We start from the raw sequence: 144,179 nt of genomic DNA, 5'->3' as shown, positions 1-144,179 counted from the left end.
CACCCGGCCTTGCATGACCGGATAGACCGTGGGGAAGGGAGCCATCAGGCCGTCTGGATGGAGGAACAGCTAAGTCTCTACCTCTTTCGGAGGTAGAGACCACAGGTACCCTGACATTAACACAATTATCTCCCACGCATAGAGATTCCTGTGAGGGCCTTGTGTTGAATACAATGGAAACCCTGCTTGGGTCTGTGCATAAAAGGCAGAGTTTGGCTCATTAATATCAGGTGTACTCCCAGAACTATGTGTCGTCTAGTTACTGGGAGGGGAAAGGGCTAAAATACTGCTCAGCACCTTTTTCCAGCTCATGAAGGATTTGTCATGGAAAGTCCTTGTAAGGACTACAGCTCCCAGGACTGTGTATTTTCCAATTCCTGGGAGGAGATAGAGCTAGCCCCCTACCCTGTTCCAAGATGGAGAGGCTACAGGACGACCCCAGTCAAGCCACGGCACCTGGGGCAGAAGCGCTGAGGTTTTCCCTGGTTCCTACTAGTAAGCGATCCTTGGCGGAGGTACCGAGGGTACAGGGAGCTCTGCTACAAGCATCACATCAGTATAAGTGGAGGAGCGCATCAGGAAGGCAGAAGAGAACCGGATGTGGTACTCCTTAATCACCCAGGAGAGCTGGAGGATGAAACAATAAGGACAGTAGATGCAATTATCCTTTCAGGAGGAACTACGGGAAATTGATCATTCTCCTGTTTGTAGGTTCAAACTGTCTGGATGAATCACCAGCCTGGGTATTACATGTACCTGGTTTGTACATTATGATGTAATTAAACCTGAAATGGAATAGAGACCATCTAGTTTATCTGTATGATAACCTTGTATCTTTACCTAAATAAATCAGATGTTAGTGGTTAGTAGAAAAAACACAGGGTTTTTGAAACATTCAGGCAAGTGCTCCATTCCCTAAGGGCAAGAAAAATGACTTGTCGTTCTCAGTTCAGTCGTTCTCAGCTATGTTGTATTTCTGTTCTGCCTTGGACAACTTTCTGAAGAAAAACTCACATGGGTATATGGGTTGTCAGGGGATTCTCCTTGTGAAAAGAATGCACCTACTCCTATCTCTGATGCATCCACTTCTAATCCCCATCTTGCCACAATAGAGGTAAAGTCCCTCCCTTCTATTAAATAGCCTTTAGTCACTCCCAGTTGCATGAGTTTTGCCTCAGCCATCTCAGAAGAGTTGGACCTACAGGAATTTGGAGGCATAGAAACCATTGGATGTTTAGGTCTATTACAGGTGTAAAGTCTCTTACCTATATGTATCATGTAGTCAATAAGAACTTCTAGGAACTCTCTGGTAGCAAATTCTTCTTGTTGGGAATCATAAAACCTTCCATAAAAGCTGTTACTAAACCATTGTTAATCCAATATACCTCAGAAGCTAAGGTGCAGAATTCTATAGTGTAATAAGCTACACTTCTAAAGTGCGACCAGAAAGTGTATCCCACTAGAGAACTAATCAGAAACTGTTACTCCATACACATTTTATCATCATAGCACAATCACAAAACCGTAATAGATCTGCTAGATCTAAATAAATTACAGACCCTGACTTATTGCCACAAGGTAAAAAACTAAGTTAATATAGTGTTGTCAGAAATAATATAGTTACTTTGTAGCTACCAATAGACTATTGCATTGGAAAAGCCATCATCCCACCAGACTTAAGGCAGGAATTCCATATGGCCAGTACCTGAGAGCAAGATGTAATTGCTCAAATGATGAAAAATTCTACAAAGAAGCCAAGGAATTACGACTTTGGTTCAAATGTCTGAACAAAAGTGAAAGCCTAAGAACAATTAGATCCAAGGCAACACAACAACTAATTCGCTGTGTAGGTACCTTTGATCAGTATAGGGATCCAATTCACAAACTTCTCTCTCATGATTGGCCTATGCTGAGGCATGCTAAAGGACCTGCAAGAAAACATTAGTACATTTCCTAATATCATTGCGCAGTGATTCAAGAATCTTGAGATCATCAACATGGCTAACCCAAACAAATGGAGTCTTTCAATGTGAACATTGTAGAGCTTGCAAGTTCATTCAATCTACTATAAAAGCACAATTACCCAAAATGAATGTAGGGTTAAGGAATTCATAAACTAAAGCTCTACATGAGTTACATTTCTCATCACATGCAACTGGAAGATACAGTATATAGGAAAGACATGCCAACAATTATGAAGATGTATTTTGCAGCACATATGTTCAATCACAAATCTCAAAGTATCCACTCCAATTTCCAACTATGTGAGGAGACACCATGATGGAGATCCCACACATCTAACCTTCCAAGTAATTGACATAGCCATTTTATTGTCAATCTCTGATAAATATCGGAGTAAAATGGTGCTTTTTCCCTATTTTGGCATATACACATATAACAAGTTTTTTTTAATGTGTATTTCGTAAAGCTGGTGTGTGAGTTTCCTGTACAGAACCCCTTATATTGTGTTCAGCTGCTGAGTACAACGATACCCCCATTGTATGCCTTTGGAACTATTCTGTGAAGCTACAATGCCATATAAGAGACAAGGCTATTTCAGTTTCTATAGAAACATAGAAACATAGAATGTGACGGCAGATAAGAACCATTCGGCCCATCTAGTCTGCCCAGTTTTCTAAATACTTTCATTAGTCCCTGGCCTTATCTTATAGTTAGGATAGCCTTATGCCTATCCCACGCATGCTTAAACTCCTTTACTGTGTTAACCTCTACCACTTCAGCTGGAAGGCTATTCCATGCATCCACTACCCTCTCAGTAAAGTAATACTTCCTGATATTATTTTTAAACCTTTGTCCCTCTAATTTAAGACTATGTCCTCTTGTTGTGGTAGTTTTTCTTCTTTTAAATATAGTCTCCCCCTTTACTGTGTTGATTCCCTTTATGTATTTAAATGTTTCTATCATATCCCCCCTGTCTCGTCTTTCCTCCATGCTATACATGTTAAGATCCTTTAACCTTTCCTGGTAAGTTTTATCCTGCAATCCATGAACCAGTTTAGTAGCCCTTCTTTGAACTCTCTCTAAGGTATCAATATCCTTCTGAAGATAGGGTCTCCAGTACTGTGTACAGTACTCCAAGTGAGGTCTCACCAGTGTTCTGTACAATGGCATGAGCACTTCCCTCTTTCTACTGCTAATACCTCTCCCTATACAACCAAGCATTCTGCTAGCATTTCCTGCTGCTCTATTACATTGTCTGCCTACCTTTAAGTCATCAGAAATAATCACCCCTAAATCCCTTTCCTCAGATGTTGAGGTTAGGACTCTATCAAATATTCTGTACTCTGCCCTTGGGTTTTTACGTCCAAGATGCATTATCTTGCACTTATCCACATTAAATGTCAGTTGCCACAACTCTGACCATTTTTCTAGTTTACCTAAATCATTTTCCATTTGGCTTATCCCTCCTGGAACATCAACCCTGTTACATATCTTAGTATCATCCGCAAAAAGACACACCTTACCATCAAGACCTTCTGCAATATCACTAATAAAAATATTAAAGAGAATGGGTCCAAGTACAGATCCCTGAGGTACCCCACTGGTGACAAGCCCAAGCTTCGAATATACTCCATTGACTACAACCCTCTGTTGCCTGTCACTCAGCCACTGCCTTACCCATTCAACAATATTGGAATCCAAACTCAAAGATTGTAGTTTGTTGATAAGCCTTCTATGTGCAACAGTGTCAAAAGCCTTACTGAAATCGAGGTAAGCAATGTCTACTGCACCACCCTGATCTATAATTTTAGTTACCCAATCAAAAAAATCAATAAGATTAGTTTGGCATGATCTCCCTGAAGTAAACCCATGTTGTCTCTGATCTTGAAATCCATGTGTTTTTAGATGTTCAACAATCCTATCCTTTAACATGGTTTCCATCACTTTCCCCACTACTGAAGTTAGGCTTACTGGCCTATAGTTGCCCGACTCCTCCCTATTACCTTTCTTGTGAATGGGCACAACATTCGCTAACTTCCAATCTTCTGGGACTACTCCTGTTATCAATGATTGGTTAAATAAATCTGTTAATGGTTTTGCTAGTACACCACTAAGCTCTATAGTTAGAATGGATTGATTTGATGGACCTATGTCTCATTTTGGGCATTATAGCTGTTTCACTGTCCAAATACCCCACAAAGGGCTTTCATATGAGAAAACAGACACTACAGGGTATCTTATATGGCATATATTGTGCCTTAACTTGTCACAATTTTTTCACCAATTAATGTCAATGTTTGTGCTGAGGGAAAAAAGGGCATGTTGCAATTTTGCTTGGTATTTCTTATACATGATATGTGCCACTGTCATAAAATCCCCCAAATTATGCTCAGTTACATCTTCTGAGTAAAACAATATGCCCAATATATGACCTATACACTATTTTGTGAAGTTACAGTACTGTAAAGGAGATGTGACAAGTTCAGGTTTTTAAGTGTGAATTTTCATAGATGGTTTTGATGGGCCAGTGTTTTATTTTGGAGCACTTTAGCAGGCTAAATATTCCAACTACACCATGAAGGCATACCATTTCTTAAAGAAGACATCCCAGGGTATTTCAATAGGCATATTTTGAACTTTTGCAAGGGATAATTTTTCTGCTAGCTTGTACCAAGTGTAGTGGTAATAAGCATATTTTCTACCTTTTTGACACACAAAGTGAGTTTGCACAGTATATTTTGCAAACCTTATGTGTGCTATGGCTGTATAATACTTCATATTTTGATTAGCTATGTTGCTTGAGTACAACAATACCCCTGTATGTATGTTTACCAGATTTATGTGGACGTGGAAGGAGCACATTTGAGACACAGCCATACCAGATTTTTTTCAAACTTTAAATATGTATGCTGTGTACACCTCCCGTTTTGGAGTAGTTTAGCTGGTTGGTTATTCAAACTACCCCACACATGCATACCATTTCTTAATGAATACACCCCAGGGTAATTCAAATGGCATATTTTGAACCTTAGCATGGGATCCTTTTTTCGCTATTCGGTAAAAAGTAAAGTGGAAAAAAGCATTTTTCTGCCTTTGTGACCCACAGAGTGAACTTTTACTGCATATTTCCTAAACCTTATGTGTGCTATGGCAGTATAACACTTTATAGGTTACTCAGCTATGTTGCATGAGTATAGGAATACCTCCGTATGTACCTTTTCCAGGTTTATGTGGATGTTGAAGGGGCACAGTTGAGACACAGCCATTCAGGTTTTTTTTCAAACTGAAGTTTTATGCTTGGTCCATGTCCCATTTTGAAGTAGCTTAGCTGGTTGGTTATTAAAATTACCCCACAAACACATACCATTTTTTTTTTAAATATACCCTGGGGTATTTTTTAAATTTTTATAAACTTTTTTTTTTTTACCATTAGCTCCTAACTAGCAGTAAACAGCACTAACTGAAAATTCCATAATTTTCCACTATCTCCCCCTCCCCCCAGCTAACTAAATATATAATTTTAAAATATTTAAATGAATTAATTAAATAAATTTAGCCTCTTAGGGTTAATAGGGATAAAAAAAATTAAAGTTAACTCTCAGGGGTTAAAAAAAACATCGGATTACATTGATTAAATGGTAGGGAAGGGGATATTTTCTATTTAAACTTGGTAAAGGTGGGGAGGGATTTTAATTTCTTTTTTATTTTTATTTTGCAGGGAGAAGATCAGAAACACTGATTCATCTCTCTGCACTTCACACTGAATGTGGAAGAATAGGGAGTCGGATCAGGAGTCCCTGATGCACACTTTTGACGGCATGACGTAGGACGTCAACCGGAAGTAAGGTGTTGCGTGAGCGTGGATGTGGATGCGGCGTGTAGGGAGAGCAAGCCAGAGGACTGGCGGCGTTCTCTAAGTGAAGAGTGCTACGATAATCCCATAACCTCGAAAGGTAACGACTGAGGAACGTTCCTCTCTCAATCTCTCAACACTTAACCTAAGGTATGTTTGCGGGCGCTATCGGAGGCAATCAGAGGAGCATCGGCGTACAATGTGAGTTGCCAACAATCTCCATAACGCCATAACGCTGTCAGGTGCACCAATCAAGGAAGGTTCCATTACAACACCAAACTTAAGGTATGAGTTGATAGTGAATCTCTGCTGATGGAAAAGGTCTCATAAAGTATAAGGTAAGACCTTAGTGGATGTTAAAGTGAAATTGTCCCTGTACAAATAACTACAGTTGTGTAAGAAAGAAGAGAGAAGACACAAGAGAGATAAGAGATTAAAGATAAGAGATTAAAGAGCCGAAAGAGGTTAAAGAGATAGCAAAGCAGGGAAAGATTGTAGGGAGAGTGAGACAGAGGAGAATAGGGGAGAGGGAAACGGAGAGGGATAGAAAAGGAAGGGAGGAAAAGAAAGGAGGACCTTAAACTAAGAGATAATGGCCCCCAGGAAAGAGAAACAGGTGGAATCAGATAAAGTTGATAAATCAAAAACTATAAATACCTTTTACTCCCCAAAATCACATAACCCCCCACCAAAGCAATTAAGACTATCTACTACACCAGAGGATTCTCTGCCTCAAATTAATACAGAAGAAGGAAGTGTAATAACACAAAAAACATGCTCACAAGAAAGTATGATAGAAGCATTGGACAATTTATATTGTAAGATAAAACAAGACCTTCAAGCAACATCAATTGAACTAAAAAATGAAGTAATAGAAATAAAAGAGAAATTAGAAAATCAAAATCAAAACTTCATAAAATTACAAGATGAAATACAAACGCTCCAGGTAGAAAATAATTTAATGAAATCTAAAATACTAACTCTTGAACAAAAATAGAGGATAGATCGAGAAGAAATAATATCCGTATAAAAGGTATACCAGAAAACATAAACCATGATGATGTGGAAAAATATCTTAAAGAATTTGTGGGTCAATTTCTTGATAACCAACATGAAGGAATACATCCTTTTGAAAGATGGCACAGGTTACCGAAACCAACAGGAATTAACCCTTCTGAACCTAGGGACGTTATTGTACGATTTATGAATTGCCTTATAAAAGATAAGTTGTTACAGAAAATTAGAAACCAGAAACCACATGACGAAAAATTTACAGGACTTGCCATATACCCTGATTTATCAGCGGCCACACGTATGTCTAGGAAAAAATTTCAAGAAATAACCTTACAACTACGAAAAAACAATATTCATTACAGATGGGGTTTTCCAGTAAAATTAATTATCCTTCACAAAGGGAAAACGATAATTATTTCGGACCCACTAGAGAAGGTGGGTAAACTGGGACTATTCTAAACTGAAACGCCACCATTAAATATATGGAAAAAGAGATGTAAGGGGGATTAGGTAGAGGAGTAGGAATTATTATTTACATTTTTTTTTTTTGTGTCTATTTAGAAAGGACAAAATAATAGAAATATTAACACAACATAGGAAATAACACTAGTGAGACTAGTAAGATCTCAAGAAAGGTGTGGAATATGATGAATGGTCGAATATACACATATAGTTTTAAAATTTACCTGGAATGAATGTAAGTGAGTGTAAGTGCTTAATAGAGACTGTTAGGGTCTCCACACTCTTATAAAGGGAAAAAAAAAGAAAAAAAGGAAAAATTTTGTTTTTGGCACCTATAATACATACACATGTATAATACTGAAATATGTTAAGGGGGAAATATAATAATTAAAGGGGAATATTTTCAAAGAAATTTGATTTAGTAAATATCCAAATGAAATGGGGTTATAATTGATATGAAATTTAGATTTAAAACACATATCACTTGATCCAAATAATAGATAATCGAAATCCACAATAGGATATTGACAACGGTGACAATGGTGAATACTGTGAATTTATATGAAATTTAGATTTAAAACACATATCACTCGATCCAAACAATAGACAATCTAAATCCACAATAGGATATTGACAATGGTTAATATTGTGAATTAGAGATATATCATCAAAATAAAAATGATGGTGAATCCCTAAGAAATCAATATAGAAGAAACTAAATAAACCAAGGAGTCCCTGATGCACATGTTCTCACTCTGACACAGAGTCAAAGTGAGCACAGCTGCAGGAACAGCACGATAAATCGCTCCTGGTCTGCCGCAATTTCGGCGATCTGAGGTTAACTTTAGTAAATGATGAAAATGTTCCGTCCCTAACGGTAGGACAAGCATGACGGAAATTATCCATCATGCGTTGCGAAGTGGTTATGGAAAGAATCAAAATGGATTTACCATTTCAAAACATTGTCACCAAGTGGCTAGAATGAGGAGTTCAATTTCACTCTGTTTATTCACAAGTAAATATAGAGTTCGATGTGATATAGATCTTTACTCTAATTAATATTTACAGTATACAACTAAATAAACTGAAAAAAAGTGTGATCTTAATGGACTAACAGAAGGTTAGTTGTAGTTTCCATCCACATTCACAAATGTACTATTTTCCATCCACATTCATAAATGTACTATTTTAGACCTAATATAGACCAGATACAATATAGGTTATAACAATGAGTACCTGACCACTTTTCTTATATACCCAATGTGAACAGTTTCTTCCCGTCACCAAACCACAGATGTCAGCCCATTCACGAAAATTCCGTCAGCTAACACCTCTCCCCCCAAGAACAGCAGACACACACAGGTATTGAGGGTAGAACAGGAACTACCTTTTATTAAGCACACACAGATATTTGTACACCAGTAAACTCATTAGTAAACACACAAGGTTTTGGGCCAGGGGCGAATCATACTGGACCTAAAGAAACAACCAATCACATTAAGCATATTAATCATTAATAGGACATACAATCCATGCACACCTACTTTGCATACACAGCAAAACACTATACCTTGGGCAGAAGGATTAACACGCCATTAACAATACGTGACTCCACTCCCTGAGTTACAAAGAGGAAAGTCCCAGCCCCCACCAACATGGCCACACAGTCGCTGGCTCAGCGCCATCTTGTCTCTCTATGTTGAGGCTAGGACCAAATAGCCATGTCCCCCCACCAGAGCCCACCCAAACAAAGGAGCCCCTAGTGATGGTGCGCTAGCAGTCTGTCACATATCTCCACCCAGATCAAAGCCGGCAGACACGGCGTGACCCTAATGGGTTTGCTGGATGCTGTCCAGGCTGCTCACATAAAGTCTGTTTGGGTAAAAGGTTGCCCGCCGGGGTAGTGGAGGGCCGGCCCGTAGTCTGTAGGCAATCCTCTCCAGCAGTTCAAGAGGTTTTTTTTCCTCAACTTGCAGGAGGACCCCTTTATTCACTTTAAGCCCTCTGTGCTTTGCAAGAGTGGGACCCGTTGGTTGCTCCCAGTTACCCACCCATTATCAACAAATGGCCCTGCAGAGTTTGGAACCAGGGCCTGATATAAAACACTCAGCCAACCCCAGGTGCCACTTTGGCCAAATGTAGTTGTTTAAGGCCAGCTGTCAAGCATCCCAAGGGACCACAGGTGGTGACCACCTGTACTGGGCAAAGGTCCTTCAATGCTGGGTCTGTCTCCTCCCAAGCTTCTGATGAGGGAAGGCAGAGCCCAGTGTGTCAGGATCGGGACAGGGATCCAACACGCAGAGTACAAACAGTAGCCAGATACGTATACCGGACCTTAGAATGGCCGGACTAACGTAAGTAGTACAGTATAGAATGGTCAAAGACAAGCCGAGGTCGAGGGTAACAGAAGACAGGTAAGCGAGAGACAAGCCGAATCAAGGGTAACAGAGATAAGCAGAGTAAGGTAAACAAGCCGGGTCAAAACCAAAAGGGATAATAGAATACACAAGCACTGAGTGACTAGAACAAGCTAGAACCACGACAGGGCAATGAGCTAATGAAAGAAGCTCTGTTAACCCCTTAAGGACCAAACTTCTGGAATAAAAGGCAATCATGACGTGTCTCACACGTCATGTGTCCTTAAGGGGTTAAATACCCTGTTCAGAGCAGTAACCACGCCTCCGAGGCGTCCTGATTGGTCCTGCAGCAATTGAGTGACAGGTCGTTCCGGAGGAGTGTCCTGATGACAACTTCCTGCCTAGATGCTGTAAAAGGCAGTCACTCCCTCGCGGCCGGCCTTGCATGACCGGATAGACCGTGGGGAAGAGAGCCATCAGGCCGTCTGGATGAAGGAACAGCTAAGTCTCTACCTCTTTCGGAGGTAGAGACCACAGGTACCCTGACAGTACCCCCCCTCTCAGATACGCCCACCGGGCGGAATACACCAGGGCGAGAAGGGAATCGAGAGTGAAACGCCCTGCGGAGACGGGGAGCATGCACCTCCTCCTGAGGTACCCAACTTCTCTCCTCAGGACCATAACCCTTCCAATCGACCAGATATTGCAGTTTCCCCCAGGAGATTCGAGAATCAACGATGGAATTGACCTCATACTCCTCCTGACCCTCCACCTGAACTGAGCGGGGAGGGGCGATCGTGGAGGAGAACCTGTTACATATTAATGGTTTTAGCAAGGAAACATGAAATGAATTAGGAATGCGTAAGGCATTAGGCAACGCTAAACGATACGCAACTGGGTTAATTTGAGACAGTACCCTGTAAGGTCCAATATATCGAGGAGCAAACTTCATGGACGGCACTTTTAACCGAATGTTTCTAGTACTTAACGATACTCTATCGCCTGGAACAAACACCGGTGCTGCCCTTCTACGTTTGTCAGCGTGTTTTTTAACCAGCGTAGAATTGTGCAGAAGGATTTGTCGAGTTTGATCCCACAACTTTCTTAAATTGGCAACATGAACATCCACCGACAGTATCCCTTGAGAAGAAGACTCCGAAGGAAGGATAGAAGGATGAAAGCCATAATTCAAGAAAAAAGGGCTAGAATGCGTAGAATCACAAATGAGATTGTTATGTGCAAACTCCGCCCAAGGAATCAAACCGACCCAATCGTCCTGGTGTTCTGAAACGAAACAACGTAAATATTGTTCCACTTTTTGGTTAGTGCGTTCAGCAGCTCCATTGGACTGAGGATGATAGGCAGAGGAGAAATTCAATTTGATGCCTAGTTGGGAGCAGAATGATCTCCAAAAACGGGAAACAAATTGGGAGCCTCTGTCAGAGACAATCTGGGAAAGTATCCCATGCAAACGGAAAATCTCCCTGGCGAATATCTCCGCTAATTCGGGCGAAGATGGGAGTTTAGGTAAGGGAATGAAGTGAGCCATTTTAGTAAATCTGTCTACCACAGTGAGGATGACAGTCTGCTTTTTAGAGATAGGCAAATCAACAATGAAGTCCATTGCCAGGCAGGACCAAGGCTTTTCCGGAACCTCTAAAGGGTGCAGAAATCCGCATGGAAGCGAATGGGGTAGCTTGGTCTTGGTACAAACTTCACATGCCCCGATGAATTCTTTAATATCCTTGCGTAAGTCAGGCCACCAAAAATCTTTAGAGACCAGCGCATAAGTCTTGCGGATGCCAGGATGCCCAGCCACCTTGCTGTTATGGAGACAGCGTAGCACCTCCAGTTGGAGAGCGGCAGGAACGAAGTGTCGATCCCCAGGGGTCTGTTTGGGTGCCAAATGCTGAAACTTCATGATCTCAGAAAGCAATGGAGAGTGAATCCTGAGATTCGTGTTCGCGATGATATTCCCCTTAGGAACTATGGAGGACAGAAGTGGTTCAGTTATAGTGGATGGTTCATATTGACGAGACAATGCATCGGCTTTAGAGTTCTTAGAACCAGGTCTATACGTAAGTACATAATTAAAGTGAGTGAGGAACAAGGCCCAGCGAGCCTGCCTGGCGGACAAGCGCTTCGCCTCCCCAATATAAGACAAGTTCTTATGATCCGTTAGAATAGTAACAGGGTGTAGTGTCCCTTCCAGTAAATGTCTCCACTCCTTTAAAGCCTTAATGACCGCTAACAGTTCCCTCTCCCCGATGTCATATCTGCTCTCAGGCCCAGAATTTTTTTTAGAGAAGAAACCACAAGGGTGTAACGGTTTATCCACCCCTAACCTTTGAGACAGAACAGCCCCAACTCCTGTCTCAGAAGCATCGACCTCGAGCAAGAAAGGCAGAGTCGTATCAGGATGAACTAGAATGGGAGCTGAGGCAAAAAGTTCCTTGAGAGTCTTAAAAGCACCAAGAGCTTCCTCAGACCAGAACTTAGTATCAGCCCCTTGTTTGGTCATATTGGTAATAGGCGCAATGATAGAGGAGTAACCCTTAATGAAGCGCCTATAGTAGTTGGAAAAACCAATAAACCTTTGGATAGCCTTGAGTCCTTTGGGCAAAGGCCAGTCTAAAATAGATTGGAGTTTACCAGGATCCATTTTAAAACCTTCCCCAGAAATCACGTACCCAAGAAAGTCTACCTGAGACTGATCAAAACTGCACTTCTCCAATTTGCAGTATAGACCATGTTGCAGAAGTTTGTGTAACACCTTTCTAACCTGTCTATGGTGAGTCTCAATCTCCTTAGAGTGTATTAGTATGTCGTCCAGGTAAACAATAACACAATCATGCTGAAACTCCCTAAGTACCTCATTAATCAAATCTTGAAATACTGCAGGAGCATTGCATAGTCCAAATGGCATAACAGTGTATTCGTAATGGCCATACCGGGTATTGAATGCCGTCATCCACTCGTGACCTTGCTGGATTCTCACCAAATTGTAAGCCCCTCTGAGATCTAACTTGGTGAAGATTTTGGAGCCTTTAAGACGATCAAATAACTCGGTAATCAGTGGGATAGGATAGGCATTTCTGACAGTTATTTTATTCAAGCCTCGGTAATCGATACAAGGTCTCAGCGTGCCATCCTTCTTCTTAATGAAAAAGAACCCCGCCCCGGCCGGAGAAGAAGACCTCCTGATAAATCCCTTTTCTAAATTCTCCTGAATATACTCCTCTAGAACCGAGTTTTCCTGAACAGACAAAGGATATACATGGCCCCTCGGAGGCATAGTCCCGGGTAGAAGCTTAATTTTACAGTCAAATGACCTGTGTGGCGGCAAAGAATCGGCATTCCTCTTGTCAAACACTGCCCTTAAGTCTAGGTAAAGGTCTGGTATTTGTCTCTCTGTGGACTGAGTAGGATTCTCCTGTATGTTAATATTAGCTAATGGAGAAACCTTGCACAAACACCGATCCTGGCAGCCCTGGCCCCACGAGAGTATCTCCCCTAACTCCCAATCGATAATAGGGTTATGTTCTTTCAACCATGGGTACCCCAGAACTATGGGAACGGAAGGAGACGAAATGAGCAGAAGAAATAAATTCTCCACGTGTAGGATACCAACATTTAACTCAATGGGTATGGTCTCACGAAAGATAACAGGGTCTAGTAGTGGTCTACCATCTATGGCCTCAACGGCCAAGGGTGTCTCCCTTAGCTGGGATGGGAAATTGTTTTATCTGCATAGGTTCAGGAAGCAAAGATACCGTGGAGTCAGGACTTGGAAAAGCGGGGGCTAACCTAAAAGAAGGTCTCCAGTTCCTCTCTCGAGTGTTCTGTCTCTCTCTTAAACGTTCATCTATACGAGAGATGAACAAAATTAAATCCTCTAAATTCTCAGGGAGTTCTCTGGTAGCAACCTCATCAAGGATTACTTCAGATAAGCCATTCAAAAATACATCCATATACGCCTGCTCATTCCACTTGACTTCTGACGCCAGAGACCTGAACTGTAGTGCATAATCCACAAGTGTTTGGTTCTCCTGTTTCAGACGCAACAGTAATCTGGCTGCATTAACCTTTCTACCTGGAGGGTCAAATGTTCTTCTAAAAGCAGTTACAAAGGCGTTATAGTTCTAAACTAATGGGTTATCGTTCTCCCATAATGGGTTGGCCCATCTCAGAGCTTTCTCAATAAGTAGGGTGATAATAAATCCTACCTTTGCCCTATCTGTAGGGTAAGAGCGAGGTTGCAATTCAAAGTGGATACTAATTTGGTTTAAGAAACCACGACACTTCTCAGGAGCCCCACCATAGCGTACTGGGGGGGTAATGCGAGAAGAAGCACCCACTGTGGCTACCTCTAGACCTGAACCGACAGGAGAAACAGGGGTATTACGTATCTCCTCTGGTGGGTTACTGGCACGAGATAATAGAGCCTGTAGCGCAAGCGCCATCTGATCCATTCTGTGATCCATGGCTTCAAACCTAGGATCAGGAGAAGCCAGCTGACTGTTTGTACTTGCAGGATCCATTGGCCCTGTCGTAATGTCAGGATCGGGACAGGGATCCAACACGCAGAGTACAAACAGTAGCCAGATACGTATACCGGACCTTAGAATGGCCGGACTAACGTAAGTAGTACAGTATAGAATGGTCAAAGACAAGCCGAGGTCGAGGGTAACAGAAGACAGGTAAGCGAGAGACAAGCCGAATCAAGGGTAACAGAGATAAGCAGAGTAAGGTAAACAAGCCGGGTCAAAACCAAAAGGGATAATAGAATACACAAGCACTGAGTGACTAAAACAAGCTAGAACCACGACAGGGCAATGAGCTAATGAAAGAAGCTCTGTTAAATACCCTGTTCAGAGCAGTAACCACGCCTCCGAGGCATCCTGATTGGTCCTGCAGCAATTGAGTGACAGGTCGTTCCGGAGGAGTGTCCTGATGACAACTTCCTGCCTAGATGCTGTAAAAGGCAGTCACTCCCTCGCGGCCGGCCTTGCATGACCGGATAGACCGTGGGGAAGAGAGCCATCAGGCCGTCTGGATGAAGGAACAGCTAAGTCTCTACCTCTTTCGGAGGTAGAGACCACAGGTACCCTGACACAGTGGCACTCTGCCCTGATGCCAGCTTTTCCGCTGGTGGGGGGCTGTCAGCCCTGGTGACTGCCAATCGACTGCCCAGCATCACTGCGACCTGAGGGTAGAGATTAGCAATAGTTTTCCCTTCGGCTGGTACTTTAGTCGGGTCTCTCTTGCTCCCAGTTGTGGGGCTATCTGTGCATTGTGGGCAGAGGCCAGCGGCGCTTGGTTGGCCTGTTCACAGTCAGGTTTAGGAAGAAGGACAAGGAGAGGGCAGATGCCAGCTGCACTCTGCCCTGATGCCAGCTCGTCTGCTGGGAGGGTGTCAGTGGAAACCCATCCACTACACCTGGAAGCCGGTCGATAATCTGCCGCTGGAGATAAATAACACTTGCATCCTCTCCCTGGTACCCCCGCTGTTGTTGGGAAGGGATGACACCTTCTACACATTGCCAATAGGGAGAGATGCCAGTTGCATCCTCTACCTGGACTGGGCTCTGCCATTGAGGATCTAGGAAGGCTGCCCCGCATCTATATGGGGCAGGTGTGGAGGTCTCGGTCCCATCCACACCTGTCAACTTGATGTCTTCCAAGGACCAGTCTAATATATCTCCTATTTCTGGAGCTGGTTGTGAGGTAAGTGGTACCACAGCTAGGATCTAGAACCCAGGGTATTGCAGGTCCGGGTCAGCCACCCAGCCTCCCAGCTGTCCAGGTACAGCTTCATGTGTCCTGTGTCCTGTCTCCTGATTCTGTGTACTCTACTGACAGTGACAGGTTATGCTCAAACAGTTCTAGATAGCCTGCCTCGAGGTACCACTCCTGGTACACTAGCCAATCGAGATATTGACCTAGAGCTAGTACCTCCAAGAGCGGATATCTCTCCTGTCTCTTGGCTTGGATGTTGCAGAACCTATATCCTTCAGGACTGCCAAAGTATTGTTTTTCTGCAAACATCTCCCATAGTAGGCCGCTGATGCCGAGGTCATCCCTTTCCAGGGAATAGGGTGTCCCTGACCTCACCTGCTGTTGGTTCGCAAACTTATATAATGCTCGGTATCCTTCCTTCAGCTGCTTCTCTTTTCACACTAGCCTCCATAACTTGGCTGCTCGTAGGTTGATCCCCGAGAACGTGGAGCCGCAAATTTACCTGGTCCCCGAAGCTCCATTCTGGGGTGAGCAGGACTTGGTCTCAGCGTCTCTGCCACTCCTTGCGGGCATCTTCCCACAACTCTAGCCTACTCAAGGCTCTCTATTCCAGGCACATCTCTTCTGGAATTGGCCCTCCTATCACTGCTAGGGCAACTTTCACACTGGAGCTTCCCAATCAGAGGTATCAATCCCCAGCATTTCCGCCCTCCGAATCTCCTTATATCGTGTGGTCTGTTTCCTCACCTCCTCCCTAGTTACTCGGATGGCCGCCTTAGATGGGCTGGCTCCATAGCTTGCCTTCTCTGCAATCTGCTGCGATTCCTCTTTTCCACTCCTTTCAGCATTGTCTTGTGCCCAGGCATCCACATCAGCAATTCGCACTTAATGGCTCTCGTTGTTGGCTCTTCCTCGCCAGGGTACACTTTCTCTTCTCTGCTGTGGTTTGGATCCCTGATGGAAGAAGCAGATCCCACTTCAGAAACCAGTTTGATGGGTTCCCTGTGTGCCGACTGAGCACATCTGTCCAAACAGCTTCCCCATGCCACCAAACCACAGATGTCAGCGCATTCACAAAGATTCAGTCAGTCTCCCCCCAAGAACAGCAGACACACACAGGTATTGGGGGTAGAACAGGAACTACTTTTTATTAAGCACACACAGGTATTTGTACACCAGTAAACTTAATAGTAAACACACAAGGGTTTAGGCTAGCGGCCAATCATACTGGGCCTAAATGAACAACCTATAGCATGTGCAACAGAGCGGAGAATCCCTTAATCTATGTTCGTGGAAATTTCCCTGAACATAGATTAGATGGATTCCCTGCTCTGTTGCATTTGTCTATGTTCAGGGACATTTCCCCAAACATAGAAAAATGCAGCAAAGCAGGGAATCCCTTATTTCCTCACTTACTGACCAATTCGTTCTACAACCGGGTCAAAGGAACGGAATGTGGTTGGTAAGTGAGGAGTGTCTGTATCTAAAGTCATACCGATGTATATTATCCTGTAGTTATTAAAATCTACATCTTCATATAATTATGATACCTAATCACTCAAGTTAAATTATTTAAAATCTTAAGGAAGTATACTTTTTTTTTTTTTTAATTCTTTATTTTTGACGTGCGCACAGTTACAACAGTTGCTTAGGAGGTACCCCAAAGGCATTCCTCTAGCATGTTAGGCACAGTTTAAACAGGGGTAGACTTAAGATCTTGCACACAATTTTTTTTTTTTGTCAAGGATATGAACAGTAATGATATACACTGCTTAGAAAGTTTGACAACCTAACATATAAAAACATCACTTTAGTTTCTACTTAGTAGGTTAATATGCTGTGTCAGATGCTAGGCAGAAATATTAGACAGTTTACACATGAAACACTCTAGTTTAAGACTATACTGCTAGGTCTGGTCTGAAAAAGCAAGTGTCAGGGGACCTGGTTAATGACACTGTTAAGAAAATACTTGCTGGAACGTGTTAGTTCCATAGGTCCGTCGTTTCGACCGCTGGTACCGCTGACAGTCCACTGGGCACACTGTCCTGTTGTAGTAAGTATGCTGAGGATACTGAGGATTCGAAGCTTGAGGAGGTCTCGTGGGCTTTTCCTTGTGGTTTGGGGCTGGTGGCGGAACGTTGAGGTTCGGAGTCTCGTGGTAGCAGTGGGTAGAACGCCGATCCTCGGCTTGTTATCCCTGCCGCCAGTGCCGTCTCCGCCGCTTTCGCCTCTGTGGTGTTGGCAGGTTAGTGCGGTATGATTGTTGGCCCATGGGGGGTCTCTCAGGCCGTTTTCCTCTGCCCGCTCGATGTGCCTTGCCTTGCTCCACTTTTTGCTCTGCCCAGTTGAGTTGTTGGGCCCAAAGGGTGTCGGAAACGATTACCAGGGCGTCTGGTGTGCGGGTCTTAGGGCCTGCTGAGGCCGGTTGCGGCAACGACGGACCTCGCGCTGCAGAGCCTGGTGCGGTCGCCATCTTGAGCGATTTCTTTCCCGCAAGTTGTGGAGGTGTTGCAGGGCTCGCAGGTTGTCCCCCGGGACCGGGATATCCCCCCCGGTCCAAAGGGGGGGGGGGAGAGGTGGTTCGTGGGTGCCCCCTTGTCTGCCAGAGAACCGGGAGAGCGGCCGTCTCTCCTCGGCTCCCGCTCGCACAGGCCGCCAGTCTCGCTTAGGTCCGCTTCGCCCCGGAGAGCCCAGTGACGGGTGTCCCCGTGTGCCATGCAGTCTCCTCGGTCCGAGTCTCGTGTTCAGCAGTCCCTGTGGTCGGGCGGTCGGGCAATGAACCCCGAATCTAGGCCTTAGACTCGGGAGCCCTCCACATGTGCGTCCGTTCTCTGTGAGAGTCAGGCTCCGCCCCCAGGAAGTATACTTTTATATGCCATTATAATTCAGATATAATAAATAACTTCATACAATCATGTATAATGTTAATTTTAAATAGAATCCCACTATAAAGGGTAAAGTTCTCAACATTTCCAGTCACCCTCCCATATGGGTGGGAACCAATCTGAGTGAATGACATCAGCAGTGTGGAAAAATTGTTCACCAATCACGTCCTAACTTACCCCTTTTAAACTTGATGTTCCTTACAGCAGGTTCCTCTCTGATGAGCCAGCTGGGGCGAAATACGTGCGTCAGGGGTTGAGGCTGCATCCTTCATCTATTTATATATGACTTATTATCTACCTGTAGCGGAGCGCTAGTTCAGCATATCCTTACCTCCGCTGGTACTCCAACAGCTACTCAGGAACAAGCAGGATATGACAAGAATAACAGCATAAACAGCAAGCAATTCCACTAATCTCTCATCACCCTTCCCAATAACTGGACAACACTGTATCAGTATCAGGAGCAGAACTGTTTTTAATGCACACACTCAGGTTTTACACAATTCTCCCATGCAGGGAAGACACCCACAGAGAATTAAGAATCAGCCAATCAATAGATGGATACAGTACACATATTCCCTCCCCTCAGCATGAGAGATAACTTAATTATCCATAAGTTGTAAAACACATTTTTCCCCAATTCTTGGATATACCACAAAACCATAACATACACCCATAATTCACATATCCCCAGATCTGGGTGAACAACATACTAAAAAATCATCCAGATCGGTTCAGGGGTTCACCAATTTCCTGGAGATCTTAGTTTTACCGACCGCACACGAGGTGTATGCCCAAAATAGTTCCACACAAAAGAGCGGTGGGGTCGGTCTTTGTTTCTAGTAGCCAAATCATACGAAATACCAGGGCTAGAGCGTTCATGACTAAGTTCGGCATAATCCCCTCATTCGTATACTTATTCTCAGAAAATACCGCTCTATTCAGTTGGATTTTCACGAACTTTCATGATGTTGGAGGTTTTAGCGGTGTTTGTGCCATCGAGTGTCCGATTTGGGTACCAGACACTCGACGACCAAACCCATGTCCAAACCCATATGTCATTCATATGCCAAGATGGCCGCCGCCACGTGTTTGTCTATATGAACAACGAAAACCCTGCAGATCACACAGGGGTTCGGACATTTGCGGTTAACCAGATATGCAGAAGGTTAATAGGGTCAGTTGGTGCCACACTCCCCTCCTGGGTGGCCGGGTTGTTCGGTACTTTGTTCATTTTTCGAACCATAGAGTGCAATCCAATATAACTGTTATTAGTACTGAACACCTAAATGAAATATCACAGGAACACAGTGTTGCAATGGAGGGATACAATACAACAGAACAAAATACACACAAAGCGGTTTGGACAGCCTCTAGTACCAAAAAAGGGGTACTGAACTACAGCCCATTCTGCTACACTACCGCAGACCGACTCGATCTTAGGATGCTACCACTATAACTGGACCGCATTTATCTTAATGTGAGAAAGGCTGAGCTTGACACATGCATTTTTTAACTATATAACACAAACCATGCTACACATTGACATTGAAGCAGAATTACAACTGTGTCCAATTGCTATGGCCATATTCCTTGCTGTATATCAAGGCATACTGTCTCTGTGTTTGATTCCTAAAACATTCGCATTGTTTTTCTTGTGAGACTGTCGAGCAATAACCCAACACGTGTTAATTCAAAAGTGTGCCAGGCACAGAGAATGCCATCAGACCTGCACCATGAACTGAGCTATGTGATTGCTGTGACTAACTACCACAACACTTGAATGATAATTGCAGCACCCAGATTAGAGGTAACTGGCACCCGACATTGTGTTATAGTAATGGGCATGCAATCAATGTGGCAGGTTGTAGCAGGAATCAGAAACCATGGGCAGCTTCTGGATAGTATTGCTAGAATGCCTTGCTTACAAACATGCAGGATATATCAGCAGTTACTACTTCACATCCAACATACACTGTACATTGAACATCACTAAAGGGTTAAGGATGAGCTTAATTTGACTGCATAAGTCATCACTGTTTTATTAATACAATGATGATTTTATCAGTACTTCTTTCCAAAAGCATGCTTCACAGCTAAATGAATAAAACCAAGATTGCTCAATATTCTTTTACATTAAACATATTAAATCACACATGTATGCATTTCTATAGACATTCTTAAATGTAATTTGCAAATTTGATGACCCTGCACATTTAATACATTAAAATGATTGACTATAAATGTGGAACTGTGAGCTCAAGAAATGTGATGCCCAGATAATCACAGTTAGCTATATATGATACAAAACCTAGCTTATTAATAATTATAATCTATGGGGACATGAACTAGAGATTCTCATTCTGAGTGTATATGGCAGAAAAGGATCCAGTTGGTTTCTCCAAAGGGGTGAATCTTTTAATTAAATGCATGCATATGATGCAGTTAGTGTAACAAAAAAAGCTGCTTTATTGAGTTAAAACTTGGCACAGCAAACAGAGGTAGATCAGCTCAGTACCATAGGAAAAACAGCTTTGGACATTGCTTTTGTTTGCTAAAAATCATTCGCTGTCCAAGGTACCTGTCGTTCTGTTATCGTCAAATGCAGCATTAGCCTTGGATTCTTGTGTTCAGTAGGTAGATATATACTAGCTTCAGCCTTTGAATACAAAAGACCGTAAAAAGTTTGAAGTATGGAATATGCCTGTAAATATAAAGTAAATTATTGCTTTATGTGGTGATTTGGACATCATAAGTACATAACCAAAGTAATAAAGACACTTGCAAAGTGAGACCAAATCAAGGAAAGATACCGGAACGATAAAGGAACAAAACCAGAACATGAGATTTGTATGTGTATATATTTATTTATATATATATAAATCCATATTTTGGTCAGCCACAATATTAAAACCACCTGCCTAATAATTTTTAGGCCCCATTCGTGCTGCCAAAACAGCTCTGATATGTGGAAGCCTAGACTCCACAAGACCTCTGAATGTGCAATCTGCTATATTGAACAAAGACAGTAGCAGCAGATGCTTTAAGTTCTGCAAGTTGTGAGGGGGGCCTCCATGGGTAATATTTGTTGTTCTAGCACATCCCAAAGAAGCTAAATCGGATAGAGATCTGTGGAATTTGGATGGGAAGGCAATATATTGCACGTTTTGTCATGTCCCTCACACCATTACTGTACAATTTCTGAAGTGTGGCAGGGTACTGCCACTGCCATCAAGGAACATTATTGCCATGAAGGGGTGTATGTGGTCTGCAACAATCTCTATGTAACATCCACATGAATATTAGAACCCAAGGTTTCCAAGCAGAGCATTGCCCAAAGCATAACACTGCCTCCCCTGACTGCCTTCTTCCCATAGTGCATGCTGCTGCAATCTCTTCACAGGTAAATGAAACACACCTAGCATTCCAAATGATCTAAAAGAAAATGTGACTCATGGCACCAGGCAACCTTCTTTCATTGCTCCAGGGTCCAGTTCTGATATTCATGCCGCATTGAAGGCACTTTTGGAGGTGGACAGGGGTAATCATGGTCACTCTAACCGATCTTGTAGCTACACAGCCCCATATGTAGCAAACTGTGATGTTCTGACATCTTTCTATAAGAGCCAGATAGTTTTCGCTCCCCATGTGTACCAATGAGCTCTGGGTGCTCGTTTACCAGTTGTCTTTCCTTGCACTACTTTTGGTGGGTACTAACCATTGCATACCATGAACACTCCACAATACTTGGCGTTTCTGACCCAGTTTTTTTTTCCATCACTTTTTGACTCTTGTCAAAGTCACAAATAATGTTTTTCTTGTCCATTTTTACTGCTTCCAATACATGAAAAACCAAGAACTGACTTAAATCCCATCCCTTGACAGGTGACATTGAAATGATATAATCATTCTTATTTATTTCACCTGTCAGTGGGTTTAATGTTGTGACTGATCTATGTATATATATATATATATAGATAGATAGATAGATAGATAGACAGTAGATATATATATATATATATATATATATATATATATATATACATACACACATATGAAATATTAAACACCCTTTTTCATATTTTTATTTTACAGTTTGTCATTGTATTAATAGCTTATTGACTAAGAATGGTATGAGCATATAGATGATCTGGCTACCATATATGGTAACTGCAATTGCAAGAAATTGCAAATACTTAGTTGGCTTCCCTGTCATATTAGAGTGTGCTTTAAAAAAATGTTTGACCCTCAACACTCCTAGATAATTTATTTATATCTAATAGTAGCAGTACCAATTCCAATAAAAATGTCTTGTATAGAAATCGAAATTGTTTTGCTGCGTGTTCTATAACTGCAGTTGAGTACAACAGAGCATTTTTTTTTATTGCATTCTCCATGTTAATCCCTTTATAATATCTGACCTTGTACATCTACTTTTGCTTAGAGTCCTTGAGTCTGGATTTAAATTTAAGGAAAAGCAGTACAATAAGACCTTGAATTTTAAAGGCAATAGGTTTAAAGGCCATAACATGTTAGGAATATTTTAGCCTTTATATTCATATACAGTTATCATTTAAAGCAATCTAAACAGACTTTTTCAGTGAGAAGCAAAATAGAGAGGATAATGTATATATATGCAGTATTCTAATTATGTAACATTTTTCTATTCTTCACATTTTAAATGTAAATGACTACATTTGGACTGAAATTGTAATTAAAACGAAAATATTTGGCAGATAGACCCATGTGTAATAATCTCAAATATGTATTTGCTGAGTTGATTAAAACAAAATAGTGGCACTATTTAGGTATGTATATTCCCAAAACAGTAACAAAGCAAAGGGTGTATTCACAGGTTTTCCAAATAGCATGGCTGTTTAAGGAAAATAACAAAAATTACATCTGGAATATGATCGACGTTTGGACCCCTCAACAAAATTTCAAAATTCCACCTGACCGCATTCAAACCATATATTAAAGTGTTACTAAAGAAAGGCATGACATTAGACAGATGATAGAATACACTATGGACATAACATTTTACTAGAGCTATATTTAAAGAAAACATTGGCGAAAAAACTTGGAAAAAATGATCTATAAAGATAAAATGAAAAAGAAAAAATATATACAAAATATGAGGCCATGAGAGTGGAAGTTAAACATTTTCCCATCCCAAAAAACATACAAGCCTATGTGAGGTATTAAGGAGACGAGGGACAAAGAAAAATAAGCAATAAAACAATTCCTAAAGTATAGTGATGTCCCGAACGGTTCGCTGGCGAATAGTTCCTGGCGAACATCACTTGTTCGCGTTCGCCATGGATGGCGAACATATGCGCTGTTCGGTCCGCCCCCTATTCATCATCATTGAGTAAACTTTGACCCTGTACCTCACAGTCAGCAGACACATTACAGTCAATCAGCAGCAGACCCTCCCTCCCAGACCCTCCCACCTCCTGGACAGCATCCATTTTACATTCATTGTGAAGCTGCATTCTTAGTGAGAGGAGGGACAGTGTAGCTGCTGCTGATTTGATAGGGAAATTGATAGCTAGGCTAGTGTATTCAGTGTTCACTACAGTCTCATCTGATCTCTGCTGTAAGGACAGCACCCCAAAAAGCCCTCTTTAGGGCTAGAACATCAGTCTGCTTTTTTTTTCTGTGTAATGTAATTGCAGTTGCCTGCCTGCCAGCCTGTGTGTCAGGCTCACAGCATATACTGTGCCCACTTGCCCAGTGTCACCACTCACTCACTGGTGTCACAATAGCTTGCATTTAAAAAAAACAAAACTTTTTTGACTGTAATATAATAGCAGTCAGTTTCCTTCACGCGTGTGCGTTTCAGGGCCTGCCCAGTGCCACCACTCACTCACTGGTGTCACAATAGCTTGCATTTAAAAAAAACAAAAACTTTTTTGACTGTAGTATAATAGCAGTCAGTTTCCTTCACGCCTGTGAGTTTCAGGGCCGGCCAGGGCACAGTGTCACACCAGTGCAACTCATATCTGGTGTAACAGTAGTGTACATTTAAAAAAAATATATTTTCCTTCACAAGTGTATGTTTCAGGGCCTGCGCAGTGCCACCACTCACTCACTGGTGTCACAATAGCTTATATTTAAAAACAAAACAAAAACTTTTCGGACTGTAATATAATAGCAGTCAGTTTCCTTCACGAGTGTGTGTTTCAGGGCCTGACCAGTGCCACCACTCACTCACTGGTGTCCCAATAGCTTGCATTTAAAAAAAAATGAAACTTTTTGGACTGTAATATAATAGCAGTCAGTTGCCTTCACGAGTGTGCATTTCAGGGCCTGCCCAGTGCCACCACTCACTCACTGGTGTCCCAATAGCTTGCATTTAAAAAAAAAACTAAACTTTTTTGACTGTAATATAATAGCAGTCAGTTTCCTTCACGAGTGTGCGTTTCAGGGCATGCCCAGTGCCACCACTCACTCATATCTGGTGTCCCAATAGCTTGCATTTAAAAAAAACTAAACTTTTTGGACTGTAATATAATAGCAGTCAGTTTCCATCACGAATGTGCATTTCAGGGCCTGCCAGGGTACAGTGTCACACCAGTGCAACTCATATCTGGTGTAACAGTAGTGTACATTTAAAAAAAATATTTTCCTTCACGAGTGTATGTTTCAGGGCCTGCCCAGTGCCACCACTCACTCACTGGTGTCACAATAGCTTGCATTTAAAAAAAAAATGAAACTTTTTGCACTGTAATATAATAGCAGTCAGTTTCCTTCACGAGTGTGCGTTTCAGGGCCTGACCAGTGCCACCACTCACTCACTGGTGTCCCAATAGCTTGCATTTAAAAAAAAAAAAATGAAACTTTTTGCACTGTAATATAATAGCAGTCAGTTTCCTTCACGAGTGTGCATTTCAGGGCCTGCCCAGTGCCACCACTCACTCATATCTGGTGTCCCAATAGCTTGCATTTAAAAAAAATTAAAACATTTTTGGACTGTAATATAATAGCAGTCAGTTTCCTTCACGAGTGTGCATTTCAGGGCCTGCCCAGTGCCACCACTCACTCACTGGTGTCCCAATAGCTTGCATTTAAAAAAAAACTAAACTTTTTTGACTGTAATATAATAGCAGTCAGTTCATTCACGAGTGTGCGTTTCAGGGCATGCCCAGTGCCACCACTCACTCATATCTGGTGTCCCAATAGCTTGCATTTAAAAAAAAATAACTTTTTTGACTGTAATATAATAGCAGTCAGTTTCCTTCACGAGTGGGCATTTCAGGGCCTGCCCAGTGCCACCACTCACTCAAATCCGGTGTCCCAATAGCTTGCATTTAAAAAAATCTAAACTTTTTGGACTGTAATATAATAGCAGTCAGTTTCCTTCACGAGTGTGCGTTTCAGGGCATGCCCAGTGCCACCACTCACTCATATCTGGTGTCCCAACAGCTTGCATTTAAAAAAAAAAAAACTTTTTTGACTGTAATATAATAGCAGTCAGTTTCCATCACGAATGTGCATTTCAGGGCCTGCCAGGGTACAGTGTCACACCAGTGCAACTCATATCTGGTGTAACAGTAGTGTACATTTAAAAAAAATATTTTCCTTCACGAGTGTATGTTTCAGGGCCTGCCCAGTGCCACCACTCACTCACTGGTGTCACAATAGCTTGCATTTAAAAAAAAAATGAAACTTTTTGCACTGTAATATAATAGCAGTCAGTTTCCTTCACGAGTGTGCGTTTCAGGGCCTGACCAGTGCCACCACTCACTCACTGGTGTCCCAATAGCTTGCATTTAAAAAAAAAAAAATGAAACTTTTTGCACTGTAATATAATAGCAGTCAGTTTCCTTCACGAGTGTGCATTTCAGGGCCTGCCCAGTGCCACCACTCACTCATATCTGGTGTCCCAATAGCTTGCATTTAAAAAAAATTAAAACATTTTTGGACTGTAATATAATAGCAGTCAGTTTCCTTCACGAGTGTGCATTTCAGGGCCTGCCCAGTGCCACCACTCACTCACTGGTGTCCCAATAGCTTGCATTTAAAAAAAAACTAAACTTTTTTGACTGTAATATAATAGCAGTCAGTTCATTCACGAGTGTGCGTTTCAGGGCATGCCCAGTGCCACCACTCACTCATATCTGGTGTCCCAATAGCTTGCATTTAAAAAAAAATAACTTTTTTGACTGTAATATAATAGCAGTCAGTTTCCTTCACGAGTGGGCATTTCAGGGCCTGCCCAGTGCCACCACTCACTCAAATCCGGTGTCCCAATAGCTTGCATTTAAAAAAATCTAAACTTTTTGGACTGTAATATAATAGCAGTCAGTTTCCTTCACGAGTGTGCGTTTCAGGGCCTGCCCAGTTCCCCCACTCACTCATATCTGGTGTCCCAATAGCTTGCATTTAAAAAAAACTAAACTTTTTTGACTGTAATATAATAGCAGTCAGTTTCCTTCACGAGTGTGCGTTTCAGGGCATGCCCAGTGCCACCACTCACTCATATCTGGTGTCCCAACAGCTTGCATTTAAAAAAAAAAAAACTTTTTTGACTGTAATATAATAGCAGTCAGTTTCCTTCACGATTGTGCATTTCAGGGCCTGCCCAGTGCCACCACTCACTCAAATCCGGTGTCCCAATAGCTTGCATTTAAAAAAAAAAAACTTTTTTGACTGTAATATAATAGCAGTCAGTTTCCTTCACGATTGTGCATTTCAGGGCCTGCCCAGTGCCACCACTCACTGAAATCCGGTGTCCCAATAGCTTGCATTTAAAAAAAACTAAACTTTTTGGACTGTAATATAATAGCAGTCAGTTTCCATCACGAGTGTGCGTTTCAGGGCCTGCCAGGGTACAGTGTCACACCAGTGCAACTCATATCTGGTGTAACAGTAGTGTACATTTAAAAAAAAATATTTTCCTTCACGAGTGTATGTTTCAGGACCTGCCCAGTGCCACCACTCACTCACTGGTGTCACAATAGCTTGCATTTAAAAAAAAAAAAAAAACTTTTCGGACTGTAATATCATAGCAGTCAGTTTCCTTCACGAGTGTGCGTTTCAGGGCCTGACCAGTGCCACCACTCACTCACTGGTGTCCCAATAGCTTGCATTTAAAAAAAAGAAACTTTTTGCACTGTAATATAATAGCAGTCAGTTTCCTTCACGAGTGTGCATTTCAGGGCCTGCCCAGTGCCACCACTCACTCATATCTGGTGTCCCAATAGCTTGCATTTAAAAAAAAAAAAACTTTTTGGACTGTAATATAATAGCAGTCAGTTTCCTTCACGAGTGTGCATTTCAGGGCCTGCCCAGTGCCACCACTCACTCACTGGTGTCCCAATAGCTTGCATTTAAAAAAAACTAAACTTTTTGGACTGTAATATAATAGCAGTCAGTTTCCTTCACGAGTGTGCGTTTCAGGGCCTGCCCAGTGCCACCACTCACTCATATCAGGTGTCCCAATAGCTTGCATTTAAAAAAAAAACTAAACTTTTTTGACTGTAATATAATAGCAGTCAGTTTCCTTCACGAGTGTGCGTTTCAGGGCATGCCCAGTGCCACCACTCACTCATATCTGGTGTCCCAATAGCTTGCATTTAAAAAAAAAAAACTTTTTTGACTGTAATATAATAGCAGTCAGTTTCCTTCATGATTGTGCATTTCAGGGCCTGCCCAGTGCCACCACTCACTCAAATCCGGTGTCCCAATAGCTTGCATTTAAAAAAAACTAAACTTTTTGGACTGTAATATAATAGCAGTCAGTTTCCATCACGAGTGTGCGTTTCAGGGCCTGCCAGGGTACAGTGTCACACCAGTGCAACTCATATCTGGTGTAACAGTAGTGTACATTTAAAAAAAAATATTTTCCTTCACGAGTGTATGTTTCAGGGCCTGCCCAGTGCCACCACTCACTCACTGGTGTCACAATAGCTTGCATTTAAAAAAAAAATGAAACTTTTTGCACTGTAATATAATAGCAGTCAGTTTCCTTCACGAGTGTGCATTTCAGGGCCTGCCCAGTGCCACCACTCACTCATATCTGGTGTCCCAATAGCTTGCATTTAAAAAAAAAAAAACTTTTTGGACTGTAATATAATAGCAGTCAGTTTCCTTCACGAGTGTGCGTTTCAGGGCCTGACCAGTGCCACCACTCACTCACTGGTGTCCCAATAGTTTGCATTTAAAAAAAAAAATGAAACTTTTTGCACTGTAATATAATAGCAGTCAGTTTCCTTCACGAGTGTGCATTTCAGGGCCTGCCCAGTGCCACCACTCACTCATATCTGGTGTCCCAATAGCTTGCATTTAAAAAAAACAACTTTTTGGACTGTAATATAATAGCAGTCAGTTTCCTTCACGAGTGTGCATTTCAGGGCCTGCCCAGTGCCACCACTCACTCACTGGTGTCCCAATAGCTTGCATTTAAAAAAAAACTAAACTTTTTTGACTGTAATATAATAGCAGTCAGTTTCCTTCACGAGTGTGCGTTTCAGGGCATGCCCAGTACCACCACTCACTCATATCTGGTGTCCCAATAGCTTGCATTTAAAAAAAAATAATAACTTTTTTGACTGTAATATAATAGCAGTCAGTTTCCTTCACGAGTGTGCGTTTCAGGGCCTGCCCAGTGCCACCACTCACTCATATCTTGTGTCCCAATAGCTTGCATTTAAAAAAAACTAAACTTTTTTGACTGTAATATAATAGCAGTCAGTTTCCTTCATGAGTGTGCGTTTCAGGGCATGCCCAGTGCCACCACTCACTCATATCTGGTGTCCCAATAGCTTGCATTTAAAAAAAACAAACTTTTTTGACTGTAATATAATAGCAGTCAGTTTCCTTCACGATTGTGCATTTCAGGGCCTGCCCAGTGCCACCACTCACTCAAATCCGGTGTCCCAATAGCTTGCATTTAAAAAAAACTAAACTTTTTGGACTGTAATATAATAGCAATCAGTTTCCTTCACGAGTGTGCGTTTCAGGGCCTGCCCAGTGCCACCACTCACTCATATCTGGTGTCCCAATAGCTTGCATTTAAAAAAAACTAAACTTTTTTTGACTGTAATATAATAGCAGTCAGTTTCCTTCACGAGTGTGCGTTTCAGGGCATGCCCAGTGCCACCACTCACTCATATCTGGTGTCCCATTAGCTTGCATTTAAAAAAAAAAAAACTTTTTTGACTGTAATATAATAGCAGTCAGTTTCCTTCACGAGTGTGCATTTCAGGGCCTGCCCAGTGCCACCACTCACTCAAATCCGGTGTCCCAATAGCTTGCATTTAAAAAAACTAAACTTTTTGGACTGTAATATAATTGCAGTCAGTTTCCTTCATGAGTGTGCATTTCAGGGCCTGCCCAGTGCCACCACTCACTCATATCTGGTGTCCCAATAGCTTGCATTTAAAAAAAAACTAAACTTTTTTGACTGTAATATAATAGCAGTCAGTTTCCTTCACGCGTGTGCATTTCAGGGCCTGCCAGGGCACAGTGTCACACCAATGCAACTAATATCTGGTGTAACAGTAGTGTACATTTAAAAAAAAATACAATTTTGACTGTAATAGATTGAATAGCAGTTAGTTGTCTGCTAGCGTGTGTGTGTCAGGCTCACAGCGTATACTGTGCCCACTTGCCCAGTGCCACCACTCATATCTGGTGTCCCAAATGCATGCATTTAAAAAAACTAAACTTTTTGGACTGTAATATAATAGCAGTCAGTTTCCTTCATAAGTGTTCGTTTCAGGGACTGCCCAGTGCCACCACTCACTCACTGGTGTCCCAATTGCATGCATTTAAAAAAACTAAACTTTTTGGACTGTAATATAATAGCAGTCAGTTTCCTTCATAAGTGTGCGTTTCAGGGACTGCCCAACGCCACCACTCACTCACTGGTGTCCCAATAGCTTGCATTTAAAAAACACTAAACTTTTTGGACTGTAATATAATAGCAGTCAGTTTCCTTCATAAGTGTGCGTTTCAGGGACTGCCCAGTGCCACCACTCACTCACTGGTGTCCCAATAGCTTGCATTTAAAAAAAACTAAACTTTTTGGACTGTAATATAATAGCAGTCAGTTTCCATCACGAGTGTGCGTTTCAGGGCCTGCCAGGGTACAGTGTCACACCAGTGCAACTCATATCTGGTGTAACAGTAGTGTACATTTAAAAAAAAAATATTTTCCTTCACGAGTGTATGTTTCAGGGCCTGCCCAGTGCCACCACTCACTCACTGGTGTCACAATAGCTTGCATTTAAAAAAAAAAAAACTTTTTGGACTGTAATATAATTGCAGTCAGTTTCCTTCACGAGTGTGCATTTCAGGGCCTGCCCAGTGCCACCACTCACTCATATCTGGTGTCCCAATAGCTTGCATTTAAAAAAAAACTAAACTTTTTTGACTGTAATATAATAGCAGTCAGTTTCCTTCACGCGTGTGCATTTCAGGGCCTGCCAGGGCACAGTGTCACACCAATGCAACTAATATCTGGTGTAACAGTAGTGTACATTTAAAAAAAAATACAATTTTGACTGTAATAGATTGAATAGCAGTTAGTTGTCTGCTAGCGTGTGTGTGTCAGGCTCACAGCGTATACTGTGCCCACTTGCCCAGTGCCACCACTCACTCATATCTGGTGTCCCAATAGCTTGCATTTAAAAAAAAACTAAACTTTTTTGACTGTAATATAATAGCAGTCAGTTTCCTTCACGAGTGTGCGTTTCAGGGCATGCCCAGTGCCACCACTCACTCATATCTGGTGTCCCAATAGCTTGCATTTAAAAAAAAAAAACTTTTTTGACTGTAATATAATAGCAGTCAGTTTCCTTCACGAGTGTGCATTTCAGGGCCTGCCCAGTGCCACCACTCACTCACTGGTGTCCCAATAGCTTGCATTTAAAAAAAACTAAACTTTTTGGACTGTAATATAATAGCAGTCAGTTTCCTTCACGAGTGTGCGTTTCAGGGCCTGCCCAGTGCCACCACTCACTCATATCTGGTGTCCCAATAGCTTGCATTTAAAAAAAAAACTAAACTTTTTTGACTGTAATATAATAGCAGTCAGTTTCCTTCACGAGTGTGCGTTTCAGGGCATGCCCAGTGCCACCACTCACTCATATCTGGTGTCCCAATAGCTTGCATTTAAAAAAAAAAAACTTTTTTGACTGTAATATAATAGCAGTCAGTTTCCTTCATGATTGTGCATTTCAGGGCCTGCCCAGTGCCACCACTCACTCAAATCCGGTGTCCCAATAGCTTGCATTTAAAAAAAACTAAACTTTTTGGACTGTAATATAATAGCAGTCAGTTTCCATCACGAGTGTGCGTTTCAGGGCCTGCCAGGGTACAGTGTCACACCAGTGCAACTCATATCTGGTGTAACAGTAGTGTACATTTAAAAAAAAAATATTTTCCTTCACGAGTGTATGTTTCAGGGCCTGCCCAGTGCCACCACTCACTCACTGGTGTCACAATAGCTTGCATTTAAAAAAAAATGAAACTTTTTGCACTGTAATATAATAGCAGTCAGTTTCCTTCACGAGTGTGCATTTCAGGGCCTGCCCAGTGCCACCACTCACTCATATCTGGTGTCCCAATAGCTTGCATTTAAAAAAAAAAAAACTTTTTGGACTGTAATATAATAGCAGTCAGTTTCCTTCACGAGTGTGCGTTTCAGGGCCTGACCAGTGCCACCACTCACTCACTGGTGTCCCAATAGCTTGCATTTAAAAAAAAAAATGAAACTTTTTGGACTGTAATATAATAGCAGTCAGTTTCCTTCATAAGTGTGCATTTCAGGGACTGCCCAACGCCACCACTCACTCACTGGTGTCCCAATAGCTTGCATTTAAAAAACACTAAACTTTTTGGACTGTAATATAATAGCAGTCAGTTTCCTTCATAAGTGTGCATTTCAGGGACTGCCCAGTGCCACCACTCACTCACTGGTGTCCCAATAGCTTGCATTTAAAAAAAACTACACTTTTTGGACTGTAATATAATAGCAGTCAGTTTCCATCACGAGTGTGCGTTTCAGGGCCTGCCAGGGTACAGTGTCACACCAGTGCAACTCATATCTGGTGTAACAGTAGTGTACATTTAAAAAAAATATATTTTCCTTCACGAGTGTATGTTTCAGGGCCTGCCCAGTGCCACCACTCACTCACTGGTGTCACAATAGCTTGCATTTAAAAAAAAATGAAACTTTTTGCACTGTAATATAATAGCAGTCAGTTTCCTTCACGAGTGTGCATTTCAGGGCCTGCCCAGTGCCACCACTCACTCATATCTGGTGTCCCAATAGCTTGCATTTAAAAAAAAAAAAACTTTTTGGACTGTAATATAATAGCAGTCAGTTTCCTTCACGAGTGTGCGTTTCAGGGCCTGACCAGTGCCACCACTCACTCACTGGTGTCCCAATAGCTTGCATTTAAAAAAAAAATGAAACTTTTTGGACTGTAATATAATAGCAGTCAGTTTCCTTCATAAGTGTGCGTTTCAGGGACTGCCCAACGCCACCACTCACTCACTGGTGTCCCAATAGCTTGCATTTAAAAAACACTAAACTTTTTGGACTGTAATATAATAGCAGTCAGTTTCCTTCATAAGTGTGCGTTTCAGGGACTGCCCAGTGCCACCACTCACTCACTGGTGTCCCAATAGCTTGCATTTAAAAAAAACTACACTTTTTGGACTGTAATATAATAGCAGTCAGTTTCCATCACGAGTGTGCGTTTCAGGGCCTGCCAGGGTACAGTGTCACACCAGTGCAACTCATATCTGGTGTAACAGTAGTGTACATTTAAAAAAAAAATATTTTCCTTCACGAGTGTATGTTTCAGGGCCTGCCCAGTGCCACCACTCACTCACTGGTGTCACAATAGCTTGCATTTAAAAAAAAAACTAAACTTTTTGGACTGTAATATAATTGCAGTCAGTTTCCTTCACGAGTGTGCATTTCAGGGCCTGCCCAGTGCCACCACTCACTCATATCTGGTGTCCCAATAGCTTGCATTTAAAAAAAAACTAAACTTTTTTGACTGTAATATAATAGCAGTCAGTTTCCTTCACGCGTGTGCATTTCAGGGCCTGCCAGGGCACAGTGTCACACCAATGCAACTAATATCTGGTGTAACAGTAGTGTACATTTAAAAAAAAATACAATTTTGACTGTAATAGATTGAATAGCAGTTAGTTGTCTGCTAGCGTGTGTGTGTCAGGCTCACAGCGTATACTGTGCCCACTTGCCCAGTGCCACCACTCATATCTGGTGTCCCAATTGCATGCATTTAAAAAAACTAAACTTTTTGGACTGTAATATAATAGCAGTCAGTTTCCTTCACGAGTGTGCGTTTCAGGGCCTGCCCAGTGCCACCACTCACTCATATCTTGTGTCCCAATAGCTTGCATTTAAAAAAAACTAAACTTTTTTGACTGTAATATAATAGCAGTCAGTTTCCTTCATGAGTGTGCGTTTCAGGGCATGCCCAGTGCCACCACTCACTCATATCTGGTGTCCCAATAGCTTGCATTTAAAAAAAACAAACTTTTTTGACTGTAATATAATAGCAGTCAGTTTCCTTCACGATTGTGCATTTCAGGGCCTGCCCAGTGCCACCACTCACTCAAATCCGGTGTCCCAATAGCTTGCATTTAAAAAAAACTAAACTTTTTGGACTGTAATATAATAGCAATCAGTTTCCTTCACGAGTGTGCGTTTCAGGGCCTGCCCAGTGCCACCACTCACTCATATCTGGTGTCCCAATAGCTTGCATTTAAAAAAAACTAAACTTTTTTTGACTGTAATATAATAGCAGTCAGTTTCCTTCACGAGTGTGCGTTTCAGGGCATGCCCAGTGCCACCACTCACTCATATCTGGTGTCCCATTAGCTTGCATTTAAAAAAAAAAAACTTTTTTGACTGTAATATAATAGCAGTCAGTTTCCTTCACGAGTGTGCATTTCAGGGCCTGCCCAGTGCCACCACTCACTCAAATCCGGTGTCCCAATAGCTTGCATTTAAAAAAAAAACTAAACTTTTTGGACTGTAATATAATTGCAGTCAGTTTCCTTCATGAGTGTGCATTTCAGGGCCTGCCCAGTGCCACCACTCACTCATATCTGGTGTCCCAATAGCTTGCATTTAAAAAAAAACTAAACTTTTTTGACTGTAATATAATAGCAGTCAGTTTCCTTCACGCGTGTGCATTTCAGGGCCTGCCAGGGCACAGTGTCACACCAATGCAACTAATATCTGGTGTAACAGTAGTGTACATTTAAAAAAAAATACAATTTTGACTGTAATAGATTGAATAGCAGTTAGTTGTCTGCTAGCGTGTGTGTGTCAGGCTCACAGCGTATACTGTGCCCACTTGCCCAGTGCCACCACTCATATCTGGTGTCCCAATTGCATGCATTTAAAAAAACTAAACTTTTTGGACTGTAATATAATAGCAGTCAGTTTCCTTCATAAGTGTTCGTTTCAGGGACTGCCCAGTGCCACCACTCACTCACTGGTGTCCCAATTGCATGCATTTAAAAAAACTAAACTTTTTGGACTGTAATATAATAGCAGTCAGTTTCCTTCATAAGTGTGCGTTTCAGGGACTGCCCAACGCCACCACTCACTCACTGGTGTCCCAATAGCTTGCATTTAAAAAACACTAAACTTTTTGGACTGTAATATAATAGCAGTCAGTTTCCTTCATAAGTGTGCGTTTCAGGGACTGCCCAGTGCCACCACTCACTCACTGGTGTCCCAATAGCTTGCATTTAAAAAAAACTACACTTTTTGGACTGTAATATAATAGCAGTCAGTTTCCATCACGAGTGTGCGTTTCAGGGCCTGCCAGGGTACAGTGTCACACCAGTGCAACTCATATCTGGTGTAACAGTAGTGTACATTTAAAAAAAATATATTTTCCTTCACGAGTGTATGTTTCAGGGCCTGCCCAGTGCCACCACTCACTCACTGGTGTCACAATAGCTTGCATTTAAAAAAAAAAAAACTTTTTGGACTGTAATATAATTGCAGTCAGTTTCCTTCACGAGTGTGCATTTCAGGGCCTGCCCAGTGCCACCACTCACTCATATCTGGTGTCCCAATAGCTTGCATTTAAAAAAAAACTAAACTTTTTTGACTGTAATATAATAGCAGTCAGTTTCCTTCACGCGTGTGCATTTCAGGGCCTGCCAGGGCACAGTGTCACACCAATGCAACTAATATCTGGTGTAACAGTAGTGTACATTTAAAAAAAAATACAATTTTGACTGTAATAGATTGAATAGCAGTTAGTTGTCTGCTAGCGTGTGTGTGTCAGGCTCACAGCGTATACTGTGCCCACTTGCCCAGTGCCACCACTCATATCTGGTGTCCCAATTGCATGCATTTAAAAAAACTAAACTTTTTGGACTGTAATATAATAGCAGTCAGTTTCCTTCATAAGTGTTCGTTTCAGGGACTGCCCAGTGCCACCACTCACTCACTGGTGTCCCAATTGCATGCATTTAAAAAAACTAAACTTTTTGGACTGTAATATAATAGCAGTCAGTTTCCTTCATAAGTGTGCGTTTCAGGGACTGCCCAACGCCACCACTCACTCACTGGTGTCCCAATAGCTTGCATTTAAAAAACACTAAACTTTTTGGACTGTAATATAATAGCAGTCAGTTTCCTTCATAAGTGTGCGTTTCAGGGACTGCCCAGTGCCACCACTCACTCACTGGTGTCCCAATAGCTTGCATTTAAAAAAAACTAAACTTTTTGGACTGTAATATAATAGCAGTCAGTTTCCATCACGAGTGTGCGTTTCAGGGCCTGCCAGGGTACAGTGTCACACCAGTGCAACTCATATCTGGTGTAACAGTAGTGTACATTTAAAAAAAATATATTTTCCTTCACGAGTGTATGTTTCAGGGCCTGCCCAGTGCCACCACTCACTCACTGGTGTCACAATAGCTTGCATTTAAAAAAAAATGAAACTTTTTGCACTGTAATATAATAGCAGTCAGTTTCCTTCACGAGTGTGCATTTCAGGGCCTGCCCAGTGCCACCACTCACTCATATCTGGTGTCCCAATAGCTTGCATTTAAAAAAAAAAAAACTTTTTGGACTGTAATATAATAGCAGTCAGTTTCCTTCACGAGTGTGCGTTTCAGGGCCTGACCAGTGCCACCACTCACTCACTGGTGTCCCAATAGCTTGCATTTAAAAAAAAAATGAAACTTTTTGGACTGTAATATAATAGCAGTCAGTTTCCTTCATAAGTGTGCGTTTCAGGGACTGCCCAACGCCACCACTCACTCACTGGTGTCCCAATAGCTTGCATTTAAAAAACACTAAACTTTTTGGACTGTAATATAATAGCAGTCAGTTTCCTTCATAAGTGTGCGTTTCAGGGACTGCCCAGTGCCACCACTCACTCACTGGTGTCCCAATAGCTTGCATTTAAAAAAAACTACACTTTTTGGACTGTAATATAATAGCAGTCAGTTTCCATCACGAGTGTGCGTTTCAGGGCCTGCCAGGGTACAGTGTCACACCAGTGCAACTCATATCTGGTGTAACAGTAGTGTACATTTAAAAAAAAAATATTTTCCTTCACGAGTGTATGTTTCAGGGCCTGCCCAGTGCCACCACTCACTCACTGGTGTCACAATAGCTTGCATTTAAAAAAAAAACTAAACTTTTTGGACTGTAATATAATTGCAGTCAGTTTCCTTCACGAGTGTGCATTTCAGGGCCTGCCCAGTGCCACCACTCACTCATATCTGGTGTCCCAATAGCTTGCATTTAAAAAAAAACTAAACTTTTTTGACTGTAATATAATAGCAGTCAGTTTCCTTCACGCGTGTGCATTTCAGGGCCTGCCAGGGCACAGTGTCACACCAATGCAACTAATATCTGGTGTAACAGTAGTGTACATTTAAAAAAAAATACAATTTTGACTGTAATAGATTGAATAGCAGTTAGTTGTCTGCTAGCGTGTGTGTGTCAGGCTCACAGCGTATACTGTGCCCACTTGCCCAGTGCCACCACTCATATCTGGTGTCCCAATTGCATGCATTTAAAAAAACTAAACTTTTTGGACTGTAATATAATAGCAGTCAGTTTCCTTCACGAGTGTGCGTTTCAGGGCCTGCCCAGTGCCACCACTCACTCATATCTTGTGTCCCAATAGCTTGCATTTAAAAAAAACTAAACTTTTTTGACTGTAATATAATAGCAGTCAGTTTCCTTCATGAGTGTGCGTTTCAGGGCATGCCCAGTGCCACCACTCACTCATATCTTGTGTCCCAATAGCTTGCATTTAAAAAAAACAAACTTTTTTGACTGTAATATAATAGCAGTCAGTTTCCTTCACGATTGTGCATTTCAGGGCCTGCCCAGTGCCACCACTCACTCAAATCCGGTGTCCCAATAGCTTGCATTTAAAAAAAACTAAACTTTTTGGACTGTAATATAATAGCAATCAGTTTCCTTCACGAGTGTGCGTTTCAGGGCCTGCCCAGTGCCACCACTCACTCATATCTGGTGTCCCAATAGCTTGCATTTAAAAAAAACTAAACTTTTTTTGACTGTAATATAATAGCAGTCAGTTTCCTTCACGAGTGTGCGTTTCAGGGCATGCCCAGTGCCACCACTCACTCATATCTGGTGTCCCATTAGCTTGCATTTAAAAAAAAAAAAACTTTTTTGACTGTAATATAATAGCAGTCAGTTTCCTTCACGAGTGTGCATTTCAGGGCCTGCCCAGTGCCACCACTCACTCAAATCCGGTGTCCCAATAGCTTGCATTTAAAAAAAAAACTAAACTTTTTGGACTGTAATATAATTGCAGTCAGTTTCCTTCATGAGTGTGCATTTCAGGGCCTGCCCAGTGCCACCACTCACTCATATCTGGTGTCCCAATAGCTTGCATTTAAAAAAAAACTAAACTTTTTTGACTGTAATATAATAGCAGTCAGTTTCCTTCACGCGTGTGCATTTCAGGGCCTGCCAGGGCACAGTGTCACACCAATGCAACTAATATCTGGTGTAACAGTAGTGTACATTTAAAAAAAAATACAATTTTGACTGTAATAGATTGAATAGCAGTTAGTTGTCTGCTAGCGTGTGTGTGTCAGGCTCACAGCGTATACTGTGCCCACTTGCCCAGTGCCACCACTCATATCTGGTGTCCCAATTGCATGCATTTAAAAAAACTAAACTTTTTGGACTGTAATATAATAGCAGTCAGTTTCCTTCATAAGTGTTCGTTTCAGGGACTGCCCAGTGCCACCACTCACTCACTGGTGTCCCAATTGCATGCATTTAAAAAAACTAAACTTTTTGGACTGTAATATAATAGCAGTCAGTTTCCTTCATAAGTGTGCGTTTCAGGGACTGCCCAACGCCACCACTCACTCACTGGTGTCCCAATAGCTTGCATTTAAAAAACACTAAACTTTTTGGACTGTAATATAATAGCAGTCAGTTTCCTTCATAAGTGTGCGTTTCAGGGACTGCCCAGTGCCACCACTCACTCACTGGTGTCCCAATAGCTTGCATTTAAAAAAAACTACACTTTTTGGACTGTAATATAATAGCAGTCAGTTTCCATCACGAGTGTGCGTTTCAGGGCCTGCCAGGGTACAGTGTCACACCAGTGCAACTCATATCTGGTGTAACAGTAGTGTACATTTAAGAAAAAAATATTTTCCTTCACGAGTGTATGTTTCAGGGCCTGCCCAGTGCCACCACTCACTCACTGGTGTCACAATAGCTTGCATTTAAAAAAAAAAAAACTTTTTGGACTGTAATATAATTGCAGTCAGTTTCCTTCACGAGTGTGCATTTCAGGGCCTGCCCAGTGCCACCACTCACTCATATCTGGTGTCCCAATAGCTTGCATTTAAAAAAAAACTAAACTTTTTTGACTGTAATATAATAGCAGTCAGTTTCCTTCACGCGTGTGCATTTCAGGGCCTGCCAGGGCACAGTGTCACACCAATGCAACTAATATCTGGTGTAACAGTAGTGTACATTTAAAAAAAAATACAATTTTGACTGTAATAGATTGAATAGCAGTTAGTTGTCTGCTAGCGTGTGTGTGTCAGGCTCACAGCGTATACTGTGCCCACTTGCCCAGTGCCACCACTCATATCTGGTGTCCCAATTGCATGCATTTAAAAAAACTAAACTTTTTGGACTGTAATATAATAGCAGTCAGTTTCCTTCATAAGTGTTCGTTTCAGGGACTGCCCAGTGCCACCACTCACTCACTGGTGTCCCAATTGCATGCATTTAAAAAAACTAAACTTTTTGGACTGTAATATAATAGCAGTCAGTTTCCTTCATAAGTGTGCGTTTCAGGGACTGCCCAACGCCACCACTCACTCACTGGTGTCCCAATAGCTTGCATTTAAAAAACACTAAACTTTTTGGACTGTAATATAATAGCAGTCAGTTTCCTTCATAAGTGTGCGTTTCAGGGACTGCCCAGTGCCACCACTCACTCACTGGTGTCCCAATAGCTTGCATTTAAAAAAAACTAAACTTTTTGGACTGTAATATAATAGCAGTCAGTTTCCATCACGAGTGTGCGTTTCAGGGCCTGCCAGGGTACAGTGTCACACCAGTGCAACTCATATCTGGTGTAACAGTAGTGTACATTTAAAAAAAATATATTTTCCTTCACGAGTGTATGTTTCAGGGCCTGCCCAGTGCCACCACTCACTCACTGGTGTCACAATAGCTTGCATTTAAAAAAAAAAAAACTTTTTGGACTGTAATATAATTGCAGTCAGTTTCCTTCACGAGTGTGCATTTCAGGGCCTGCCCAGTGCCACCACTCACTCATATCTGGTGTCCCAATAGCTTGCATTTAAAAAAAAACTAAACTTTTTTGACTGTAATATAATAGCAGTCAGTTTCCTTCACGCGTGTGCATTTCAGGGCCTGCCAGGGCACAGTGTCACACCAATGCAACTAATATCTGGTGTAACAGTAGTGTACATTTAAAAAAAAATACAATTTTGACTGTAATAGATTGAATAGCAGTTAGTTGTCTGCTAGCGTGTGTGTGTCAGGCTCACAGCGTATACTGTGCCCACTTGCCCAGTGCCACCACTCATATCTGGTGTCCCAATTGCATGCATTTAAAAAAACTAAACTTTTTGGACTGTAATATAATAGCAGTCAGTTTCCTTCATAAGTGTTCGTTTCAGGGACTGCCCAGTGCCACCACTCACTCACTGGTGTCCCAATTGCATGCATTTAAAAAAAACTAAACTTTTTGGACTGTAATATAATAGCAGTCAGTTTCCTTCATAAGTGTGCGTTTCAGGGACTGCCCAACGCCACCACTCACTCACTGGTGTCCCAATAGCTTGCATTTAAAAAACACTAAACTTTTTGGACTGTAATATAATAGCAGTCAGTTTCCTTCATAAGTGTGCGTTTCAGGGACTGCCCAGTGCCACCACTCACTCACTGGTGTCCCAATAGCTTGCATTTAAAAAAAACTACACTTTTTGGACTGTAATATAATAGCAGTCAGTTTCCATCACGAGTGTGCGTTTCAGGGCCTGCCAGGGTACAGTGTCACACCAGTGCAACTCATATCTGGTGTAACAGTAGTGTACATTTAAAAAAAAAATATTTTCCTTCACGAGTGTATGTTTCAGGGCCTGCCCAGTGCCACCACTCACTCACTGGTGTCACAAAAGCTTGCATTTAAAAAAAAAATGAAACTTTTTGCACTGTAATATAATAGCAGTCAGTTTCCTTCACGAGTGTGCATTTCAGGGCCTGCCCAGTGCCACCACTCACTCATATCTGGTGTCCCAATAGCTTGCATTTAAAAAAAAAAAAAACTTTTTGGACTGTAATATAATAGCAGTCAGTTTCCTTCACGAGTGTGCGTTTCAGGGCCTGACCAGTGCCACCACTCACTCACTGGTGTCCCAATAGCTTGCATTTAAAAAACAAATGAAACTTTTTGCACTGTAATATAATAGCAGTCAGTTTCCTTCACGAGTGTGCATTTCAGGGCCTGCCCAGTGCCACCACTCACTCATATCTGGTGTCCCAATAGCTTGCATTTAAAAAAAAAAAACTTTTTGGACTGTAATATAATAGCAGTCAGTTTCCTTCACGAGTGTGCATTTCAGGGCCTGCCCAGTGCCACCACTCACTCACTGGTGTCCCAATAGCTTGCATTTAAAAAAAATCTAAACTTTTTGGACTGTAATATAATAGCAGTCAGTTTCCTTCACGAGTGTGCGTTTCAGGGCCTGCCCAGTGCCACCACTCACTCATATCTTGTGTCCCAATAGCTTGCATTTAAAAAAAACTAAACTTTTTTGACTGTAATATAATAGCAGTCAGTTTCCTTCATGAGTGTGCGTTTCAGGGCATGCCCAGTGCCACCACTCACTCATATCTGGTGTCCCAATAGCTTGCATTTAAAAAAAACAAACTTTTTTGACTGTAATATAATAGCAGTCAGTTTCCTTCACGATTGTGCATTTCAGGGCCTGCCCAGTGCCACCACTCACTCAAATCCGGTGTCCCAATAGCTTGCATTTAAAAAAAACTAAACTTTTTGGACTGTAATATAATAGCAATCAGTTTCCTTCACGAGTGTGCGTTTCAGGGCCTGCCCAGTGCCACCACTCACTCATATCTGGTGTCCCAATAGCTTGCATTTAAAAAAAACTAAACTTTTTTTGACTGTAATATAATAGCAGTCAGTTTCCTTCACGAGTGTGCGTTTCAGGGCATGCCCAGTGCCACCACTCACTCATATCTGGTGTCCCATTAGCTTGCATTTAAAAAAAAAAAACTTTTTTGACTGTAATATAATAGCAGTCAGTTTCCTTCACGAGTGTGCATTTCAGGGCCTGCCCAGTGCCACCACTCACTCAAATCCGGTGTCCCAATAGCTTGCATTTAAAAAAAAAACTAAACTTTTTGGACTGTAATATAATTGCAGTCAGTTTCCTTCACGAGTGTGCATTTCAGGGCCTGCCCAGTGCCACCACTCACTCATATCTGGTGTCCCAATAGCTTGCATTTAAAAAAAAACTAAACTTTTTTGACTGTAATATAATAGCAGTCAGTTTCCTTCACGCATGTGCATTTCAGGGCCTGCCAGGGCACAGTGTCACACCAATGCAACTAATATCTGGTGTAACAGTAGTGTACATTTAAAAAAAAAATACAATTTTGACTGTAATAGATTGAATAGCAGTTAGTTGTCTGCTAGCGTGTGTGTGTCAGGCTCACAGCGTATACTGTGCCCACTTGCCCAGTGCCACCACTCATATCTGGTGTCCCAATTGCATGCATTTAAAAAAACTAAACTTTTTGGACTGTAATATAATAGCAGTCAGTTTCCTTCATAAGTGTGCGTTTCAGGGACTGCCCAACGCCACCACTCACTCACTGGTGTCCCAATAGCTTGCATTTAAAAAACACTAAACTTTTTGGACTGTAATATAATAGCAGTCAGTTTCCTTCATAAGTGTGCGTTTCAGGGACTGCCCAGTGCCACCACTCACTCACTGGTGTCCCAATAGCTTGCATTTAAAAAAAAACTACACTTTTTGGACTGTAATATAATAGCAGTCAGTTTCCTTCACGAGTGTGCGTTTAAGGGCCTGCCAGGGCACAGTGTCACACCAGTGCAACTCATATCTGGTGTAACAGTAGTGTACATTTTAAAAAAAATACAATTTTTACTGTAATAGATTGAATAGCAGTTAGTTGTCTGCTAGCGTGTGTGTCAGGCTCACAGAGTATACTGTGCCCACTTGCCCAGTGCCACCACTCACTCATATCTGGTGTCCCAATAGCTTGCATTTAAAAAAAAACTAAACTTTTTTGACTGTAATATAATAGCAGTCAGTTTCCTTCACGAGTGTGCGTTTCAGGGCATGCCCAGTGCCACCACTCACTCATATCTGGTGTCCCAATAGCTTGCATTTAAAAAAAAAAAACTTTTTTGACTGTAATATAATAGCAGTCAGTTTCCTTCACGAGTGTGCATTTCAGGGCCTGCCCAGTGCCACCACTCACTCACTGGTGTCCCAATAGCTTGCATTTAAAAAAAAACTAAACTTTTTGGACTGTAATATAATAGCAGTCAGTTTCCTTCACGAGTGTGCGTTTCAGGGCCTGCCCAGTGCCACCACTCACTCATATCTTGTGTCCCAATAGCTTGCATTTAAAAAAAACTAAACTTTTTTGACTGTAATATAATAGCAGTCAGTTTCCTTCATGAGTGTGCGTTTCAGGGCATGCCCAGTGCCACCACTCACTCATATCTGGTGTCCCAATAGCTTGCATTTAAAAAAAACAAACTTTTTTGACTGTAATATAATAGCAGTCAGTTTCCTTCACGATTGTGCATTTCAGGGCCTGCCCAGTGCCACCACTCACTCAAATCCGGTGTCCCAATAGCTTGCATTTAAAAAAAACTAAACTTTTTGGACTGTAATATAATAGCAATCAGTTTCCTTCACGAGTGTGCGTTTCAGGGCCTGCCCAGTGCCACCACTCACTCATATCTGGTGTCCCAATAGCTTGCATTTAAAAAAAACTAAACTTTTTTTGACTGTAATATAATAGCAGTCAGTTTCCTTCACGAGTGTGCGTTTCAGGGCATGCCCAGTGCCACCACTCACTCATATCTGGTGTCCCATTAGCTTGCATTTAAAAAAAAAAAACTTTTTTGACTGTAATATAATAGCAGTCAGTTTCCTTCACGAGTGTGCATTTCAGGGCCTGCCCAGTGCCACCACTCACTCAAATCCGGTGTCCCAATAGCTTGCATTTAAAAAAAAAACTAAACTTTTTGGACTGTAATATAATTGCAGTCAGTTTCCTTCACGAGTGTGCATTTCAGGGCCTGCCCAGTGCCACCACTCACTCATATCTGGTGTCCCAATAGCTTGCATTTAAAAAAAAACTAAACTTTTTTGACTGTAATATAATAGCAGTCAGTTTCCTTCACGCATGTGCATTTCAGGGCCTGCCAGGGCACAGTGTCACACCAATGCAACTAATATCTGGTGTAACAGTAGTGTACATTTAAAAAAAAAATACAATTTTGACTGTAATAGATTGAATAGCAGTTAGTTGTCTGCTAGCGTGTGTGTGTCAGGCTCACAGCGTATACTGTGCCCACTTGCCCAGTGCCACCACTCATATCTGGTGTCCCAATTGCATGCATTTAAAAAAACTAAACTTTTTGGACTGTAATATAATAGCAGTCAGTTTCCTTCATAAGTGTGCGTTTCAGGGACTGCCCAACGCCACCACTCACTCACTGGTGTCCCAATAGCTTGCATTTAAAAAACACTAAACTTTTTGGACTGTAATATAATAGCAGTCAGTTTCCTTCATAAGTGTGCGTTTCAGGGACTGCCCAGTGCCACCACTCACTCACTGGTGTCCCAATAGCTTGCATTTAAAAAAAAACTACACTTTTTGGACTGTAATATAATAGCAGTCAGTTTCCTTCACGAGTGTGCGTTTAAGGGCCTGCCAGGGCACAGTGTCACACCAGTGCAACTCATATCTGGTGTAACAGTAGTGTACATTTTAAAAAAAATACAATTTTTACTGTAATAGATTGAATAGCAGTTAGTTGTCTGCTAGCGTGTGTGTCAGGCTCACAGAGTATACTGTGCCCACTTGCCCAGTGCCACCACTCATATCTGGTGTCCCAATTGCATGCATTTAAAAAAAACTAAACTTTTTGGACTGTAATATAATAGCAGTCAGTTTCCTTCATAAGTGTGCGTTTCAGGGACTGCCCAGTGCCACCACTCACTCACTGGTGTCCCAATAGCTTGCATTTAAAAAAAACTAAACTTTTTGGACTGTAATATAATAGCAGTCAGTTTCCTTCACGAGTGTGCGTTTAAGGGCCTGCCAGGGCACAGTGTCACACCAGTGCAACTCATATCTGGTGTAACAGTAGTGTACATTTTAAAAATAATAATACAATTTTGACTGTAACAGATTGAATAGCAGTTAGTTGTCTGCAAGCGTGTGTGTCAGACCTACAGCGTCTACACTGCCAACGTCTGCCAGTGCACAGTGCCACTCATATCTGTTGTCACAGTAGCTTGCACGCATAGTACCACTAATCGAAAAAAAAATGACAGGCAGAGGCAGGCCACTCCACAGGGGCCGTCGTGGTCGTGGTGCTGTGATTCCCTTTGGGACTAGAATAATGCTCAGTTTTCAGAGGCCACGTACCCTGAACTGGAAAAGTTCTGAGGACATAGTTGACTGGCTAGCACAGGACACCCAATCTTCTACAGCTTCCGCTCGGAACCTTGACGCACCATCCTCCTCCAGCTTAGCTTCGGGCACCTCTAAAGTTACCACTCGCCCACCTGCCACCACCACCAACACTAGCACCACAGCCGCTTCACTTGGTATGTCAGAGGAGTTATTTACACATCCTGTCAGACAGCATTACACACATGGACGTACAGTGTGATGATGATGATGATGTTGTACCCGCTGCTGCTTCCTTTGCTGAGTTGTCAGATACAAGTGAAGCGGTGGATGATGACGATGCGTCCGTGGATGGCACGTGGGTGCCCGCTAGAACAGAAGAAGAACAGGGGGAAAGTTCAGATGGGGAGAAAGAGAGGAGGAGGAGGAGACGAGTTGGAAGCAGGGGGAGGTCGTCGCAAGGAGCTAGTGGCACAGTCAGACAGCATGCATCGGCACCCGGGGTCAGCCAGACAGCACGCCAATCAACGCATGCTGTTGCCACCACCAGAATGCCGTCATTGCAGAGCTCAGCAGTGTGGCATTTTATTTGTGTGTCTGCCTCTGACAACAGCGATGCCATTTGCAACCTGTGCCAAAAGAAACTGAGTCGTGGGAAGTCCAACACCCACCTAGGTACAACTGCTTTGCGAAGGCACATGATCGCACATCACAAACGCCTATGGGATCAACACATGAGTACAAGCAGCACACAAACTCAAAGCCGCCATCCTCCTCCTGGTCCAGCATCTTCAGCCACGTCAACCACTGCTGTCCTCCTTGCCCCCTCTCAACCATCCGCCACTCCGTCTCTCGCCTTGAGCAGTTCCTGCTCATCTGCCCACAGTCAGGTGTCTGTCAAGGACATGTTTGAGCGTAAGAAGCCAATGTCACAAAGTCACCACCTTGCCCGGCGTCTGACAGCTGGCTTGACTGAACTCTTAGCCCGCCAGCTTTTACCATACAAGCTGGTTGAGTCTGAGGCGTTCAAAAAATGTGTAGCTTTTGGGACACCGCAGTGGAAGGTACCCGGACAAAATTTATTTTCACAAAATGCAATCCCCAACCTGTACTCTATTGTGCAAAAGGAAGTAATGGCATGTCTGGCACACAGTGTTGGGGCAAGGGTCCATCTGACCACTGATACCTGTTCTGCAAAGCATGGTCAGGGCAGGTATATCACCTTCACTGCGCATTGGGTAAACCTGCTGACGGCTGACAAGCAAGGAATGCGTGGCTCTGCAGTGGAGTTGGTGACACCGCCACGACTTGCAGGCAGGCCTGCTGCCACCTCCTCTACTCCTCCTACTCCATCCTCTTCCATATCCTCCTCGGCTGAGCCCTCTTCTGCTGCTGTGTCTTGCTCCACATCAACGGCACCCCCCAGCTCCCCAGGTACTATTCCACATCCCGGATACGGCAGTGTCACGCCGTCTTGGGGTTGACTTGCCTGAATCAGAGAGTCACACCGGACCAGGACTCCTGTCCGCCCTGAACGCACCGGTGGATGAGTGGGTGACTCCGCACCAACTGGAGATTGGCAAAGTGGTTTGTGACAACGAAAGAAATTTGTTGGCGGCATTGAATTTGGGCAAGTTGACACATGTGCCGTGCATGGCACATGTGTGTAATCTGATCGTACAACGCTTTGTGCTTAAGTACCCAGGCTTACAGGACGTCCTGAAGCAGGCCAGGAAGGTGTGTGGCCATTTCAGGCATTCCTAGACGGCCGTGGCGCACTTTTCTATCCAGCGGCGAAACAACATGCTAGTGAGGCGCTTGATTTGCGACAGCCCGACACGTTGGAATTCAACTCCTAATGTTCGACCGCCTGCTTCAACAAGAAAAAGCCGTTAACGAGTATTTGTGTGACCGGTGTGCTAGGACAGCCTCTGCGGAGCTGGGAATTGTTTTGCCACGTTACTGGACAATCATGCGCAATGCCTGTAGGCTCATGCGTCCTTTTGAGGAGGTGACGAACCTAGTCAGTCGCACCGAAGGCACCATCAGCGACATCATACCATTTATTTTCTTCCTGGAGCGTGCCCTGCGAAGAGTGCTGGATCAGGCCATAGATGAGCGTGAAGAGGAAGAGTTGTGGTCACCATCACCACCAGAAACAGCCTTATCAGCATCGCTTGCTGGACCTGCGGCAACACTGGAAGAGGATTGTGAGGAAGAGGAGTCAGAGGAGGAATGTGGCTTTGAGGAGGAGGAGGAAGACCAACCACAACAGGCATCCCAGGGTGCTCGTTGTCACCTATCTGGTACCCGTGGTGTTATACGTGGCTGGGGGGAAGGACATACCTTCATTGACATCACTGAGGAGGAGGAACGGGAAATGAGTAGCTCGGCATCCAACCTTGTGCAAATGGGATTTTTCATGCTTTCGTGCCTGTTGAGGGACCCTCGTATAAAAAGGCTGAATGAGAACGACCTGTACTGGGTGTCCACACTACTAGACCCCCGGTATAAGCAGAAAGTGGCGGAAATGTTACCGAATTACAACAAGTCGGAAAGGATGCAGCATTTGCAAAAAATAAAATAAAAAAGAATGCTTTACACAGCGTATAAGGGTGATGTCACAGCACAACAGGAATCTAACAGGGGAAGAGGTGGAAGTCATCCTCCTCCTCCTCCCACGACCACGCCGGTAAGGACAGGATGCTTTAAAGACGTGTTGTTGATGGAGGACATGCGGAGCTTTTTAAGTCCTACGCATCGCCACAGCCCTTCGGAATCCACCCTCAGAGAACGGCTCGACCGACAGGTAGCAGACTACCTCGCCTTAACTGCAGATATCGACACTCTGAGGAGCGATGAACCCCTTGACTACTGGGTGTGCAGGTTTGACTTGTGGCCTGAGCTATCCCAATTTGCGATAGAACTTCTGGCCTGCCCCGCTTCAAGTGTCCTGTCAGAAAGGACCTTCAGTGCAGCAGGAGGTATTGTCACTGATAAGAGAAGTCACCTAGGTCAAAAAAGTCTAGATTACCTCACCTTTATTAAGATGAATGAGGGATGGATCCCAAAGGGACTGACACTGGGCGATACATTCGACTAAAAAAGGCCTGATGAGATGAGCTGCCTTGGGCTAAAAATGGTCCACACGCTGCTGTATTTTAGCTCTGAATGCGTGACTTGCGTGACTTATCCGCCACCAACTAGGGTTCAAGCCACAATGTTTTAGGGCACTTTCTGCCTGGGAAACAAACATCAAATTTTATGGCCACTGCTACAGCAGCGGCTGCAACAATACCTAATTTTTCTGGCATGTGTACATGCCTAATTTTTCGGCCCTATGGTGCTGCACTGTGGCTTCAAAAACCAAACAAAAGGCACATAGCGACCCTATGTAGGGGGAACAGTCCCTATTCTGCTCTGAGTCAGTGTGTATCAGGGATCCTTAGGATAGGTGTCAATCCATATCTGCCAAGTGACCCTATGTACGGGGAACAGTCTCTATTCCGCTCTGTGTCAGTGTGTATCAGGGGCTTTGAGGACGGGTGTCAATCCATATCTGCCAAGTGACCCTATGTAGGGGGAGCAGTCTCTATTCTGCTCTGTGTCAGTGTGTAACAGGGATCCTTAGGATAGGTGTCAATCCATATCTGCCAAGTGACCCTATGTAGGGGGAACAGTCCCTATTCTGCTCTGTGTCAGTGTGTATCAGGGATCCTTAGGATAGGTGTCAATCCATATCTGCCAAGTGACCCTTATACGGGGAACAGTCTCTATTCCGCTCTGTGTCAGTGTGTATCAGGGGCTTTGAGGACAGGTGTCAATCCATATCTGCCAAGTGACCCTATGTAGGGGGAGCAGTCTCTATTCTGCTCTGTGTCAGTGTGTAACAGTGATCCTTAGGATAGGTGTCAATCCATATTTGCCAAGTGGCCCTATGTAGGGGGAACAGTCCCTATTCTCCTCTGTGTCAGTGTGTATCAGGGATCCTTAGGACAGGTGTCAATCCATATCTGCCAAGTGTCCCTATGTAGGGGGAACAGTCTCTATTCTGCTCTGTGTCAGTGTGTATCATGGTCTCTGAGGACAGGTGTCAATCCATATCTGCCAAGTGACCCTAAGTAGGGGGAACAGTCCCTATTCTGCTCTGTGTGAGGAGGAGGATTGGGAAATGAGTAGCTCGGCATCCAACCTTGTGCAAATGGGGTCTTTCATGCTGTTGTGCCTGTTGAGGGACCCTCGTATAAAAAGGCTGAAGGATAACGACCTGTGCTGGGTGTCCACGCTACTAGACCCCCGGTATAAGCAGACAGTGGCGGAAATGTTACCGAATTACAAGTCGGAAAGGATGCAGCATTTGCTAAATAAACTAAAAATATGCTTTACACAGCGTATAGGGTGATGTCACAGCACAACGGGAATCTAACAGGGGAAGAGGTGAAAGTCATCCTCCTCCTCCCACAACCACGCCATATCTGCCAAGTGACCCTGTGTAGGGGGAACAGTCTCTATTCTGCTCTGTGTCAGTGTGTATCAGGGGCTTTGAGGGCAGGTGTCAATCCATAGCTGCCAAGTGACCCTATGTAGGGGTAACAGTCTCTATTCTGCTCTGTGTCAGTGTGTATCATGGTCTCTGATGACAGGTGTCAATCCATATCTGCCAAGTGACCCTATGTATGGGGAACTGTCTCCATTCTGCTCTGGGTCAGTGTGTATCATGGTCTCTGAGGACATGTGTCAATCCATATCTGCCAAGTGACCCTATGTAGGGGGAACAGTCCCTATTCTGCTCTGTGTCAGTGTGTATCAGGGGCTTTGAGGACAGGTGTCAATCCATATCTGCCAAGTGACCCTATGTAGGGGGAAAAGTCTCTATTCTGCTCTGTGTCAGTGTGTATCATGGTCTCTGAGGACAGGTGTCAATCCATATCTGCCAAGTTACCCTATGTACATAGTTACATAGTTCCATAGCTGAAAAGAGACTTGCGTCCATCAAGTTCAGCCTTCCTCACATTTGTTTTTTGCTGTTGATCCAAAAGAAGGATAGAAAAAAAATAATAAATAAAAAATGTAGGGGGAACAGTCTCTATTCTGCTCTGTGTGAGGAGGAGGAATGGGAAATGAGTAGCTCGGCATCCAACCTTGGGTATTTCATGCTGTCGTGCCTGTTGAGGGACCCTCGTATAAAAAGGCTGAAGGAGAACGACCTGTGATGGGTGTCCACGCTACTAGACCCCCGGTATAAGCAGACAGTGGCAGAAATGTTACCGAATTACAAGTCAGAAAGGATGCAGCATTTGCAAAATAAATTAAAAAGTATGCTTTACACAGCGTATAAGGGTGATGTCACAGCACAACGGGAATCTAACAGGGGAAGAGGTGGAAGTCATCCTCCTCCTCCTACCACGACCACGCCGGCAAGGACAGGATGCTTTAAAGACTTGTTGTTGATGGAGGACATGCAGAGCTTTTTAAGTCCTACGCATCGCCACAGCCCTTCGGGATCCACCCTCAGAGAACGACTCGACCGACAGGTAGCAGACTACCTCGCCTTAACTGCAGATATCGACACTCTGAGGAGCGATGAACCCCTATTCTGCTCTGTGTCAGTGTGTATCAGGGGCTTTGAGGACAGGTGTCAATCCATACCTGCCAAGTGACCCTATGTAGGGTGAACAGTCCCTATTCTGCTCTGTGTCAGTGTGTATCAGAGTCTCTGAGGACAGGTGTCAATCCATATGTCAGTTGTCAATCCATATCCATTGTGATTTAGGAATGTTAATTGATTTCTGCCCTTTATGGATTAAAACCAGACTCTGCATCAACTGTGTATTTTTCCATGGGAGTTTTGCCATGGATCCCCCTCCGGCATGCCACAGTCCAGGTGTTAGTCCCCTTGAAACAACTTTTCCATCACTTTTGTGGCCAGAAAGAGTCCCTGTGGGTTTTAAAATTTGCAAGCCCATTGAAGTCAATGGCGGTTCGTGAACGTTTGCGGAAGTTCCCGTTCGCCATTCGCGAACCGAAAATTTTGTGTTTGCTACATCACTATTGAGTATCAATAGGTCTTTGAGATAATAAATTCCCTTCCATTTTAAAATGTAGGTATGTGACAAAATTGTTTAAATATTTTACATTTATAACTGGTCTGTGACCAGAACCTTAGTTTTTCACCCAAAAATAAATTGCTTATGAAGCCTGGACTGCTCATGGGCACTTGCATGATGGCATTTTTTGAGCATAAATTTAATATTTCTTGATGGACCAGAGCTTGATCTTGAGAATCTTGAGAATTTAGTTATTTGTTGGGTGTCATATGCCTGGTGGGCTAGAAGGTGTTCCTTGGTACCTGTCTATGATGAAAGGAGCAGCTGGAAGAGCGGTTCCTTCCTCTTCCAGCCCTTCCAAAAACCTTAGGGTTGAATACTTTCCTCAGAGATGACTGAGCCTTATCAAGGGAGCTAAATACATTTACACATTTATTAATGTCTTTAATAAAGGATTATCCGAATAGGAGACCTTCAGCAGTTGGTCCAGGTTCAGAAGTGGCTAAATTCGACAACTGAGGGTCAATTTTCATTAAAATAGACCTACGGTATTCGCTGGTCAGAGCTGCGTTAGCATTTCCCAAAAAGCATACAATGCGTTGGGTCCAACCTCTCAAAATATCAATGCTGGGAGGAATTCCAGAAGCTGCAGCTTGTTCTAAAGTCTCAAACATTTTTGACACAGGACCAGAAATGTCCATTAATTCATCTTGACAAGATTTTAGTGATCTGCCAAGTCCTTTATTTGGATTATTCCCTGATTTTGTTAAAAATCGCATAATAGTGGGATCTAGATCAGGAGTCTGTGCGACTTCCTTAGACAAAGTCAGTCTAGGGCATTCAGTTCTTAGCTTATTTCTAGCCACTTGGTCAAGGGGTTTCCTCAACCAGCATTCAAGATATTTGGCTACTTGAGCCATAGGGCCCCATTCAGCTCACCTAGGGTGCTTAGTATGGTCTGGGTCAAATAATGGTCAAATAATGGTTTAGAGAGAAGCTCAGGTGCCTCTGAAACAGATGAATAATTTGAGGCAGAATCAGAGTCAGATTTTTCATCTTCTGAGTTTGAGGATAAGTCATAATTCGAGGAGGTTTTATAGGAGGCAAGTTTGCTCCTGTGAATGGCCTTCCAAGCTCATCTGTCGTCCTCACGAGCAGAGGGTCTTTTGAGTGATTGATTGCATGCTTCAGTTTTGCGTGAGACACGCATTTTGTTCTGATCTTGGTCGTTCCCCATCTTATGTGACTTAGAACAGCCAGGGGATTCAAAAGGGGAATCTAAAATAGCTTCTTGCATGGAAGACATTGCAGTCATAGGCGTGCGCACGGGGTGTGCCGGGTGTGCCTGGGCACACCCTAATCACACCTCCGTGCTGCACTGCCTCTGGGCAGACTGACATGTCGGGTCCTCGAACCGACACAGGAGGGGGCCCGGCGGCTTGCCCACAATGCCGCCGGGTGCGAGGCCCCTCCTGTCAGTCTGCCCTGACAGAGATCCAGCCTCAGTCTGCAGCTCCGCCGGGAGTGAGCTGCAGACTGAGGTGTCTCGCGATCTCCAGCCTGTAAGAGCGTTGCCGTGGCAACGCTCTGACTGGAGATCGCGAGACTCACCATGTGGTCTGCAGCTCACTCCCAGCGGAGCTGCAGACTAAAGAGAGAGGGCGCCCACTGGACCACCAGGGCAGGTATTTATAAACCCCCCTTCTACCCCCTGTCACTAACTGCACCCCATTCACTCACCCCCTTCTACCCACTGCCCCCCACCCCACCCCCTTCTACCCCCTGTCACTCACTGCCCCCTCCAACCCCCTGTCACTGCCCCTACCCCCTTCCCCTACCCCCTTCCCCTACCCCCTGCCACTGCCCCTCTACACCCCCAACCACTGTCACTACCCCTCCACTCCCCCACACCCCCTGTTACTGCCCCTCTACCCCCCTAACCCCTGTCACTGCCCCTCTACCCCCCAACCACTGTCACTACCCCTCCACTCCCCCACACTCCCTGTTACTGCCCCTCTACCCCCTAACCCCTGTCACTGCCCCTCTACCCCCCTTACCCCTGTCACTACCCCCTACCCCCTGCCACTGCCCCTCTACCCCCCCAACCACTGTCACTACCCCTCCACTCCCCCACACCCCCTGTTACTGCCCCTCTACCCCCCTAACCCCTGTCACTACCCCCCTAACCCCTGTCACTGCCCCTCTACCCCCTTAACCCCTGTCACTAACCCCTACCCCCTGCCACTGCCCTTCCACTCCCCCACACCCCCGGTTACTGCCCCTCTACCCCCCTTACCCCTGTCAGTACCGCCCAACCCCTGTCACTGCCCCTCTACTCCCAACCCCTGTTACTACCCCTTACCCCCTGTCACTGCCCCTCCACTCACCCACACCCCCTGTTACTGCCACTCTACCCCCTAACCCCTTACACTGCCCCTCTACCCCAACCCCTGTCACTAACCATCTACCCCTGCTACCTCCTGTCACTGCCCCACGACCCCCCCTACCACCTGTCCCTCTACCCCCTTACCCCCTGTCGCTGCCCCTCCACCCCCCTACCCCCTGTCACTGCCCCTCCACCCCCTACCCCCTGTCACTGCCCCTCCAACCACCTAACCCCTGTCGCCCACACAGTGCACCCCTCACAATCATACACACTGTACCCCACACACATTGCATCCCTCACAATCACACACACTGTACCCCTCACAATTATACACAATGTACCCTTACAATTACACACACTGTACCCTTCACAATCATACACACTGCACCCTTCACAATTACAGCACACTGTACCTTTCACAATTACACACACACACTGTACCCCTCGCAATCACACACACTGCACCCCTTACACGCTGCACTGCTCACAATCACACACACTGCACCTATGTATATTTGTATTTGTGTGTATGCATGTATGTATATATATGTATGTGTGTGTATGTGTATATAAAAATACATATTCACGCGGCGTGTGTTTGTGCTTTAAGGTGCACACCCTAATGCAACAGGCTGCGCACGCCTATGATTGCAGTATAAATTGCAGATGAAACTGATTTGTGAACGGATAAGTCTACAATATTTTGTAAAGAATCCTCAGTGAGGATTTCACAGTCATGAGTAGCACCAGGTTTTTGTGACTGAGAAGGAGTTTGTCTAATTTCTTTAGAATTCATCGTTCAATATTGCAACAAATTTGGCAGTTGGCACCTGTGTTTTTACAGCATGTAAACTCTGCAAAGGACATATGGGAATTGTTTTAGAATTGTATCCAGGCAACAGTTTTCCCTATAAACTGACCTCTCAGTTTGACTTGTGAGGGTATTGCCCCTGCATTACAATATTGTTGTATTGGTATTTGACGGTTCTATTTGACTGTCAGATATGAAGTGAAAGCCGCAAATGTACTATTTAGCACCCAACAAAAGTTAGAATTTGTCAAACTGCGCTGCAACCACAGTATTTGACGCTTCTATTTGACTGTCAGATATGAAGTGCACCCCACTAATGTACTATTTAGCAGATTAGCACCCAGAAAATAAGAATGTTTACAATTGCGCTGTAACCGCACTATTTGACGCTTCGATTTGACTCTCAGAAATGAAGTGCACGCCCCAAATTTACTATTTAGCAGTTTAGCAGCAAAACAAATATAATTTTTGCAACTTACCGCATTATTTGACGCTTCTATTTGACTCTCAGATATGAAGAGCACCCCACTAATGTACTATTTAGCAGATTAGCACCCAGAAAATAAAAAAATTTACAATTGCGCTGTAACCGCACTATTTGTCACTTCTATTTGACTCTCAGATATGAAGAGCACGCCCCAAATTTACTATTTAGCAGTTTAGAATTAGAATTTTTACAACTGCGCTGTAACTGCACTATTTAATGCTTCTATTTGACTCTCAGATATGAAGAGCAACCCACTAATGTACTATTTAGCAGATTAGCACCCAGAAAATAAGAATGTTTACAATTGTGCTGTAACCGCACTTTTGACGCTTTTAATTGACTCTCAGATATGAAGTGCACCCCACTAATGTACTATTTAGCTAATTAGCACCCAGAAAATAAGAATGTTTACAATTGCGCTGTAACCGCACTATTTGACGCTTCTATTTGACTTTCAGATATGAAGAGCACGCCCCAAATTTAATATTTAGCAGATTAGCAGCAAAACAATTAGCATTTTTACAACTGCGCTGTAACTGCACTATTTGATGCTATTTGACTGTCAGATATGAAGTGCACGCCCCAAATTTACTATTTAGCAGTTTAGCAGCAAAACAAATATAATTTTTACAACTGCGCTGTAACCGCATTATTTTACGCTTCTATTTGACTCTCAGATATGAAGAGCACCCCACTAATGTACTATTTAGCAGTTTAGCAGCAAAACAATTAGAATTTTAACAACTGCGCTGTAACCACACTATTTGATGCTATTTGACTCTCAGATATGAAGAGCACCCCACTAATGTACTATTTAGCAGATTAGCACCCAGAAAATAAATTTTTTTACAATTGCACTGTAACCGCATTATTTTACGCTTCTATTTGACTCTCAGATATGAAGAGCACGCCCCAAATTTACTATTTAGCAGTTTAGCAGAAAACCAATTAGAATTTTTACAACTGCACTGTAACTGCACTATTTAATGCTTCTATTTGACTCTCAGATATGAAGAGCAACCCACTAATGTACTATTTACCAGATTAGCACCCAGAAAATAAGAATGTTTACAATTGCGATGTAACCGCACTATTTGACGCTTCTATTTGACTCTCAGATATGAAGAGCATGCCCCAAATTTACTATTTAGCAGTTTAGCAGCAAAACAATTAGAATTTTTACAACTGCGCTGTAACCGCACTATTTGACGCTTCTATTTGACTCTCAGATTTGAAGAGCAACCCACTAATGTACTATTTAGCAGATTAGCACCCAGAAAATAAGAATGTTTACAATTGTGCTGTAACCGCACTTTTGACGCTTTTAATTGACTCTCAGATATGAAGTGCACCCCACTAATGTACTATTTAGCTAATTAGCACCCAGAAAATAAGAATGTTTACAATTGCGCTGTAACCGCACTATTTGACGCTTCTATTTGACTTTCAGATATGAAGAGCACGCCCCAAATTTACTATTTAGCAGATTAGCAGCAAAACAATTAGCATTTTTACAACTGCGCTGTAACCGCACTATTTGATGCTATTTGACTGTCAGATATGAAGTGCACGCCCCAAATTTACTATTTAGCAGTTTAGCAGCAAAACAAATATAATTTTTACAACTGCGCTGTAACCGCATTATTTTACGCTTCTATTTGACTCTCAGATATGAAGAGCACCCCACTAATGTACTATTTAGCAGTTTAGCAGCAAAACAATTAGAATTTTAACAACTGCGCTGTAACCGCACTATTTGATGCTATTTGACTCTCAGATATGAAGAGCACCCCACTAATGTACTATTTAGCAGATTAGCACCCAGAAAATAAAATTTTTTACAATTGCACTGTAACCGCATTATTTTACGCTTCTATTTGACTCTCAGATATGAAGAGCACGCCCCAAATTTACTATTTAGCAGTTTAGCAGAAAACCAATTAGAATTTTTACAACTGCACTGTAACTGCACTATTTAATGCTTCTATTTGACTCTCAGATATGAAGAGCAACCCACTAATGTACTATTTACCAGATTAGCACCCAGAAAATAAGAATGTTTACAATTGCGATGTAACCGCACTATTTGACGCTTCTATTTGACTCTCAGATATGAAGAGCATGCCCCAAATTTACTATTTAGCAGTTTAGCAGCAAAACAATTAGAATTTTTACAACTGCGCTGTAACCGCACTATTTGACGCTTCTATTTGACTCTCAGATTTGAAGAGCAACCCACTAATGTACTATTTAGCAGATTAGCACCCAGAAAATAAGAATGTTTACAATTGCGCTGTAACCGCACTTTTGACGCTTTTAATTGACTCTCAGATATGAAGTGCACCCCACTAATGTACTATTTAGCTAATTAGCATCCAGAAAATAAGAATGTTTACAATTGCGCTGTAACCGCACTATTTGACGCTTCTATTTGACTTTCAGATATGAAGAGCACGCCCCAAATTTACTATTTAGCAGATTAGCATCAAAACAATTAGCATTTTTACAACTGCACTGTAACCTCAGTATTTGACGCTTTTATTTGACTCTCAGATATGAAGTGCACACCCCAAATGTACTATTTAGCACCAAAAAAAAATGAAGTTTTAAATCTCTGATGCAACCGCAGTATTTGACGCTTCTATTCGACTCTCAGATATGAAGTGCACCCCACTAATGTACTAGTTTGCAGAATTCTTTCCTAATCTGTCCCTGAAAGCGGCAGCATCCTCTCCCTACACTAATAAGAGCTCATGTGCGTGCGGAACTACGTGACTCTAGCTTATATATAGAGGCTGGGTCACATGCTGCACTGGCCAATCACAGCCATGCCATTAGTAGGCATGGATGTGATGGCTTCTAAGGGCATACGAGTCAAACGCTTGTTGATTGGCTGCCCTGCAGCCTTTCAAAACGTGCCATTAAATCGCCTAACACCGAACTCCAACCCGAACATACACTGATATGTCTGTGTTCGGGTTCAGGGTCCAAAAAAACATAATGTTTGGTACGAACCCGAACTTTACAGTCCGGGTTCGCTCAACTCTAGTAAAAAGTCAAAAAAATTGATTCTAAGAGAAGGAAAAATATTATTTTGTCTATGTCTAATTTTCTTTTTATTTTGAACCAATTCTGCAGTATATGATTTAAAGAAAAGGTTTAGCCTTCTAATTTCCTGGGTTGACAGCCAGAAAATTGAGGAGATGTTTCTGTAGGGACCAATTCTCCCTGCTTTAAGTTGATACCAACTTTCCTCTTTAGATGAATCCTGGAAAGTATGTATAGCATGGGTTAAAAGAGTAGCCTGAACCAATCTTGACAAAGATGGAATTACTAGACCTACATCTTTCAATTTATTTATTTTTATCATTCGTTTAGTACTAATTCTCGTTCTTTTTTTTGCCCATATAAATTTAGTAAAGATTGTAGTAGCTTGATCCAACTTTGAGGGATATCACTAGGAATTAGACTCAAAATATAGAGATTTTCGGTAGAATATACGTTTTTATATTGTTTATCTGACCCCACCATGATATTTTTTTCTTTGGGGGGAGCAAATTAATCTCTATCCATTTTTGGGGGTTGGTTAAGATTTTTAATCCCATATAGGGACTTTGCCCAGAGGAAATCAAACTTTTCCACAATCACTCTTTTCATCTGCAGTGTTAAAAAAAGAGAAAGAGCCATCGTTTTGGATGTGTTTAATTTATAGTTCGAGAAACGACTGTACTCCATTAGTTCATTGATTTAATTTACTGGGTCTTCCAGCAAAATGAGTACATCATCGGCATATAACTTTATCTTTAATTCTCCTGTATCCTTAAATCCTTTAATTTTATTGTTATTTCTTATCTTGAATGCCAGTAGTTAAAACATAAAGAAGGGGGAAATTGGACAGCCTTGTCTAGTGCCATTATATAATTTAAAAGAGTTACAAGATATGCCCTGGCCTATTACTTCCCCATAGGGTTCGAGTATAAAGCCATTAAATCTTGATAGAAACTGCCCGTAAAGCCAAAAGCATAAGGGTATTTGAAAGGAAATCCAAGCTGACCCTGTCAAATACTTTCTCAGCATCATAACAAAGGGCCAGCATCTGTGTCCTTTCACGCCTTGCGATCTCAAAAATATTTGACAGTGTCCGTATATGACTTGCTGATGATCTTCCTGGGATGAATCCCATCTGGTCATTATAGATTAGGTTGTTTATAACAGATTTAAGTCATTTTGCCTTAATGCCAGCATATCATTTAAAGTCTTCATTCAGCAGACAGATTGGTCTGTAGCTTGTTACCTCCCTTTTTTTTAACTCTTTTTTTATTGTTAAATTTGTCACCACAATAACATTTGTACAAAAAAGTATTTTAAAAACATCCGTATACATAGACAATGACACACACAAAAAAAACAAAAATAAACACCCCACCACCCCACGAGAGTTCTACAGACTTCCAACCCCTTTATCGTACTTCAAGTGGTATTAATATTACATTTGTAATAATGTTTTCTCCCAATTGTCCCATAGGCTCCTGTCATCATTCAAAAGCTTGCAGTGATCCTTCTCCATTTTAAGTTGGTAGACCAACTGTATTGTTATTAACTTGATGTTAAATGGGGTATCTCCCTTCCAATTTCTTGCTATTACTATTTTACATGATATTACACAATGAGTAATTAGAAATTGTTTTATTTTATTTAATTTTGGCCATTGGCAGTGTAATAACATTATTTCAGGTTCTAGAAATATTTTAACCCCGCACAGTGTATGAATGATGAATTGAGCCCACTGCCATACAACAATCACTTTTTTACATGACCACCACATGTGGATATAGTTTCCTATTTCCTCTCTACATTTCCAACACTTTATATCCATAGATGTATCGAATTTAGATATTTTAGTTGGCGTCATATACCATTGATTAGCCATCTTGAAGTGTGTTTCTATCAGTACAAAGGAGTGAACAAATGTATTAATTTTATGTAAGGTAGATAACCATTCATTTAATTCTATATTTATTTTTAATTCAGTATTCCATGTTTTAATAGCACTGGGAAGGACAGAGTCATACATTGGATCCAACATTCTAACGCATCTAGAGAACAGCTGCTTTATTTTATTCTGGTATAAGATTGATTTTAATATATCATACATCTTTCCCTCTTTAACTAGCACTACTTTCTCCAAATAGTGTTTTACTCTGACATAGGTATATACATCTTTAGCAGAGATCTTAAACTCCTCTACCAACGTTTTATAAGGCTTGATTTTACCATCTTTGGTCAAATCTTTTAATGTATTTATTCCCTTTTCTTTCCATAATTTTAAGGAAACATTATCCATATTTAGTTCTATTATATATAAGTTTTGAAAATCGAATACTTTATTGACCAAATCAATTGTTTTCCTTATTTTTTGCCATATTGGAGTGATCTGTCCTAAAATATATGATCTGGATAGATTACATTTTTTTGTGTTCCAAATTAACTCTAGGGGATCTCTTAATTGGCTAGTTTCTAATTCTGACCACCACCATACTTCCTCTTTATTTTGTTTTAGCTGACTAGCCATGACATGCATAATGATCCCTGCTTCGTAATATTTTATTATATTCAGATAATCTAGGCCTCCCTTCTTTATTCCTCTTGATAGTACTCAATTTTTAATTCTGTTTTTTTCCCCTCGCCATACGAAGTTAGAGAAAGCCTTGTTAATCATTGTCAGCCATGCATTCGGGATTTCTAATGGGAGCATTCTAAACAAATAAATCCATTTTGGTAAAATGTATGATTTCAAAATATTTATTCTTCCTCCCCAAGATACTCCTAATTTTCTCCATTCTTTCAGATTTTTATTAGTTTCTTTTAAGAGATCCATAAAATGTATACGCATAATGCTTTCTACATTTCTGCAAATTTTAATTCCTAGATATAGGAACGTTTTAGCTTTAATAAAACTATATGTTTCTTGATAGGAATCTATTTCTTGTTTTGACATATTGATATATAATGCAATTGATTTTGTTTTATTTAATTTGTAATTTGTTACCTCCCAAGTGTTTTTCTCTTGCTTTAGAATAGTTACTATGTTCCCTCTTAATAGATCTTCCGGAAGGTCTCCTTTTTCCGCGATCTCATTAAAAATGATCTGCAGATAGGGGGCCATTTCTCTTTTAAATGACTTACAGAACTTAGCTGTCAGACGACCAGGACCCGGTGCTTTATTGGGTTTTAAATGGTCAATTATGTCTATAATCTCTTCTAATAAGAAGGGTTCATTAAGTTTTTTTAATTGTACATGATTTATTTTTTTCAATTCCTTCTCTTGACAGTACAGTTCAGCATTCTGTAATGGTTACTTAAAGGGAAACTCCAGTGCCAGGAAAACGATCCGTTTTCCTGGCACTGGAGGGTCCCTCTCCCTCCCACCCACCAATCCCCGGTTACTGAAGGGGTGAAAACCCCTTCAGTCACTTACCTGAGGCAGCGGCGATGTCCCTCGTCGCTGTTTCCTCCTCCGCGACGCTCCTCCCTGTTCTTCCGTCGCCCGGTGGGCGAGACTGATCCCGCCCACCGGCCGAGGAGACCTAATGCGCATGCGCGGCAATGCCGTGCATGCGCATTACGTCTTCCCATAGGAAAGCATTGAAAACGAATGTCAATGCTTTCCTATGGGGATTTGAGCGACGCTGGAGGTCCTCACACAGTGTGAGGACGTCCAGCGACTCTCTAGCACAGGTTTCCTGTGCTATAGAGCAGGAAGTTCCCTCTAGTGGCTGTCTAATAGACAGCCACTAGAGGTGGAGTTAACCCTGCAAGGTAATTGTTGCAGTTTATAAAAAACTGCAATAATTACACGTGCAGGGTTAGGAGTAGTGGGAGTTGGTACTCAGACCACTCCAATGAGCAGAAGTGGTCTGGGTGCCTGGAGTGTCCCTTTAAGATTGATGCTATATAGGCTTCTATAATATTCTTCAAAAGCTTTAGCTATTTTATCCTGGTATTTTATTTTGGTGTTACTTTCCAAGACACCATAAAATCTTTACATGGGGGGTACATTTATACTCAAGAGGCTTCCCTGAACACAACTATTAGTGTTTTAAAACAATAAAACATATCACAACAATGATATTGTCAGTGAAAGTGCCATTATTTTGGATTTTTCTTACACAAACTGAAATTTCACTGATGTTATTGTTGTGATACATTTTACTTTATTTTCAAAAACTAATATTTGTGTTCAGCAAAGTCTCTCGAGTATAACAATACCCCCATATACCGGCTTTTTGGTGTTTTCAAATGTTACACGGTCAAATATAAGGCTTGCATTTCAGTTTTTTCACAGCAAAATTTGCAAGATTGGTTAGGTTGCCTTTCAGATCATATGGTAGCCCAGGAATGATAATTACCCCCATGATGGCATACTATTTACAAAGACAACTTAAGGTATTGGAAATGGGATAAGTCCAGTCTTTTTTTTTTAGAAGCCCTTAGTCACAAACACTGGCCAATATTAGCATTCATATTTTTTTTTTTTTTTTAACACACAAATATAAATTCTAACTTTGACCAGTGTTTTTGACTAAGTGGATACTAAAATAGACTAGAAATACCCCATTTGCAATAACTTGGGTTGTATACTTTTGAAAATGGTATGCCAACATAAGGGTATTTCTCATTCTTGGGCTTTCATATGGTCTCAAAGGCAAAAAAAACAATCTAACAAATGTCAATGTGTATAAACTGAAAAATCAGACATCACTGAATACAAATATGTGTATTTTATTGCAGTAAAAGCAAACCATATTATAACAGTCGCAGTTAAAATGCCACGCAGAACTAAACGTTTTTATTTTTTAATTCTTAAAATCTCACATTTGTTTAAGATTTTATTCATATTTAATTATGTTTAATTTGTTTGTCTGTTTCTCCTGAATAAAATAACATATAATAAATGTGGAGTTAATATGAAAGAGGTGAATTATGGATGAACAGACATATAGTCAAATTCCATGAACAGAGATATAGTCAAATTCCATGAACAGACATATAGTCAAATTCCATGTTTTGTTTACATTTTCTTTTGATCAGAACAGTCAAAAACCCTCATGTAAAATTTGAATATAAAGCTTCTTGCAGAAGAAATTCAAAAGAAAAACTTGAAAGAACATTGTTGAAAAAAATCTGTACGAGTGAACAAGAGAGTCCATAACCCTTGAAAAAGAAAAATCATCTTAGCCTAGACAAAAACATAAAGACAAGGTGGGACAATAAAAGGGAGGTATAATATTTGGCTCCAGTCTTTAAAAAAATTGTGATTTTAAACCACTAAATCGAAAAAAAACTCCTGAAATTTTATTAAAGACAGGAGGTTCGCATTATTCTTCTTTAAAGCTTATAACAATCTCATTAAATAATCTGTCAAGAAATATGACTATCTGGTTCGAAATAAATCAACTTAAAGGGGAGGCAGGGCTTTACCACTAAGAAGGCTGGATGTGTTTTTTGAGTAGCTCCTGCTAAGCTGAACCAATAACTTGCTATAATTAAGCTAAAAGTGATCCAGAGTGCTCAGCAGACTCCCTAATTCGCAGTAAGGACAATACAACTTTGGTACAACATCGCTTTGGCACGTATTTTTCCCTTCCGGACCTGAAGCCTACAAAGCCGACAGCCCATAGTCTGGGAAAAGTGGACAATCTCCCGACTGGGGTTGGGAAGTTCAAAGTGAGTTTTTTTAAGCCGTCCTACCCCCTCCCAGACCGGTGGGGGTTATCCTGGTTCCCACTGTGGTACTAAACTACTTACTTCACTGCTAACACATATTACATACTGCCGATCCTGCAATAGCGTGGTTTCCCAAATGGTCGCCAAGTCGCAACCTTCCCTGTGCTGGGTAAGCCCAGAGACTTGGATGTGAATTGTGTCCTTCAAAGTAAAATTTGATAAGATATGCCAGGAGATCTGGCTACATCTAAGCAGCCTGTAGCGGAGAGCTGATTTCCCACAGCTTAACTCCACTGGTATATTAGAATAATGCAGGAACAAGCAGTAAATCCAAGAGGGTAACCAGCACAATCAGCAATAAAATCCAATAGTATCCCATCACCTTTCCCAATCACTGGACGACACACAGTATCAGGAGTAGAACTGAAGTTTAATGACACAATTCCTGCTTTTATGGGATTCTCCCATGCAAGGGAGGGATTCACCATAATTACTACAGTAACCAATCACATAGACGTTACCTCCCACACATCTCCTCCCCTTAACTTAACAGTTAACATAATTATAATGTACATACTTTTCCCCAATTCCTGGATGTACCCCAAATATGGTAGTTACACCTTTAAATGACATACACCCTGGTAGCCCTGATCTGGGTGAGAAACATATTAAAAAATCACCCAGATCAGACCAGGGGTTCGGGAGTTATGAGGAAGCAAAGATTTGACCGACCGCATGGGTAAAGTAGCCGAAAATAGTTCCATGAGATCTGGCCCTGTGGTCGGTCTCTGTTTGTGCATCAAAAGTCCTGAAAGTCTATGCCATCCATGGTTAAGTTTGTATTCGGATGAATCCCCTAGTTCGTGGGATTCATCCTACCGAACGGCGGGCCGTTCGTGCGTTTCAATCGGCACTTTCTGAAGTCATGGAGGTCTTAGCGGTGTTCGGTTAGTCGAGTGTCCGATTTGAGTTCCAGACACTCGACGACCAAACACCGCTGTTCGCGAGTTTAAGATGGCCGCCGCCACGTGTTCGGCTGCCGAAATGGCGGCCACCCAGGGAATACAGCATTGCGTTTGTGTGTTTAAACCAAGGGAATGGAACGAGCATACAGGGAGTTAAATTACAGCCACACTTCACAACAGGGTGGTCCGGTTGTTCGGTACTTTAGTTTGGATGGTGAATATAGCCGTTCACATGCAGACTTGCAGATCTTTTTACCGAACAAAGTATGGCCACATATGTTTGTATGTAATTCTGTATAATCCAGGCACAGGAAAAACTCTTAGGTTCCAACAATAAAAGGAAATATATTGTACAGCCAAAGGGGTTCTGCTACACAGCCGACCACCTCACTAACCCACCCTGAAAGCTCCATGATAAGATATGCCAACTTCCTGTCTCTCCAGGGGCCTACGTGGACCAGCACCTGCTTCACAGTCCACACGCCTGAGGGGACGTCTGCACCCTGAAAAAAAACCAATTCTATAAATTTAGCAAAAGTGTTACACAGTATGAAGAACGTGGGTGTAATTTTTTTAGGGTCACATAATGGTTGACCCTGACCATCTATATTTTGAGATCTTTTCAGACATAACATCCTCATTAGAAATAAACTTTGAAGGGAGAGCAGAGTCTTGTTGCTCTTACCATTTATATCTGAGTAATCAGAATCAGAATAAATACATACATCATCTTATTCCTCTTTATTTTCATAGGTGTAATAGGAATCAGGTTTTTGTCTATACTCTTCTTTAGTGGAAAATACTTCTCCCGGTTTAAGAGTCTTTCTTTAGGTTTAAAACTACCATTGTCAAAATGCTCCATGAGGGCAAAGAATCATGAATATTAACTTGGTCCTGACTGTTTTTGGATGTAGATTACATTTTATTGTTAACAGGACAGTCCTTTGCGTTTAATAGGTGCATTTCCAGAGTTATGATCCCTATCCGCTATGTCATGGTGTTATGGTGAGTATAGTCAGACCCTGCTAGCTTTTTGCTGTAACCTTTTCAGAGTTTACATTGCTGCCTTGGGACACCTCCAGTGGCAATCACTCAGACGGCCACTAGAGGTGCTTCCTGGGTCAGTGTTGCACAATGTGCAGTACTGACATTCAGCATCTCTGCACTCTGTATGGAGACGCTGAACTTTCCCCATAGAGATGCTTTGATTTAATGCAGCCAAGGAGGCGGATCATCGATGTGGCCAGTGCTGGTGAACCTGCATGCACCTGGAATAAAGATGAGTTTATTACCTATTTAAGGGGACCAAGGGGGGGGGGGGGGCAGGAGACTAATAGAGATTTTAACACTATAGGGTCAGTAATAAATGTATACATATCCTTCCTACTTTATAAACTACTCTGAGATGCTCTTTTACTACGTGATTATGTATTACACAAATACATGGTTGAAGCCTTATACCAGAGAGCATGATCCTTACTTCTTATAATAATTGCCTGACTGATACATAGGTAAGGTTACAATTCCATTATTTGTATACCAAATGCCTATGCCTGTTGAGGGTATAAGATGGGAAAGGCATTTGAAGGTAAAATATATGAACATTAAATTACATCATGTATTTGACCTGTTATATATGCTTTCACAGTATACTATACCATGTCAGTAGCAGTAAAGGCAAGCATTTGAAAAGAGGTGGAGAATGCAGCGTTGTTATATTATCAATGTGTATTTTACCTTTTATATGACATTATTAAAACAGGTTATCCAAACAAAACACATCAATGTTTATGAAGCCTTGCATTTTTAGCAAACATTTATCTTTGTATATGCAGAGTTCAGACTGTAGAACTGGATATAAACATTTTAATGCCATTTGTTACTTTATAATACACTTGCTTAGTAGTATCAATATATAAACAAAAATTCTATAAATTTACACAGAACTTCAATTTTGATCTTTATGTAATAATAAACCTTCTGACATTTTACAATGTTTTTATAAATATAATTAGTGATGTCCCGAACTGTTCGCCGGCGTATAGTTGCTGGCGAACATCGCTTGTTCGCGTTTGCCGCGGACGGTGAACACATGCGCTGTTCGGTCCGCCCCCTATTCGTCATCATTGAGTAAACTTTGACCCTGCCTGTACCTCACAGTCAGCAGACACATTCCAGACAATCAGCAACAGACCCTCCCTCCAAGACCCTCCCACCTCCTGGACAGCATCCATTTTACATTCATTGTGAAGCTGCATTCTTAGTGAGAGTAGGGACAGTGTAGCTGCTGCTGATTTGATAGGGAAATTGATAGCTAGGCTACTGTATTCAGTGTCCACTACAATCCTGAAGGACTCATCTGATCTCTGCTGTAAGGACAGCACCCCAAAAAGCGCTTTTTAGGGCTAGAACATCAGTCTGCTTTTTTTCTGTGTAATGTAATTGCAGTTGCCTGCCTGCCAGCCTGTGTGTCAGGCTCACAGAATATACTGTGCCCACTTGCCCAGTGCCACCACTCACTCACTGGTGTCACAATAGCTTGCATTTAAAAAATACAAAACATTTTGGACTGTAATATAATAGCAGTCAGTTTCCTTCACTAGTGTGCATTTCAGGGTCTGCCCAGTGCCACCACTCACTCATATCTGGTGTCCCAATAGCTTGCATTTAAAAAAAAAAAAAACACTTTTTGGACTGTAATATAATAGCAGTCAGTTTCTTTCACTAGTGTGCGTTTCAGGGCCTGCCCAGTGCCACCACTCACTCATATCTGGTGTCCCAATAGCTTGCATTTAAAAAAACAAAACTTTTTGGACTGTAATATAATAGCAGTCAGTTTCCTTCACGAGTGTGCGCTTCAGGGCCTGCCAGGGCACAGTGTCACACCAGTGCAACTCATATCTAGTGTAACAGTAGTGTACATTTAAAAAAAAATAAAATACAATTTTGACTGTAATAGATTGAATAGCAGTTAGTTGTCTGCCAGCGTGTGTGTCAGGCTCACAGTGTATACTGTGCCCACTTGCCCAGTGCCACCACTCATATCTGGTGTCCCAATAGCTTGCATTTAAAAAAACAAAAACTTTTTGGACTGTAATATAATAGCAGTCAGTTTCCTTCACAAATGTGCGTTTCAGGGCCTGCCAGGGCACAGTGTCACACCAGTGCAACTCATATCTGGTGTAACAGTAGTGTACATTTAAAAAAAAAAAAAAAAAATTGACTGTAATAGATTGAATAGCAGTTAGTTGTCTGCCAGTGTGTGTGTCAGGCTCACAGCGTATACTGTGCCCACTTGCCCAGTGCCACCACTCATATCTGGTGTCCCAATAGCATGCATTTAAAAAAAATAAAATAAACTTTTTGGACTGTAATATAATAGCAGTCAGTTTCCTTCACTTGTGTGCGTTTCAGGGCCTGCCCAGTGCCACCACTCACTTATATCTGGTGTCCCAATAGCTTGCATTTAAAAAAAACAAAAAAAAACTTTTTGGACTGTAATATAATAGCAGTCAGTTTCCTTCACGAGTGTGCGTTTCAGGGCCTGCCGTGGCACAGTGTCACACCGGTGCAACTCATATCTGGTGTAACAGTAGTGTACATTTTTAAATAAAATAAAATTTTGACTGTAATAGATTGAATAGCAGTTAGTTTTCTGCCAGCGTGTGTGTCAGGCTCACAGCGTATACTGTGCCCACTTGCCCAGTGCCACCACTCATATCTGGTGTCCCAATAGCTTGCATTTAACAAAAAAAACAACTTTTTGGACTGTAATATAATAGCAGTCAGTTTCCTTCACGAGTGTGCGTTTTAGGGCCTGCCCACTGCCACCACTCACTCATATCTGATGTCCCAATAGCTTGCATTTAAAAAAAAAAAACTAAACTTTTTGGACTGTAATATAATAGCAGTCAGTTTCCTTCACGAGTGTGCGTTTCAGGGCCTGCCAGGGCACAGTGTCACACCAGTGCCACTCATATCTGTTGTCACAGTAGCTTGCACGCATAGTACCACTAATCGAAAAAAAAAATGACAGGCAGAGGCAGGCCACCCCGCAGGGGCCATCGTGGTCGTGGTGCTGTGATTCCCTTTGGCCCTAGAATAATGCCAAGTGTTCAGAGGCCACGTACCCTGAACTTGAAAAGTTCTGAGGACATAGTTGACTGGCTAACAGCTTCCGCTCGGAACCTTGACGCACCATCCTCCTCCAGCTTAGCTTTGGGCACCTCTCAAGTTACCACTCGCCCGCCTGCTGCCACCACCAACACTAGCACCACAGCCGCTTCACTTGATCTGTCAGAGGAGTTATTTACACATCAGTTGGAAGAAATTAGTGATGCGCAACCATTATTGCCAGAGGATGTAGATAACAGGGATATGTCTCAGTCAGGCAGCATTACACACGTACGGTGTGATGATGATGATGTTGTACCCACTGCTGCTTCCTTTGCTGAGTTGCAGATACAAGTGAAGCGGTTGATGATGACGATGCGTCCGTGGATGTCACGTGGGTGCCCGCTAGAATAGAAGAAGAACAGGGGGAAAGTTCAGATCGGGAGAAAGAGAGGAGGAGGAGGAGACGAGTTGGAAGCAGGGGGAGGTCGTCGCAAGGAGCTAGTGGCACAGTCAGACAGCATGCATCAGCACCCGGAGTCAGCCAGACAGCACGCCAATCAACGCATGCTGTTGCCACCACCAGAATGCCGTCATTGCAGAGCTCAGCAGTGTGGCATTTTTGTTGTGTGTCGCCTCTGACAACAGCAATGCCATTTGCAACCTGTGCCAAAAGAAACTGAGTCGTGGGAAGTCCAACACCCACCTAGGTACAACTGCTTTGCGAAGGCACATGATCGCACATCACAAACGCCTATGGGATCAACACATTAGTACAAGCAGCACACAAACTCAAAGCTGCCATCCTCCTCCTGGTCCAGCATCTTCAGCCACGTTAACCACTGCTGTCCTCCTTGCCCCCTCTCAACCATCTGCCCCTCCGTCTCTCGCCTTGAGCAGTTCCTGCTCATCTGCCCACAGTCAGGTGTCTGTCAAGGACATGTTTGAGCGTAAGAAGCCAATGTCACAAAGTCACCCCCTTGCCCGGCGTCTGACAGCTGGCTTGACTGAACTCTTAGCCCGCCAGCTTTTACCATACAAGCTGGTGGAGTCTGAGGAGTTCAAAAAATTTGTAGCTATTGGGACACCGCAGTGGAAGGTACCCGGCAGAAATTTCTTTGCACAAAAGGCAATCCCCAACCTGTACTCAATTGTGCAAAAGGAAGTAATGGCATGTCTGGCACACAGTGTTGGGGCAAGGGTCCATCTGACCACTGATACCTGGTCTGCAAAGCATGGTCAGGGCAGGTATATCACCTACACTGCGCATTGGGTAAACCTGCTGACGGCTGCTAAGCATGGAATGCGTGGCTCTGCAGAGGAGTTGGTGACACCGCCACGACTTGCAGGCAGGCATGCTGCCACCTCCTCTACGCCTCCTACTCCATCTTCTTCCATAACCTCCTCGGCTGAGTCCTCTTCTGCTGCGTCTTGCTCCACATCAAGGCACCCCCGCAGCTCCCCAGGTACTGTTCCACATCCCAGATATGGCAGTGTCACGCCGTCTTAAGGTTGACTTGCCTGAAAGCAGAGAGTCACACCGGACCAGCACTCCTGTCCGCCCTGAACGCACAGGTGGAGCGGTGGCTGACTCCACACCAACTGGAGATCGGCAAAGTGGTTTGTGACAACGGAAGAAATTTGTTGGCGGCATTGCATTTGGGCAAGTTGACACATGTGCCGTGCATGGCACATGTGTGTAATCTGATCGTACAAAGCTTTGTGCATAAGCACCCAGGCTTACAGGACGTCCTTAAGCAGGCCAGGAAGGTGTGTGGCCATTTCAGGCGTTCCTACACGGCCATGGCGCACTGTTCCGATATCCAGCGGCGAAACAACATGCCAGTGAGGCGCTTGATTTGCGACAGCCCGACACGTTGGAATTCAACACTCCTAATGTTCGACCGCCTGCTCCAACAAGAAAAAGCCGTTAACGAGTATTTGTATGACCGGGGTGCTAGGACAGCCTCTGCGGAGCTGGGAATTTTTTTGCCACGTTACTGGACGCTCATGCGCAATGCCTGTAGGCTGATGCATCCTTTTGAGGAGGTGACAAACCTAGTCATTCGCACCGAAGGCTCTATCAGCGACATCATACCATTTGTTTTCTTCCTGGAGCGAGCCCTGCGAAGAGTGCTGGATCAGGCCGTAGATGAGCGTGAAGAGGAAGAGTTGTGGTCACCATCACCACCAGAAACAGCCTTATCAGCATCGCTTGCTGGACCTGCGGCAACGCTGGAAGAGGATTGTGAGGAAGAGGAGTCAGAGGAGGAATGTGGCTTTGAGGAGGAGGAGGAAGACCAACCACAACAGGCATCCCAGGGTGCTCGTTGTCACCTATCTGGTACCCGTGGTGTTGTATGTGACTGGGGGGAAGAACATACCTTCATTGACATCACTGAGGACGAGGAACAGGACATGAGTAGCTCGGCATCCAACCTTGTGCAAATGGGGTCTTTCATGCTGTCGTGCCTGTTGAGGGACCCTCGTATAAAAAGGCTGAAGGAGAACGACACAGCACAACGGGAATCTAACAGGGGAAGAGGTGAAAGTAATCCTCCTCCTCCCACGACCATGCCGGCAAGGACAGGACGCTTTACAGACGTGTTGATGATGGAGGACATGTGGAGCTTTTTAAGTCCTACGCATCGCCACAGCCCTTCGGGGTCCACCCTCAGAGAACGACTCGACCGACAAGTAGCAGAGTCCCTCGCCTTAACTGCAGATATCGACACTCTGAGGAGCGATGAACCCCTTGACTACTGGGTGTGCAGGCTTGACCTGTGGCCTGAGCTATCCCAATTTGCGATAGAACTTCTGGCCTGCCCCGCTTCAAGTGTCCTGTCAGAAAGGCCATTAGTGCAGCAGGAGGTATTGTCACTGAGAAGAGAAGTCGCCTAGGTCAAAAAAGTCTAGATGACCTCCCCTTTATTAAGATGAATGAGGGATGGATCCCGAAGGTACTGACAGTGGGCGATACATTTGACTAAAAAAGGCCTGATGAGGGGGACTACTTAACACACCACTCCTATCTGGTGGCACATTAGATTGCATGCGGAGTGCCCCAAATTTGAAGTAGGAGGACCGACCAAGCATCCTTTTCCATCTCCCGCTTCCTAAAATCGATGCCTTATATACACGTCCCCTGATAGGGGACATAACAGGGATTAAATTGATAGGAATAGTACTACTTAACACACCACTCCTATCTGGTGGCACATTAGATTGCACGCGCAGTGCCTCAAATTTGCAGTAGGAGGACCGACCAAGCATCTTTTTCCATCTCCCGCTTCCTAAAATGATGCCTTATATACACGTCCCCTGATAGGGGACGTAACAGGGATTAAACTGATAAGAATAGTACTACTTAACACACCACTCCTATCTGGTGGCACATTAGATTGCACGCGCAGTGCCCCAAATTTGAAGTAGGAGGACCGACCAAGCATCTTTTTCCATTTCCCGCTTCCTAAAATCGATGCCTTATATACACGTCCCCTGATAGGGGACGTAACAGGGATTAAACTGATAGGAATAGTACTACTTAACACACCACTCCTATCTGGTGGCACATTAGATTGCACGCGCAGTGCCCCAAATTTGAAAAAGGAGGACCGACCAAGCATCTTTTTCCATCTCCCGCTTCCTGGGTGGAGGAAGAGAGACCTTCAATGACATCAGTGAGGACAAGGAACGGGACATGGCTAGCTTGGTATCTTGTGCAAATGGGGAGTTTGTGGTTGTGCAAATGGACTGTTTGCGGTTGTTTGCGTTGCGTTAAACGGGGAGTTTGGTCTGCCACTGTGAAGCGGGCGTAACCCTTACACTACCTGATCGATACAACATTATAACTGATGTTTTAAAGCACGTTATTCCAAACAATTTAGGAATGTTAGGTGATTTATGCCCTTTATGGATTAAAACCAGACTCTGCATCAACTATGTAATTTCCCATGGGAGTTTTGCCATGGATCCCCCTCCAGCATGCCACAATCCAGGTGTTAGTCCCCTTGAATCAACTTTTCCATCACTATTCTGGCCAGAAAGAGTCCCTGTGGGTTTTAAAATTTTCCTGCCCATTGAAGTCTATGGCGGTTCGCCCGGTTCGCGGACATTTTATGTTCGCGACATCACTAAATATAATATATATTAAATATATGTGTTTATTTATAAAGTGGAATATATACATATGTCTTGATATATTGCAATATGCTTTAAAAAGTCTTAGTTATACTTTCAGCATCTAAAAGGTCTACAACTTTCCTAGTCACTAAAGCTTACAAGGACATGTGCTATTAGTTACTAAGGTAACACAAAACAACCAGTATGTTTTCGTCCTCTGCAAGGACAAGAGGATTTATAAAATTTAATGCAGGATGTCAAATTAACCTGTTTGGCCTCTACTTTATAGAACAATGAATGATTGAGTAACATTTTCTGATGGCTTTTTAACCCTTAAAAAATCATGACCCTTGCATGCCATACAAGCTTTAGCAACTTTCGCAGTGGCATGTTTACGCTAAATGCCTATCAATTTCCTGTTGTATATGATTGTATCTTATATGTATTTTGTGTGATGTTAAAAGAAATGAATTGGCAGTTTTCTTTATTTATTTTTCAAAGAAAACTGAAAAAGTAACATTATGCAACTATGTAAATCAACAAAATTCTAATTTTTGATGTAGTTGCTTGTGTTTTTTGGAACGTAATCCTTACATATAACCCTTATAGAAATAGTGGGATGATTACCTCTTTAAAGATAATTCAATATCAATTGTCTTGAAATATTTGACATGGGCCTCAAATTAATATTTTGGATATGCTTTTTAAATGATCCCAGTCTGTTAAAAAACAACAACATATTTTGGTAGATAAATCATTTGAAAAGTTTGTCTGACATACTGCGATCATTTGAAAAAATGTATCCAAAAAGTGTTAGAAATAATTGCATTCAACCCATTTTTGTTAGTTATAATAGCTATGACAATAACAGATTAAAAATTAAAGTCAAATACAACATTACACCTATTAGTAGGAAACCTAAATGGTGGATTTTCACTATAGGGTCAGGAATACATGTTTGTGTTCCTGATCATATAGTGATCCTTTAATAAGTATGTAGGGGTTTAGAAAAATGCCCCTCTCTGTCTTATTAGAGATTTATTTGATGAGGCTGAATGAAGCAAGGTGCATTGTTAGTGTAGGACCTACCTAAGAGGTTTGCCTTGACATGGCAGGTGGGCTTACATCTAATGGCCATTGGAATTACTAAATAACCTCTATTTATTTAAATATACACAAGGATTTAGGCTAGTGCGCAGGTAACTCTTTGTTTCTTTGCATTGAGACATGGTTAGTTTTATTATAGATTTATGGAGGAATAAGGTTACATGTGTGAAGTGATGGACAAAATTCCAGAGTTACTGCTAGCCACCATTTGTGACCCAAGAATGAAGGGCAATCTAACTGTGAGGAGTAAAAACCTGACTATGTGGAAAGACTAATTTGTAAAGTGCATGAGATACAGAGAGTGAGTGGTGTGATAATAGACCAACAGCAGAAGTGGTATTGGCAATTGGAGAACAATTAAAAAAAGTCCTAGAACTCCTTATAGCATTGACAGCACCTCTGTGCAGCAGAGCTATGCTTCCTTTGTTGGTGTATGTGATCATGGTGCTAAAGGAAGAGACAGAAAGAGTGGAGAGTCCCTTACTAGACCCTTACTAGAGCCATGGCAGGTACAGCCTTCGGGGTGTGTGAAGGGGCAGGGGGCTAATTAAGGGTGCAGGGGATTGGTGAAGGGGGCAGGAGATTGATGAAGAGGGGCAGGGGATTGATAAATGGGTGGCCAGGTGCTTGATGAAGGGGGGCAAAGGTTTGATGAAGGTTTGGCCAGAGGTGTGACAAAGGGGTACAGGGTTTGGTGAAGCATGTGCAGGTGTTTGGTGAAGGGGAGGCCAGGGGTTTTAGCGAAGAGGGGTGGGGGTCTGGTGAAGGGGGCAGAGTGTTGTAAAAGGGGGTGGAGGTAAAATGTGCCTGAAATTGTTTAGAGGGGGTAAAACAGATGGTGGGGCGCCACAAGATTGGCTCGCACAGGGCACCTGAACACCTAAAGCCGCCCTGAGCAGGTTGAACCAGTGGAGGCAAATCATCATCCGAGAGTAGCGGCTGTGAAATGTTTGAAGCATACCTTTCATAATCTACTTTATCTCCTTCTACGAAATGTACCTATTTACTTATTGGGAGCTAAAAAGTCAGGTGTGCCCAAGCCTTAGTATTGGCTGTGCAACAACTGCTGTAATGCCCACTCACAAGTATACAAAGTGACATAGTCTGTTTCAACATCTTCAATCCCCAGATCTCACAGCTCTCACCAGAGTTAGTTGAGAAAACAGTATTTTTAAAATCATCAAAGCCAAGCTTGGCTACCCATCTCTATATGTTAATGCAGATGGAGACTTATTGTAAGGGAGTCATTAGCCCACTACTTAAATTCTTTATTTATTTTGGGGGGTGTCAGCCACTTGTTCCCTGGACACATGTTTGAGCAGTTAGCTGCTGGCATTGTGATTTTAAAACTTAAAATATTTCCCTTTAGGTGTTATTGGGTGGGAGAAGAATAGGACTGTAGTGCTTCACCCTGTGCAGTACTGCAGTATATTTATTTAACTATTCTTGCAGGGGTCAAATAAAATAGGTGACTCCACATTGCGCCAGTCTGACAATTCTGTCCCCTAGGTATTCAAAAGCTGACGCTTCCTTTGTTTAATACATTTTCTGACAAATTAGGCAGGGTCCAGTCACTAGACAAAGTTAATTTAGCAGCTTTTTAGTGAAGCTGGTTAACCTTTAGTGACTTGACTGGATTATTTGCTTTAAGGTATTTTAACACATTGGGAGTGCAGTCCTCATCACTAGTAATTTATCTTGCCTCTGTTATGAATCTGACTGAATCTCCTTTCTATCTGTCTGCCACATCTCTCCCTTAGCTCCTGCTCAAAGGCAGCTGCTATGAGCAAATTATTATCTCCCTTTAAAGGTTATTGGGTGGGAGTAGGGATGCATGACTTCACCCTATAGAATAATGTAGTATATTTTTCCAAATATGAAGACTGTAGGTAGTCCCAAGCCCAAATAAGCTCAGGAGCACCAAGAAAAGATTATCTGGGTCTATCTTTGCTGGACAAAAATAAAAAACACCTTTATTATAGAGTATATACATTCGCCCCAAAAAATAAAGAAAACTTATAAGAAATAATGACACATCTAATAAAGAGTGATAGATAAAAAGTGGGGGAAATAGGAGTGTATGTATGAGATTGGAGTGAGTAGTTCAATCCTTGTAAACATATAGTAAAAGGTTCCTTTAAGTCTCCTTATAGTCAATATGAGAGGTAAGCTATACCTACTACTGAGAGGTAAGCTATACTTACTACTGAGAGTGTAGACTAGGAATGGGCAGAGTACAGAATATTTGATAGAGTCCTAACCTCAACATCTGAGGAAAGGGATTTAGGGGTGATTATTTCTGATGACTTAAAGGTAGGCAGACAATGTAATAGAGCAGCAGGAAATGCTAGCAGAATGCTTGGTTGTATAGGGAGAGGTATTAGCAGTAGAAAGAGGGAAGTGCTCATGCCATTGTACAGAACACTGGTGAGACCTCACTTGGAGTACTGTACACAGTACTGGAGACCCTATCTTCAGAAGGATATTGATACCTTAGAGAGAGTTCAAAGAAGGGCTACTAAACTGGTTCATGGATTGCAGGATAAAACTTACCAGGAAAGGTTAAAGGATCTTAACATGTATAGCATGGAGGAAAGACGAGACAGGGGGGATATGATAGAAACATTTAAATACATAAAGGGAATCAACACAGTAAAGGAGGAGACTATATTTAAAAGAAGAAAAACTACCACAACAAGAGGACATAGTCTTAAATTAGAGGGACAAAGGTTTAAAAATAATATCAGGAAGTATTACTTTACTGAGAGGGTAGTGGATGCATGGAATAGCCTTCCAGCTGAAGTGGTAGAGGTTAACACAGTAAAGGAGTTTAAGCATGCGTGGGATAGGCATAAGGCTATCCTAACTATAAGATAAGGCCAGGGACTAATGAAAGTATTTAGAAAACTGGGCAGACTAGATGGGCCGAATGGTTCTTATCTGCCGTCACATTCTATGTTTCTATGTTTCTATGTTTCTATGCTATATGAAAACAGGATAAATAATATCTTATGGATGGAGCGATTACTTAGTCTTGTATAAGATTGCAAATTGATATATAGTTACAGACATCGAAGTCATAGACAAAGTATCAATTGTGTGTACCCAGGAGTATCAACATCCTATGTGGTATACTGCTGTATCTTATAAATAGTCAACTTGAATGGGATATCTAAGATGCACTTCCTAAGAGAGAGGCTAATTGCCCCAATATGCTAGTGCCCTGTAGAATAAAGAGACTTACTAATGAATGGTACAAGCTTGCTAGACATAGAAAATAACTAGAGCGTGCGTTAAAGTTGTCACAGATAGCCTAAACAGAGATACCCAGACCGTGCAGACTATTACACACTAACAGCTCCAAACAGATATTCCATAAACTCCTATAGCTCTCATCTATCTCCCCCCACCAAGTGAACACACAAAGTGCCGGTGATTAGTTTAAAAGCATAACCTAACGCACGTTTCGGCGCTATGCAAGCGCCTTTTTTCCAAGGTAAAAATGACACTGCCGCTGACTCGGTTATATATCACAATACCTTAGTCGGGTGTCCAATCGCAGGGCACCACCCATTAGCATCTCTCGCGCCGAAATTACGGTGGGCGGTCCAGGTCTCTTAACTCCGCCCCTCTGCATCATCGTGGGGGCGTGTGTTAACGCGAGTGCATATGTGGTAGTCACATACATCCAAATGTGATTACCAGGGAATGTCAGGGATTACAGATGACTCTATTATCTATATAGCTATATAATTGGTGGACATAATGTATAATATGAATCCCAAGGAAACAACCACATGCGCATTTATTAACACTGAAAAGTGTGATGTGTTACAAAGGCATGAAATCCGTGTCATTAACTTTTAAAGAGATATATACATTAAGTTCCATTTAAGGACATACAGTAAGTCCTATATATAGTAAGTTTTAATAAGAAAGATAGTGTCAACACTGGGTAATAAAGCACTAAACAGTGCCTGCTATTCTTCAGTTGCACTCATATTTTTAACTTGCCTTATATATAAAAGGTCTCATTACATCCCCTGCATCTCTGTGATATATATGCCCTGGAGTGGTATCGCGATGTGTCACAATTTATGTTAGCATTATGTGAAAGTTATACCCCTATTGTATCATTGGTGTTAGGTAAATAAATAGTCCCAAGTAGACAAACTCTTATATATTTACATATTTACATGGATTACTTTGGATAAGTTAGCCAATGAAGGGAGTAAATGTAAACCCTTCATTGAGTCCTTTTGGTGATAAAGTATCCAATTTGTGGATCCAGTAGCATTCCCTTCTTTTGAGTGCCTGGTCCAAGTCTCCTCCTCTCCTACCCATCTGGACCTTTTCGATGCCCGCAAATTTGATACAACGGGGTGTATCCGTATGTTGGGACCTAATATGTCTGGCGTCTGGAGTGTCTCTATTTGACGTCACGGAGTGGACGTGTTCCATTATTCGCTTCTTGAATGGACGGATAGTTTTTCCCACATATTTTATGCCACATTTACATGTTAGTAAATAGACCATGCCAGACGTATTGCAGTTAAAAAACTGCTTTATGGGAATTGTGGTGGTGTCAGCTGAATCTGTGATTGTCTTAGATCCTTTAGCAATAAAAGTGCACGCCACACATCTCCCACATTGATATGTGCCCTGTACCTTGATCCAATTTTTAGATGTATTCTTAGATGTAGAAAGGTGACTGGGTACTAGCATGTCTTTAATATTTCTCCCTCTTCTGGCCGTAATAGACACTCGAGGGGAAATAGTGTCCTTTAAGTGTGGATCTTGTGTCAACAAGGGCCAGAATCGATTTAGGATCCGTTTTGCTTCTTCCCAGCCTGCATCATAGTTGGCTATACATCTAATTTGTTTGTCGGCATCAGGTTTAGTATTATGCAAGAGGGTTTCTCGGTCACTGTCCAATGCCCTTTGGTATGCTTGCTTTAAGCATCTAATTGGGTATCCTTTTTCCCTAAATCTTTGTCTTAGTTCTCCGGCTTTGATCTTAAAATCATCAGTGGATGAGCAGTTTCTTCTTAACCTGAGATATTGTCCCACTGGAATACCCCTTTTGAGGGGGATAGGATGATAGCTTTCCCATCTCAGCATATTGTTTGTTGACGTGGGTTTACGAAAAAGAGTTGATTTAATCTCCAAGGTTTCAGTTATTGAGAATGTGCAGTCAAGGAAATTGAGAGCTTGATCGCTAAATTCCATAGTGAATTTCAAGTTTATATTATTCACATTCAGTGTTGCTACAAATTCCTCAAACACTTCTCTGGTTCCTGTCCATATCACTAGGATATCATCTATGTAACGTTTCCATACATAGATGAAATCCGTATATCGTGAGTTATGTTCAGAGAACACCACCTCCTTTTCCCACCAACCCAGGTGCAGGTTGGCATACACTGGGGCACAAGATGTCCCCATAGCAGTCCCCTGCACCTGGTGGTAGTACTTGTTACGAAATAGGAAGAAGTTGTGGGTCAAAATGAATCGTAATAGGTCCAACACGAACTTTGTGTGGGTGTCATGCTCTGGACCTCTTTTCTCCAGAAAATAGCCGACATGGTCTAGCCCGCTTGAATGTGGGATAGATGAGTATAGGGATTCTACATCTAAGCTGCAGAGTACTGACCCTCTAGGTACCTTCAGTGATTTCAAGAACTTCAAGGTATCTTTTGTATCCTTAAGATACGATGGTAGAGTTTCTACATATGGTCGTAATATTCTATCCACATAAATGCTTCCCTTGCTGGTGAAATTATTGGACCCTGAGACAATGGGTCTTGCTGTAAGTATCTCATATTGCTTATGGATTTTTGGGAGGCCATAGAATGTGGACGTAGTTGGATATTTTATGAAGATGCTGCAGTATTCATCTTTAGTCAAGATTGCATCGTCATATGCTTGGTCATCGTCATATCCTTTCAATAATTTTGAATGGATTAAAGACATCAATCTATTCGGCAGAAGATTGGCCCTACATAAATTCTTTAAAATAAGAGATAAAAAAAGGCTAAAGAATTGGGCTTCAACCCTAGGGAATATCAATGCCTTCAGGAATTGGTTACCCTATTGGAGGAGAATGACAATACGACTATAACCACTCCATATACAAACCTGCGCCCTAAGAGCAAATTCACCCCCAACCTAAGGGAGTTTAAGAATATCGACATGTTTGTTGAGTCCACCACTAACATGATAAAAATGATGAATACAGATATGCTCACCATGAAACCAAAAGAGAACCTGTCCAAGGCAGAATGGAAAGCTCTCTGTAGTTTAAAGGATAATGACTATATCATTATCAAGCCGGCGGACAAAGGTGGCAATGTTGTGATAATGAACAGACCACATTATATACAAACAATAGAAAACATCCTCCTTGATTAAAAGACCTATAGAGTACTTACCAGTGACCCATTAACCAAGTACCAAATGGAGTACAAAACGCTCCTAGACCAAGCATATGACGATGCAATCTTGACTAAAGATGAATACTGCAGCATCTTCATTAAATATCCAACTACGTCCACATTCTATGGCCTCCCAAAAATCCATAAGCAATATGAGATACTTACAGCAAGACCCATTGTCTCAGGGTCCAATAATTTCACCAGCAAGGGAAGCATTTATGTGGATAGAATATTACGACCATATGTAGAAACTCTACCATCGTATCTTAAGGATACAAAAGATACCTTGAAGTTCTTGAAATCACTGAAGGTACCTAGAGGGTCAGTACTCTGCAGCTTAGATGTAGAATCCCATTTGTGGGGATATTTATGGGATAATAATTGTAAACAGAGAGAATTGCCCACGAGTTTCAATTCTCAGATCCCTAATCGTTATCGTTATAAGTGAAATGTATGATCATATGCCGGTAATTAAAATCACAAATTGTTATAAAAATAGATAATTTATTTATTTTTATATTCAAATGATAATAATATAAGTAACATGCGTGATAATAATCAATGGAATTCGAGTATAACATGAATATGCAATACAATATGGTAATTTAAAACAAACATTTCCTAATGGCTAAGACGTAGTTTAGAATCTAAAGCATTAGGTGTCAGGATTGATTTACGACCCTTTCACAGAGACAAAGAATGTGAAGTTTCAGCATGCAGCATGAGATCCTAAAGAAACTTTCAGCTGGCAGTTTAGAAATAACCCTTGCAATGCTGGCTCGACCTCCTAAGTAATTAAGGTCTACTTTTATGTAATTTTAAATAAATAACATTACCCAGTCATAATCTTTAAACATTTCCTTGCATCCAATGATCTATGTTATACTATGTTATATTAGCTGATATTTTAATTAATTTGTCTAAATAGATATTTTATCTCATTTTAGAGCCAATCAATAGAGCTGGATAAATGGTCATGATATGCTAACGTGATATTAATCACACAAATACATTAATGGCTATATTAATCCCAGCTGCAGATAGGATGCTATAACCATATATATATTCTTTAATAATTAAGATTTCTAAATATGAAATCTAATCATGATTTATCCAGTCATATATCATGCTATTAATTTAATTAATTTAAATTAATTAATTAAATGCCTGTATATTTACCAGTTAAGTAGATATTTTCTCATCAGATGTTCCCAGGTAGCTAAGTGTCATGGGTCTCTTTCTCTGCATGCAGTGTCTTGATTTTCTGAGTGTCCGATTCTGCCTGGATCTCTCTGAATCTCCCTGAATCTCCCGAGTGTGTTGTAATGTCTCTCTCTTCAATCTTTGAATTCCCGACTCTTCCCTTGTCTTAACTTTTTAAAGGGGAAATTCCTCTAAGTGATAGCCAATCACAAATGTGGGGTGTGGTTGCCTTCTAGGTAACCATTCTCGTATTTGGACTCTAGATGGCAGTATTGTTCCACTACACATACCTATCCAGGAAAGAGTTAACTTTTCCTGGTGGCTATTTTTGACGTCATTTACGTTATCTATATGTGGCCTATAACTTATATTTTCTGTCAGATCAAGAGGATTTCTTCAGACTATGCGTCTGCAAATTCTGCTATAATTCCTAAAATTGATAGTTTGTGAACTAAGTTTCACCTTAAACTATAATGGGACGTTGTACAATATCGAAAGTAAAATTTAATTATTTAATCCTATGTCACCCAGGTCTGGGTTTTTAGAATTTATTATATTCCATTAGTACCTAGACGGTCTGTTATCACTTGGTTTGTTTATACAAGACATTCCATTCAGCTCTGGCTAAGCGGTCAGTTTTAGAGAAAGGAAAGAAATTCTGTGTCTCTTTTGTTAGCTTGAAGATACAAAATGGAGTCTGGTCTGTTTAGCAATGACTTCAGAATATACACTTTGTATTTCTATCATAGCACAAAATGTCTGCCGATATAAATACCCTGACACTATACTCATCTATCCCACATTCAAGCGGGCTAGACCATGTCGGCTATTTTCTGGAGAAAAGAGGTCCAGAGCATGACACCCACACAAAGTTCGTGTTGGACCTATTACGATTCATTTTGACCCACAACTTCTTCCTATTTCGTAACTACCACCAGGTGCAGGGGAACGCTATGGGGACATCTTGTGCCCCAGCGTATGCCAACCTGCACCTGGGTTGGTGGGAAAAGGAGGTGGTGTTCTCTGAACATAACTCACGATATACGGATTTCATCTATGTATGGAAACGTTACATAGATGATATCCTAGTGATATGGACAGGAACCAGAGAAGTGTTTGAGGAATTTGTAGCAACACTGAATGTGAATAATATAAACTTGAAATTCACTATGGAATTTAGCGATCAAGCTCTCAATTTCCTTGACTGCACATTCTCAATAACTGAAACCTTGGAGATTAAATCAACTCTTTTTCGTAAACCCACGTCAACAAACAATATGCTGAGATGGGAAAGCTATCATCCTATCCCCCTCAAAAGGGGTATTCCAGTGGGACAATATCTCAGGTTAAGAAGAAACTGCTCATCCACTGATGATTTTAAGATCAAAGCCGGAGAACTAAGACAAAGATTTAGGGAAAAAGGATACCCAATTAGATGCTTAAAGCAAGCATACCAAAGGGCATTGGACAGTGACCGAGAAACCCTCTTGCATAATACTAAACCTGATGCCGACAAACAAATTAGATGTATAGCCAACTATGATGCAGGCTGGGAAGAAGCAAAACGGATCCTAAATCGATTCTGGCCCTTGTTGACACAAGATCCACACTTAAAGGACACTATTTCCCCTCGAGTGTCTATTACGGCCAGAAGAGGGAGAAACATTAAAGACATGCTAGTACCCAGTCACCTTTCTACATCTAAGAATACATCTAAAAATTGGATCAAGGTACAGGGCACATATCAATGTGGGAGATGTGTGGCGTGCACTTTTATTGCTAAAGGATCTAAGACAATCACAGATTCAGCTGACACCACCACAATTCCCATAAAGCAGTTTTTTAACTGCAATACGTCTGGCATGGTCTATTTACTAACATGTAAATGTGGCATAAAATATGTGGGAAAAACTATCCGTCCATTCAAGAAGCGAATAATGGAACACGTCCACTCCGTGACGTCAAATAGAGACACTCCAGTCGCCAGACATATTAGGTCCCAACATACGGATACACCCCGTTGTATCAAATTTGCGGGCATCGAAAAGGTCCAGATGGGTAGGAGAGGAGGAGACTTGGACCAGGCACTCAAAAGAAGGGAATGCTACTGGATCCACAAATTGGATACTTTATCACCAAAAGGACTCAATGAAGGGTTTACATTTACTCCCTTCATTGGCTAACTTATCCAAAGTAATCCATGTAAATATGTAAATATATAAGAGTTTGTCTACTTGGGACTATTTATTTACCTAACACCAATGATACAATAGGGGTATAACTTTCACATAATGCTAACATAAATTGTGACACATCGCGATACCACTCCAGGGCATATATATCACAGAGATGCAGGGGATGTAATGAGACCTTTTATATATAAGGCAAGTTAAAAATATGAGTGCAACTGAAGAATAGCAGGCACTGTTTAGTGCTTTATTACCCAGTGTTGACACTATCTTTCTTATTAAAACTTACTATATATAGGACTTACTGTATGTCCTTAAATGGAACTTACTGTATATATCTCTTTAAAAGTTAATGACCAGGATTTCATGCCTTTGTAACACATCACACTTTTCAGTGTTAATAAATGCGCATGTGGTTGTTTCCTTGGGATTCATATTATACATTATGTCCACCAATTATATAGCTATATAGATAATAGAGTCATCTGTAATCCCTGACATTCCCTGGTAATCACATTTGGATGTATGTGACTACCACATATGCACTCGCGTTAACACACGCCCCCACGATGATGCAGAGGGGCAGAGCTAAGAGACCTGGACCGCCCATCGTAATTTCGGCGCGAGAGATGCTAATGGGTGGTGCCCTGCGATTGGACACCCGACTAAGGTATTGTGATATATAACCGAGTCAGCGGCAGTGTCATTTTTACCTTTGAAAAAGGCGCTTGCATAGCGCCGAAACGTGCGTTAGGTTATGCTTTTAAACTAATCACCGGCACTTTGTGTGTTCACTTGGTGGGGGGAGACAGATGAGAGCTATAGGAGTTTATGGAATATCTGTTTGGAGCTGTTAGTGTGTAATAGTCTGCACGGTCTGGGTATCTCTGTTTAGGCTATCTGTGACAACTTTAGCAGCTACTCCTGAATAGTGTCAGCTACAGTAGTACCCGTGGTTACCATTATCACAACGGGTCTTTAAGCTACACTACAGAAATGTTTGGAGTGATCTATCTGAGTTAACCCTTTATCCTAGACATATCAGTTGGGCGCTTATAGTGTACGACAGTCAGTATGATCAGGATGAGTTTGCTCAGTCACTCTGTTACAATGTTGGCAGCTACTTTTGAATAACCTTAGCAACAGCAACATCTGCGGCTATTATAATTGAATCTGGTCTTTAAGCTACACTATAGAAATACTGGGAGTGATCTGTCTGAGGGAGATCTATATCTGTGACATATTTCTGTTAAGCAAGTCAGCAAGTAATAATAGACTACAGGCGAGAAGTGGTTCTGGGGTCATTAGCTCCGTCCTAGACAGTGCGTTCTAGATACTCCACTTGAGCTTTCTATTTACTACCTGTTCTAAAACTACGCTACAGAATACTGTTAAGGGATCCATTCTGGATAAAATAGCACGCTCTAGTTATTTTCTATGTCTAGCAAGCTTGTACCATTCATTAGTAAGTCGCTTTATTCTACAGGGCACTAGCATATTGGGGCAATTAGCCTCTCTCTTAGGAAGTGCATCTTAGATATCCCATTCAAGTTGACTATTTATAAGATACAGCAGTATACCACATAGGATGTTGATACTCCTGGGTACACACAATTGATACTTTGTCCATGACTTCGATGTCTGTAACTATATATCAATTTGCAATCTTATACAAGACTAAGTAATCGCTCCATCCATAAGATATTATTTATCCTGTTTTCATATAGCGTTCCTAGTCTACACTCTCAGTAGTAAGTATAGCTTACCTCTCAGTAGTAGGTATAGCTTACCTCTCATATTGACTATAAGGAGACTTAAAGGAACCTTTTACTATATGTTTACAAGGATTGAACTACTCACTCCGATCTCATACATACACTCCTAGTTCCCCCACTTTTTATCTATCACTCTTTATTAGATGTGTCAGTATTTCTTATAAGTTTTCTTTATTTTTGGGGGGAACGTATATACCCTATAATAAAGGTGTTTTTTATTTTTGTCCAGCAAAGATAGACCCAGAGAATATTTTCTTGGTGCTCCTGAGCTTATTTGGGCTTGGGACTACCTACAGTCTTCATATTTGGTTATATATCTAAGGGTTAACCCCTATATTAGATTCTGTGGACACACTTGAGATCCCATTTATTGGGAACCCAATCACTTTACGTATATTTTTCTAAACATTAATACAGGGACCTAATAAATAAAATGACTCCACTTTGTGCCAGTCCTGGGCTCACATCCAAAAGCTGCTATAGCAACTGAACTGAGTCTGATTGAACCCTATTGACTCTTGTGTGAGACTAGCATGCCAGAATGCACTTGGTTTTTAAGTTTTTGATTTAACTGTTTGCAGGTAAGAAATAAATATTTGATTGTTAAGTCTAATGTGAGCTGTGCCAGAGTAAGCATTTTGCAGTGTTTCTTAGTGTTTATACTTTACAGCAGTGATCCACCAATCACTAACCTAATTTTGCTGAATAAAGTTGTGTTACTTTACACCATACACAGTCACTCTTATACCTTAACTAATTTGTTCTAATAAGAAAACAAAACCCACCATAATTAACCCCTTCAGGAAAGAAAGAGTCAATAGTACACGTTCTGATCAAAACAAAATGTAAACAAAAACTGGAATGTGCGCTATATGTCTGTTCAACCGTAATTCACCTCTTTCATATTAAATGCACCCACACTTATTATATATCATTTTATTCAGGAGAAACAGTGCTTTATTTCTCATGAACTATTTATATATGAAACATAACTTATTATGAATAAAATAAAAAAAACTGTGAGAAATTAAGATTTTTAAAAAGATTCTATAGTTCCGCCTGATATTTTAGTTGTAAATGTCATAATACTGTTCGCTTTTACTGCAATAAAATGCACGTTTGTATTCAGTAAAGTCTCACGAGTAAAGCAGTACCCCCCATTAACAGATTTTACAGTGTTTGAGAAAGTTACAGGGTCAAATATAGCACATTCCATTTTTCATTTTTTTCACATTAAAATTTGCCAGATTAGTATGTTACCTTTGAGACCATGTGGTAGCCCAGGAATGAGAATAACCCCCATGATGGCATACCATTTGCAAAAGTACACAACCTTAGGTATTGCAAGTGGGGTATGTCCAGTCATTTTAGTAGCCACTTGGTCACAAACACTGGCCAAAGTTAGCATTCATATTTGTTTTTGTGTGAAAAAAGCAAAAAACAAATATTTGCCCAGTGTTTGCGACTAAGTGGCTACTAAAAATGACTGGACATACCCCATTTGCAATACCTTGGGTTGTCTACAATTTCAATCTACCCAACCTCCCTACCTTTGCGAGTGCTGGCATGGAGTCTCTAATTCCCTGGGGTCCAGTGAGGCTGCGGGGCCGAGCGGCTGGCATGTGGTCCCTGGGGTCCAGTAGGGCTGCTGGGCTGAGTGGCTGGCGTGTGGTCCCCTGGGGTCCAGTGGGGCTGCTGGGCTGAGCGGCTGCCATGTGGGCATACAGTGCAGGCAGCGAGGGAGCAGTGGTCTTCCTGCTCAAACACCTTGAGCGCCTCTTAGTGATGCCGGGGCCGGAGTGACGTCATAGTCCGGCCTCCGGCATCACTGTGCTGCATGCAAGGGAGCTGAGCAGGGGAGAGTGTAATAATAATAATAATAATAATAATAATAATAATAATAATAATAATAATAATAATAATTATAATATCTGTAATATAAATTGCTGATGGGCCCTGTGAGTTACTTGAATACCCAAGATTTACCTTCTAATTGTGGGACCTCAGCAGAAGTTCTAATTATTTACCTGGAAATGATTTGAAAGACTTGGTTTGGCATATACCGTTCCAAAGTGGATCTACTACTGACTTCGGTAATAGGATTTGGTGCACTCCAGTTAGATGTATTCTTAATCCGGTGAAGGGCTTAAGGCTTGATGTTTATTATAGAGTGCTTTCTATATTGTCATTTTTACTTGTTTATTCAGTTTTACTGTGTGGATTTTATGGCAGTTTTAATCCCTACTCTCATGTTTTGTGGGGCTTAATGTATTTGTTGTAACACTTTGTTTTGTTTTCTATTTACCAAAATTTTTATTGATACCTTGACTTGTGTTAAATGTTTTTCTTTTTACAATTATTAACCATAATATTTGGTCAAATTGTATATCTCTTTTTTTCTTTGGACCTTGTTTATTATGATGCATTATGATGCATTATGTTTATTATGATGTACGTACGCAGAAGGGGCATTCATTTACTATCCCTTTTATATTTCTCTCTAAAAGGTCTCAGTAATTTAATTTCAGTAAGGCTTACTAGTATTGCATTTTCCTTCATATCATCCTAAAATATGTGGTTTTGTCTACTAAGATTGAAGCCCATTGACTCGTGGGCTACCATCTTACAAATTGTATCATGCCATCATAAAAGTTCTGTTAAGCCTTTACTGATTTGGAACAAACGCTTATTCTACTCAGCTATTTGAACACCAGGATCTTTTTGTGAATTAATATTACAAGAAAGTGCCCTCTGACTATAATGCTGGTGCTATCAGGACCACTATTTGATCCAGCACATAGAACTGTATCACACCTAGGACTAAAAGGTAACGTCTTACCAGGCCTTAGAATGGCTGGACTTAACATACCAAAGAATAGTCAGAATACTTACCGAGGTCGGGGACACAGAATGGGACACAACAATGAGGGAAAGCCAAAAGGCAGGGAAACCAGACAACCACTAACCACCAGACAACCACTAAAGGAAACTATGACAGGGCAATGAGGAGAAGTAAAAATGTGTTTAAATAAGCCTTTTACAAACTGATTGGTCGAAATCGGCTTTTGACCCCAGAATGTGCACGCGCGTCTCCCGCGTGACATCATATGCACATTGACGTCGTTCTCATCATGGGCGGACGTGGGGCTATAATGAGGCGTGGATCCGCAGCGGCCAGAGGCCATCAGCATGTTGCAGGAGTCAGGTACACTGACGCATGGCCACTGAGCGCAGATACCGCAAGGTGAGGATGAATATGTTACAGGTGCCAGGCACTTTAAAAGATATATAGAAACCTTTTGTGCTAATGTTCTAGTGATCTCTTTCTTATTTCGCAAGAATAATGAGCACAGTCAGCTTCAAAAGCTCTGTCCATAAAAAAAGCATTGTTGTATGTGCAAGGGATATTAAGACAAATAGAGAACTTCTATGATATGACATTGAAAGATACAGATGTAATGGCCAGTCAATTATCCTTTTTGTATGGTTATGAGAATGTAATATGTTCATTTGTTTATGATGCAATCTATACATTTGGAAAAAGGGATGTTAACTATAAATGTATAAAAACAAGATACTTGTGAAAATGAATAATGATATATATATATATATATATATATATATATACATACATATATATATATATATATATATATATATATATATATATATATATATATATATATATATATATATATATATATATATATATATATATATATATATATATATAAGGATTGCTAACTTACTTGTGCATCTATTTAGTATTTCTGGATAAGATTTTCCTAAGATCACAATCTGTTTGAAAAATGTTACAAATAATTTATCTAACAAAGTAACCATTATCTTAAATCTTGTAGATAAATCAGCTGAAATTTGTTATTAACAGACAGTGATCACTTCAAAAGTGAAAAAATATAAAATTTAGGCCTTGGTTTTAAATCAAAATTTTCCTAGTCTTGACGTCAGAAAATATAGATTTTATTAAAGACAGGAGGCGAGTATTATGCATTAACTTTCTTTACTTAACTCCAGCAGCAAAGAATTTTTTTCAATAAAGTTAAGTAAAAAAAACAAAAAATAACAGATTAACTGAAATGGAACATTCAGTAGCCAATCAGCATCCGGCATAGTCTATATAGTGAATGATCCCCAATATTCTTCCTCTTTCGAGCTGCAAATCTAGAATAAGTATCTAGTAGAGTAAACTCCAAGGATAAGAACAACAAACCTCCAAACAGGATTAAGCAGACAATTTCGAGACGTCACGTAAACGCGTAAGACAGATCTTCACAGCAGAAACGCGTAAGACAGATCTTCACAGCAGAATACAGAAGCAGACCGCGTTAACCAACAGTAGTTCATTCTTTCTCGCAGGACCTTTGGTAGCAACTGTAACCGGAATTGTCTGTTCTGCACGTCTCCCGAAGTGAGGCTCCTGTTCGGGACGTGCACTCAGACCAACGCCGTCCTCACCGGCAGCCGGAATACAAATCATCTGTCAACTCAATCCAAATCCATCCTCAAATAATTTGAAATAATTTGAAGGTCCTTGCTGTCATTTGACTCATACAAGTCTGGTAATGCACTTATGAACTATTTCTGACCTGTATTTTTGCATTTTTAACCACCTTTTTTTTTTTTTTTTTTATATTTTTAATTATGAAATAAACTGGCATTTTTTTATACCCAGTTTTTATTGCTTCAGTCTATAGCGATACATTGTGTATATCGCCTAAGCTAACAAACAGTTCCATGTACTGTGTTGCTTAAACATTTAGATATTTTTATCTTTGATATTACAAAGTATTTTATTTGGAACAAGCATCATCTACCTCACACTATATTGGGGATTGAGATACCTGTTCTATTCATATTTGCTGCATACTCATTCAGGAGTTCAGTTTATTTTTCTTACCGTATTTTATTTCTTAACATTTACATCTCTATCCTCTTTTTCCATTATTTTTCTCTTTATATGTATTTATCCCCCCTTTTTTCCTTCTTCTTCCTACCTCACGTTATTCATTTCCTCGTTACATTTATCTGTTTTTTTATCCATGATCCCTTATTGCATTTAAAGGGACATCGCACATATTGAGCATTTAAGACACAGCACATATTAAATTTTACTTATTTTATTCACCTATTTTACCCCACATATTTTATTATATTGTGATTATCCATACATAGTACTTTAGCCATTAGTTACTAGCCAGCTCCTGGAGTTTGTACTCTACATTTTAGAGTGTTTCTAACTTGTCTTTTGAATTGTTTATGGCCTGAGCCACATACTTTGCAATTGCTTCCTGCATGGAAGACATTGTAGTATAAATTGCAGATAAAACTGATTTGTGAACGGATAAGTCTACAATATTTTGTATAGAATCTTCAGTGAAGATTTCACAATCATGAGTAGTACCAGGTTTTGGTTACTGAGAAGGAGTTTGTCTGATTTCTTTAGAATTCATCGTTCAATATTACAACAAATTGTAACTTGTAATTACTATTAGTAAATAGAAAAATAATGTTGCAAAAGATTAGGTAAAATCCTGACAGGAAAGTCAAATAATTTAAAAGTTATAATAATTACCAACAAAGAGTAATAAAGTTGTGGAGAAACGATGCGCTGAGGTAACGTGGGCGGGAAAGTTAGCTGAGAACCAACTAACTGGAATTCCTGCCCATAAAAAAAGTCATCAATTTATGAAGGACTAACTAAAATTGCACATGTAGCGGTTCGCATGAAAAACTGCCGAATTAAACTAAACAGTGAAATACACGGTCGTACAAAAAAACAGCGAATGTGAGCATAATAAAGGAATAAAAAAAACAAACAAATTTGCGAGAAATCTACCGAACACGAGTCATTCTAAATAAATGAATAGTAACAATTCGTATGAAAAAAAAAAAAAATGCGGACTAACCACAAACTCAATTTGGATGAAAAGGCACGAATACCAGAGTATATAAACCAAATATATATATTTAACCCCTTAAGGACCCATGACATGTGTGACATGTCATGATTCCCTTTTATTACAGAAGTTTGGTCCTTAAGAGGTTAAACAAAAAATAATGAGAAAAATATACAAAATTGCTTTAGAAAACATACAACATAAAGAAATAAACACATATACAAATATATTTAACCAAATCAGAAAGTATTCATATAGAAAACAGTAGCATACGTGAATATATGATACTTATCTCTACTCAAGCAGCAAAGAAAGAGGTGGAATATTGGGAATCATTCACTATATGATGCTGGATGCTGATTGGCTATCGAGTGTTTCATTTAAGTTACTCTGTTTTTTGTTTTGTTTTTTTACTTGTATTCACTAAACTTTATTGAAAAATGTCTTTGCTGCTGGAGTTAAGTAAAGAAAGTTAATGCGTGATACGAGCCTACTGTCTTGCTATAAAATCAATAATTTCCCAGCATATTTCATACATTCACTGAATGTACTTTAAGCATAACAAATAATATATATATTAACAGACATTTTATGGAAATGCTACAACATGACTCACTTATGTGAAGACATAGACTGCAGCATGCTATAATCTTTGGACTCTGGAGGTCGTTACTATATAATGGTACTGAAGGCACTGCTGAAGTTCTTTTAGCCTCTGTTTAAAAGATTTATAAATCTGGAACTGACTGCGTTTTCCAAAGCTACTGTACCTTTTGAGTAAATTAGTTACATAAAATAACAATAAAAATAAATAGGTGCAGTGACAGAAATACACTTTCACATCTGCTTTCAGATTTGCATTACATCATATACATGTGTAGGCAGTTGTGAATGGTCTGCAATAATTTATTAAACAGTGTAAGCAATATTCTGTGTGAAGAAAGAGCCTGTGTGGCACCAGAGAAGGATTAACATTTCACAGTGCCATCTTAAGCAACCTTGTTTGAGCTCCTCCTTCATTTTTCACAGATGTGTGATAAATAGGGCCAAGCATCTTCATGGTTCCTGGGCCCCTTTCTCACCATGGGGCTGCCTAGGTCAACATTTAGTCCTTTGTGTTGCACCTTAGGATTTTACCATGGTACAGGTGTAACAAGACATTGCAAGCATACAAACGTCTAAAAGCATATATTTATGGTTGACAACTGAATATGGATATTTGTATGTGTGTATTGTGTTTTTAGAATTTGCGAGTACAGTCAATATATGTATTGTGTTTTTAGAATCTGCGAGTAAAGTCAATATATGCAGCTGTGTAAATGCATGCAGGGTTAAGGATAATGTTAGAAGTGGTTTGAGGAAAGGAAGGTTTAAGGTTTCAGAGGGTTCAGTGTTAGATTACACAATGTGTGTGACAGTGTTGTACTTGTGGTTAAAGAGGTGAAAAGTATTATTAGATTTAGAGTCAAAGAGGGATTACAATTATAATTTTTAGCACTAGGGGTGTTTATGATTATTTAGAGTAAGAGTTGGGTTAAATGTAATATAGGGGAACATAAGGTGTTCAGTTTTTACCTAGGATTAAGATTTTTTTTCAGATGTAAACTTTTAGTTCTTAAATTTGTGACTAAGGAAAAGGTTTTACGAGGGGCTAAATTTGGGTATAGAAAAGGTTTTTTTAGGGCATGTGGAGTCTTATCACCTTCCATGAGTGATAGTACAGCTGCAGGAGCTGTTACACAGTGTACATCACTTATTGCTCTCCCTGCTCCTCTTGCAAGGCATTTGTGCGAGTCTGTTAGTAGGCAGATGGAAAATCATCCATTCCACTTCTTGTCCAGCCTCACACACAGATACTGGAGGAGCTTGGACAGCATTGAGCTTTACTTCCTTTTTAACAGTTTCTGCAGCCCTGTTATAAGGCATAAAAGGCAGACTGGACCATGGAGGACACTGGCCAATGCTCCTTATTTCTCCCTACGAGTCCATTTAAGCTCCAAAAAGATACATAATAAGTGTTGAAAACACAGCATCTACCTGCAAGCAAGTTCCTACTCTGCCTACTGGTAAATCTAGCCCTTTTGAATAAATAACTAGACATCAAAACCTTGTAAAAAACAAGAACAGCAATATACTTTAATTATAAAATATATTTTTTTCGGAATATTCTACATATTAAAGGGTGTTAAAGGGATTCTGGTCTGCCACAGGGTGTTCAAACGGGATGAAGCGAATTTCTTTCGGGGTGATGGGGTTCACCTTGTGGAGGTCGGGCTGGACGTTTTTAATCTTGCTATATAGGAAGCGGTGGAACAAGCCTTGGGTGCTGTGGGTGGGGCCCCCTGCTGATTTTAGGCTTAAAACAGCAGGGTTTGTGGCAGGGGGCGAGTCCTTGCCAATCAGTTTTGGGGCTGTTGCATTGAGTGTCAGGAAATAGACAAGGTTCGGGTCTCAAACTCCCCTGCTCTGTAGGGTAAACTTTTACGTTACCGACTTTGACGTGCCATCCAAGCTAGAAGCCGGCAGGTGATAAGCATTGAAAAGAAAAGGGAATTTTGATGGACGAGGGGGAGGCGAGAACCCTCTGGGGTAATTTTGTGCATAGGCATATGGTCAATTTAATTGGCAAGGACATTTAGTTACGTTAAAGTTAGGGCACTATGTGTTAATAATTACATGTTAATTTATGGTTTACTTATGTATTTATCTCTTTATTCTAATTAAAATGATAAAGTTTGATAAATGATGGATGAGTCCTACAGTTTGTGTGGTATAATAAATGCTGTGGCCTGTTTCATCCAAATTCGGTGTCTGTCATTATTGGGGGGATTTGGGGTAGGCCCTGTTATCATTAATTTGCATCCCATTTCCCGCTACATACATTCATGTATCTGTGTAGTTGTTTCACATTGTGTTATAAGTTAAACACATATTAAAGAATAAATGAGAAAGAGAAAGGTCTCACGGGAATACCCAACTAGTAACGGCCTAACCTTAGTTTAAACACATAAGACATATTCCGAAAAAACTAAACCAGAGAATGATGAATAACCCTTTTATTACAATAGAGCATATAACAACAATAAAGTGAAAACATGAAAATCCAAATGTGACAACTAAAGGCAATCTTAATAAACTAAAATAGTAAGACAATACCCTCCCAAAACCTATGCCAGTATTAGGGACAATCCTTTATTAATTGCTTAGATAGATAGATAGATAGATAGATAGATGATAGATAGATAGGTAGATAGATAGATAGAGTATGTCTACTAAATATCTCCTATAAGGTAAAGCTATAATGCCAAGTATGGGATAACCAGTCCAGGACTAAGTATATAGCATGAGCCACTAATATGAAATCATAACTGGAGTTAAATGATGAAGCCAAGTAGCTACTTCTAACAGCTAAATGTTACTCAGTTAACCATGTGATTTATTTTTGAAAGTATATATTTTTTTTAATTATAAGGATATTTAAGATTTCACAGTTCGGTGAACAATACCATGGAATTAAACAAAGTATGGTTTAACATAATATAAAAACAACATTACAGAGATGAGTAAGCATCCATTATTGGATTAACCTTAAAACAATAATAAATAATGAGGAAAATCCCTCTTTCACAAACATAATTGCGTATTTCTTTTTTTTTTCTTTTTTTTTTTTAATTTTCAAAATTTTTATTATTCAATTTTGCACTTTACAATAAATTAATAAATGAGTCAATACATTGCAGAACAAGTACCATATTACAGTATTCTGGGGTGAAATGACATTTATGTACATCTGCATATTTAAAGAATGTCAAACCTTTTACACACCACTGTTACAATATTGATAACGGTAAGTATACATTTAGTGAGGTACCCATAACGTTACTCTAAGAGGCGACATCTGCCCGGAAGGAGCTTCTTCGAACTCGCCCGTAGTTATTACTGTGGACTAAGTATCGTGGAGAGGGGATAGTGCCGAGTCTTTGATATATTTATCCCATGGTGCCCAGGTGTACGTGAATACATCATACGTGCCCGCTATAGAATGAGAGAGTTCCACCATCTGTCTGATGGAGTCTACCTTGTTGATCCATTCCCTAATGGATGGAGGTGTGTTTTGCTTCCATTTGAGAGGAATTAGGGCATTAGCTGCTGTAAGCAGGTGATGGAGCAGAAGGCGTGTAGATTTTGGTAGGGGGGTGGGATATAGCATGAAAAGGAGGACCTCGGGGGTTTGCGGAACCGCATATTTCGTTATAAGCGTCATTATGGTGGTTAGTTTGCTCCAGTATGTTTGAATTATGGGGCAGAACCACCAAATGTGGCCCGGAGACCCTACATCCGTTTTGCATCTCCAACAGAGGTTGGATGTGTTCGGGAAGAAGTTGCGTAACCTGGTTGGCGTGAAATGCCATCTCGAAATGCGCTTATAATTGCTCTCTTGGGCAATAGTGTTAGTAGTGGACTTAAAGGTGTTTTTAAATATCATTTCCCATTCGTCAGTTGTTAATGTAAACTTTAGTTCTTTTTCCCAGGACTTTGTGAAATCTGGGAGTTGGGCATGTAGGGTCATCTGCAGTGTTTTATAGAACACGGTGATGTGTTTCTTTTTCATTGTCCCTAAGAGGGCCCTGTGCTCGAATGTGGACAGTGGTCTATTACCTTGTGAGAGTGACTGGTGCGTTTGTAGGAAATGCGAGAGCTGAGCATAATTGTAGCATTGCATAGGTGTGTGTGTGGGCGTTTGGATTAGGTTTGATAATGGGACTATTCCCTCCGCATCGATTACGTCTTTTAGACATAGTTGTTCTTGTTGGTTCCCAAAGTTTCGGTAGGCGTGCTGTGAGAGGCCCGGTTCAAAATATGGGTTGTTAGTTATTGGGTATAGTGGGGAGGGGTAGGGGGCAATGTTTTCAAGTTTTTTGATATTGTTCCAATATTTCAGCGTGGGGATTACTGTTGGGTGGTCTGAGTGGTTTTGTCTAATCAATGTCAGACCTGTTTCATGCCAGGGTATTGTGCTAATGGGAACTTTTAGGCTTGTCGCTTCTAATTGTACCCATTGTTTCTGGTTATAGGCATTAGTCCAATCATAGATTCTGGAGAGGACCACCGCCTTGTGGTATGTCTCTATGTCTGGTACTCCTAGGCCTCCGTGTGACTTATGTCTCGTCAGTTGTGTATATTGGGTTCTCGGGCGTTTACCAGCCCATAGGAAGGTGGAGAGGATGTGTTTTGCCGTTTTAAAGAAAGCGGCTGGTATTTTTATAGGCAGTGTTTGTAGTGCATATAGGAATTTTGGTAGGATGGCCATTTTTAGTATGTGTACTCTGCATAGCCAACTGAATTGGGGTTTGTTCCAATTTTTTAAATCCCTATCTATGTTGGCTAACAGTGGGGGAAAGTTGAGTTCGTATGTTTTGTTAAGTGTATTTGTGAGTTGTATTCCTAGGTACCTTACTGAGGTCTGTGGCCAGTGGAAGGGGTATGTCTGTTTAAGTCGGGACCCTAGCTCTTCTGGGATGCTTAAGGGCAGGATCTCACTTTTGCTACTGTTCATTTTATAGTTGGACACTAGGTTATACTGGTCGATTTCCCGTAGCAGGTGAGGTAGTGAGGTTTCGGGGTTCCGTATCGTGTATAAAAGGTCGTCTGCAAAAGCAGAGACCTTATACTCCCTGTCCGCTATTTGTATACCTTGAATATTCGGGTTGTCTCTGATTCCCTGGAGGAAGGGTTCTAGTGTCAGGATGAACAGAAGGGGGGAAAGGGGGCACCCCTGTCGTGTCCCATTGGAGATGTGAACTGTGTCCGTAAGTTGGCCATTAACCCTTATTTTAGCCCCCGGTCTGGAGTAAATGGCTGAGAGCCAAGCTAGCCAGTTGGGCCCGAAGCCCATGGCCTGCATTGTAGCCTTTAACAGGGCCCAGTCCACCCTGTCGAACGCCTTTTCGGCGTCAATCGTGAGGATAAGGCTCGGGTCCCTTTCCATCTGTGCATGGTATATGAGATTCAATACTTTGGTGGTATTAGTCTTGGCTTCTCGGCCTGGCACGAACCCTGATTGGTCTGGGTGGACTAGGCCCTGCAGGTAGGGCTTGAGACGGACCGCCAATATCTTTGTAAAGATTTTTAGGTCAACGTTTATTAGGGAGATGGGCCTGTAGCTGCCACATTCCTTTGGGTCTTTGCCTGGTTTGGGTATGAGTGTGATATGAGCTTCAAGTGTTTCTCGTGGTAGGGTGTGGCCATGGTTTAAGGAATTAAAAGCCTGTAGAAACGGTTTGTTCAGGGTTGCGGAAAATGTTTTAAAGTATTTGGCCGAGAAGCCATCAGGCCCCGGACTTTTTCCTAACGGCAACTGTCTTGTGATTAGTGAGAATTCCTCGGGTGTAATTGGGGAGTCTAGTATTTGTCTGGCGTTGGGTGGAATCGTTTGTGCTAATCTCTGAGTGAGAAAGTTTTGGATGTCCTCTGGGTCTGGTGGCTGGGGCCTGAGATTGTATAGGTTAGTATAGTAGGAGTGGAATTCTTTCATTATGTCTGGCAATAGGTGAGTCACAGTCCCATTAGAGTTTTTGATGTGGGTTATGTATGATTGTTGCCTCTCTTTTTGTATCGCCCTGGCTAGCATGCGGCCACATTTTCCGCTCTGGGTGTAATATTTATGTTTGGAGTAAAAGAGTGATTTCTGGACTTTTGCGTTCAGTAGTGTCTGGAGAGAGGAGCGCTTGTCTACTAGTTCTTTGTAGGTATCTAGGCGTAAGTGGTGTTTGTGGGTGCGTTCTAGGTTTCTGATGTCTGTCGTGAGGGATGTAATCTGAGCCTCCCTCGCTTTCTTTTGTCGGGAAGCTAGGGCGATTATGTGTCCCCGTATTACAGCTTTGTGGGCCTCCCAGATAACCGTGGGTGATACTGCCGGGGTGCAGTTTTCTTCAAAATACTTAGTAAGTGTCTCTTGTAATGAGGTTACGTGGGTCGGGTCGTTGAGTAATGTATCATTAAGTTTCCATTGTGATCTTGATGGGATCAAGTTTGGTATCTGGATTGTCATGGAGAGGGGGCCATGGTCCGACCATGTTATAGGGCCATATTCACAGGATTGTATGAGGTGCAGGTGTCTATGTTGGAGAAAAAGCATGTCTAATCTCGAGTAGGTTTGTTTAACCGCTGAGAAAAAGGAATAGTCCCGGGAGGTGGGGTGTGTCACACGCCAGCAGTCGAAGAGATGATGCTCGTCTAGGAGTTGGACAATTCTGGACCTGGAGGTTGCATTGTACTTGGTGTATTTGGAGGTTGTGTCTAAGTCAGAATCTATTGAAATGTTGAAATCTCCCCCTAAAATAAGGATCCCTTCCGTGACTTTGTCTACTGCAGTAAGGTATTTGCGGGAGTGTGTGCATTGCTTGTTGTTGGGGAGGTATAGGTTGGCGAGAGTCACTACTGTGTTCCCTATCTTTCCCTTGACTACCAGAAGCCTGCCATCTGCGATCGATTGGTGTGACATGTACGTGAAGGGTATATGTGCATTTATAAGAATGGCTACCCCTTTTGATTTGGAACCTTCATAGTTGCTAAAGTAACCTGTCGGGTAGTGTTTATTGCGTAGGGTTGGGGCTGAGTCTGCTTTGAAATGTGTTTCTTGTAGAAACGCTATATCTGTTCTAAGATCGTGAAGTTCCCTGAGAGCTATAGATCTTTTGAGAGGGGAGTTAAGTCCTCTCACATTTAGGGTCGTTATACGAATTGTAGCCATGGTGGGTTAGTCCGGGAGGGGAAAAGACTCCTTGCGTCCAAGAGTGTGTAGTATTAGGGTTGTGTAAGCGATGTCTGCTCAGGTAGTAGTGTGTGCGAAGAGGTGACTCCAAGAAAGTTACAGTGGGTGCAAATATCAGCGTAACAATAGGAAGAAATAAACCGGATTGAATCCAAACTATATACAAATACGTAGGATAAACTCTGGAGCTAGCGAATGAGAGTGCTTTAATCTTATGAATGGGTAAGCCCTTTTAGCCGGTGGCTTTCTCCTAGCGTGTTGAGTGAACACGGGGAGACAGGTAAGGCACCGCTTGGGCTTGTATTGCTGCTACAGAGGATTCCACAGTCTATCTGTGGTGGGGGGGGGAAGTCTAGGGTGGCGTATGCGAGGTAGGGGTGGTGGCGGGTAATCCACCTGATTCGTTATGGTTGGATATGTGTGTCGGGCGTTGTAGTACTATAAGGAATTGGGACCATTTTATGCGCTGCGAGTGGGCCTCTTGGGCCCGTAGGGTATTTTAGAGCAGTTCATCTATATAGAGTTGGATATGGTTTCACACTAGAGTAGCACTCTCACCCGCTCTCTCTTGGTTGTAGTATCCCTTGGTCCCCACCCCGCCCCCATTTACCCTCAGCCCACCAGTACCCCTTCAATACATATTACAATACCAAGATAGAAAGGTGGGGATGGAAAAAGAGCATGTCGCGGGGGAGAGGACCTGGGGTCGCCCCCGAGGGTCCCTCCAGCCCCCCGACGCCCCTGAGGGTCAGAGCAAGCGGGGGAAGCGGTTCAGAGGGGGGGTGGTAGGTTAGCCAGAGGGAGGAAGGGTAGGAGAGTGAATACAGAGGCAGATTTGATCAATAACCTGTTAAAATGATTAAACACAATCGGGAAACTTTTAGGTAAATATGCATTCTCAGCCTCCTGCTCTGGCATGTGCTGAGAGGGGGGAGGCATTCCCGTTTACAAGTTGTGTGTTACCTATCCCATTCTAGTGGTGAGAGTCACTGGATTGGTTCGGTAGGTCATTTTGATGTTGCACAGTCTCGTCTTTCGATGTGGTGGTTGGAAAGCCTCTACCTTTTCACCTGTCGTCTCCTTGGCAGGAGGTAATTGCCCTCTCCAGCGGCAAAGTCCCCTTGTGAGTCTCTTGAAAAACCTAGGTGTTAGAGTCCTTGTTACCGATGGGGAGAGGCACGAGGGGCCTCCTATAGTGCGAAACCAAAGTCTGAGTCCCTTTTTGCTGATTGTCTGGATCAGTCCTAAACAGGATGGTGGTCAGTGGACAAAAAATAGGTAAAATCTCATTGGTCGTTTACGTGGTTTTCCGACCATCTCTGGCGTGATCTGGTCAGATTCGGTGTGGTTCTGCTTGTTGCTTTTGTGAGTTCCGCTGAGGAAGGTGGTTGTCATTACGACGCTTCTTTGGTGGTGTTTGCCATCTCGATCTCTGAGGGCGGGGGTAGTTATGAGGTGCTTGGATCGGGCCGTACCAATCGGGAATCTGCACTTCGGGTAAGTTTAAAGTAGACGTAAATATGGCGATATCCTCTGCAGTGGTCACGGTAGCGGTGGTTCCGTTATGTGTGGCAGTTAATGAGAGGGGGAATCCCCATCTGTATTTGATGTTTCTGGCACGTAGTAAATCTGTCAGGGGTCTAAGAAGCCGTCTTGCTTGTAGTGTCATCCATGAAAGGTCGGGGTAGATTTGTATTTGGGCCCCCAGAAAAAGCAGTGGTTGGGATGTTTTTCGTAGTTCTCGAAGTATTTCTTCTTTTGTTCCAAAATAATGTAAACGGCAAATTATGTCTCTTGGGGCGTCTGAGGCTGGGCCTCGTGGTCTCAGTGCTCTATGGGCTCTATCGAACAGAATGTGCTCCGCTGGATCTTTGTGGAGTAAATAATTGAATAGCTCTTGTAGTAATTTAGGAAGGTTTTCCCCTTCAACTTCTGGTATGCCTTTTAGCCGCAAATTGTTGCGCCTTCCCCTATTGTCAATATCATCTATAGCTCTGTACATCATGGCCATCTGTGTATTTTGAGCTTCCAGGGCCTGATGAACTTGCTGAACTTGAGTGAGTGTGTGGTCTTGGTTGTCTTCAAGCGCTTCTAATCTTTCCTCTACCCCTTTAACTTCGGCCGCCATATTGTCTAGTTTATTTTGAAATGAGGATTCCATTTTCTGAATCAAAGCATGGATATCTTGCTTTGTTGGCAGATTGTTCAGTATAGCTCTCAGATCTGCATCTATGTGTGTGGAAGTTGTGTCCGAGCTGGCTGGGCTTAGTGGGGGTGAGGATGAAGAATGCTCGTTTAATACTTCCGCCGCCATTTTGGGGCCTACTTCATCAGCGTTTTTCGCTGGATTATCTTTAAAAAATTTGGTGAGAGCGCCCGTTTTTGCTATGGACTGCTTCTGGGAGGTTTGAGCTGGGTTGGTACCTTTTCTGGGGTGTCCCATATTGCGTTGTTCGCCCGATGTTGGTGGATTACCCGCGGTCCCTGTCAGAGCTCAGCTACAGCACGTCCAGCTCGGCTCGCGGTTGGCTCCGCCTCCCTGTGATTTATTTAAATGTAACAAAAATTGTATCAAAATTAATTACCCTAACAGCTAAGAGACACAGAACTTTCCCAAGGGGACTAACACATGGACTGTGGCATGCCGGAGGGGGATCCATGGCAAAACTCCCATGGAAAATGACATAGTTGATGCAGAGTCTGGTTTTAATCCATAAAGGGCATAAATCACCTAACATTCCTAAATTGTTTGGAATAACGTGCTTTAAAACATCAGGTATGATGTTGTATCGATCAGGTAGTGTAAGGGTTACACCCGCTTCACAGTGACAGACCAAACTCCCCGTTTAACGCACTGCAAACAACCGCAAACAGTCCATTTGCACGACCGCAAACTGCCCCTTTGCACAAGGTTGGATACCAAGCTAGCCATGTCCCGTTCCTTGTCCTCACTGATGTCATTGAAGGTCTCTTCCTCCACCCAGCCACGTACAACACTAAGGGTCCCCAAAAGGTGACAACAAGCCCCCTGAATTTTTTTTAAATGTACACTACTGTTACACCAGAGTTGTGCCCTGGCAGGCCCTGAAACGCACACTTGTGAAGGAAACTGACTGCTACTATTTCACAGTCAAATTTCTAGTTTTTTTTTTTTTAATGTACACTACTGTTACACCAGTTATGAGTTGCACTGGTGTGACACTGTGCCCTGGCAGGCCCTGAAATGCACACGTGTGAAGGAAACTGACTGCTATTATATTACAGTCAAAAAAGTTTTTTTTTTTTTAAATGCAAGCTATTGTGACACCAGATATGAGTGGTGGCACTGGGCAAGTGGGCACAGTATACGCTGTGAGCCTGACACACACGCTAGCAGGCAGGCAACTGCAATTAGATTACACAAAAAAAAAAAAGCAAATAACAAACAGGAAGCCCCAACAAGCTCCACCACAGCCCCAACAAGCTCCACCACAGCTAAGCAAAGCAGTCCCCATTAAAATCCACCAACGCAAAGGCGTCGAAGATGGGACCGGAGGCACAAACAGAAATGCAGAGCCTGCCCCACTTCAAGCACTCGCCTCCACCTTAAGCCACCACAATCCGCACCAGACGTGAAGCACCACCGGGACAGATCCAACCACCCGACAAAACAAGCTTCCACCACCTCAAGCCGCGAACCTGGCACTCAGCCAGAGACTTGCCTTTGTTGTTCCAGGTATCAGGGACTCCCAGGGTCTGCACCTGGCGCCCAGAAGGGATCGGATGAGCACAAGCAGTAAACAGCAGCCTGCCAAGCATGTCCCACTATAGCCGATCCTCCACACCATGCCTTTGATCACATGAACTGCTCTCTGCACATTAACTAATCGTAAAGTAGCAAGCGTTTAAACATGTCATTATTTCACCTCCTAAATAGTTTATTGTCGTAGTTCCTTACATGCCTTTACCTTAACCATTCATGTATTATGTTATTCACTAGTCTCATCTCATGGGGCGACTCACTTGATTTATAACTAGTGGTGGAGTTGCTGATATAAATACACAGTTGATAACATGCAAGCTACACCCTAAACATGACAGCCATCTTTCACAACAATGTACTGCTATATACTCATACCCTCAGTGCAACTAGCCATGAAATACACACGTTCAGCCTAGCATGCTCAAATATAACACACTTCTGTCTAAAAAAAAAAAAATTAAATAATAATAAAAAAAAAGAATGCAGCTTCAGAATTAATCTAAATTGTATGCTGTCTAGGAGGTGGGAGGGTCTGGGAGGGAGGGTCTGCTGCTGATTGGCTGGAATGTGTCTGCTGACTGTGAGGTACAGGGTCAAAGTTTACCCAATGATGACGAATATGGGGCGGACTGAACATCGCATATGTTCGCCATCCGTGGCGAACGCGAACAAGCTATGTTCGCCAGGAACTATTCGCCAGCGAACCGTTCGGGACATCACTAGTCCTGATAGATATATTTCTCAATAAATAAATGCGATTGTCTAGATTACTAAATATAATATGCTGCTGCCTGGTAGCTATGGGGTAGAGAATACAGATATGTTGTTCTTGGTGAAGTGAACACTACCTAATATCAAGAGTTAACCTGTATTACTCGAATCCCTGTACAAGCAATTTAACCCCTTAAGGACCAAACTTCTGGAATAAAAGGGAATCATGACATGTCACACATGTCATGTGTCCTTAAGGGGTTAAAGGTCTACAGCAGGAACATAGCGTAATCTAAGCATGACAGTCGCTGAAGGCTTGACGCTAGCTAGACCCCAACTAGAGTAAACAAATTAAAGATGCCAAAATAAATTAAACTTCCCAAATCATAATACCAAATAAAAGCATTTAAAAAATGCCCAACAAGCGTTTCGTCCAGGGCTAATGTGAGGACACCCCCCATAGGTGGCTTATTTAAATCTTGCGCCAAAACTTAAATCCGCCCCTTCGTTGTGGTCAACCAATAGGAGCCTCTGTGGGCGTGGATCAGTATGCAGCACGACTCTCCTGCAAAAGTACGGAGAGGAGACTGTAAGAATAGAAGCAGTACATTACTATGTACTTTTGATATGCTTCTGTTCAAAAGGATCCGAACAAGGTCTCAACAGTGTTTTTAATAGAACTGTTGAAATAGCAGCCGTTTGAGTAGCCGTTAAGAGAGAGGGATCGTGAGTCTATATCTAAATTATGTAATATATCCTATACTAAGGGTTAATTATTTATAGCACAATTCTTCTTTATTTATTTATTTTTTTCAGTCTTCACCACGGAGAATTTTGAAGACTTTATAACAGACCTTCCTCCTCTGTCTCTAGCCCATTAGCAGGGCAAATTCATTGTCTCTTAGCTGTTAGGGTACAATTTTTGTTACATTTAAGTCAATCACATGGTTAACTGAGTAACATTTAGCTGTTAGAAGTAGCTACTTGGCTTCATCATTTAACTCCAGTTCTGATTTCATATTAGTGACTCATGCTATATACTTAGTCCTGGTTATCCTATTCTTGGTGTTATAGCTTTACCCTATAGGAGATATTTAGTAGACATACCCTAACTATCTACCCTAGCAATTAATAAAGGATTTTCCCTAATACTGGCATAGGTTTTGGGAGGGTATTGTCTTACTATTTTAGTTTATTAAGATTGCCTTTAGCTGTCACATTTGGATTTTCATGTTTTCACTTTATTATTGTTATATGCTCTATTTTAATAAAAGGGTTATCCAACATTCTCTGGTTCCGTTTTTTCAGAATATGTCTTGTAATTAAACACATATTAGTGTTATATGGGCCTTTTGCTGTTCACTGTGTTCAAATGACATGAAACCTTTTTCCACCAACACTATATCTTTGCCTGGTGAAGATTTGTAGGAGTTATGCTCAGTAAACTGCCTGTATTAATCTACTTACCAATAACATACCGTATTTATCGGCGTATAACACGCACAGGCGTATAACACGCACCTCATTTTTAGAAAGAAATTCCAGGAAATTTCCCCCCTCATCCCATAGTATTCCCCCCCCTCATCCCATAGTATTCCCCCCTCATCCCATAGTGTCCCCCCTTTCCATAGTATTCTCCCCCCTTTCCATAGTATTCTCCCCCCTCCCATAGTATTCCCCCCTCCTCCCATAGTATTCCCCCCCTCCTCCCATAGTATTCTCCCCCCTCCCCTCCCATAGTATTCTCCCCCCCTCCCCTCCCATAGTATTCTCCCCCCCTCCCCTCCCATAGTATATAGTATTCTCCCCCCTCCCCTCCCATAGTATTCTCCCCCCCCTCCCCTCGTATTCTCCCCCCCCTCCCCTCCCATAGTATTCTCCCCCCCTCCCCTCCCATAGTATTCTCCCCTCTCCCCTCCCATAGTATTCTCCCCCCTCCCCTCCCATAGTGTACTTTCCTCCCCCTCCCCTCCCATAGTGTACTTTCCTCCTCCTCCCCTCCCATAGTGTACTTCCCCTCCTCCCCTCCCATAGTGTACTTTCCTCCCCCTCCCCTCCCATAGTGTACTTTCCTCCCCCTCCCCTCCCATAGTGTACTTTCCTCCCCCTCCCCTCCCCTCCCATAGTGTACTTTCCTCCCCTCCCATAATTACTTACCTGTCCTGAAGCGTGGGCCGGCTTCACACCGTGCACTGCGGAACAGGAACTTTAATTTAAGGTTCCGGTTTCCGGCGGGACTGAAAGGAAGTGTGCACACTATTGTGCACACTTCCTTTCAGTCCCGCCGGAAACCGGAACCTTAAATTAAAGTTCCTGTACCGCGGTGCGCGCTGTGAAGCCGGCCCACGCTTCAGGACAGGTAAGTAATTATGGGATATCGGCGTATAACACGCACCCACGATTTTCCCCCTATTTTCAGGGGAAAAAAGTGCGTGTTATACGCCGATAAATACGGTACTTATGCCTGCATGGTGCTACACAAAATTATTTATTTTGAAGACATATTTAATGAACTTTTTAAAAACTTCTTCAGCAATAAACTGGATATTTACACTGGCACAACATTAAAACAACCTTCCTAATATTGTGTAGGTACCCCTCATCATGCCAAAACAACTCTAATGCATCAATGCATGGATCACTGAATGTGTCCTGAGGCATCTGGCACATAGACTTGCAGCACATCCTTTAAGTCCTGCAAGTTGCGAAGGGTCATGGATCAGACTTTTTGCTCCAGCACATCTCACAGATGCTCAACTGGATTGAGATCTTGGGAATTTGGAGGTCAAGGCAACACGTTGAACTCATTGTCATGTTCCTCAAGTCATTCTTGAACCCATTTTGCAGTGTGGCAGGGTGCATTATGCTTTCATCAGGAAATACCATTGCTATAAAGGGATGCACTTGGTCTGCAACCATTGCTAGGTAGCTGGTACATGTCAAAATAACATCTGCATTAATGCCACATTAACCCAAAGTTTCCCAGAAAGCATTGCAACAAAAACAGAGAATGTGAAAACTCTGAGAATGGACAAAAGCTTAGAAAAACTCAGTATTTTGCCCTTCGGTAAATCCCCGCTCAGGTCTCAAAATAGTTTCTGCTCACTTGTGCCATTAGATAGAGAACCTATTCCAAGGCATATCAGACTGATCCCACCCATAAGGGCAATCCATAGCCAAAATGCAGGCAAGTTTTCTCTGCATCAGAGAAACAGTAACCCCAAACTATTGTTTCTGCCTTCTTTGTGCCTCATCAGGGAGGTAGAGATGATACCCCACTAGGCACAGTGAGCATAGAATCCACATCTGGATTATCCAGAGTGCTCCTCTGGCCTGCCATCTCTTCACCGGCTAAACAACACACCCAGGCATCCACCTAATCTAAAAGAAAATGTGATTCCTCAGACCAAGCATCCTTCTTCCTTTATTCCATGTTTCAATTCTGACACTCACATCACCATTGAAGGAGCTTTCGGAGGTGGACAGGGATCATCATGGGCACTCTGACTGGTCTGCAGCTATGCATCCCCATATGCAGCAAACGGTAATGCACTGTTTGTACTGACACCTTTCTATCCTGGCCAGCATTAAGTTTTCCATCAATTTGAGCTACAGTAGCTTTTCTGTGTGATCGGACCAGACAGGATAGTCTTCGCTCCCCAAGTGCTTCAAGAAGCCATGAGCGCCCATGACTCTGATGCAGGTTCACCTGTTTACCTTCCTTGCACCACTTTTGGTAGGTATTAACCACTGCATGCCAGAAACATCCCACAAGACTTGCCATTTTTTAGATGCTCTAACCCAGACATCTAGCCATAAATTTTTGGCCATGCCAGAGTCGCTCAGATGTTTCTGATTGTTAGTTTTCCTGCTTCCAACACATGAAAATACAAAAACTGCTGTCTAATATATACTATCCCTTGACAGGTGCCAATATAATGATATAAATGTAAGTACTAATGAAAAAAAAACAGACAAAGATCCCTCTAATGGAGAGAGAAGTGCTTGGGAACTGAAAAGTGAGAGAGTGGCATATTTGTGTACTAAACATAACGATTTATTTATTTTTTCCCTGGATATGCTTACCATTCCCCAAAATGCAATGTGCTACTCAACCAATGGAAAGAAGGCTACGTTGACATTGAGTTGGCAAAGCTAAATATGTAGGACATTCCATGCTGGCATAGATATTTTTTGACAACAAATTGCAATAGCAACAAAGGAAAAGAAGCACCATGGACCAATGGGGCATTGTAAGCATATACAGGGAAACAAGAACATCCAGATCTAGAGAGAGATGAATGGATGGATAGTAGGGATAATGATAATTAAAAAAATGGGCTTTGTAATTCAAATATTTTGTATTTATTCCCTAATAAATCCCATAAAGGAAAGGAGACTTTTTAGACATTGTGCACAATACATGGTACACCAGGTATGACTTATCAATGAAATCACATGAGCGTTTTGAATAAGATAATAACTGTATAGGGTAAGATGGGTTATAAATAACTAAACCTTTACCAATAAACATCAATGAAAATGGTGACCTTCTGCATCTAACTCTTAAGGTGTGCCTCCAACTATGCTGTTGTGCAAATTGCACATTTAATCTGCAATCTAGCAGTTTATGTAAAAATGGCAGAAACAGAGGTTGTTAGTAATTGGTATGTGGTGCATTATCTTTATTAGTCGAAGCTATTTGCCTTTAAAGTAGTGATGATATAATAAAAACTGTTGTAAAACAAGTTTTTATTACCATATTTTAAAATTAAAAGCAGGTTCTATATTTCCCATATCAGTGAAGGTCACTGCATTGTTTTGTTCTAAGGACTTGTAAAAGGAGAGTTATTAGAAAAGAACTGCTTAAAACAAAGACTAAATCTGTATTCTCTTTTTCTTATAAAAGATGATTTTTATTTTTTATAATTATTTTTATTATATTTTGTCAGAATAAATCTTGATAAGCTGATTCCTGGCTGAAGGTTTGTTATTTTTTTCATGCTTTTAAAATCAAGGTCATACAGTAGGCAACACAAGACCTTGAATATGTCATTGACAGGGAAAGTATACACCATAGCTACAGTAATAATTATTTACTGTTTATATTGTTACAGATATAAAGATAGACAGGAAAAAGGAGAAATGTTCTATGTTCCTGCAATTATATTTTCTATGAGCACATTCAATCAATCCTGTACTTTCAAACTACATTTTGGAGACTAAATAAAACGAATAGCAGCAAAGTGCAATTGATTTTTTTTTTTTTTATCCATGACAATAAACTGAATAAAACATAGCAATATATTGCTATACACAAATTATGTTGGTTTTAATTACAAAGTAACGTTTTTAGAATGATTCCTCAAAAAACAATAGTTCGCAGGCATGTTCAAGGTTAAACTTTATCCTTCAGCAATGAGCACACTACTTGCCTTTTCTGTACAATATTCATTGATGTTATCATTAGATCAGGCTGCTGAAGTTCCAGGTTATATATTAAATCAGGCTTGTTGTCTATTACCCATCTTAAAGGGACACTATAGTCACCAAAACCACTACGGCTTAATGTAAGTGTTAGCACTGTAAACATTCTCTTAAAAGGCAGTGTTTACATTACTGCCTAGTTTCACCTTTAGGTGCAGTCACTCAGACGTCCACTAGAGGTGCTTCCTAGATCAATGCTGCACGCATAGTGTGCAATATTGGTGCTCAGCATCTCCACACTCTGAATGGAGGCACTGAATGTCCCCTATAGTAATACACTGATTTAATGCATCTCTATGAGATGATGTTAATTGGTGTCAGACAGCGTTTTGCCAGGCATGTGTCATAGCCTCCCATGCTTCCCTGTGGTAAAGAATTGGATTGGCTGAGCTCATCAAGATTGATGATCTCAGCCATGGAGTCAGGGCCAGGCTTGACCAGTGGTTACAAGATTGGCGCAGCATGGGTGAAAAGGTAAGTTTTAAACCTATAATCCCCATGGAGAGGAAATGTATTCCAGACACCATAACACTACATAATGGTTTTGATGGCAATACTGCCCTGGCGTTCCATCAATGTAATTAGTCAAATTGTTTTCTAATGTTTTGACTTTTTACTTGGGGTCTGCCAGGTTCTGCTCTTTGCTTCCTCACAGTCAGGATGCTTTGTTCATTGAGCTAAGTCTGGAATGCAGAGCTTAGCTCATTAGTTGAGAGTGATAGGTGCACTGTAGTGGTTATGGTACATGGAGTGTTCCAGCTACCTAAGCTTGTCAATAAGCTTATTACCGACTTTTAGCTTATTATCAGCTAGCAACTTTTTACCTGCTGGGCAGCACAAATGAATTGTCTTGAAACTTTCAGATTTCAGTGTGGATGGTCCTTCTCACGTGGAGAATATTAATCAAAGAATTCTGAAAAAGTGATGGTTAAATTCTAAGAATCCTTGTCTGGTGCCTCACGTGTAGCTCTATGCCAATTGATATCTCAGTGTACCTACTGATATTTTAATCAATAGAAGAATGGTGTTTGGCTGCAAACCACATTCCCCTTGCCAAGTATCTCATACTAGTGGCCTGGGGCAATAGTATTCCTGCTCCCGTTGCACACCCTCCTATGCTCATTGTTATACAAAAACATAATCAATAATTGCACCTTTTCATCAATGATGAAATATGTCATAAATGTGCTAGTTTCTAGTATGATCAATCTGTACTCTTAATTAAGCTGCCTGCCAAGCAGATAGCAGCAATAAATATTAGTAAGCAGACCGCTTTCAAAAGAAGTGTGTGATAAAGCGCAAATTGTTTGAGAAAATCAATGGATCAGCAAACTGACAAATAAACATTTTCATTGTAAGTATGGATCACTCATCTGTTTACCTTTTATTATTTTTGGTTGTTCATATGAAAGTTATATAGAAATATATCGAAAACAAGGTATGTAAATGTAAATAGCATATCACTTATGCAATGAGGTCAGAGTAACACCACCTCGAGAGAGAGAGAGAGTCAGAAATATCAAAATGACACATTCTGTATTATCCATATGTAAGGATCCCAAGTATGTACATATAGTGGCTGGCTTACTACTACATGGCCATTTGGTGGAACTGAATCCATATATGTGTTTGCTTAGATGATTTCCAGTAGCCTTGTGAAACGTAGAACTGTTATTATTTTCTGTGCACTATCCCTTATCTAGATTTTGTATGTATATCACTACTTTGAAAGTTATGGGTGTGCCCCCGATCTCCCTCTTTTCTGTGTAGATTTGGAATCCAGACCAGATTCCCATTGGGCTGAGCACCTCACCCATACACTATAGGTGCCCCTTTGGAGGTGACCACAGTAAAGAATACATTGAGTCTGTAAAAGCTGTTTAAGCATGTTACTCTCCTATGTCAAAATTATTGTAGGACCCACCGATATTGGTGTACTGTGCTGTAACATATTTAACATTATATTTCCATTTCTAAGTTGTAATAGTTGTGGCTACAAATATTAAAATAACGATGTGTATGTGTGTGTGCATATGTCAGTGTGTGAATCTGTGTGTATGTCTGTGTGTGTATTTGTATGTGTGTGTGCCAGTGTGTGAATCTGTGTCAGTGTATGTGTCAAGATTTGTGTCTGTGTCAAGGTGTTTGTATAAATAATGATGTGTGCATGTGTCCAGGTGTGTGCATTTGTCAGTGTGTTTATATGCGGGTATCTGTGTGTTAAGGTGTATGTATATTTGTGTATATATGTATGTGCATACATCCCAGCAATCACACACAACAAGCAAAAACACCCCTGCAAACTCAAACATTACATGCAAACACTAACAATGTACATCCACATTTAAAAGGCAACTACATGGAAACACACCCCTGATATGATCTATGTTTATGATCTGTGTACGTGTGTGGGTTGTTACATGATTGAATGCCACGGAGTGGGGAGGGAAGGGGCCCAGGGAGCAAAGCAAATGCTTGCCCAGGGTCTAATGAATATTAAAGACGTCCCTGATGTATTCATTGGGGGGAATATATTAAAAGCGCTTGCAAAGGCTGCAGATCTTATAAACGGCAGCTTTAACAAGCCCTCACCATTTTTCTCAGAAGAGACATTCAGTTTCTTAATTGGGAAATAACTAATCTCAATGAGAAGCCTCTGATTTGGTGACTGTGTGTGAGGTCTGGAGGAGCTGGTCTCATGTCTGTGTGGAAAGAGTCATACTCAAGTAAGCTAAAGTAAGTGTGGGTGGCAGGCTAGGTTTGTGGTGTGCAAACTCTGAAAGCTACCAAAATGAGTGTGTGCAGTCCACAGGAAACCATAGTCACTGCAATAGTAACTGACATAAATGATATGCCCACTGAAACCAGTTTCCAGGTCTCACTAAGGGAGTGCTGCCAGTACAATTGACCATTTTAGTGAACTTTTATAAATCTCTATAGCCCAATCATAAACATGAGAGTAAGCTCATGTAGCACTGAGCAACAAACAGTTTGCAATAATGAAAAGTGCTTATGGTGCAAATAAGCCTTAACCCTTCAAATAAGACTTCTTATATCACCTTAATTTGTTAGAGAAATAGAATGGAATTTCTCAGTTTAAACATAAAATCCCAAAAGGGAACTCTTATCATCTAAGTGTGTGGAAAGTAACAGAAACAAATATGTCAGATAAGTTGTGAAACCAACATATGGTTCAAGGTCTGTGAGTAATCCAGCAGCACTTGTTACATCATAATATAGGTAATCATCAAGTCAAGGTATGTAGAAACCTATGATAGATGTAAAATGGTTTATTGCTTATATGTTGCCTTCTAGTTAAATGGACATTATAGTCACCAGAACAACTACATCTTAATGTAGTGATTCTGGTGTCTACAGTCTGTACCTGCCGGCTTTTTAACATAAATGTTTATATTGCTGCCTAGGATCATCTCTAGTGCCAGTCACTCAGATGGCTACCAGAGGTGCTTCCTGGGTCAGTGCTGCACAGTGTGCTGCATTGACATTCAGTGTTTCTACGCTCTGCATGGAGACACTGAATATTCCCCATATGTGATGAGATGTACTGAGTCAATGCATCTCTATGAGGAGATGCTACTCGGTGCAGCACAACGATTATATACTTCTATGGGAAAGCATTGGATTTGCTTAGATTGTTATATTAACGGGACTCTATAGTCAACATATAAAAGCAAGAAAGACAGGTCCCCCAGCCTTCTTTCTTGCTTTTATATGAACTTGTCATTTAAAAAAAAAAATAGAGTAAGTTTTAATAATAACCGTTATAATAATAATAATAATAAGTTTTAATAATAACCGTTCCAGCGCTGGAGAGTTTTTTTAAACTCTCTGCAATGGAGAGAAGATAAAGTGAGTGCCCACAGGTTGGGAGGGTGGGAAGGGAAAGCTAGCTCCCCTTGCATTCACTCTGTCTGCGAGGGGAATATTAACCTCTGTTGGCAGCATGCAGTGGGAGTGCAAAAATAAATCAGTTGGCCAAGAGCCATTGCTTGGTTCACTTAAATATTTATTGAGTGGTGTGGTTTTTCTTTTTTCATTGTTCTTTCTTTGTATTTCAGGTCTCTTTTTATTTTATGAGGATATAACTACGGAGCTACATGGTCGCAGCATAGCTTAGGTCTTTCATTCTGTGTGCAGAACCAATTGCAATTGGGCAAACTCACTAATCATGGGACACCCTAAATGGTCCACATCAGCACACCTCCAGAAATAAACCATGGGGTGAATTGGGGGTATTAACAAAGTTTCAAGCCAGCTAGGCCCCAACATGACGCCGGACTCACCACGCACCGGCACTTTGCCATCTAGCCCGGAGGCTTCTGAGACTTCCAGTCACCGGTTTGATAGGGAGGTGAGAGACCTCTTAAGAAACATGCCCTCCAAGTAGGATTTAGCAAACATGCTGGGGAAATTGGTGGTAATCTTTCAAACTAAGCTGAATGCCATAGGTGCGTGGGAGACAAAGTGTGCGCCCTGGAAGATGACAGGGACGTGATTTACACACAACTAAACTCTCTCCAAGATAAGTTAGCTGCACATACTACCCATTTAGCAGCCATCCAGTGGTCTATGAACGACCTAGACAATAGAGGGAGATGCAGCAATCTCAGGTAGAGATGTCCTGAACAGTTCGCCGGACACTTCGCCAGCGAATAATTCCTGGCAAACATAGCTTGTTCGCGTTCGCCACGGATGGCGAACATATGCGATGTTCAGTCCGCCCCCTATTCGTCATCATTAAGTAAACTTTGACCCTGTACCTCACAGTCAGCAGACACATTCCAGCCAATCAGCAGCAGACCCTCCCTCCCAGACCCTCCCACCTCCTGGACAGCATCCATTTTAGATTCATTCGGAAGCTGCATTCTTTTTTTATTTTATTTTTTGTATTATTTTTTTTATTTTTTTTATGGCTAGTTGCGCTGAGGGTATGAGTATATAGCAGTACATTGTTGTGAAAGATGGCTGTCATGTTTAGGGTGTAGCTTGCATGTTATCAACTGTGTATTTATATCAGCAGCTCCACTGTTCTATCAAAAAAGCATACCCCGTGAAAAAGACATACCCTTGTCACTTCCGGTGACGCGGCCGCACCGGAAGAGATGTCCACCCAACCTCCATGTAGGGAATTTTCACAGTTAGAGACAGATGCCACCGCGCATGCGCACGGTGCCTCACTAGGGGATACAGGGTAGGGGAAAATAATGGCACAGTGCGCACGCGCGGCACAGTACTCCCGTCGGAGGTACAGCGAGCGTGCGTAATAGTGGTCAGGGAGCACTTTATGTTCATCCCATCTCCCTACCCCACACCACGCGTGTGCAGTATAGGGGTAGGGAAATTTCACAGGACAAATGGCCATCAAATCTCCCTACCCCTATACTGCGCACGCGCGGACTCACACCATCTGATTAACGCCTCTCCCTGCTCCCAACACTCTCAGCCATCCAAGGGGAAGGTGCAGTATATTGGGACGGTGGGGGTTTCTGTGAAGTATATTGGGGGGGAAAGGGGCTTTCAATACAGTATATGGGTATATGGGGGGCTGTGCAGTATAATGGGGGGCTGCGCAGTATAATGGGGGCTGCGCAGTATAATAGGGGGTCTGCGCAGTATATTGGGGGGTCTGCGCAGTATAATAGGGCTGCGCAGTATAATGGGGGCTGCGCAGTATAATGGGGGCTGCGCAGTATAATAGGGGGGCTGTGCAGTATAATAGGGGGCTGCGCAGTATATTGGGGTCTGCGCAGTATAATGGGGGGACTGCGCAGTATATTGGGGGTCTGCGCAGTATAATGGGGGTCTGTGCAGTATAATGGGGGCTGTGCAGTATAATAGGGGGGCTGCGCAGTATATTGGGGTCTGCGCAGTATAATGGGGGGACTGCGCAGTATATTGGGGGCTGTGCAGTATAATGGGGGTCTGCGCAGTATAATGGGGGCTGCGCAGTATAATAGGGGGTCTGCGCAGTATATTGGGGGGTCTGCGCAGTATAATAGGGCTGCGCAGTATAATGGGGGCTGCGCAGTATAATGGGGGCTGCGCAGTATAATAGGGGGGCTGCGCAGTATATTGGGGTCTGCGCAGTATAATGGGGGGACTGCGCAGTATATTGGGGCTGTGCAGTATAATGGGGGTCTGCGCAGTATAATGGGGGCTGCACAGTATAATAGGGGGTCTGCGCAGTATATTGGGGGGTCTGCGCAGTATAATAGGGCTGCGCAGTATAATGGGGGCTGCGCAGTATAATGGGGGCTGCGCAGTATAATAGGGGGGCTGCGCAGTATATTGGGGTCTGCGCAGTATAATGGGGGGACTGCGCAGTATATTGGTGGTCTGCACAGTATATTGGGGGGCTGCGCAGTATGGGGGGCTGCACAGTATATTGGGGGGGTCTGCGCAGTATAATGGGGGGCTGCGCAGTATAATGGGGGCTGCGCAGTATATTGGGGGGTCTGCGCAGTATATTGGGGGGTTTCTGTGCAGTATATTGGGGGAGTTCTGTACATTATATTGGGGGGATTTCTGTGCAGTATATTGTGGAGTTTGTGCTGTATATTGTGTGGTCTGCGCTGTATATTGGGGGGGTCTACGCTGTATATTAGGGGGTGTCTGCACTGTATATTGGGGGTGTCTGCGCTGTATATTGGAGGGTCTGCGCAGTATATGGGGGGCTGTCTGCGCAGTATATTGGGGGGGTCTGCAAAGTATATTGGGTGGCCTGTGTGTTAGATGTGGGGGGCAGTGTATTAGATGGGGGGCTGTGCGTTAGATATGGGGGGCTGTGCGTTAGATGCGGGGGGGCAGTGTATTATATTTGGGGGATGTGCGATAGATGGGGAGCTGTGTAGTACGTGTGGCCTGTGTGTTGGATGTGTTCAACCCTAGTTTCACAAAAAAAAAAAAAAATATTTCCTAGATATCATATGCCATGCATGCTTTTTGCTACGAAACCGCAGCAATCTAGTCACTCACCAGAGAAGGATGAGAAAATGCACCCCAGCGAGAGGGACTGCCCCACATCTGCAACCAAATCCGTCGGTCACCGAATTCAGTAATCTCCGTCTCTTTGTGCATTGTGTATGTATGGTATTCCCAATTCTTATATTTAATCCGGTGTGTTTCCCACAATCTTTGTGTCTGTCTGCTGTATGTATGTGGCACGCAAGTCTGCATGCACTGTGTCTGTTATGCCAGTTACTCTAACCAGTTTTTTTATTTGTTTTTGTGTGTGTCACAACTCTGACAAGCATGTTCTCCTATGGGACACAAAGTACAAGAAGTGGAATGAAGAAGCCCATGTTTGATGCTCGTCTCCAGGGTGGAATATTGCATTTATAAGTAATGAAGTGGCATCTGGCACTGCTGCTGTGAATAACACCTCCCATAATGCTGGCAAAGCATTATGGAAGGCGTAGTCCAAAACATCTGGAATATCGAATGCGTATGAATGAAAAGTATGGTGTGTGTGAATGGTCAGTAACAAGGGTTGAAGCCTTGACGTGGCGTTACTGCTCACATGTGTATCCATGTGCCAATTCAACCAATGTGAGTGACAGTAATACTTATGAGGTAACCATAAATACCGTGACTATGGAGAATTAAACGCCTGTATCACCTAAACATTGCTTATACTGTTACCGTATCGCCTACACACTGCTTATACTATGGCCGTATCACCTAAACACTGCTCACACTGTGACCGTATCACCTAAACACTGCTCACACTGTGACCGTACCATCTAAACACTGCTTATACTGTTACCGTATCACCTAAACACTGCTTGCACTGTGACCGTATCACCTAAACACTGCTTATACTGTGACCGTATCTCCTAAACACTGCTTATACTGTGACCGTATCTCCTAAACACTGCTTACACTGTGACCGTATCTCCTAAACACTGCTTACACTGTGACCGTACCATCTTAACACTGCTTATACTGTGACTGTATCTCTGAAACATTACTTACACTGTGACTGTATCATAAAAACTGCTTATACTTATCGTGATCCATCAAAGGTGAAATCTAGGGTTTTATACTCCATGCCACTTTAACCAGGGGGGGTTAATAAAGTGTTCCAGATATAGTGCCCCAGTTTGGTCAGGTTTAAATCATTATATATGATACTGTTTTCTCAATTCCAGATCAAGTTTCAGTTTGATGAGGGAGGCAGTTTAAAGCATTATACACTAAGTGCATTTTCTTTATATTAGATCTGGTGTCCCAGTATGGGATAGAGACCATCGTTCTGTTTAACAAGAGGATAGTTGTGCATCATCTATGACTGGCGGCTCAGCAGGAATTCAACAGGTTCATGAAATGGAACCCTCTGTTGCATTAGACCCAATTCTGAGATTATGACCGAACCCTAAAGCACTTAATATTTTTATGATATTTTATTTATGTATTTTGAATGTTGTGCAAAGACCCCAGATGGTCACTGTTCCACTTGTATTCCAGTGGCCATGAAGGGCAGGTGAAGGTAGTTTTTATTTGACTTAAAATGTCCTTTGTATGCATCTTCTTTCTCAAGGTCCTCTTCAGCTCCTGGAGCGTTAATCTGCCAGAAGCCAACGGAGGCGCTCTACTCAAGTGTATGCATTAGCTCTGTCTTTTGTTAAAAGTATAAAAAATACTCAAGATAAAGTTGTTCCTGTTTGCTCTTAATTTGTGGGCGTCGCAGGGATGCTTTAAGTCAAAATTGAAAGCGCTCTATCATTCTTTCTATTCTACGCCTCTAATCCTCAACATGGAAATTGTAGTTTGTAATAATAGAAAATATGTAGATTGTAATATGCTTTCTGGTTACGTTCTGGTGAGTTTTAACTTAATTTTTTATTTTTACAGCTCCCGAGGGAAGGAGCAAACCGCCTTGAGGAGTCCCTGCATAAGAGACTATTGGATACAGAAGGTTGTACTAAAGGAAGATCTCATCACAGCATCATCCAAGTCCTAGTCAGGAGTATATGAGGCCTCTTAAGAGTGAAGAGCGGTTAACAATATCTGATAATAGGCCACATGTGCAATTATTATATATGTAATTGATGTACAACATATTTTTTCACTATTTTGTTACATTAGAAATAACAAATATTGTTAGACTTTTTGTTTACTGCTGTTCCCTGCAAAAAAATAATATTAAAACTCCAAACAATTTTGAAATGTGCAGTGAAATGTGTATCTGTAATTTTATGGCAGGACAGGAGGCTTCATATTTGCTTTACCTTCTTTACCGAAACCTCCAGCAGCAAAGAAACAGTTAACAGAACTGTTCAAAACAACCAATCAGAACAAAGCAACAGTAGTATAAAACCCCTAAGCAGGCTCTTCCACTTCCTCTTTCTTTGCTGCTGCCTCCAGGTGAGCACTCACCAACTCAGAGTTGTCTCTGTTCTGGGTTGTTTTTTTTATCCTACATGCTGCTTGTGTATTTAAACAGTCTATATAATCAGTCTATTTACTAGGTTTGTTTAGGCAGCTTAATTGCTGGATTTATTTAGGCAGGGTTCTTGCTGGATTTGTTTTAACAGTTTGTCTGCTTTGTTTATCTAGGCAGTCTATTGCTGGTTAGCTAGGCAGTTTATTCTGTGTTATTTCCTATACCACTTCATGCTATGTAACTGCTGTATCACTTGTTAACATCTGTTGCTGTATTTAGGCTATTTATCTGATAGGTTCTGGATACTGCTCATTGATTTGCATTGCTGAACCGGCAATGTCTGGTTACTTTATTATACGGCTAACCACTACGGCACTACTGTACCTACAGTGTCCGATTATGTTCAGACTGAGGGTGACCCCCTCCCCTGCTGGCCTATACTGCATGGTATGCTTGTGCTTGTTGGGTGACCCCCTCTTGCAAGCTGGGTGACCCCCAGCTGGCCGCACTAGGTATCACTCCGACAGTGTTACCTCTATGGCAGTTATGCAATCACGACCGAAGGACAAAAAAAAAAAAAAAGGTCACTTGGCCTGTCCTCATGCCACTCCGCTGACCTCACTGCCAGGAACCATCAGTACCATACAGGGGACACTCCACCGGCCATCCCAGACGCTGCACCAAGCACCCCTGATACGCGTTGGCTAACGGATGGATTCATCAAGAGGATCAGTCTTCATGACGGAGTCCGGAAAGGACCCCGCAAACACCCGATACAGGGTTTGCACTCTATCTGGGACTCACCACTGGATGTCGATGACACGCGGACACGGGACAAACGGCGCGTTGCAGCTTGGAAAGCGGAGTAGACTAAATTCTCTTTGGGAATGGACCAATATGACTTATAGGTATCGCCTAGTTGGTTTCTACCCCTGAGAACCGCAAAACTGCCCCTGTCCAAGCTGGACATCAAACTGGCGGATTTGGGATCCAAGTGCTGGGTCTGCTCTCCAGAGTTACCCTCACGTACAAATTGAGCTGACACGTCTATTCATAGGGTTCCCCTTAACTAGCCCCAGAGGTCTCTCGGACCGTGCCCGGACTCAGGATCAAGGTTGCGGAACCTTGGCCCGTTCCATGAGCGATACGCATGACCAAAGAGGCGTCCATTCCGAAGTTGCCATGCTGGGCGAAGGGTGCGGTGGAGTGAACTCCCGCCCCATCCCCACGCTACATGCTCCCAATGCACTTGTCGCCTGTGGACACTTCGAGACGGAGGGCACTCATCCCTTCAGAGAGCTGCTCGGCATGGACGATTGGTTCTCTCCCTCAACTAGACATGAGAGAAACCCGCTTGGATTTCGCCATCAACATGGACACATTGAATCTGACTCACTCCCAGGCAACCCAGTTTCTGGTCTTTCATAGAATATTCGGTACAGGCGGTGCTCCGCCTCCCGAAGACTAAGATGTCCGTCTTCAAGGAAAATACCAGGCATATGCCATCGAGGCCATACCTCCAGGATCCGGTACTATCAGCAGCTCCAACATGACGCTTTCTCGGGTCTTCGGCCTAGTACGACCGAATTATGTGACCTCGGATGAAGCTCATCTAAAACTTAATTGTTGACTCCGACATAGGGGGACCTGGCCTACCTAGGAGTTTCGGACCCCAACCAACTTCGGCCTGGACTCTGGAGGAGTCCGGAGGAGGGACCTCTTTGTGCCAACTGCATGGAACTACCTGCAGGTTTGGTCAACATTTACAGCTTTCCCAGGGGAAGTTGTACTGCTCGCTACCTTCCGGCGTGGACTTATCACTGGTTGCCCACTACGGACTGCAGTCGGATCTCATGTAGGATCGCTATCTATAGCGTCTGGACAAATATTTGTCATTTGTGACAGAATGTCTGCGGGACGAGACACTCATGTGGCGGACGGCTTCACCCAACCATGGAGAGACCCCAATGATTGGTTGCCTCACCCTCCGGAGTCTTGAGTGCTGGCATGATTAAATTTGGTGCGAACCGCCATACGGAGCGGTTCTCCAGCTGGCTGCCGAACCCTCGGCGAGGGGCGCGTTTTCCAAGCTTGGTCTCCTTCGGGGCGTACGCATCCCGTTTACCTCCAGGATACTTCAGGCTTTGCTTCAGACCGAATTCCTGGGAGTGTCGTTTCGCCTGGCCACACCACTTCGGAGGAGTCCTCTGTGCTTTCCCCTTTTTGCTGGAGTTTGCCATGGGAAAGCAATCTACGACTCCCTGTCTCTTAATGTCCTGTGTGGGTTCCACAGGGGTAGCCTGCCATGACTGGTGTCTGGAGAGATGTTTGGGTCCCTATGGTGGTCCTTATTATGGCTGTCCCCATTCCCTGGCTGAGTTGCCCTCTCAGGGTAGGATCGTATGGGGCCATTCATATCTTATGTCAGCTAGTGGACGACTCATGTGCGTTTTCTCAAGATTCTGGCATTGGTAAGGATCTCTTTGTCTGCAGTCTCCCAAGAGGTGTATACCTTACGGGAGCCCTATCTCTCGCTATTCCTCAATTCTAGTGGTATCGTGTGTTCTGCATTTCCTTGAGGAATGACCTGATGACAAGGACTTGCCTTGCGCCAGTTTTTCCGCTTACGGTTTTCCCCAGTACATCTTGTATTTCATGGCGTTCTAACGTCATGGTATCGATGTAATGTCTTCTTCCTTCTTGCCGTTCAGTATATCGGCTTCTGCTCCACACATTTCATTTCTATTCGTCCTCTGTGTTGTACCCCTATTCTCCGGATAGGCCACAGTTCTGACAGGTTGTACACGACCATGTAGATCCAGGATCTGGTTCTCTCGTCCGTCTACTCATGGACAGCTGTTGATTTCTGCGTACAGCCGTTTTGGACTGTTTCTGCATCTGCGCTCGCCCATTGGATTTGGTGGATCCTCTCATTGGCTCACCTTGAGAGTTCCTCTGGGACACTTTTTGGCTCGGGGTGCTGTCACCTCAACAACTTTGGAAGCCGTTGGGTCCCTTCTGCATTTTCTCTACACCGCTGCTTGGTTTAGGGAATGGGTTTTTCCATTCTCCTTTTACTTCAGTCCTCTATCTCATATTGCTTTTGGTTCTACTAGGAGTTTCTGTTTCCTGTACCCGGCCGGACTGACAGGAAGGTGCACACTCAGTGTGCACCTTCCTATCACTCCGGCCGGCACCGCGGACCGGAGTGCAGCTCGGCCACGCTACAGGGGAGGGGAGGGGAGAAGCTGCAGCCGCCTGAGTCTCTTATGAGAGCGCTCAGGCAGCTGCAGCATTTAAAGGGGCGGCTAGCCCCCTCAAAGTGTGCCGCCGGGCCCCTTGATGGCGGGCCCCGCTCCCGGCCGGGCCCTCGGACCATGTCCGAAGTGCCCGACCGGTCAGTCCACCCCTGTGTGTTGTAATTATGTTTCGTCAATGCCTTTTTAGTTTAGGTACATACTAGGTCTTCATAAGATCTGTAGACTTTGTTTATTCATCAGGTATTATGATGTGCAGGTGATATTGTATGGATATGACATCTTGCCTTGACAGTTTACTTTAATGATGTTTTCCTTTTTCTTGCAGTGTGATCTGTTTTCTTTCTGGGCTTAACGATTGCTTCTCTGGATGTGTCTGCTACAAGGTGGATTCGTTGGTTTCCTTGCTCTCCTGCTCAACCTCATCAAAGAAAGAGGAAGAGGAAGAGCCTGCTTAGGGGTTTTATACTATTGTTGCTTTGTTCTGATTGGTTGTTTTGAAAAGTTCTGTTAACTGTTTGTTTGCTGCTGGAGGTTTCAGTAAAGAAGGTAAAGCAAATATTCGCCTCCTGTCTTTAATAAAATTTAAATTATTCCCTCACCGAGGCTAGAATAATCCCTAATCAACATTAACCTGCTAATTAATGTGGGACAATGGAGAGCAACCCCAAACTGGTACTCTATCAAACAATCCAGGACTGTTAGGAAATATGGCTTTGTATCAAACTATGATAATTTATGGTGCACATAGGTCCTCTTGTCACTGTGCCTATGGAAAGTTTTGCTTATGACAGTGATGACTTTCAAAAGATAGCAATAAGCAGAGTAAGAAGTTGTTCTTTAAAGGGACACTATAGGCACCAAGACCACTTCATCTTGCTGAAGTGGTTGGGTGCAGTTCCTATGTCCCCTTAACCCTGCAATGTGAAATATTGCAGTTTCTGAGGAACTGCAATAATTATCTTGCAAGGTTATCTCGTCCTCTATTGGCTGTCAACCAGACAGGCACTAGAGGCGCTTCAGGTCCTTAGTGGAGACCAACTACGTGAAATGACACTGGACATCCTCACGCTTTGCATGAGGACAACCAGTGTCTTTAAAAACGCTATAGAAAAGCCTTGAGTTAATGCTTTCCTATGTGGAAGCCCAAATGTGTGCGCAGGAGGGACCTGATGTTGGCGGAGCCTGACCTAACAATCAGGTAACTGACAAAAAGGGTGAAGAGGGTGTTAGAAATACAGTTTGATATTCCTAGCACCATATGTTTCCTTTAAAACAAAGAGTCTTTACCCCATTTCTAAATTTATATAGGTTCCCAAAACATCTATAACGCCAAAATGGCACTCAAATCTGTGTTCAACAATAGAACCTGAGGTCTTTGTTTTTTTTTGTGTTTTCTCCTCTAAAATCCACCATCTCATCACCCTGCTGTAGAATTGCAGTGATGTCATACAATGTGACACAGCAAGTGCTGTTATTATTTATAGCTAAGTAACACAAATAGCATGTTAAGGTGTCAGCAATATACTTTATTTCTTTAAAGTTAATATGCAGTTTACACTTTATATGTATAGTGAAAAAAAATATAAAAGTCAATGCGGAAACTGGCTAAAAAAAGCAGAGTGTCATATCCAACATGGAGAAAGTTCAATCACCTGTGCAGAAAGGCTGTATGGCATTAGGAAGGCAGTATCTTTATAATATAATAGTCTCTCTCTATCTGGGCCGTCCAGGATTATTAATCACTGGAAGATGAAGGTTACTTCATGTCTGCAGCATGTGTTCCGAAACAGTCATATGGAAGTTTTCTGTAGAAGAAGGTAATCTCTTCTGTTTCAGCAGGTCTAGGTCAATGGTGTTTTTTTCCTCTGACACTGGAACCATCAGTAAAGGCGTGTAAAATTGAAAGGATCACCGTGTTTTTCCCACAAATCTAAGAAAACTCAGAACAGAAGATTGAGGATAGTGGTTAACAACTTAATGAAACTGCAAACATTCACAGTGTAAGCAGTGTTTAGGTGGCATGGTCACAGTGTATAGGAGATACGGTCGCAGTGTTTAGGTGGCACGGTCGCAGTGTATAGGAGATACGGTCACAGTGTAAGCAGTATTTAGGTGGCACGGTCGCAGTGTATAGGCGATACGGTCACAGTATAAGTCAGTGTTTAGGTGATACGGTCACAGTGTGAGCAGTGTTTAGGTGATACGGTCACAGTGTGAGCAGTGTTTAGGTGATACGGTCACAGTGTGAGCAGTGTTTAGGTGATATGGTCACAGTGTGAGCAGTGTTTAGGTGATACGGTCACAGTGTGAGCAGTGTTTAGGCGATACGGTAACAGTATAAGCAATGTTTAGGCGATACAGGCGTTTAATTCTCCATAGTCACGGTATTTATGGTTACCTCATAAGTATTACAGTCACTCACATTGGTTGAATTGGCACATGGATACACATGTGAGCAGTAACGCCACGTCAAGGCTTCAACCCTTGTTACTGACCATTCACACACCATACTTTTCATTCATACGCATTCGATATTCCAGATATTTTGGACTACACCTTCCATAATGCTTTGCCAGCATTATGGGAGGTGTAATTCACAGCATCTGGACTGCCCAAAGTTACCTACCTCTGAACTAGGCCATGATCACAGTACACAATGTTGAAGTCGCTGTGCAAACAGGAGCAGCTTGTCATGTGCCAGATACCACTTCATTACTTATAAATGCAATACTCCACCCTGGAGACGAGCATCAAACATGGGTTTCTTCATTCCACTTCATGTACTTTGTGTCCCATAGGAGAACATGCTTGTCAGAGTTGCGACACACACAAAAACAAATAAAAAACTGGTTAGAGTAACTGGCATAACAGACACAGTGCATGCAGACTTGCGTACAGTGGCGTACATACCAGGGTCGCAGGGGTCGCGGCTGCGACCGGGCCCGGCCCACCAGGGGGCCCGGCTGCCCTGCAACCCGGTATGTAACCACTGTGGCCAGCCTCTTCCCCTGGGGGGCCCAGGAGCCGGCCACCTCAGGGCCCCCAGAGGCTGGCCGTGGTATCACCGGGCTGGCGGGCGCGCGAGGGAGCACTTTCCTCTGAGTGCTCCCTCTTCAGCTCCCTCGCGCACCGCACTGTTCCCGGAGCCGGAAGATGACGTCATCTTCCGGCTCCAGTATCAATACTCTGCGCGCGAGGGAGCTGAAGAGGGAGCACTCAGGGGAAAGTGCTCCCTCGCGCGCCCGCCAGCCAGATAACCCGCCCAGCAGCACCACCACCACTGGACCCCAGGGAATCCCCTCAGCACTTCTAAAGGTAGGGAGGCTGGGGGGATTTTAAAAAAAAAGTGTGTGTGAGTGTTAGTGCGTGTGTGTGTGTGTTAGTGAGTGTGTGTGTGTGTGTGTGTGTGTGTTAGTGAGTGTGTGTGTGTGTGTGTGTGTGTTAGTGTATGTTAGTAAGTGATAGTGAGTGTGTGTGTGTGTTAGTGAGTGTTAGTGAGTGTGTGTGTGTGTTAGTGAGTGTTAGTGAGTGTGTTAGTGAGTGTGTGTGTGTGTGTGTGTTAGTGAGTGCTAGTGAGTGTGTGTGTGTGTGTGTGTGTGTGTGTGTGTGTTAGTGAGTATGTGTGTGTTAGTGAGTGTTAGTGAGTGTGTGTTAGTGAGTGTGTGTGTGTTAGTGAGTGTTAGTGAGTGTGTGTGTGTTAGTGAGTGTGTGTGTGTGTGTGTTAGTAAGTGTTAGTGAGTGTGTGTGTGTGTGTGTGTGTTAGTGAGTGTGTGTGTGTTAGTAAGTGTTAGTGAGTGTGTGTGTGTGTGTGTTAGTGTGTGTTAGTAAGTGTTAGTGAGTGTGTTAGTAAGTGTTAGTGAGTGTGTGTGTGTGTTAGTGAGTGTGTGTGTGTGTGTGTGTGTGTGTTAGTGAGTGTGTGTGTGTTAGTAAGTGTTAGTGAGTGTGTGTGTTAGTGAGTGTTAGTGAGTGTGTGTGTGTTAGTGAGTGTTAGTGAGTGTGTGTGTGTTAGTGAGTGTTAGTGAGTGTGTGTGTGTTAGTAAGTGTTAGTGAGTGTGTGTGTGTGTGTGTTAGTGAATGTCTGTGTGTTAGTGAGTGTGTGTGTGTGTGTGTGTGTGAGTGAGTGTTAGTGAGTGTGTGTGTGTTAGTGTTAGAGTGTGTGTCTGTTAGTGTTATAGTGTGTGTGTGTTAGTGTGTGTGTGTTAGAGAGTGTGTATGTCTGCCACTGAGTGTGTGTGTCTGTTAGCTAGTGTGTATGCGTCTGTTCATGAGAGTGTGTATGTCTTAAGCACTTACCTTTCTCCAGCGCCGGACACCCTTGGCGCTGGGGAACTCTCCGCCACTCAGCTCCGAATGCGCATGCAAACCTCCCATAGGAAAGCATTACTCAATGCTTTCCTATGGACGTTCAGCGTCTTCTCACTGTGATTTTCACAGTGAGAATCGCAGAAGCTCCTCTAGCGGCTGTCAATGAGACAGCCACTAGAGGCTGGATTAACCTTCATTGAAACATAGTAGTTTTTCTGAAACTGCTATGTTTTCAGCTGCATGGTTAAAACTAGAGGGACCTGGCACCCAGACCACTTCATTGAGCTGATGTGATCTGGGTGTCCGTAGTGGTCCTTTAAGTGTATGTCTATCTGCATGCACTGGCGTACATACCGCGGTCGCAGGGGTCGCAGCCCTGTGACCCCTCTGACGAGGTGCCCACCGCCAGTTCGCACAGAGTAAGCGCGCGGGGGGGGCGGGGGGGGGCACGGATCAGTTTTCGCACCGGGGCCCCATGGGTTGTGTGTACGCCACTGCTTGCATACCACATACATACAGCAGACAGACACAAAGATTGTGGGAAACACACCGGATTAAATATAAGAATTGGGAGTACCATACATACACAATGCACAAAGAGACGGAGATGACTGAATTCAGTGACCGACGGATTTGGTTGCAGATGTGGGGCAGTCCCTCTCGCTGGGGTGCAGTTTCTCATCCTTCTCTGGTGAGTGACTAGATGGCTGCGGTTTCGTAGCAAAAATCATGCCATGGCATATGATATCTAGGAAATAAATATTTTTTTTGGGAAACTAGAGTTGAACACATCTAACACACAGGCCACACGTACTGCACAGCTCCACATCTAACGCACATCCCCCAAATATAATACACTGCCCCCCAGCATCTAACGCACAGCCCCCTCACATCTAACGCACAGCCCCCATCTAATACACTGCCCCCCACATCTAACACATAGGCCACCCAATATAGTTTGCAGACCCCCCCCAATATACTGCGCAGACCCTCCAATATACAGCACAGACCCCCCTAATATACAGCGTAGACCCCCCAATATACAGCGCAGACCCCACAATATACAGCACAAACTCCACAATATACTGCACAGAAATCCCCCCAATATAATGTACAGAACCCCCCCAATATACTGCACAGAAACCCCCTAATATACTGCGCAGACCCCCCAATATACTGCGCAGCCCCCCCATTATACTGCGCAGCCCCCCCATACTGCGCAGCCCCCCCCATACTGCGCATCCCCCATTATACTGCGCAGACCCCCAATATACTGTGCAGACCCCCCAATATACTGCACAGTCCCCCATTATACTGCGCAGACCCCCCAATATACTGTGCACCCCCATTATACTGCGCAGCCCCCCATTATACTGTGCAGACCCCCATTATACTGTGCAGACCCCCAATATACTGCGCAGACCCCAATATACTGCGCAGACCCCCCTATTATACTGCGCAGACCCCCTATTATACTGCACAGCCCCCCATATACTGCACAGAACCCCCCCCCATATACCCATATACTGTATTGAAAGCCCCTTTCCCCCCAATATACTTCACAGAAACCCCCACCGTCCCAATATACTGCACCTTCCCCTTGGATGGCTGAGAGTGTTGGGAGCAGGGAGAGGCGTTAATCAGATGGTGTGAGTCCGCGCGTGCGCAGTATAGGGGTAGGGAGATTTGATGGCCATTTGTCCTGTGAAATTTCCCTACCCCTATACTGCGCACGCGCGGTGAGGGGTAGGGAGATGGGATGAACTATAAGTGCTCCCTGGCCACTAGTGCGCACGTGCGCTGTACCTCCGACGGGAGTACTGTGCCGCACGTGTGCACTGTGCCGTTATTTTTCCCTACCCTGTATCCCCTAGTGACGCACCGTGCGCATGCGCGGTGGTGTCCGACTCTAACTGTGAAAATTCACTACCTGGAGGTTGTGCGCCTGCGCGATGCAGCACACCTCCTGCTCCATTGGATGGACGTCACTTCCGGGGCAACCGCGTCACCGGAAGTGACGAGGGTATGTCTTTTTCACGGGGTATGCTTTTTTGATAGAACACCACCACTAGTTATAAATCAAGTGTGAGTCGCCCCATGAGATGAGACTAGTGAATAACATAATACATGAACGGTTAAGGTAAAGGCATGTAAGGAACTACGACAGTAAACTCTTTAGGAGGTGAAATAATGACATGTTTAAACGCTTGCTACTTTACGATTAGTTAATGTGCAGAGAGCAGTTCATGTGATCAAAGGCATGGTGTGGAGGATCGGCTATAGTGGGACATGCTTGGCAGGCTGCTGTTTACTGCTTGTGCTCATCCGATCCCTTCTGGGCGCCAGGTGCAGACCCTGGGAGTCCCTGATACCTGGAACAACAAAGGTAAGTCTCTGGCTGAGTGCCGGGTTCGTGGCTTGAGGTGGTGGAAGCTTGTTTTGTCGGGTGGTCGGATCTGTCCCGGTGGTGCTTCACGTCCGGTGCGGGATTGTGGTGGCTTAAGGTGGAGGCGAGTGCTTGACGTGGGGCAGGCTCTGCATTTCTGTTTGTGCCTCCGGTCCCGTCTTCGACGCCTTTTGCGTTGGTGGATTTTAATGGGGACTGCTTCGCTTAGCTGTGGTGGAGCTTGTTGGGGCTGTGGTGGAGCTTGTTGGGGCTTCCTGCTTGTTATTTGCTTCCAAAATTGACCAGCTTTGCTGGTACCAGGAGGACACGCGGCTGCCGCCATATAGGTAGAGTCGCAGATGAGTATGTCAGCCTGGGCGGCTGTGGTCTTTGCGTCCATTAGCTCCAGACAGTCTCTCAGGGGTGGACAGGGATAACCCCCACCGGTCCGAGGGGGGTGGGGTAACGGAGCTCCTGCCGGGAAGTAGCTGCTCCTGGGCATCCCAGGATCGGGAGATCGGCCGTCTCTTCCGCCCGGTGAGCACCAGGCCACACTTGCCACGCGGAGGTAAGTAAGACTCTGTCAAGTTGCTGACTGCTATTAAGCATGTCGGGTCGGTCAGGTAGGAGCAACATTGCTGGGTCATCCCCTTCTGGGGTGAAATTCGCTTGTTGATAGCTGCTTAAAGTGAGATATTGAGGGAGCTCACGTGAAGTGCGTATTTCCTCCATGACAGCTAGGCCCCGCCCCCCGGAAGCTGCATTCTTAGTGAGAGGAGGGACAGTGTAGCTGCTGCTGATTTAATAGGGAAATCGATAGCTAGGCTAGTGTATTCAGTGTCCACTACAGTCCTGAAGAACTCACCTGATCTCTGCTGTAAGGACAGTACCCCAAAAAGCCCTTTTTAGGGCTAGAACATCAGTCTGCTTTTTTTTTTGTGTGTAATCTAATTGCAGTTGCCTTCCTGCCAGCGTGTGTGTCAGGCTCACAGCGTATACTGTGCCCACTTGCCCAGTGCCACCACTCATATCTGGTGTCACAATAGCTTGCATTTAAAAAAAAAAAAAAAACTTTTTTGACTGTAATATAATAGCAGTCAGTTTCCTTCACACGTGTGCGTTTCAGGGCCTGCCAGGGCACAGTGTCACACCAGTGCAACTCATATCTGGTGTAACAGTAGTGTACATTTAAAAAAAAAATACAGGGGGCTTGTTGTCACCTTTCGGGGACCCTTGGTGTTGCACGTGGCTGGGTGGAGGAAGAGACCTTCAATTACATCAGTGAGGACAAGGAACGGGACATGGCTAGCTTGGTATCCAACCTTGTGCAAATGGGGAGTTTGCGGTTGTGCAAATGGACTGTGCGGTTGTTTGCGGTGCGGTGAGTTTGGTCTGTCACTGTGAAGCAGGCGTAACCCTTACACTACCTGATCGATACAACATCATACCTGATGTTTTTAAGCACGTTATTCCAGACAATTTAGGAATGCCCTTTATGGATTAAAACCAGACTCTGTATCAACTATGTAATTTTCCATGGGAGTTTTGCCATGGATCCCCCTCCGGCATGCCACAGTCCAGGTGTTAGTCCCCTTGAAACAACTTTTCCATCACTATTGTGGCCAGAAAGAGTCCCTGTGGGTTTTAAAATTTGCCTGCCCATTGAAGTCTATGGCGGTTCGCCCGTTCGCGAACATTTGCGGAAGTTCGCGTTCGCCGTCCGCGAACGGAAAATTTTATGTCCGCGACATCTCTAATCTCAGGATAAGAGGGCTCACAGAAACTGACCATGAGGGCTTGCTACTAATACTGAAGGAACATTTTAACCTCCTTCTGGAAAAAACTCCTAACTCCCCAATACTACTGAACCAGGCTCACTGGGTCTTGCGCCCCAGAGGAGTGACAGCAGAGAAAGCAAGGGACATAATCTGCAGGGTCCATTACCTCCACTGTAAGGAAGAAATATTAGCAGCTCTGCGTAATTCATCTAAACCTTTGCTATTCCACCACTGCAGACACGAAGAATGCTTAAACCCATCACAGACCAACTCAGGGTCCGAAACATATGATACCGTTGTGGCTTCCCATTTGCATTAAGTGCCACTTACAAAAGCACCCTACATACCATACATACCATCTAAGATGTGCCTTCTTTCCAACAGGACATTGAACTACCAGCTTCCCAAATCAGCGACTGGTATGGCCCGGTTATACTATCTAATACATTTACGATGGTTACCTGTGTTTTTTTTTTTTTGTATCCTGAACAATTCTTCTGGCAGTTGTGGCTGAAATCTTTCTTGGTCTACCTGACTTTGGCTAGTATCAAGAGATCCTCGAATTTTCCACATCTTAATCAGTGATTGAACAGTTGAATGGAGGGGTAGGTGGAATATCATTACTTGCAATTGTAGTATGTGGCTGCTGAAACTTCCCAGAGTCTTTTCTTTTCTGGTGGTACGATTGATGTAGGCAGTAGGATCAAGGCATTGCTCCCTGATCCTACTACCTACAGTGATTGAACAGTACTTACTGACATTTTCAAGGCTTTGGATATATTTTTATATTCTTTTCCATCTTTATAAAGTTCTATTACCTTGTTACGCAGGTCTTTTGACAGTTCTTTTCTGCTCCCCATGGCTTACTATCTAGCCTGCTAGGGTGAAGACTAAGATTCTAATAAATGTCCAACAAACCCTTTGACCAAAGAAGAATTTGATAAAGCAGTACACACATTACCCTTAAATAAAAGTCCGGGAACAGGCAGCTTTACATCAAAGTACTATAAGACATTTGCAACAACATTGGCTGACCTTTTTCTAATCACCTTTAACTCAATCCCAAACCTCATTAAAGAATGGAATGTATTCCCCTTAGTATGGGCTGATATATATATATATATATATATATATATATATGTGTATATATATATATATATATATATATATATATATATATATCTACACTGTGTGCAGAATTATTGGGCAAATGAGTATTTTGACCACATCATCCTCTTTATGCATGTTGTCTTACTCCAAGCTGTATAGGCTCGAAAGCCTACTACCAATTAAGCATATTAGGTGATGTGCATCTCTGTAATGAGAAGGGGTGTGGTCTAATGACATCAACACCCTATATCAGGTGTGCATAATTATTAGGCAACTTCCTTTCCTTTGGCAAAATGGGTCAAAAGAAGGACTTGACAGGCTCAGAAAGTCAAAAATAGTGAGATATCTTGCAGAGGGATGCAGCACTCTTAAAATTGCAAAGCTTCTGAAGCGTGATCATCGAACAATCAAGCGTTTCATTCAAAATAGTCAACAGGGTCGCAAGAAGCGTGTGGAGAAACCAAGGCGCAAAATAACTGCCCATGAACTGAGAAAAGTCAAGCGTGCAGCTGCCAAGATGCCACTTGCCACCATTTTGGCCATATTTCAGAGCTGCAACATCACTGGAGTGCCCGAAAGCACAAGGTGTGCAATACTCAGAGACATGGCCAAGGTAAGAAAGGCTGAAAGACGACCACCACTGAACAAGACACACAAGCTGAAACGTCAAGACTGGGCCAAGAAATATCTCAAGACTGATTTTTCTAAGGTTTTATGGACTGATGAAATGAGAGTGAGTCTTGATGGGCCAGATGGATGGATTGGTAAAGGGCAGAGAGCTCCAGTCCGACTCAGACGCCAGCAAGGTGGAGGTGGAGTACTGGTTTGGGCTGGTATCATCAAAGATGAGCTTGTGGGGCCTTTTCGGGTTGAGGATGGAGTCAAGCTCAACTCCCAGTTTCTGGAAGACACCTTCTTCAAGCAGTGGTACAGGAAGAAGTCTGCATCCTTCAAGAAAAACATGATTTTCATGCAGGACAATGCTCCATCACACGCGTCCAAGTACTCCACAGCGTGGCTGGCAAGAAAGGGTATAAAAGAAGAAAATCTAATGACATGGCCTCCTTGTTCACCTGATCTGAACCCCATTGAGAACCTGTGGTCCATCATCAAATGTGAGATTTACAAGGAGGGAAAACAGTACATCATCAAATGTGAGATTTACAAGGAGGGAAAACAGTACACCTCTCTGAACAGTGTCTGGGAGGCTGTGGTTGCTGCTGCACGCAATGTTGATGGTGAACAGATCAAAACACTGACAGAATCCATGGATGGCAGGCTTTTGAGTGTCCTTGCAAAGAAAGGTGGCTATATTGGTCACTGATTTGTTTTTGTTATGTTTTTGAATGTAAGAAATGTATATTTGTGAATGTTGAGATGTTATATTGGTTTCACTGGTAAAAATAAATAATTGAAATGGGTATATATTTGTTTTTTGTTAAGTTGCCTAATAATTATGCACAGTAATAGTCACCTGCACACACAGATATCCCCCTAAAATAGCTATAACTAAAAACAAACTAAAAACTACTTCCAAAAATATTCAGCTTTGATATTAATGAGTTTTTTGGGTTCATTGAGAACATGGTTGTTGTTCAATAATAAAATTAATGCTCAAAAATACAACTTGCATAATAATTCTGCACTCCCTGTATATATATATATATATATATATATATATATATATATATATATGCCAAGAGATCTTAACAAGACCTACACCCTCAATTTCAAACCTCTTCTCCACACGTTAGATAAACACCTCGCCACATGGCATAAACCTGGCATAACTCCTGGGGCAAGATGAATGCAGCATGTTAGAAAATATGAAGGCTGCGGCAAGATGAATGCAGTATGTTATCAGAAAATATGAAGACTGCGCATGGGACGCTCTTGGACTTTCCAGCATGTCATTGACCCTAAGCACAAGGCCAAGTTGATCCTATCACAAAAGACAGAATTTGATCACTGTCATTGATGGGCAATACACAGTATTAAGAACTAAGGGTATGCAGACTTTTGAACAGGGGTCATTTAATTTCTTTTTTATTTTTGGGGGTCCCATTCTCTACATAATCTGGATGATTTTTTCTCAAATAATTCATTGTTACCACTTGACACATTTAGATTAAAACATGATTTAGAAGTTTCAGATGCCACCAAATATGAGATTGTAGTTACCAGATTAAGTGAGATATTTGAAGTCCCAATACTTGACCAAAAATAGACTAATTTAGAGAAATCCCAAATAGAAAAAAATGATATTGATTACCAGGGAAGGAAATGTACTATATCATTATGTTATTCCTATATTAATGCTAGGCCCCCAACCAAATTGGATTACATAGTCGCATGGGAAAGGGATCTCCAGAGAAAAATGTCTCTGGATGACTGGTTGGCTGTTTTTTTAAATTTGAAAGGTATCACCTAGTGTTCGGTTCATTTGGAGAAGCACTAGAAAGTTTTATATCAGTGGTATCTGACTCCATCCAGGCTATAGAAAATATACCCCAATTCTACAAATCTCTACTGGTGTGGCTGTGGTCAAACAGGCACATATTCCCATATGTGGTGGCATTGTCCACGATTTCCATTATTTTGGAAGAATGCACATACAATAATCAGGGATATTACTCCTTCTGGTGTGACTTTGACTCCAGAACTATGTTAATTTAAGTCATTTCCTGAAAACTTTGCCAAAGTGGATAAGATAATGGTAGGCCATGTCTTGATAGCGACCACTATGGTAATACCATGTTATTGGAGTTCTGACGTAGTTCCTGCTATTAAAGAGGTATTAACACTGGCCTTAGAGAATAAGTGCTATGAGATGCACCTCAGATTGCCATCAAACACAACATAATTATTAACTTACCACTGGTACATATGGGAGGATAATAAATACTCTTTATGATTGTAGTTTATGTGCCTCTCCTTTTACTGTGTTTGTTCTGTTTACTTTGTTCTGTTTTTATACGCAACTGTTTGAAAACGATTTATCGCCCGTGCATGTGGAGTGCTTTTACACCTTATTTGACACTATGTAGTATATTTCATGAAGCATACATTACCAATTTTATAATGGAAGGATATTTCCTCCCCCCTGCCCCCGTTTCTCTTTGTTTGTTTGAATTACATGTATATATTCTTTATTCCATATAATTTATTGATTTAGAATGATTATTATTGTTAAAAATGAAAACCTTTCAATAAAAACCATTTGTCAAGGAAATAGTAAACAGCATTCCAACAAATACACAAATCAACGGTATGCACCGCCATGCAAGAAAGTAACTATAAGAGGGTATCTCGATGGTACTACTCACCCACTAAACTGCATTTTTTCCCTACTATGGTTGATACCTGTTGGAGATGTAAACAACCTGGGGGTACATCCGCACATATCTGGTAGCTATACCACAAAAATCGAAGCCTACTGTACATGAGTAGTGACAATGATTGTAGCCATTACAGCAGTTCATATAAAGTCCACACCGACAGCTACTCTATTCTTATTACACCAAACTCTGATACCTAAACCTCAAAGATCCTTAATTTCTCACTTACTAGCAGCAGTTAACCTTTCAATTCCAGTTAAATAAAATACTCTACCCCCTCACCTTGGGAATGGATACAACAGGTAGAATCAATCAGGGTGATGGAGGAGTTAACCGTCTCCATGTCCAATAAATACATTTCTTACTCAACTACATGGGAACAATGGTTGAAATTTATGAATATATGATTAAAGAAATACCCGCACAACCAAAGTCCATTAAAAAAAATCCAATTTTATTTAATACAATCTCAATAGTAAATACAAATTCTTCTAAGTATGCCTATAATAATGGCACATATACTCAGCTAAATCTGCTTGATATGCAGGGATCAATCCATATACATAATATAAAAATGAATCCTGATTCAATATATACAGAAATACAAATCATGAAAAAGTATAATTGCTGTAGAACATGACCTGACAAGTGGACAGAAATAAACACTCTACATTTTGGCTACAAAGCATTTTTCAAAGGTGATCTTTAATGAAATTTATGAAAGACAGCTCCGCAGCCAACTAGTGTGCATGGACTCCAGTTTCTATCTGCTGTACCCTACTCTTCTGTAGTGATGTCGCGAACATAACATTTTCTGTTCGCGAACGGCGAACGCGAACTTCCGCAAATGTTCGTGAACGGGCGAACCGGGCGAACCGCCATAGACTTCAATGGGCAGGCGAATTTTAAAACCCACAGGGACTCTTTCTGGCCACAATAGTGATGGAAAAGTTGTTTCAAGGGGACTAACACCTGGACTGTGGCATGCCGGAGGGGGATCCATGGCAAAACTCCCATGGAAAATTACATAGTTGATGCAGAGTCTGGTTTTAATCCATAAAGGGCAAAAAAATTGTTTGGAATAACGTGCTTTAAAACATCAGGTATGATGTTGTATCGATCAGGTAGTGTAAGGGTTACGCCCGCTTCACAGTGACAGACCAAACTCCCCGTTTAACGCACCGCAAACAACCGCAAACAGTCCATAAACATATACATAGGCAAGAAAAGGAAAATAAAAGGACAGAGCATAAACCGGACCTTAGAATGGCCGGACTAATACGCTAGAGACAGAGAATGGTCAAAGGGAAAGCCGAGGTCAAGGAAGCCAGAAAATACACAATACCGTTTACACAAGCCAAGTCAGGGAAACCAGAATTCAGAATAACCAGGGAAAAGCCAAGATCAGGATACCAGGAAATCAGATTCACAATGATAAAGCACTCTCAGGAAACCAGGAACAGGAAACCACGACAGGGCAAGGTACTGGGGTGAGCTAGGGATTTAAATATCACGCGACGGGCCGGCAGCCGTGACACCCTCTAAAGTCCCCCTCATCAGGCCTTTTTTAGTCTAATGTATCGCCCACTGTCAGTCCCTTTGGGATCGATCCCTCATTCATCTTAATAACGGTGAGGTAATCTAGACATTTTTGACCTAGGCGACTTCTCTTCTCAGTGACAATACCTCCTGATGCACTGAAGGTCCTTTCTGACAGGACACTTGAAGCGGGGCAGGCCAGAAGTTCTATCGCAAATTGGGATAGCTCAGGCCACAGGTCAAGCCTGCACACCCAGTAGTCAAGGGGTTCATCGCTCCTCGGAGTGTCGATATCTGCAGTTAAGGCGAGTTAGCCTGCTACCTGTCGGTCGAGTCGTTCTCTGAGGGTGGACCCCGAAGGGCTGTGGCGATGCGTAGGACTTAAAAAGCTCCGCATGTCCTCCATCAACAACACGTCTGTAAAGTGTCCTGTCCTTGCCGGCGTGGTCGTGGGAGGAGGAGGATTACTTTCACCTCTTCCCCTGTTAGATTCCCGTTGTGCTGTGACACCCTTATACGATGTGTAAAGCATACCTTTTAATTGATTTTGGAACTGCTGCATCCTTTCCGACTTGCTGTAATTCGGTAACATTTCAGGCACTTTCTGCTTATACCGGGGGTCTAGAAGCGTGGACACCCAGTACAGGTCGTTCTCCTTCATCCTTTATATACGAGGGTCCCTCAACAGGCACGACAGCATGAAAGACCCCATTTGCACAAGGTTGGATGCCGAGCTACTCATGTCCCATTCCTCGTCCTCAGTGATCTCACTGAAGGTATGTTCTTCCCCCCAGCCACGTACAACACCACAGGTACCAGATAGGTGACAACGAGCACCCTGGGATGCCTGTTGTGGTTGGTCTTCCTCCTCCTCCTCAAAGCCACATTCCTCCTCTGACTCCTCTTCCTCACAATCCTCTTCCAGCGTTGCCGCAGGTCAAGCAAGCGATGCTGATAAGGCTGTTTCTGGTGGTGATGGTGACCACAACTCTTCCTCTTCACGCTCATCTACGGCCTGATCCAGCACTCTTCGCAGGGCATGCTCCAGGAAGAAAACAAATGGTATGATGTCGCTGATGGTGCCTTCGGTGCGACTGACTAGGTTTGTCACCTCCTCAAAAGGACGCATGAGCCTACAGGCATTGCGCATGAGCGTCCAGTAACGTGGCAAAAAAATTCCCAGCTCCGCAGAGGCTGTCCCAGCACCCAGGTCATACAAATACTCATTAACGGCTTTTTCTTGTTGGAGCAGGCGGTCGAGCATGAGGAGTGTTTAATTCCAACGTGTCGGACTGTCGCAAATCAAGCGCCTCACTAGCATGTTGTTTCGCCGCTGGATAGAAAAGTGCGCCATGGCCGTGTAGGAACGCCTGAAATGGCCACACACCTTCCTGGCCTGCTTCAGGACGTCCTGTAAGCCTGGGTACTTAAGCACAAGGCGTTGTACGATCAGATTACACACATGTGCCATGCACGGCACATGTGTCAACTTGCCCAAATTCAATGCCGCCAACAAATTTCTTCCGTTGTCACAAAACCACTTTGCCGATCTCAAGTTGGTGCGGAGTCAGCCACTGATCCACTTGTGCGTTCAGGGCGGACAGGAGTGCTGGTCCGGTGTGACTCTCTGCTTTCAGGCAAGTCAACCCCAAGACGGCGTGACACTGCCGTATCCGGGATGTGGAATAGTACCTGCGGATCTGGGGGAGTGACGTTGATGTGGAGCAAGACACAGCAGCAGAAGAGGGCTCAGCTGAGGAGGTTATGGAAGAGGATGGAGTAGGAGGAGTAGAGGAGGTGGCAGCAGGCCTGCCTGCGAGTCGTGGCGGTGTCACCGACTCCTCTGCAGAGCCACGCATTCCATGCTTGGCAGCCGTCACCAGGTTTACCCAATGCGCAGTGTAGGTGATATACCTGCCCTGACCATGCTTTGCAGACCAGGTATCAGTGGTCAGATGTACCCTTGCCCCAACACTGTGTGCCAGACATGCCATTACTTCCTTTTGCACAATCGAGTACAGGTTGGGGATTGCCTTTTGTGAAAAGAAATTTCGGCCGGGTACCTTCCACTGCGGTGTCCCAATAGCTAAAAATGTTTTGAATGCCTCAGACTCCACCAGCTTGTATGGTAAAAGCTGGCGGGCTAAGAGTTCAATCAAGCCAGCTGTCAGACGCTGGGCAAGGGGGTGACTTTGTGACATTGGCTTCTTACGCTCAAACATGTCCTTGACAGACACCTGACTGTGGGCAGATGAGCAGGAACTGCTCAAGGCGAGAGACGGAGTGGCGGATGGTTGAGAGGGGGCAAGGAGGACAGCCGTGGTTGACGGGGCTGAAGATGCTGTACCAGGAGGAGGATGGCGGCTTTGAGATTGTGTGCTGCTTGTACTCATGTGTTGATCCCTTAAGCGTTTGTGATGTGCGATCATGTGCCTTCGCAAAGCAGTTGTACCTAGGTAGGTGTTGCACTTCCCACGACTCAGTTTCTTTTGGCACAGGTTGCAAATGGCATCGCTGTTGTCAGAGGCAGACACACAAATAAAATGCCACACTGCTGAGCTCTCCAATGACGACATTCTGGTGGTGGCAACAGCATGCGTTGATTGGCGTGCTGTCTGGCTGACTCCGGGTGCCAATGCATGCTGTCTGACTGTGCCACTAGCTCCTTGCGACGACCTCCCCCTGCTTCCAACTCGTCTCCTCCTCCTCCTCTCTGTCTCCCCTTCTGAACTTTCCCCCTGTTCTTCTTCTGTTCTAGCGGGCACCCACGTGAGATCCACGGACGCATCGTCATCATCAACCGCTTCACTTGTATCTGACAACTCAGCAAAGGAAGCAGCAGTGGGTACAACATCATCATCACACCGTACGTACATGTGTGTAATGCTGCTTGACTGAGACATATCCCTGTTATCTACATCCTTTGGCAATAATGCTTGCGCATCATTCATTTCTACCAACTGATGTGTAAATAACTCCTCTGACATACCAAATGAAGCGGCTGTGGTGCTAGTGTTTGTGGTGGCAGCAGACGGGCGAGTGGTAACTTGAGAGGTGCCCGAAGCTAAGCTGGAGGAGGATGGTGCGTCAAGGTTCCGAGCGGAAGCTGTAGAAGATTGGGTGTCCTGTGTTAGCAAGTCAACTATGTCCTCAGAACTTTTCCAGTTCAGGGTACGTGGCCTTTGAACACTGGGAATTATTCTAGGGCCAAAGGGAATCACAGCACCATGACCACGATGGCCCCTGCGTGGTGGCCTTCCTCTGCCTGTCATTTTTTTTTCGATTAGTGGTACTATGCATGCAAGCAACTGTGACAACAGATATGAGTGGCACTGTGCACTGGCAGAAGTTGGCAGAGTAGACGCTGTAGGCCTGACACACACGCTTTCAGACAACTAACTGCTATTCAATCTATTACAGTCCAAATTGTATTTTTTTTAAAAAATGTACACTACTGTTACACCAGATATGAGTTGCACTGGTGTGACACTGTGCCCTGGCAGGCCCTGAAACACACACGTGTGAAGGAAACTGACTGCTATTATATTACAGTCAAAAAAGTTTGTTTGTTTTTTTAAATGCAAGCTGTTTTGACACCAGTGAGTGAGTGGTGGCACTGGGCAGGCCCTGAAATGCACACTCATGAAGGGAACTGACTGCTATTATATTACAGTCAAAAAAGTTTAGTTTTTTTTTAAATGCAAGCTATTGTGCCACCAGTGAGTGAGTGGTGGCACTGGGCAAGCCCTGAAACGCACACTCGTGAAGGAAACTGACTTATTATATTACAGTCAAAAAAGGTTTCTTTTGTTAAATGCAAGCTATTGTGACACCAGATATGAGTGGTGGCACTGGGCAAGTGGGCACAGAATACACTGTGAGCCTGACACACAGGCTGGCAGGCAGGCAACTGCAATTACATTACACAAAAAAAAAAGCAGACTGATGTTCTAGCCCTAAAAGGGCTTTTTGGGGTGCTGTCCTTAGAGCAGAGATCAGATGAGTCCTTCAGGACTGTAGTGGACACTACACTAAGAATGCAGCTTCACAATGAATATAAAATGGATGCTGTCCAGGAGGTGGGAGAGTCTTGGAGGGAGGGTCTGCTGCTGATTGGCTGGAATGTGTCTGCTGACTGTGAGGTACAGGGTCAAAGTTTCCTCAATGATGACGAATAGGGGGTGGACCGAACATCGCATATGTTCGCCATCTGTGGCGAACGCGAACAAGCGATGTTCGCGAGGAACTATTCGCCAGCGAACCGTTCGGGACATCACTACTCTTCTGATTTCTTCTGTATTAAAATGGATTATGATGTCTTATATATTATATTATATGTACTCACTGCTAAATCTCGTGGTCACTACTCTATCCTAATTCTCCTTGACTTTTCTGCAGCTTTTGACACTGTTGATCATCAACAGCTTCTTCTCATCCTCCGCAATATCGGTCTACAAGATATTGCTCTCTCCTGCTGCTCCTCCTACCTCACCCAGTGCTCTTTCAGTGTTTCTTTCTCTGGCTCTGCTTCTTCTACCCAATTCCTCTCTATTGGTGTCCCCCCAAGGTTCAGTCCTTGATCCATCTCTACTGCCTCTTCTCTCTCCCTTGGTAAACTCATTAGCTCATTTGGCTTCCAATATCATTTCTATGCGGATGACACGCAAATGACACGCAAATCTATCTGTCCTCTCCTGATCTCTCCCTGTCCCTCTTGACTAGTGTCTCTGACTGCCTCTCTGCTGTTTCTAACTGGATGGCTGCCCACTTCCTTCAACTCAATTTGACCAAAACCGAAATTCTGTTCTTTCATCCCTAAAGTGTTGCTACTCCTGTGTCTGTCTCCCTCCAAGTCAACCGTGCTAACATCAGCTCCACCACGCAGGCTCGCTGCCTAGGTGTTCTCTTTTGCTCCAACCTCTCCTTCATGCCTCATGTTCAGTCTCTCGCCAAATCCTGCCGCTTTCATCTCAGAAACATTACGCGCATCCGACCCTACTTAAAGCCAGATGCGACTAAGGTGTGGGTCCATCCCACAGTGCTTTCTCACCTTGACTACTGTAATCCGCTTCGCAGTGATCTTACGTGCTCCTAACTTGCACCGTTAGAGTCCATAATGAATGCAACAGCGAGGCTCATCTTCCTGTCCGCCCACACCACCCAACCCTCACACTTCTGTCAGTCCCTACATTGGCTTCCTGTAAGATATAGGGCTCAATTTAAAATTCTGGTTCTTGCTCTTAAATCTCTACATAATGCTGCTCCAACCTATCTGTCCTCCCTAATACACAAGTATGTTCCATTTAGGACCTTACTCTTTGCTGAAGATTTATGTCTATTGTATGTCCGTACTCCCACCTCTGATGCTTGCCTTCAGGACTTTTCAAGGGCTGCACCGTTCCTGTGGAACTCACTTCCCTCCTCTGTTTGATGCTCACCCAGTCTCCAATCCTTCAAAAAATCATTAAAAAGCCACTTCTTCATAAAAGCGAATCTATTAAACTGTTAAAAGCTCCTGATTGATTCCTCTCTTGCAACTGTCATTGATCTAATACTATCCTTACCTTTTGTGTCACTTTACCTCACTCCCTCTAGCATGTAAGCTCATTGAGCAGGGCCCTCAACTCCTCTGTTCCTGTGTGTCCAACTTGTCTGGTTACAACTACATGTTTATTCGTCCACCCACTGTAAAGTGCTGCTGAATTTTTTTGGTGCTATATAAATAACATAATACTATTAGATTGTGTTATTTCTTTAATTCTTGATGTCTGATGGTACTATACCGACAGAGCGATTGGAAGGCTCATGCAAAGTATCTAGGACTAATGCAGTCCTCAATTTTCATGTTACAATGTGGGATACCATGATATTATTGAATCTATCTCTCATAAACAAGTTTAAGTACAATGTGCTTGACCGACTGGAGGGTTGTTTTGACGATGAAATGCAGGAAGCTGATCATCTCCATCTGGGACTTAACAATTGGTTACCACCTCAGAAATTAACATGCACATGACAAATTTGTGGTACCATTTACATTCTATTATTGGATCTACTACATTGCATTGTAGATGGTACCTTTTTGCCTTCTGTGTGAAATTGTTTCCTAATGTGAAATTTTTTATTAATGTGATTATACCAAATTGTTTCTTAATGTAATCATAACATTTTGAAACTGAATATTTATGTATGTGAATATGATATAAAATTAAAAAAATTAAACTAATGGATTTTCCTTTGGCTGTATCTTTCTACAGATAATCATTTTTACCATGGTGAGCATTTTAGTGAGGTAGCACTGTGGACTTGGATCTGATATGTAAATAGTTTAGGTTCTCTCTAATGGCACAAGATGAGCTAAACCCAGCTTGAAAAAAATATTTGGGGCCCACTGAAGTGCAAGCTATTTTAGTTGTCTCTTGCTTATGGTCTCCCTAAAGTAATAGAGTAATCCAGATGTGGACCCCTTGCTTACTGGGGTATCAGTCACACATTATTGATGAGGCAGACAAAGGCAGAAATGATCGTCTAGGTGTCTGCATCTCTTCTGCAGATGGAGCCAAATGCCGTTTTTTTTTTTTTTTTTTTGGGTGGGTGGGTGGGTGGGTGGGTTTGGGCTGATATGCAAAGGGTTCTCTTTTGAATGGCACAAGATAATACCAGCTTGAGAACTGAGCAGGAATCCACTGAAAGGCAAGTTATTTGATTTGTCAATTCTTAGTATTTTTTAAGAATTACATTTTACTCAGATATAACAGTCACATTGGCAACGACTTTCCCCCATGGATCCAAAGAATTTAGATATAGGCTTAAATATAGTAGAATAGCAGTTACATGATAGGAGTAGTAAGTCAATATTTCAATATCATGAGGAATTGCAAATGAGCATGCTGTTCTTTGCAGGGAATAAGAAATAACATAAAAAATACAGTCAGTGTAGATACTCTCTTGGCTAGATTTCGATAACAAAAAATTAAGAACTGGGTTGTTCAAATCTGCTGCAGGCTGACAAGGCCAATGTGGGACAGACAGATCAGGCTACGGCACTATGTCACGGCCCTTCTTTTGTTCCATTTTATTCTTAAGCTGCTCCTTGTATGTGTTCTCAAAGGAGGAGACAGCCTGATCAATGGTGAATCATGGTGTGTCTCCAAGTTTTGAAATTGGAGGTAAGAGCAGACAAATAACTATGGTCAATGTGATAGGCACTAAAATATTTCTTCAGGCAGTCCTTGTACATCTTCTTTGGTGCTACTTTGTTGAGGTGACTAGTAGCAAGTTTGCCATACAGCACAACTTTGGCTAGGAAATGATCTCACATCCTGGAGACATACCATGCCAAGCGCAGTTGTGACTTCAAAAGCATAGCCTCGATGCTGGTGGTCTACGCCTGTTCAAGAACTTCAATGACATTGATAAAGATATTCCAATGGATGTTAAGGATTGTGCGGAGGTAGTGTTGGCATACTCAGAGCTGTACAAATGAGAGGTCAGTACAGTCGCTCTGTACAGTCTGATCTTTGTGCCTCTCTTCCAATACTTGTTGTTCCAGACGCTCTTATACAGTCTG

The sequence above is a fragment of the Pelobates fuscus genome, chromosome 1 (genome assembly GCF_036172605.1).
Source record: "Pelobates fuscus isolate aPelFus1 chromosome 1, aPelFus1.pri, whole genome shotgun sequence".
NCBI classification, from domain to species: Eukaryota; Metazoa; Chordata; class Amphibia; order Anura; family Pelobatidae; genus Pelobates; species Pelobates fuscus.
This window is presented reverse-complemented; position numbering follows the sequence as displayed.